At 32.0% G+C, this 120,705-nt stretch overlaps 6 protein-coding genes across 7 annotated transcripts; 5 read left to right on the top strand and 1 right to left on the bottom strand.

The window, feature by feature from the left end:
- Positions 1 to 7,539: 7,539 nt before the first annotated feature.
- On the top strand, positions 7,540 to 31,851 carry LOC139512940 (ubiquitin-associated domain-containing protein 1-like). 2 transcript variants are annotated; one of them, XM_071300926.1, is made up of 9 exons: positions 7,540 to 7,869; positions 23,287 to 23,348; positions 23,830 to 23,934; positions 24,340 to 24,442; positions 25,085 to 25,190; positions 26,516 to 26,594; positions 29,888 to 30,088; positions 31,003 to 31,144; positions 31,609 to 31,851. In XM_071300926.1, exons 1-9 carry the CDS (start codon positions 7,614 to 7,616, stop codon positions 31,752 to 31,754), a joined length of 1,200 nt encoding a protein of 399 aa, XP_071157027.1. In that variant the 5' UTR covers positions 7,540 to 7,613; the 3' UTR covers positions 31,755 to 31,851. The 2 variants fall into 2 exon arrangements, with proteins under 2 accessions (XP_071157027.1, XP_071157026.1); XM_071300925.1 differs by having other exon boundaries at positions 23,287 to 23,354.
- LOC139510377 (uncharacterized) lies at positions 14,754 to 16,081 on the bottom strand. The gene is made up of 2 exons (XM_071296958.1): positions 15,543 to 16,081; positions 14,754 to 15,223 (listed from the first exon to the last, which is right to left on the bottom strand). Exons 1-2 carry the CDS (start codon positions 15,799 to 15,801, stop codon positions 14,754 to 14,756), a joined length of 729 nt encoding a protein of 242 aa, XP_071153059.1. The 5' UTR covers positions 15,802 to 16,081.
- Positions 31,852 to 37,073: 5,222 nt separating the features above from the next.
- LOC139512939 (3-oxoacyl-[acyl-carrier-protein] reductase FabG-like) lies at positions 37,074 to 48,414 on the top strand. The gene is made up of 9 exons (XM_071300924.1): positions 37,074 to 37,208; positions 38,710 to 38,849; positions 41,582 to 41,674; positions 42,028 to 42,166; positions 42,475 to 42,515; positions 42,885 to 42,954; positions 43,423 to 43,459; positions 47,376 to 47,439; positions 48,058 to 48,414. The coding sequence occupies exons 1-9, from the start codon at positions 37,172 to 37,174 to the stop codon at positions 48,214 to 48,216; spliced, it is 780 nt and encodes a 259-aa protein (XP_071157025.1). The 5' UTR covers positions 37,074 to 37,171; the 3' UTR covers positions 48,217 to 48,414.
- Positions 48,415 to 52,948: 4,534 nt separating this feature from the next.
- Positions 52,949 to 70,013, top strand: LOC139512938 (polypeptide N-acetylgalactosaminyltransferase 5-like). Its single transcript, XM_071300922.1, has 12 exons — positions 52,949 to 53,024; positions 54,024 to 55,004; positions 55,750 to 55,903; positions 56,732 to 56,898; positions 58,837 to 59,001; positions 65,246 to 65,462; positions 65,714 to 65,831; positions 67,135 to 67,326; positions 67,627 to 67,755; positions 68,065 to 68,172; positions 68,611 to 68,739; positions 69,855 to 70,013. The coding sequence occupies exons 2-12, from the start codon at positions 54,497 to 54,499 to the stop codon at positions 69,981 to 69,983; spliced, it is 2,016 nt and encodes a 671-aa protein (XP_071157023.1). The 5' UTR covers positions 52,949 to 53,024; positions 54,024 to 54,496; the 3' UTR covers positions 69,984 to 70,013.
- Positions 70,014 to 74,052: 4,039 nt separating this feature from the next.
- Positions 74,053 to 93,621, top strand: LOC139511021 (uncharacterized). The gene is made up of 5 exons (XM_071297587.1): positions 74,053 to 74,683; positions 86,088 to 86,168; positions 87,914 to 88,545; positions 89,600 to 90,686; positions 92,765 to 93,621. The coding sequence occupies exons 1-5, from the start codon at positions 74,053 to 74,055 to the stop codon at positions 93,493 to 93,495; spliced, it is 3,162 nt and encodes a 1,053-aa protein (XP_071153688.1). The 3' UTR covers positions 93,496 to 93,621.
- Positions 93,622 to 104,250: 10,629 nt separating this feature from the next.
- On the top strand, positions 104,251 to 119,690 carry LOC139512983 (TBC1 domain family member 13-like). Its single transcript, XM_071301020.1, has 15 exons — positions 104,251 to 104,359; positions 104,486 to 104,559; positions 105,254 to 105,294; positions 106,744 to 106,805; positions 107,819 to 107,900; positions 108,531 to 108,613; positions 109,470 to 109,629; positions 110,166 to 110,297; positions 112,248 to 112,314; positions 113,136 to 113,237; positions 114,198 to 114,341; positions 115,011 to 115,092; positions 116,574 to 116,631; positions 117,205 to 117,311; positions 119,501 to 119,690. The coding sequence occupies exons 1-14, from the start codon at positions 104,340 to 104,342 to the stop codon at positions 117,262 to 117,264; spliced, it is 1,167 nt and encodes a 388-aa protein (XP_071157121.1). The 5' UTR covers positions 104,251 to 104,339; the 3' UTR covers positions 117,265 to 117,311; positions 119,501 to 119,690.
- The last annotated feature ends 1,015 nt before the right edge of the window (positions 119,691 to 120,705 follow it).

Genomic DNA, 120,705 nt, shown 5'->3' with positions numbered 1-120,705 from the left:
ATAGAATAATTCAAAAGATGTAAACTTTTAAGTTACATAGTTATCCTCCCATTCCTGATTACATAGGTTTAATTGTATTAATTTTCAAGTTTACCAAATGATTTATTCATAAACAACTATTTGTATCTTGCTTTTTCAGAGTTTACTGGGGAAAATTACCTTAAAATTTGCATATGATATTGTTACATGCATGTTGCCAAGAAACAGTTGTTAACTAACTTACATGTAGAAATAGGCCTTTTGACGTTTTGTAACACTTTGCATGGACCAAATAAAGGTTGAACGTCTTTTTCATTTCCATATTTACAAACTGTTAGTTTCGACAATAGCTGGAGGTTTTATATAATTGTAACATGGACACCGAATAAGTGTGATAAAATAAAGGTCAAAAGTGCTAGGCTCAACAATTACTGAATTACCGTATAAAAATGCGAAAAAAGTCAAATGTTATTTTAAAAATAAAGTTCTAGACGTTTTTGATGCTAACAAAAATTGTCTGAATGCATTCAATATTTGTTTTCTCTTTTTCATTTAGGTAATGTTTTGAACAAGTAAAATTATCTTGCAAGCAACCTTTTCGTGAAATGTTGACGAAATAAAAAATGTGTGATTTGATATATATTTTCAAGAGAATTTTCAAGAGTCCAGAATATCATTGTATTATAGAAATATATTGAAATACCAGTAGTTAACTATTTTATTCCGATATGTTGAGACCAGCCGAGTATTTCCCTTAATTCGAAGGGAAATCCATATATTATTTTTCAGTGTAATGTAAGCTATCGTTTATACTAGGGACGCGGCATTTAATAGTAGACTGGAAGTTTTATATTGTCGATTTTAACCAGGAACGGAATAAAATTAACATATTCATATACCTCAAACAATGTTTTCTCTCAAATGTTGGTCATACCCTTTAATGAAATTTCCAAGACACCACGAGAGGGATTAAATTATTATATTGAATGGAAATGTGTCAGTCAAAGTTATAAAATTTGAAAAATCGTCAATTTCAAAGTGATGAATGTGTACGGAACATATAAACGAGATTAATTAGATAACAGAATTCTGATACCGACATGTTCAATATTGCTGCAGATGCGCACCTACTTTTTAGTTTTCGTATAGACTATTTAGAATTTAGGTATAGTTAGTTTGGATAAATATACATGTTTAGTATTGAGTGGTTAACCACAATTGTAAAGCCAAAAAGGTTATGACAAGTTCATTTAAACGAATAAACCGTCGTTATGTTTTGGAAGTATTGTGTTTAGATTTGAAATGCTGATCATATAAAGTAGATGTTGACGAGGTAATGCCATTAAAGCATTGAAACTAAAGGAAAGAGTTTTAAAAATTCCGACGAAACTGCAACGGTATGAAAAGAACTATAGGAAAATACAAACTTGAAACAGACAAAAATATCAAAATCATAGAATGATCAGTGATAAGATATATTATACTAATGCATAGTACACAAATCATCCTATCATTATTTCTTAAAACTCAATCATTTCGACCTATTATAAAGAAGGTAGATAGATACATACATCACAGTTTATATAATTCATTTTGGTGACATTTGAATTCATGGTTTCGTTTTGTGTAGTGTTTTATGGAAGAAGGTTAAGGTGCTAAATCGCATTTAATCGAAATTCGATCGGGTAAACAAATCAACAATTCATATTATAGTTTATTATAGAGGTTGCGTAAACAAGTGAGAGGTTTAGCTAGTTTTCTATATAAGAAAATGCCTGTACCAATTCAGGAGTATCACAGTTTTTATCCATATTTGTTTGATGTATTTGAGCTTTTGATTTCGCAATTTAATTAGGTACTTTCCGTTTTGAATTTTCCTTGGAGTTCGGTATTTGTGTTATTTTACTTTTTACAATTCATAAAACCTATAATAAGTCTCAGTCATCATACAAATGTATTAAAGCATTTGACGTTTCTACATTTTACGCAAGTAGTCATCATTATTTCATCAAAAGGAATGGCCAACGTACGGGGATACAAGTATCTTATCTTAGGGAGGGGAAATTCCTACAATTACAAAAAATCACTCTGATATTTGACACTAATATTATGAAGATGCGTGATTTTTTTTATTGACAACATATTTGTTACTTTTGGAGGACGTGTTTATCAACAAAAAGAATCGCAAATTCATGGGAACAAACTGTGCTCTTCTTCTTGCCGACTAGGTCCTTTATTTTTATGAATTAAGATAGAAAACGAATCTATACCACCACAAACACAGTTAAGTCTGCCTCATGGCTTGACTTGCATCTAAAAATTGATATGGAGGATCAGTTGGAAAAACAAAAAAGATGATGTCAGCTTCCCAATTGTGAATTTTTCATTTCTAAATAGCAACATGCCAGCAGCGCTTGCATTCGGATTATATATATCCCAGCTGGTACGGTATTCCAGGGCTTGTATTTACTATGATCATGATTTCCGAAATAAAGGGTTGCTGCTCACACGGAACCTTTAAAAGAAAAGTTCCAAGTGGTGAGTCATCCCCTCGTAAATTTTACGGACACCATCACGAGTTGGTTTACCGTTATGGAATATCTGTTTCAAATATGATAACGGATATGTTCCTAATGTCGTAACTACAATCCCGTCCCTTTTTCTTGGATGTGACCTACCGATTAAGACTTATTACAAGGTTTTTAATAACATGAGCAACACGACGGGTGCCGTATGTAAAGCAGGCTCTGCGTGTCCTTTAAGGAGCACCTGAGAATACAGCCGCTTTTTTGTGGGGTTCATTTTTCTCAGTTTTCTATGTTGTGTTTGTGTTCTGTTGTTTATTTGTTTGTCTGTTTGTCTGTTTCGTTTTTAGCCATGGCGTTGTTTCATGAGGGTATGAAAGTAAAAAATAAGATAGATGCCAACCATTAGAAAATAACCTTGAATACAGAAGGCATAGAAATGTTGATAAAAACCTTAACCCAAACTGATCCCGTAGACTCGATGCAATGTCACCACGAATATTCAACTTGACAGTGAGACAGCAACGCTTTTATTTTTACTGTTTACGAAATCCTTAAAAAACTGTTCCAAACGACGATCCTCTTGGAAATGTATCTCAAAAAGGACCAAAGTATACTGCAGCAAAGTATCATGAAAGGCAGATCCTGTGAAACTCAACTCATGAAATATATTGATCTAGTAAAAATCATGAACGTGGAACAAAGAGCTAATATACTGTTAATGAATTTTATCAAGGCCTTTGATGAGAAAAACCTCAGCTTTCTTGTAAACAAATTTCAATCACATAGAATTAGAGGAAACTTGTGGATAAATGGAATAACACACACTGTTCTAAAGTTCCCTTGTACTCAATCTACCTCTATAACATAACTAAGTTGATTTGCAGGGATATTTAAATGCTACAGTTCGCCTGTTTGCAGACAAAAATATTTCCGCATTAAAAATATAATAAGAAGACTAAAATAAATCAGCAAGATGGGAACAATTATGGTCCATCAAATTTAAAAAAACAGCATATAATCTCCATGGCCGCACTTTAGGAGAAGAACAGGCGTCCAAATATTTAGGTCTAACCTTTGAAAATAACCTCAAATTGGATAACGTACACATAGATAAAACAGTGCAAGAAAGGTAAAGAGCTACAGCTAGAAATAAGCCTCAAATGTTTGGGACCCAGATTCCCTACAATGAATTAATTACTATTACAAAGAAAAAGGAAGCCAGAATAGTTATTTTTTTTACAAAATCGAGAATTCGTGCATATTATATCAATAGCCAGAAGAGCGACACACACCACCAGTGTGTCAAGTAAGAATTATATATAACTAGAGGCTCTTAAGAGCCTGTGTCGCTCACTTTGGTCTATGTGCATATTAAACAAAGGACATAGATGGATTCATGACAACATTTGTGTTTTGGTGATGGTGATGTGTTTGTAGATCTTACTTTACTGAACATTCTTGCTACTTACAATTTTCTCTATCCATAATAAACTTGGCTCTTTAGTTACAGAGGAAAACATATTGTAAAAATTTACAAAATTTACCAAATTAATGAAAATTGTTTAAAAATGACTGTAAAGGGCAATAACTCCTTAAGGAGTCGACTGACCATTTTGGTCATGTTGACATATTAGTAGATCTTACTTTGATGAACATTATTGCTGTTCACACTATATCTCTATCTATAATAGTATCCAAGATAATAACCCAAAAGGGCAATTTTTTTTTAAAAATTACCAATTCAGGGGTAGCAACCTAACAACCAGTTGTCCAATTCATCTGAAAATTTCACAGCAGATATATATTGATTGATAAACAATTTAACACATGAGAGACTTGTTCTGTCTAAATGCTTTTTGAGTTATAAGCCAAAATCTACGTTTAACCCCTATGTTTTATTTTTAGCCATGGCGGCCATCTTGGTTGGTTGGCTGGGTCACCGGACATATTTTAAAAACTAGATACCCTTATAATGATTGTGACTAATTTTGGTTAAATTTGACCCAGTAGTTTCAGAGGAGATGATTTTTGTAAAAGATTACAAAAATTAACGAAAAATTGGTAAAAATGACTATATAGGGTAATAACTCCTTAAGGGGTCAACTGACCATTTTGGTCATTTTGACATATTTGTAGATCTTACTTTGCTGAACAGTATTGTTGTTTACAGTTTATCTTTATCTATAAAGATATTCAAAATAATAACCAAAAACGACAAAATTTCCTTAAAATTACCAAGTCAGGGGCAGCTACCCAACAACCAGTTGTCCGATTCATCTGAAAATTTCAGGGCAGATAGATCTTGACTCAATAAACAATTTTACCTCGTCAAATTTGCTCTTAATGCTTTGGTTTTAGAGTTATAAGCCAAAATCTACATTTTACCCCTATGTTCTATTTTTAGCCATGGCGGCCGTGCAGGATCAGCTCCTGGTTATCCGTTAGCTTTCCCATGTTACGCTGATGAGATGGTTCAACGACAAATTAGTGTTTGAGGCTCCCGTACAGTAAACCCGCGTCGGCGATACTCTGACGACGGACGACAGACGACGGACGACGGACGCCAAGTGATGAGAAAAGCTCACTTGGCCCTTCTGGCCAGGTGAGCTAAAAAAACCATACCAAGTACCACAGTCACAAATGATGCACATAAGATGTCATACTTCCATAGATTATAATGTCTTAAATAATTTAATTTCACTTGACGTATACAGTTGTTTCTTTTGATAGCAGCACACATGTTTCACGTGATGCCTTCTCCTGCAAACGTGTTAGAAATCAACTCTAATAGCAGAATCTTCAACTTATTGAAGGAGGTTATCATCCGACAGAAACATAAATTTACTAAACGATATACCCATTATTTAACATCCATCAAAAATGTTGGTTAAATAGAAAAATCTTAAATACTTCTAAATTTATATCAGATTTACCCAATATTATCTGTTTACAAATTTCTTGATTGTGTTTTGTTTATATTGGTTTTGGCTTTATTTGACGATAAAATATTGTATACTTTTTGTATTTGTTGTCCGGTACATTGAGGACATGTCTGTCATTTCACACCATTCGACAGGTATAAGTAACTTTCCAAAAACCACTTACAACATTTAGATTATTTTAATTTGTCCATTTGATTTCTACTCTTCAAATTTAAAAACGAAATTGTGTAATTTAACCAACCCTAAATTGTTTTCTGATGTATTAGTAAATAACCAGTATTGATTCGCAAAATATCATAATCTAGCTATCATCATCAATAAGAGGATAATTTTAACGATAATTTTATCACTTAATCAAACATGATTCATTATGGTATTTTCTAATTAGATAAGAATATAAAAACAAAATAGGAACGGTAATTGATGAAGAGCTATATGTCATTGTCAATTTTCTTGGAACTGGATTATGTTATGAAGTAGTGATATGACAAATGACTGTGATGTGACTTGGTACAGGTAAATACAGACATATGGTGCAGTTAACTCACATTCATGCAGAGGATTAAGTCATTTCCAAAACAGAAAAAATAAGAAAAAAAATGAATAGAGACCCATTAATCTAAACTAAAAATATAAAATTAATTTATGACAAGATCCTTTAGGAATGACAGCTGGTGCAACATATTCCAGTATGATAAAAGTCATATAAGAATATGCCTTACTGAGAAATTTAAGATAGTTCATGTTGTGCACACAGGGATGCGGTTAGCGAATATAAATCTTTTATAATCATAGTAATTTGTTTGTTATTCGTATTTCCTGTCTATTTGTATTAAATCATTAACGTTTGCACCAAGATTTGTGTGAAGTTTACTGGCACTGCGCAGAATACTGTACATTTTACTGAAATATTGTATTAAAAACCATTTAAAGAGAATAAGAACGCATATATGGGGCGATAATAACGGTGTTCTGGAGCCTTAGTTTTGTTTTTGACGGAAGATATACATTTTCAACTTCAAGACTTTTTTTGCGCGATCTCACTTTTCTGCACATTTACAGTCTGAATTTTGTTAAAAACGTTAATTATCGTTATTTTTTTTAGCTATAGGTTAGATATGAGGGTCTGGATGGGGGCGGGGTCTGTTATTCTGTAAACAATTAATTTTCACCCCTTTTTTCGCTAATCTTTAAAAAATTAACCCCTTTTTTCTCTAATCTTCAAAAAATTAACCCCTTTTTTTCTCTAATCTTCATTTTTTTGGCCCATTAGTCTCTAATCTTCATTTTTTAAGGGCATTATTCTTTAATCATTTAACCCCATCCAAACCCTCAGTTATTTCTATTCGTACCAGGTCAGAATATTCAGTCAATTTGAAGACCCCCCCCTGGCACCGCTGGCTCCGATAATCAAATGGTCATACCCTAATAGCAAATAAAATGATGACGCAATACTGAGAAGCAACAAAGATACTCAGTCATTTTCTCGATCTATACTGACTGAATGTTGGATATGAATTGATTTGTGCAGTCACTAGTGTCATAAATCTAAAAAAATATCATAAACTAGTCAACAAATATCAATAAAATCTCCAATACCTAATGGCATGCTGCATTTCGTATTCGATTCAGTTGATATTTGGATTCGGTTTTATTACAGCAAAAAGTGAACGAAATATCTATATCTTTTAAACACAAAAAAAAAATGACTTTTAGTGAATCAGACCCTCATTAGTAGAACTGTATAATGCTCATCATATATGTAGGTATTACATGCATCTATGGGCCTCGTGATGTCGTTGTATTTTTTTTGGTTTTTTTTTGGGGGGGGGGGGGGTATAGCTATGTCTTAAAGGATTTTTCACCTTTCTATGCGGGTTGCAGAAAAAAATATCAAATTTCAAATATCGATGTATTTTATTGATCCAAAGACGTTAATTTTAATCAAAACAAACACACACACAATATAACTACTAGCACTGCCATCATGGCACTCATCCTTTTTCACAACTGTCTTTCTTAAAAACTGAAGTCTGATTCAGAGAAAACGCGGATGAGAAACAGTTCTTATCCAGCATTGATTTCTAACTTCTTTCGTTGAGCTATTTCCGCTATAAACAAAAATCAAGATACGTCTTATTTCATTCATGATACTTTAATTATCATGTATGTCTCAGATTCTAATATCTTCCCTTCAAAGGGGATGAGAATAAGGATTTGCCATATGGATGGACGTAACTATGTGATCGACCTGAACTCAAATATAAAGATTGACGAACTAAAAATAATGTCTTTAAGTCACTTTAATGACCCAGCAGAAAGCATTAAAACTTCGTTGTACCACAAGGTTTTACTCGCAAGAACTGGTCAGGTGTTATCTGAAGAGAAAACGATATCAGAAGAAGGAGTAAAAGAAAATGGTAATGTGTGATAAGAATAAATCACCTCTATTAAATGCAAACGGCAAAAATATTCGAATTTCAAAACATTTTTAAGTCGTGTACCTCTTACTACATGTACATGGTCAACTTTTGTTGTCTCATCCTATGTCATATTGTGGTAATTTCTGTTTGATTCAAATTTAGTCATTAAGAATTTCATAAATACTAAGTACATTTAGGTATCAGGTTCGTTCGCGCCCAATACACTTTCGCACCCAATACACTTTCGCACCCTACACGTTCGCGCCCAATTTTAATTTAAATTCCAGTTGAATAATTGGAAAATCGTGATTGTTGTTATAAAATTATAAAATTGCTTTGGTGTAAGTAAAACATTCAAGATTTTAAATGAACAAAAGATAATTGTTTTTAACAGCTTGGTCCCTTTGATCTGAAACAATAAAATATAGCAATACACTATTATAACCAAAACATGATAAAAATTTATTAACACAAAAAAATAAAACGTTGACAGAATCCCACTTTATTTAGAAAGATTTATTTTTTTAACAATACCTGTGACATTTATAATACATATAATAATTGTATTATATGTCTCTGACAATACACTTATATCCAAAACATGATTAAAATGTATTCAACACAAAATTTTGAGACAATGACAACAAATATAAGAATACACTTGCCAAAACTTGATTACAAAGCTATAGTTATTAAACACAAAACCAATACACCTATCCATTCTCCTGCCAATCATCAGTTAATTGACCAATCACATGTGGTCAATTTGCCACATGTGTAAACATTTGATAGCAGCATGTGTTGTCGGACATAACCTCGGTCAAGCTTTCTTATCTGAACAGTTGATTTGATAGAATTTTTTTGATTTTTTTGCAATTAAACCATTAATTATATTGTTTTAGGGAAAGTTATCAAAGTAAGAGGGTAGAGGAAGGTGAAGTTGTCAATTTCCAACAAAAAAAAGGTTATTTCAATGAGTGAAACTAATTAATAAATCAATTAAAAAGGAATAGGATGGCAGTGCTTATTGATTTTAAAATATTGTTTACATGCTTATAGTATTTAAAACAAAAAATGATAAAAAAAATATATATTTTAAAACACAAGATTTCGATTGGTTTACAAATTGAATTTAAGAATTCAAATTGATATTTTTTTTCTCATTCATTTGAGAATTTATTATACTATAAAACATCCAAGTTAGAATGTGTTATTTCTTGAAAATCAAGGCCGTAACTACCCTTGAGGCAAGTGAGGCAATTGCCTCACTAAAATTTCGACACTGATTATTTTTTTTTATACATATATACAAATAAAATAGTCTTTTGTTGTTCTGTCTCAACCTTAATTTCTATAACTTGTCATCATTCCTTTAAACTATTCTTCCTGGATATAACTCAGCATCTCAACGGGTGATGTTTCTCAATTACATTAACCTAGTAACGATAATCATCATGGATCTCTGGTTAAAAACAGGCTCTTGCAGAAAAAGGAAAAGCGACACTGAAGGTAAAGAAGGAATAATTCTAGTAAACTAATTTGTTTGTGAACGTAGTCTGCGTATTGCATATAACTTCATTAGCACAATCCAAAAACGATAAGTAGACTGACAAATCAAGTAGTGGGCATCGCAAGGGGGCAGTCCTGTCTGTGTATTCATTTCTCCGTTTCTTCAACTTTAATCTTTCTCTTTACAGATAAATAAAATATAAATAATATGAAACATGCATGGATTAGTTTTTCATGATCCATGTTTCTCTAACCTTAAAAATTGAAAGAACATCCCATATTCCAATTTGACATTATTGAGGAATGGTATAGAACCTTTATCACAGGATTTTGTCTTTACTTATTCGGGACTACGGAATTTCATTTCTTTATATTCGGGGTTTCGGAATCAGACACCCCCAACCCCTAACCCCTAAATTTATAGATTCTGGAACTAAAATACCACCGACTATTTCCAGAAATAATTTGAAATTACGGACCTACATGTAAACGTCAAAACTCCATTTTAATTCCCCTGTACCCATATCATATATACTTACTCTATAGATAGATCATATACATGTATCTTATCTCATTCTATCCCTAGTTTGTTTACTCTTTGTCAGCATACAAGCGAGTTTAATATTTTGTAACTGAGACTGTATGATGATGCTAGCCTTTATAGGAAAGCTTAATTCCCTTTTGCAAACAAAACTGTTACTACCGATGCTGCTACCGAATTGCTGATGGAGAAGGAATTGGAAGAAGACATTGATCATTGTGTTGATGATAATGTGCTACCTTGAGAAACACAGACTGCCCTGAAACGACTGAAATCTAGGAAAAGAGCATACATGAGTGGCGAGAGGTTGTGCGGACTTGCCATGCTCCATGTTCATCGCGATAAGGATATCAGCAGACCAAAGTTATGATTCTAAAACAATTTGACTGAACCCACCATAGAAATAATTGGCAAACTCTACTGAATCGATGTTTGTTCTATGTTCTGGCGGCAGATTTAAATTGATATTTGGATGATTATCTTACATACAAATTCAAATAAAGTTGTTAAAAATTTGGTATTAGTAAAAGTCTTTAAATATGAACAATTTATATAAAAACTGTCCAAATTCAAAACATTATCAAACTCTCTAAAAATGCCTAGAACGCAGGATTTTGCACCATTCATTTCATACCCTCCAAAAAAATTTAACGCCTCGCTTCGCTCGGCTCAATTATTTTGCCTCACTAAAATAAGATGCCTAGTTACGGCCTTGAAAATACATTATATATACATGTATCATAATGAAAAGATGGTTTAAATTCCCCAATAATTCTAAACTTGAATAATAACAATAAAAAGATATATTTCAATAGATGCTTCATAAGTAAAATAAAGTGTACGACTTGGTCTTCTGTGGGAATATTTACTGATTAAACGGTATTATTATATATTTTATAAAAAGAAAAACAAAGTAGTAAGAAGTTTTGGATATATTTTTATTTTCTTAATTTGAAATTAAAAAGGTTCAATGTGCAAATATTTCTATCTTAAAAGGATAAGAGTCTATATGAATTTGAAGCCAAGACGAACTTCAATGACTAAATATATATCATTTGTACATGTACATTTGTAAGCAAAAAATAAATTAAATTTCTTTTGTTTTTACTTTTTACTTAGAATTTTAATTATCAGTATAAGTTATCTATCATCAGATAAAAGAAGAAAATTGGTTAAATATTATTCAATATACAAATAATAGGTACTGGAGCAATGATGCTTGTTTTACAAGTTGACCCACTGCTGTGTTTATCTACACAATAAACATACTTATTAACCGATCATTAGCCATGCTTAATTAAATTTGTAATTTATCATCATAATTTATCTTATCAATCATATCATATTCTATATCTTGTTGTGAAAACTACATTTTTGTGAATGAAAGTAATCTAGTATAGCTTCAAATTTCAATATTCTATTTGTTTCTTTTAAGTTAGTTTTAATGGTCAGAATTTCTTAAATCTATCTCTGACAACTCTTGAGAAGTAAATATTTTATCATATTTTAACACAAAAACATATATTTATATAATTATATATCTCTTCTTTATATTTTTAATAACATTTTCTTTACTTTGTTGTTATCCAATGTTCATAATAACCGCCATTTTGTTGATTAGCTTGACCCAAGATGCTGGGTTGCCATGTGTTGCTAAGGGGGGCGGGCTTATCAGAAGATAGTGGATAGGTGTATTAAAATTGGGCACGAAACATGTAGGGTGCGAACAGACTTTGGGTGCGAACATGTAGGATGCGAAAGTGAAAGGGGGCGAACATGAGTGGGTGCGATTGTGAATTGGCGCGAACGGACCTGGATTCGTACATTTACATGTATTTCTTTCAAATATATGAGTACATCCTGTCTTGTACTGTTCAATGTACATGTACATGTGTCTTTGAATAGCTGTATCAATAAAAATAAAGACTATGCAAAGCATTGGCATAGCAAGTACTTCAGCTTGCAGGTATGAATGGGTACAGATAATTGTAGAACTGGGCATGCCCAAAAAGACAAAGATCAGAATAATCGGGCATGCACAATTCAGCAAGTTTTATAAGTTCCTAGCACTATTAGAAAAATGCTGCATGCATAGTATTACAAGATTTATTTTAGCAAACACGGCAAAATTATTGAAAGTCAAGTGCACAGTTTTACAACTTCTTGCATGATTATGCATGGCTTTATTTCAAGTGCACAGTTTTACAACTTCTTGCATGATTATGCATGGCTTTAATTCAAGTGCACAGTTTTACAACTGCTTGCATAATTATTCAAGGTTTAAATTCAAGTGCACAGTTTTACAACTTCTTGCATGATTATGCATGGCTTTAATTCAAGTGCACAGTTTTACAACTTCTTGCATGATTACTCATGGCCTAAATTCTAGTGCATAGTTTTACAACTTCTTGCATGATTATGCATTGTTTTAATTTAAGTGAATAGTTTTACAACTTCTTGCATGATTATTCATGGTCACGATTATTCAAGGCTAAATTCAAGTGCACAGTTTTACAACTTCTTGCATGATTATGCATGGCTTTAATTCAAGTGCACAGTTTTACAACTTCTTGCATGATTATTCATGGTCACGATTATTCAAGGCTTAAATTCAAGTGCACAGTTTTACAACTTCTTGCATGATTATTCATGGTCACGATTATTCAAGGCTAAATTCAAGTGCACAGTTTTACAACTTCTTGCATGATTATGCATGGCTTTAATTCAAGTGCACAGTTTTACAACTTCTTGCATGATTATTCATGGTCACGATTATTCAAGGCTTAAATTCAAGTGCACAGTTTTACAACTTCTTGCATGATTATTCATGGTCACGATTATTCAAGGCTAAATTCAAGTGCACAGTTTTACAACTTCTTGCATGATTATGCATGGCTTTAATTCAAGTGCACAGTTTTACAACTTCTTGCATGATTATTCATGGTCACGATTATTCAAGGCTTAAATTCAAGTGCACAGTTTTACAACTTCTTGCATGATTATTCAAGGCTAAATTCAAGTGCACAGTTTTACAACTTCTTGCATGATTATGCATGGCTTTAATTCAAGTGCACAGTTTTACAACTTCTTGCATGATTATTCATGGTCACGATTATTCAAGGCTTAAATTCAAGTGCACAGTTTTACAACTTCTTGCATGATTATTCATGGTCACGATTATTCAAGGCTAAATTCAAGTGCACAGTTTTACAACTTCTTGCATGATTATGTTTGGCTTTAATTCAAGTGCACAGTTTTACAACTTCTTGCATGATTATGCATGGCTTTAATTCAAGTGCACATTTTTACAACTTCTTGCATGATTATGCATGGCTTTAATTTAAGTGCATAGATTTACAACTGTTTTTTTTTTTACTTTTTTTGTTTCGTTTTGTTACACCAATATCCATACTAGACAATTTTTTTTAAAACACAAATATCTAACACCACTTCTGAAGAGCTTTCTTCATATGTGTTACTGTCACATGTCTGCTATTACGTGATTGTAGATGTGACTGTCTGCCATATATAGTATGTTATTGTTCATTGCTGTAGTATGTATCTCTTTTTGTATTGCTTAACATGGTGTCAATCGGGGCATATATAGAAAAATGAAAAATAAAACTTAATCATGTTAATAGGCTTGTGGTGTCTGAAGCGATTTTCTGTATTTACGTTCACGAGGAACGTACCTAAACATTTGTTGGCCTAGTAATTCTAAGTATATATACATGAACATATCTTTTTATATGTTAATTGTAGTCTTTGTCCATTGTTGTGTTTGTTTGTTTTCTTGTATGTTGCATGTATAATAAAATTTGAAGTGAGTAGTCAATAAAATTGAGAATTGAAATTGGGAATATGTCAACGAGACAACAACCCAACCATAGAGCTTACAACAGCCGAAGGCCACCAATGGGTCTTCAATGCAGTGAGAAACTCCCGCACCCCGTGGAATCCATCAGCTGGCCCCCAAACAAATAAGTACACGGGTTAAGTGACAATGGACGTCATACCAACATCCGCATTATACACAAGAAACTAAAATTAAAAATCATGCAAGACTAACAAAGGCCAGAGGCTCCTGGCTTGGGACAGGCGCAAAAATGTGACTGGGTTAAACATGTTTATTTTAGATCTGAGCCCTCCCCATACCTCTAGCCAAAGCAGAAAAAGCATACACACAACAATACGCACAGTAAAACTCAGTTTAAGAGAAGGTCGAGTCTGATGTCAGAAACGGTAACATAAGAAACTAAACCAAATGACAATAATACATAAATTAAGAAAGGACTACTAGCAGTTAACTGACATGCCAGCTCCAGACATATAGAAAAGAAGATGTGACATGATTGCCAATTATACAACTCTACACAAGAGACCAAATGACACAGAAATTAACAACTACAAGTCACCTCACGACCTTCATCAATAAGAAATGCCCATACCGCATAATCAGCTATAAAAGGCCCGGTAATAACAAATATGAAACAATTCGAACGAGAAAAATAACGGCCTAATTAACGTACAAAAAGATGAGTGAAAATCAAATATGTAACACATCAACAAACTAACAAACAGATGTTTGACTTTTATATACATGTATATTTCTAGAAAAACAACTATTAGAAGGCAAAAGAATCTTTATTTGTCAGTTATATCTTTTCCTAATTTAATGAAAGTTTTTACCATATGTTAATGAATCCTGAACGAAGATAAACATGAACAACGAAAAAATAAAGTGATATGTGCATGTATTATGAATATTGCTCTTATAGAAAAAAAATCTTGCATTTAAGGAATGATTATATAACTTTCAGTCAACTTTTAGTCATTTATTTGGAGTAAAAGGTATTTTTCTCCTTTTCAACCTTTTTCCTCTTCCAACGGGGGTGTGGGCTACTCTTTTCCGCAACAATAATGAAGGTGAAGGGGATTCAGGCGAAATTAAACTGGTTTCCTTTGAGCTTGACGAGTCTGTTGTGGAACTGTCCTCCTTGTGGTTTGGTGAGCCTGGTATGTTGATCTCTGGGGAGGACGAAAAGATTGGTGAACCCAGTGATAATTCGGAATTATTTTCCTTTGCTTTAAAATCTGAAGATGAATCTGATTCCTTAAACGAACTTGATTTGTTCAAACTACATTCCGGAGAGGTTTGAATGGATGTTGATTCACTGGATGCACTTTCACTCAATCTTCTTGTGGGGATGAACGGAGCACCAATATAATGTGTCTCTGGTGTAAACCCATGATGAGACAGACAACTTGAGATTACAAGTCTTAATGCGTTCATCCAGTTTCCTGCAGAAAAAAAAAAAAATGAAACTTGCATTTATGCATAAAAGCGTATTTATATAATATTGTCTTGGTATATAACTTAATTACATCTGTGCGTGAGTCACTGTTTATTTTTGTTATTAATATGATTGCACTATTTTATATGGTAAACGTTTAGGCTCAACTAGAATGTTAATAAATTTGGCTGTAGGAAATATAAATGGTGGTCGATTTCTATACTCAACAAATATGTTAAACACAAACAAAACAAATAGGAAAGCTTGAAAGGCAAAACCGTGCCTCAAAAGCCTTTGAACATGAAGAAAAATGATCAGTCTTGTACCTTCAAAGTCTTGTGGCTTCTGATTTACATTCTTGAAAGGTAATGCATCCAACGGCCACCATACTGGAATACAATTGTTTTTTGCCCATCCGACTTGTTTCCTGCCTCTTTCCGCTCTTAACAGTTGAGGAATAGTTGTCCTTAGGTCTATAAGACTCATCTTCTCAATGGGCTTTTCTAACAGTGGCAAACATACTTTGGTATTTGTTGACCACTTCTCCATGTCATCCGCTGACTGTATCCATCTTGGATCACCCATAATATTTTGGCTGAGGCTTTTAATATTATCTGTTATTACCTAAAATGATATTCACAGATAAACCTTTATAAGTACACTACTCCATAAATGGATAGCTATACATTCCGTCTATTTTTTCGTGTTTTCTATGAATGTCTACTAGTTATAGGTTCCAGCTAGGGCCCGTATGCTTACAAATCTTAACTATAGTAGTTTTATGAATATACGGACACAGAGCGCTAGAATTAGCAATGTATTTTTCATATTTGTTACCAGTTCTGTTACACGAACTTAGGCCTAGAACAAAAAAAAAGTTATATGGCCATGCAGCAGTTAAAAATGTTAATTCAATGATTGTTATATAGTCTTACTATACAAATCGAAAACGCCACCAACATTCAAAAATATATTAAGATTGGCCGTCTATTTTTTGCAGTTAACAGGAAAGGCAATATTTTAATGTCTTTCGTTAAAATAAACCCTGTATTTTCAAAAATTTGTCAAGCAACAAGCAACCTCATTCCGTATAATTATATTTCCACTTAAATAAATAAAGAGATTATCGAAGTACTATTATTATTATTTCCTTATTGTCGACGCTTCTGCTATAATCGTTGCCAAAACTTTCCCTTTTATTTCAATTCGGTAGCCAAAAACCTTTGCTATTTTACGGCGATTGACTAAATGTAATATTAACTTTAAAGATCACAACCAGTAATATATTTAATCATTTTTGAAATCTATTAAACCTCAATATTATTAGTACTTGGAAAAGGGCGGTCTCGTTAGATAATTTGATTTGATATACATCAACCATGCCGCAGTCAATGCCGACCCTATACGTATAATCAATTCATTAATTTATAGAATAAACTGTAAATATATTTATCTGAACATAAATCATCCTTAATAGCTAACAAGAAAATCACAAAATCAGACTTTCTAAAACAGTTTAACAATGTTTATTTTCTTCTCTCCGAAAAAAAAAATTCAGAAAATTCGCGTAAATTTATTTAGAAACAAAACCACGTCCACTACATGTTTCTAAACTTCTTCTTCTTCAGGAAGTCCACCCTATCTGCAGGGTCACCGCATTTAAATTTTTTGTCTATTTTTAAAATTGCGTTATTTGAAATTTTATGTACTAGTTAAACTTTAAAAATATTAGTAACAGAGTTAGGGTAGCCTGGAAACCTGGCCCAATCATACTGCGTCGCATGTAGCGGAGCTAATCAGTAGCCAGGACCCCAGGCTAAGGATAGAGTAAAACTAAAAATTAGTTAAAAACAGGATCTTGTATTTACACTAAACATTAATCTATTTCAAATGATCATTATACATATTTGTAGCTTTATAAAAAAATAAAGAATTCATATTCGTGGTGACTTAGTTTTGATGGCAATATATATATAGGAATTTGACAAATAAACTTGGTTTATAAACCATACAATGTGTTTATTTATTCTTACCGGTGTTCCTGTTGTCAGAAGAATTCCATTGGGTGTTGAGTAAACAACAGCACAGTGATAACCTCCATCAATCAATTTGTCACAGTTTTTTACTAACTGGTCCACAGTTGCTGAATGTTGACGTGCGTCCATTATACGAAACTTTCAAATATTTGAAGTCGTTATTAAAGTTCTTTTGTTTTATATGTTTTAGAGGCTGGCCAAATAAACGTTCGTAAATAATCAAATATTATTAGACGGGTATAATGGAACAATAATGATTATTGTCATCATCCTTTTCCGGTGACATCTTCTAATTTATTACGGCTGATGATGTTGTTTATTGTCACCTGTCACAGTCAACAAGTAAATTTAATAACAAGAAGTTAGTTACGGCTGTCGACCATTTGGTAATTAAAGATTGGATAATGATGTTTTTTTTTAATTTATTGACAATATCTGCAAAATATTTGCAATCTTTTACATTTTTAAAACTCGAAATGACATTTGCGCTTTAAACGTTTGATACACTTAAACTTCGTTGGCTATCATTTACGCTTTTTACATAAGATAGTTTGGTATATTTTGACCGGTCGATCTGTAATCATAACTAAATAACCGGCAAAAATCACGGAAAATGTTTATTTATTATTTGAAAGTCCCCCCCGTACAAAAACAAAATGAAAAAAGTAGTCTGATAAACGATATGCCTATAGAAAATAGTTAGTTTATCTAAGCTGTTTCTAATTTGTAAAGACAGAAATCTGATATTTTAATCACTTGCTGTGTATACTCCTTTGAATTGAGATTGCATATTGGGAAATAGAAGACAAATCGGCATATTGAGAAATAGAAGACGAACTTAATTTCACTATCAAATGTACACAACTAAATACAATTAAAGACGAATTGTTTCTAAATTCGTGAAATGTCCCCTCTTTTTTTTACAATGTATCTCTCATAACCACTGCGGACACATAGGTTCAGTCAGAGAGGGTTTTTGGTGGTGAGAATAAAAAGGAATTATTGTAACATTCATAATTTAGTAACATTTACAAGTAATATTTCGTTTATGCATGTGGTTTATTTGATAAATCTTCTACATGTCCACAATGAAAATGGTAACGAACAATTTAATTTAATAAATATAAAAATTCAATAATATTCAATACATTAAAATGTAATATTTCATAAACTGCATACTTTCAATTCTGATATCGATAATAGGTTTGTCGCGTCGGCCTCCAACTGACTTTTCGTTGCAATTTGACTGTTGATTATTCTAAAGTGTTTGTGGTTGGTCATATTATTGCTATTAATTGCATGTAACGCCACCATTTTGACTAAATTCACGTAAACATAAATTGTATTTTCATGCTGTGATGTACTGCGGGAGGTACATACCACGGTCATCCTAAAATGCTATAAACAATAGGAGGCATAAGCCTGCTATTGAGGTTTTTGTTCAGCGATTGGATGAGATAAATAAGTTGCCCAACGGAAATAAAACGAAATATAATATTCCAATGGCTGTCATTTTTCAAGAACTCTTATATAATGAAGTATTAGTTTTAATATTTGTTGTTAGACTGACGAATCTGAAAGCTTTAAAAAGAAGCAAATACATGTATGACAATTACACATGGCGTTTTTTTTCATGAAGAAAATGAGTGTAGAACTTTTCTAGTTTCATCATGAAGCCATTTAAGTCAACAGCGTCCAGAACTTCTAGACAAGGATTTAATGTATCGCACCAACGATTATCAACGTCTATTTCTGTATTTTTATTTTGTAAACTTTTACGGTTTTTGCATATGATATAAAATTGCTAAAGTGACATACAGGTCCAATGGGCCGGGTGTAAATAATATCAAATTGCCATGTATATAATTGTATAAATGTATGTTATGATACACATCATATGTCAAGGACATGTTTCTGTATAATAAACAATTACTTGTACTGACTTACTCACTATTGATATCTGTAAAGAAACACTTCCCAATCAATGAGTTTTTTACATTTTCGCATATTTAAAAATTTACAGTTTCACTTTTCCGCAATAAGTTTTACTACGGTATCTGCAAAAAAGATCTTTTAAATTATATAAACATATAATGATATAAGCATGTATATGTATTCATAGAATCGAGAATGTTTTAATGGAAATGTGTCAAAGAGAAAACAGCTAAGGAGCAGAAAAACAGTCAAAGGCCAACAATGGGTCTTCAATTTAACACACCGAATAAATTAAGCACATGGAGGAGGGCTTCAGTTATATATTATATATTGTACACTGACCGCTACGAAATATCACGTCCCGTGTTAAAAGTTGCTTTCAAATACAGACCAATTAATCAACCGTTAAAGAAAGATACACATTCATGTACGTATATAAAAAAGAACAAAATATTTGTGTATTTTTTTATTTTTACAATAGCAGACTGACTGCGAGATAAACAAAATTACACATTTAAAAAAACTCGTTTTTTGATACTTAGAAAAATTAATATCCTATAAAAGTATTAAAGGAATTGTGGTATGATTGCCAATTGAGACAACTGCCAAATATTTTATAGTCCCTAGTGTAAACAGTGTATAACTTGCATGTTTTATTTGATACACTTTCCCAATTTATTTCTTGATATTAAATGCATGAAATATTAAGTAGGGGGATGTAATTACATGTAAAAAAATTGGGTGCTGAAGTCAAATTTTATCACGTCTGAAGCTGTCAAACTGAATTTTACACCCCCTTAACACAGATTTGTCAATATTTTGAGTTAGAGCTGGTAGAAGTTTCTATAATTTTGATATCAATTGTCTCACTGGTAGTATACTACACTGTAGAATTCTTTTTGAGAAAGAGCAGGTTCGATTTTTTTAATTTGAATTTATTGTCTAAATGAAATGCACTACTAAATAACTGTGTTCTCGGGCCATATTACTAACATTTGCCTGGCTTTAAGAGGGCAAAACAAATATATATACAGTAACGCACGGCAAGGATAAATTTTGTATAATAAAAATCTTTGCGTACAGCAATTGTTAAGTTTCTGTGCTATATTGGTCAATAAACATAAAGAAAGCAAAAATGTTTAGATTTTTAGGTGAGGTTTTAGAATTTGTGTAAGATATTCGGACTTCTTGGTGTTTTCCCCTGCAATACAATGTAAAATTATTTTGACACATACCACCCATTATTTTTTTTTCTTAGAAGACATGATAGTTCATAAAAGGTCATTTACCAAATTAAGGCAGATTCTTGATGTTCTTTTTTGTATTGATATCCAAATATAACCATTGCAAATATAAGGTAAAAATCCGAGTCAGTCATTTCCCGCCATATGTTGAAAATCCAATATCTCGAAAAAGAGCTATCAATATTTGTTTTGCTTATATTGATACTATTTATTGCTCTTCCAGATTATACTTATCAATTTTAAATTCCACCTAAGTACACCCTAAAGTTAACTAAATAAAAACTTTGTTGTTCCCACACCAGATTATAAAGTTATTAAATTAGTGATTAGTCCTTTTCAAAATCCCTTTTAATCTACATAGTTTGCACTTTATAATTAGCTTCAGAATTTGCGGGTTGCAATTCTGACACTGCATGGAATCACATGATCAAATGATAAGTGTTTGACACTTATGAATGTAGTTAAATGCAATTATTACTGTATGTGTTAATTTTAATCAGGTGTCAATTAATCGTAATTTTTTCCAGACATGGGATCAATCGAATTTGTGATAACCACCGAAACTCTTCCAGGGGGTAACCGAATAACTAACAAATTACGCAAAATGCGCGAAAGAAAATAGTTCTCGAAAGTTTACTTATTAGTTTTTTATTCATGTATATACAAATGATATTATTTTAAAGGACAATTCATTTAAACATGATTCGTTTTATATATGGTAATTGAAATTGTGGTACATTTTCACCATATTTACTAAAAACGTCTTCACCGCTCACGAAAGAAACAACATCATATCCATACACGTTTCAAAATTTGTTCAACCGAGTAAGACAGTTGGAAGATTAGATTCGGAATCGACGCGTGTGAAATATTAGTCCGGAAAACAAGGTTTGGTTTTTCGTCTTATTCATTTTCATTTAGTATACATTCTCTTTTTAATGATGAAAATGATTATTGAAACTTTAAACAAACGAAGGCGCTATACGCATTGCCGATTAAGTATATTTAAACATATACTCGGAAAAGATGCCGCACGTGAATGATTTCAGCAACGCAAGTCGGCTTCATGTAACTGTCCAAACAAATGACGAAGGAAATAATAAAATTACCTGTTTCGATTTTGAGTCGGGATTCTAACCCTTGTTGGGAAGTATGCGGTGCAGATTTCCAGATGGATGGCATGCCAAGTTCAACAAATTTTGGTAAAACTGCGCATTCCATAATAATAAACGAACGCATAGTTTAACAATTGTTTGATGATCTAGGCTTCATTGTTTTATATGCATGTATGACCTGCTCACTTGTACAATTTCCTGGGGAATCGTGCATGATGTACAGATCGTATGAAAATTGTAAAACAATGCACGCCCATTTCAACAAACTAAGGTAAAACTGCGCATACCATAATAATAAACGAATGCGCAGTTTAACAATTATTTGATGATCTAGGCTTCATTGTTTTATATGCATGTATGAACTGCTCACTTGTACAATTTCCTGGGGAATTGTGCATGATGTACAGATCGTATGAAAATTGTAAAACAATGCACGCCCATTTCAACAAACTTAGGTAAAACTGGGCATTCCATAATAATAAACGAATGTACAGTTTAACAATTGTTTGAAGATCTAGGCTTCATTGTTTTATATGCATGTATGACCTGCTCACTTGTACAATTTCCTGGGGAATTGTGCATGATGTACAGATCGTATGAAAATTGTAAAACAATGCACGCCCATTTCAACAAACTTAGGTAAAACTGTGCATACCATAATAATAAACGAATGCACAGTTTAACAATTATTTGATGATCTAGACTTCATTGTTTTATATGCATGTATGAACTGCTCACTTGTACAATTTCCTGGGGAATTGTGCATGATGTACAGATCATATGAAAATTGTTAAAAAATGCATGCCCAGTTCAACATACTTTGGTAAAACTGCGCATTCCATAATAATAAACGAACGCATAGTTTAACAATTGTTTGAAGATCTAGGAGTCATTGTTTTATATGCATGTATGAACTGCTCACTTGTACAATTTCCTGGGGAATTGTGCATAATGTATAGATCATATGAAAATTGTAAAACAATGCATGCCCAGTTCAACAAACTTTGGTAAAATCGTGCATTCCATAATAATAAACGCACGCATAGTTTAACAATTGTTTGAAGATCTAGGAGTCATTGTTTTATATGCATGTATGAACTGCTCACTTGTACAATTTTCTGGGGAATCGTGCATGATGTACAGATCGTATGAAAATTGTTAAACAATGCACGCCCATTTCAACAAACTTAGGTAAAACTGTGCATTCCATATTATAAACGAATGCACAGTTTTACAATTGTATGATGGACCTGGTTGCATGCCTTAACGTGCATCAGCATGCACAGTTTTACAATTGTTTGATGATCTAGGCTTCATTGTTTTACATGCATATGTATGAACTGCTCGTTTGTACAATTTCCTGGAGAATTGTGCATAACGTACAGATCATATGAAAATTGTAAATCAATGCATGCCCAGTTCAACAGACAATTGTAAAACTGGGCATGCCCAGTTCTACAAAATCATGTGACAAAACATACCTCCAGCTTGATTTCAATAACTTAGAACACTTTGCTGTTTCCTTATTGTCAAAAATAATATTTTACCATTTTAGCCTATACTGGCTCCCTATACCATGTACATGTAAAATGTATACTGAACAAAAAGTTTACAATGTATATAAAAAAATTCCATTGCTACTGCAATGGAGAAAAAAATGCAGATTTTTAAAATGATTTGAATGTGATTTTTATTTTCAGTAAAGTATGGATTAGACAATAAATATTTTATACTTTTTAGATGAACTGTTGTTGCTGAAGAAAAGATTGACACCCTCACCTTTAGAGAGTAAAGATGGCCTGGCAAATGTAAGATTGGATGAGATAATTATCCTATGAATACACTTACTATAATTATATACTGTATTATATATATTAATCAATAGACTGAAATTCAGTTTTGATTTTCGCTTTTTTAAAACAGAATTGTCAACAGACTGAATAATGTACTGTCCTCATCTCCCTAAACATCTTCTGTTTCCTAAAAAATAACCCTTCATAAAACAGAAACTGCTACAAAGAAACTGATTCTTTTAGACACTTAGTACTACATGTAATAGAATAACATTAGTGACTGGAAATTTGCAAATGCACCTACAAATGTAAATATGGTATTTCTTTAATTTCTTACTTGCACAAATAAATATTTAGTTTTTCATTCAAATTGTCTTTGTTGAATGTACATGCATATCAGTAAAATTTATAACTTGAATAATTTATAATTAGACAATATTAAACTTTTAAAGACTGTAAACTGATGTGTTTATATTATTTATCTGAAAAGAAAGACGAGAGCAGGAAAGGACCAACAGCTGAAGAAATTAAAGAAATAACAGGAGAACTGTCAGCTACTAAAAGAGGACCTCAGCCTGAAGTCTCAAATGATGATGTATGTTTGTCACTTAGTTAAATATGCTCTTCATGTAGGGTGCTAAATTTTCAAATGATCATTTTCAATATGCTAAATAATTCTTTATTTTATATGTTTTCTTAAAATATAAGAAACACAAAATTCTCTTTCTATATATTGGAATACATCAATCTTTGTACATGAACATAGAAAGACTGCAAGTCTGTCTAAAAAAAATCAAACAAAATCAGATTTTCACCTCATGAATTAGGCCTACATAAGACATGCAATCTCAAAAGTGAATGATAAAGACTTCTTTGCTTCAGGTCAGTTCAGAGATAAGCTAAATATCCTGAATTATTTCTAACAGTTCTCGAAAAAGGAACTTGTTTATGGGGGGAACATTTTTAGACTAACTTCCAGTTAATTTGTATTTTTATTTAGTTTCATTCAGAGTTGCAAAAGATTTTGGTAGCTTTGGTGGAGTTATCACAGAAATTGCTATGTATGAATCCAGATGTATCTAAATTATTCAAAGGGGCTGAAGGTAAGTCTTTTGTGAGGCCTTTTTTTATACATACATATACACAAGCATCTTTTATTTTTCAAACTACAAGACAAGTCAGCCACAACAGTTCTCTAGTTGCAGTTTTAATTCTTTTTCAGATGAATCAACTTGTGGAAATTTCCACCAAATGCATGTCAAAGTTTGATGTTATATTAAAAGCATGTACAGTGTAATGCTGCCAATGCAAATAGTATTACCATCTGATTCCAATATGTTATTAGAAACACTAGTACAAGAACATGTATTAAAAATATCTTTGATATGTACACGTTTTTCATTATAAAATTTAATGACTAATTTGTTAATAGTAAATTGTCAGTTCAGGATGTCACACATACTTCGATTACTATGGAATATTTGAAGAAAAAATGAATTTGCAATTGGTAAGCCAATAGTTAAAGCATAGTTATAAACCCAAAACATTGTTAAAAGGTTCATATAAAGGTCTTTCATCTCAATTAGACAATAGAGAATGCTAGGTATTTCAAAACATTGAAAAATAATGGTGTAGTTCATTTTGTATTTTATAAATCTTTTGCTTACTAGTTTGTTTCAATGTAAGTTATAGGGTATTTTTGTAGGATATATTTATTGTTTGATTGATTTTGATTTAATTTGCAGGTTTATCAAATGAGACAGAAGTAATGGCTGATAAAGATTTAGTAAAACAACTAACAGACATGGGTTTCTCTGAGTCCAAAGTAACCAAAGCTTTAGAACAAACAAAGTAAGGAACAACCTAGTGAACCTACAGAAGGGTTAACCATGACCTTTACCTTAAACTAACGTCTGTCCCGCTTCAGGTTAAAGTTTTTGGTCAAGGTAGTTCTTGGTTAAGTTGAAGTCCAATCGACTTCAAACTTAGTACACATGTTCCCTATGATATGATCTTTCTAATTTTAATGCCAAATTATAGTTTTTACCCCAATTTCACGGTCCACTGAACATAGAAAATGATAGTGCGAGTGGGGCATCCGTGTACTGGGGACACATTCTTGTTTTCAATATCAGTTAAGATTTTCTTCTCTTTATGAGTGATGTGACATCTAAGTCAAGTTGTTTTCCAATATGTTGTTCTCAACTCAGTATCCTAAAACCACATTGATGTGTAAATTGCAGTCGGTTTTGTAAACATGTAAAATTCACCATTTTCTACATCAGAAAATGTCTGTACCAAGTCAGGAACATTACAGTTGTAATCCATTTGTTTGATGTGTTAACATTTGAGCTTTTAAATTTGGCATTTGATTAGGGACTTCTCTTTTTTAATTTTCCTCAGTGTTCAGTATTTTTGTGATTTTTCTTTGTACATAATGCCATTGAAATCAAAAGGAATCTTGTCTCTTTGTATGTGACCATATATCAAATTAAGGTTGCAATCCCATACAATATATGTAATACAGTAGAAACATTAATTTTCATGGGGATTTAATTTCGTGGTTTCCTTAAATGGAAGTGGTATTATATGGAGGTTAAATTTTCGTGGGGGTTTTAATTTCGTGGATATATTCTTTCCACGAAATAAACGAAATAAAATACTCCACAAGTATTTGATTTTGGGATCAATAAAAATCATCTAGTCTTATTATATGTTACGCTGCTATATTCTTTATACAGTTGAAATATATTTCTCTCAAAGAAAAAAAATAGAAATCACTTTATATTGAGATTTTAAAAGGAATAAAAGGAAATATGAAGATACACCAATATGATAGCAACTAAATGTAAGAAAATGAAGTCTTCAACAATAAACAGGTGCCTTTATAGAACTTTGTTGAGCTCTAAATCAGCCAGATTCTATTAAAGTTCAGAATAAATTTATAATCAGCTATCAACAATTAGAAATCAATACAGAGTTCTTCAAATGACAAAAAGTATAGAAGTGTTTATTTAGATGATGTTTTGTTTAATATTTTCAATTAGTGATTAGAACTTTATAAAAAAATATATATAACTGCAATTCTTTATGTGGTTTTAGCAAAAATCTAGCATTATTATAATGGAATAATTTTTTATTTATATTTTTGGTTAAAAGTATTGTCTCTGTTGTAGAAACTCTTTTAATTCAGCAATGGAATGGCTATTACAACATGCATTAGACCCTGAACCAGAAAATACACAGGAGGATCAGGTAGAATATCATCACAATATCTGTCATACAATCAAACCCTCATTGTCTCAAACTCGGTTGACTAGAAATTTCTATTGAGTCAAAGTTTTCCCATGGTCCCTAGCTTTGTCCCATATAAATATATGTATTTCAACTCCTAATGAGTCAAATAGGATGAGTTGAAATTTCAGTTTACTCAAACCATATTTTCGATCTCAAGGTTAACATAAACATTCAGACTGCATTATTTGTCTCTAAATATAAAGACACATATGTCAAAACATTACCTATGGTATTTAAATGGTTTAAAGGTTCTTCATTTAATCAAATTTCTGGTCACTGACCACAGGATTGATTTATGATATCTTTTTTATCGAGTGTTCACCTATGATTATTTTTGATCACAACAATAGATATTTAGTGAGACATTTTATGAAAAATAATTTAAAAACTATGCCAAATTGGAGTGTTTATCCCAATTTCAAGGTCAAATGACAGGGTTGGCAAAGTATTACCCGCCCGGGAAAACCCAGGTGGGAATTCCCGGGTTTTCCCGGGCTGGGCAATACTCCCAGAAATGGGTAATACTGGGTAATACTGGGCAATAAGACTTTTTAAACTTATTTTAACACAAAATAGTAAAGTCTTGTTGTAGTTTCATAGTATTATAGCTAAAAATATACATTTTATACAGATAACCATTGAGAGTCATGTTTCTAGAAGATTGAAAATTCAATTTCATTCTTTTCTTCACTACTTCTATGTAGGCAGAATACAAAATTTGAATATTTTCGAATTATTAATACCTTGTTAATTTTCATGTATTGTTTCAACTATCCAAACTTTAAAAAAAAATGCATTTTATAGCAGTGTTTATGTGAATTGTAAATTTAAATGTCTATGCAATCATATTGCTAAATAAACACCCTACAGGGTCAAGTCATTAACCCTTATAGAAATGAAAAGGCTGAATATTGTTATATAAACATATCAATGTCCTAATCTGAATAATTACTTATTAATTAGTGATGTACATATAAATTATGCAAAAGTAATTTTTCTTACATTTTCTTGTTAATTCTTAATGTAAGATAAATACATTTGAAAAATGAATTCTTTGAATTTATGTTAACAGTTTGACCAATCTAGACGAAAGGGTGATTTAATAGACTTTCAGAAGAAAATTATTGATAAAGGCCTTTTCCATTAATATTTGTGTAATGTGTGACTACATGTTTACTTGTTAAATAGTTGCAAGAATAGTACTTTTTTCAAATGTATATACACTTGTATCATCACTCTCAAACAAGAAAACTAATTTATAAATCAAAATATGTTTATAGATATCTTAAATGTATTGCAACTGAGTTTGATCACTGAATCCTCTTTAAAATTCAAGCCAGTATTTTATATTACCCAGTATTGCCCAGTATTACCCATTAAAACCCAGTAAAACCCGGGTTTTCCCAGTATTTCCCACTGGGCTGGGCAATACTCATAAAACCCGGGTTTTTGCCAACCCTGTCAAATGAACATAGAAAATGTACTTTGGACACATTCTTGTTATCTTCATGTATTTTCTCTTGCAGAAAAAGTTTGAAATAAAAGAAAGTGCAAAGAAATCAAAATTTTCTAAACTTTCTTGTATATGAGAATGAACTTTAAAAACAAATACTTTTATCTCAGACCAGAATATAGATTCCCTAACCATATTCTTCTGAATTTAGCTTTACTAAGATAAGCAAGAGTAATGTCCCTTGGTCTGTCAACCTTCTGGTATTTGTTTGAGTCGATCTACAGGTATCTGGAAATATTTCTCCGGTCTGGCTGACTTCAAGAGTTGACTACAGCTATTTCCTGTTAAAAACTATTGTATAAAAGGTTTAATCCATGTTAACCCAATCCCATGCGCACCAACTCTTGAGGGGACCTGTCATTGTTCACATCTTTGTTTAATGGTCTTTAGATGGTTGTCTCATTTGCAATCATATGACATTTCCTTATATTAAGGTGGTAGACCTTGGTTCAGGGAGATAACTCTTTAAATCAGTTATGTGTTTTTTAAAGTCAAGTTTCATCAATGTTTTTCAAGCATTTAACTGAAACAGATTGGAAATAATCTATGTAACCTAGAAGCTAAGAATATATTTATGAAAACGGTTGACACAAATGTACTGACGATTTTAAGAGTTATTTCCCTTAACCTAGGTCTACCTCCTTAATATAGGTGGCCCCAAGAAAAACTAACACATTGACCTGCACTTATCAATTCATCTTTCTGTTTGCTGGTGAAATAAAGAAAACACTTAAGTACAATCACAAAATTCATCATATTGATATTGTAAAATATCAGCTGCTTGACACAATATGAAGCCTTAAGTTGAAATAAGAACTCTATAGAACAGATTGAAATCCATCTTTTATTTTGTATTTAATGATGCAAAATCAATCAAAGTGCTATACATGCATATGTATAATATGTTCACTTGCATAAGGTCTATTTCTTTCTGTTACAACTCATATATTACTGCTGTTAATATGATTAAAAATATGTCATGCAAGATTTTCTCCAATTCGGCACTGGGAGGTGGTCCTCATCTTGCCCCTAAATAAAGTGTGTACCAGTTCAGTGAAAATGAACATCATCCTAAGCTCCAAAAACACATTTCTCATAAATAACATGGACCAAAAGGGTTAGAATTTTGTTTTTGAGTTAGGAAAAAGGCATTTATACAATATAATGATAGCAAGGGAAAAGTCATTCATACAATCTTATTATAGAAAAAAAAGGCATTCATACTATCTAATTATAGCAAGGTAAAGTCATTCATATTATCTAATTATAGCAAGAGAAAAAGGCATTCATACTTTCTAATTATAGCAAGGGAAAAAGACATTCATACAATCTTATTATAGAAAAAAGGAAGGCATTCATACAATCTAATTATAGCAAGAGAAAAAGTCATTCATACTATCTAATTATAGCAAGACAAAAAGGCATTCATACTTTCTAATTATAGCAAGGGAAAAAGACATTCATACAATCTTATTATAGAAAAAAGGAAGGCATTCATACAATCTAATTATAGCAAGGTAAAGTCATTCATACTATCTTATTATAGAAAAAAGGAAGGCATTCATACAATCTAATTATAGCAAGGGAAAAAGACATTCATACAATCTTATTATAGAAAAAAGGAAGGCATTCATACAATCTAATTATAGCAAGGTAAAGTCATTCATACTATCTTATTATACAAGTAAAAAGGCATTGATACAAACTAATTATAGCAGCTCTTTGTGTTTCTTTACAGGTAGAAGGCGCCACGGGAATAACTTTACCAGAAACCATAAAGGAAGATACACATCAAAGTAATCTTCAGTCTCTAAGAGCTCTGGGGAAGAAAGAATTCAAACCTAATCCACAGGCCTTGTTAAATCTTGTAGAGATGGGATTTGATGAGGCAGAAGTTATTGAAGCTTTAAAGGTTTCCAGAAATGAACAGAATGGTGCTGTAAGTTATGGATGTGTCTGAATATGAATATGACATAGGCAACCCTTAAGTTGTGATGTTATTGTACCACATATAACAGTAATTCATATCGTCAAAGGCCTCATCAAATTAATTTGTAGTCCTTCAAACTTCTACTGACAATGATGAAAAAGGGAGAAAGCAAGTGAAGAATTTATTTGAGTTTTTTTCTCAAATTAGATTTGAGATATTTCTGAGCCAACAGAACTCTCTTTCAGTATGCCATTTTTGTGTGTGCCAGTACAACAATTGTAATAGATCTTGCTATTATACATTTGTATGTACAACTTTTAATCATATTACACTTCTGATATATTAATAGGATGAAAAACTTGTGAACAGTGGACCATCCTTCAAAATGAAGTATTTCATGTTATTGTAAACATGGTAAAGAACATGTCTGCGTCAAGCTCATTTGACTTGTTTTGCAGTAGAATGTAGGCATAAAAAATAGATATTCAACCTGTAAGCACATGTTTTTTAAGTAATAAAAAATCTAGATCTATTTTGTGTTGAAAAGGAAATGCAGGATTAAATAAAATGAACTGTCAACTGACTTAAAAGTTGTGTCACTTTGGACCCTGAACAGGGCTTTTTCTTATCAACCTTTTTTCAGGTATTGATTTGGTGTGGCGTAATGTTATTTCTCACTAAATAACTACAATTTACTTCTTCAGATTAATCTACAGCTGGTTACACATTTTAACAAACTATTCTAGGACAGTCAAGTCATGAATGTTAGTAGTGCAAGTGCAAAATTGAAAGCATAGTAAGATTATAATTCAACTTCATCTGTGATGGAGTATAGGCTTCAGGAAAACTCTAATTGAACAAGAATTGTAATCTATTCAACAAGAATTGACTATAAGGACAGATTTTTGTTTGAATATTTTCAGTGTGAGTGGTTGCTAGGAGACAGAAAAACAAGAATTGAGGAAAGTGAACCAGAAGGTTTGGATTCATCTAGTCAAATGTACAAAGCTTTAGTGTCAAATCCAAATGTACAGCTTGGTTTGAATAACCCAAGATGTTTGTTAGGTAAGATGCCAAGAACAGTAAATATAATCTTTAAAATAAAATACATAAAATTTAGTGTACAATTTTTCTTCAGTAACTAATAACTAGGATATGTACCTTTTAATTGTTTGAAGTTGTTTATATTAATACAAATACATAGCAATGAAAACTTTCTGAATTTACATTAACATATTATGAAACATATCAAATCAGAAAACCACAGTTTTAAGAAAATAAAAGCAATAAATGCATCATCTATTATAGTGTTTGTTCTTAATCAAAATGAAAAAAGTTGCATACAGGACTTGGGATATCATCAATTTACTTAAGTTGACCTCAAGAAAAAACCTGCAAAATATTGTTTGAATCTTAATATTTTCATACTGATGAATAGTATCTGACATTCCAGTCAATTGAGTCACATATTTTTTATTTGCTTGTCATATACAGATTACACAATTACTAAATAAATATTTATATTTCAGCTATGATACAACTTTTAGAAAGCCCCTTGACCTTACACCAGTGGCTGAGTGACCCAGAAACTGGACCTTTTATTGTTCATATTACAAGGATATACCATTCTTGGAAATATTCCAGTGAAACTGACAACGATGGACAAATCAAATAATTTATTGTTTATTTTTGTGATATTCATTTGTGATACCTGTTATTTAAAGTGCCTTAATTATTTATTGATAATAAAAAAAAACATATTTACTAATTTACTGTATTGTATTACTGGTAAGGTCACCTCAATCATAGAAAAGGCTGGTTTGAAGAGGAATTTTGGAAGAAATTTGACTAAAAGAATTATTTGATAGTGTGTTAAATAATGATTATCTTAGTTACCTTTTTTTTTAACAAACTTTTAATAGATTTAATTAATGCGATTTAACTTGACCTCATCAAAATTATTCACAACAGGTACTGGTAGAAATAAAATCAGCTGAACACAATGAGCACAGACTTTTTTCAGATATTAAAATAAGAGAGATGTGGTGTGATTACTAATGAGACAACTATCTGACTACAATGAACTCAAACTTTTTTTCAGATATAAGAATAAAGAGATGTGTATGATTGCTGATTAGATGTATAAATGTGATTATATTATAAAATTAAGAATTCTCAGGGTGCTGTTTATCACATTTTTGAAAGCTAGACACATGAAAATGTAGCATAACTAATCTAATCTGTTCAACATGAGGGAATAACAAGCTTGAAAACCAAGTTTAATTGGGTTTTTGTGACCATGAGTTTTAAGTAAAATTGAAATTAGTATCCTAAGTGTAAGTAAGTTTCATATACAACACTATGAAATCAACTCATTTAGACTTATTTCACTGTTTGAAAGAAAGATATCATGTACCCATATGTAGCAATTCAAAACAAGTTTTGGATGTTTGTGTTTGACGAAACAAATGAAAACAACATGTTTAAATTTCATGCATTTGAAGCGCTTTTCTGGATAACTCTTCATCAGGAACGCTCTAAGCAGAATATTTGAAAGCCAAGGATGCATAGACAGAAAATGTTGAAGAGATATAAACCAAAAGAGGACCCAAAAAAATAGCCAAATCCATCTAAAGGCAACTTTGCCTGAGGGAGTTGAAACCTAATTTTCTGCATAATTTCAAAATTTATAAACATGCAATTTTAGATAGTTTATTATAAATTAGGTAAGTTTCGAAGACATGACTACTGAGCTGTTGATACCATTGGGAACTAATAGTCTATCAGCAGAGGTATCATCTCGGTGCTATACAAACTGAAAACAAAACGTTATGAATTTCGGGCATATGAAGCGCTTTTCTAGATTTACCTCTATCTTGTAACCTCAATGCCGAATAGTGGCAATCCAAGGATTTATAAGGACAGACAACGTTAAAGAATATATAAATCTTAAAATGAAAATAAAAAGTTACAAATCCAAATTTCCCTGAGGGAGTTGAAACCTAAGGTTTCTTTTAATTTCCAAAGTTTATTAACGGCAATTTTCGAAAGGTTGTTATTAATCATGTCAGTGCCAACGTACTGACTACTGAGCTGATGACACCAGCGACTGGTAGTCCACCAGCAGAGGTATCGACTCAGTGCTATAACAAATTAAACAACACATTATAAATTTTATGCTTATGAAGCGCTTTTCTGGATTACCTCCATCATGAATGCTTAAAGCCGCATTTGGAAGCCAAGGATTTTTATAAGGACAAAGAACTCTGAAGAGCTATAATCAAAAAGACATAAAAAAGTTGCAAAATCCATCTTAGGCTAACTTTGCCCGAGGGAGTTGAAACTTAAGTTTTTGTTTAATTTACAAAATTATAAACGGCAATTTAAGAAAGTTTTTTTTATAAATCATGTCAGTATCAAAGAACTGACGACTGAGATGGTGATACCGTTAAGGACTGGTAGTTCACTAGCAGAGATATCGATCATAAACGCCCCAAACCGTATCCTCGAAAGCCAATGATTTATAAGGAAGAGCTATAAACTAAAAAGGACCTAAAAATAGAAAAATATTTTTAAAGTCAAGTTTGGCTGAGGGAGATGAAACCTTAGTTTTTGTATATAATTTCAAAATTTATAAACGGCAATTTTAGATAGTTTGTTTTAAATCATGTCAGTATCCCAAAACTGACTACAGAGTGGACTATACCATCGGAGACTGATAGTCCACCAGCAGAGGTATCGGATCAGTGCTGTAAAAATGTAAACAACACCATATAAATTTCATACGTTCGAAGATCTTTTAAGGAATAACAGTACTGTAGTTGAAGAGTTGCCACCGTCAATTGTAGATTTGACGGTCGCAAATGCAGTTTTACTGGCGACGCGTAGTGGAGACAATAAAACGGAGATTTGCGACTGTCAAATTAAAATTGACGGTAGCAACTCTTCAACTACAGTACTGTTATTCCGATTCTAATGCATTAGAAAAAGACAAAAAACGATAAAACTTGAAAAAATGTCTAAATTTGACAAATAGAAAAAAATCCGCGAAACTTCATGAATGATTTTGGCACAAAGATGTCATGATTAAACGTGACGTCATACAAATGAAAACTTACAAACTGGAGGTTATTACGTTACCTGCACGCTTCAAATTCGAATGAAATAACATTAAAACAGCAAATTTGAGGTAGGTGTTGTTTTATTTTCGATTATATAGTAGTAATCGAACATTTGTTGATTCAATCAATTCAAAATGGCGGGTCTTCCTTAGTTACGCCTGGTCATCTGTGGATTTGACGGCAACTTTTAGCCAATGAAAACATATTTTAGATTCGAATTGCATTAGAATCCTGGATTTACCTTCATCAGGATCATCATATGCCGAATATTTGAAAGCCAATGATGTATAATGACAAAAATGTTGAAGAGTTATAAACCAAAATGGACCTTAAAAAAGCCAAATCCATCTAGGGCCTACTTTGGCTGATGTAGATGAAACCTTATTTTCTAGACGTTACAGTAACTGGTCTGCCATAAGATACTTTTGACAGATTTTGAATTGGTAAATTTATTAAACTTTCAGAAACATTCTCCATGAAGTCTTTTCACTTATTTGCGGTTACCCCTTGTTATATTTTTCAATCAAAAACCTTTAAGGTTTTTCAAATGTTCATAAAGAAATTTTCAAAATTTATCTTTCGGAAATTCTCAATTGATAAATCAAGATAGAGTTACAAAGTTTCCAATTTCCTCAGACAAAATTGACCTTAGATTGGTTTTATCAATCGTTTTGTGTACCTTTGGTTTTATGCAATTTTAGCTCTTCACATATTCAAGTAATTAAACATTCTTGACCTTTTGGTTTAAGTGAATGTAAATCCAGAACAGCGCTATAGATGCATAAAATTTATGAAGCATTATTTTGGGTAAAGATTCCATTGCATGAAATGAAATCCTGACTTGATATCTAAATCTTCCAAGGTTGATTACTACCTTTGAGATACACAACATAATAATTTATGGTGCATTGATACATAAGATCCATGAACATTTATAGAAATTTGTATATGAAATAAATGCTCAGATATTCAAGTAAAAATCTATGTTATACTTGTCAAGAAAATTACATAATTTATGCAAGATGCTGGAATCTAATATCTGTTTCTAAAAGTATGTTTAAGTCATCTTTAATTGTTGAAATTATCTTCCTTTGTACGGAATAGTTGATTAAAAAATAAATGCTTTATACAATGCAATATTTAGTTTGACTTCCGATTGATATTTACACAGCGGTTCTTACGAGTACTTTGATTATTTTCAAAGACTAGGACGATACCACTGCTGACAAACAACTTGTAGTCCCTATGGGTATCACCAACTTAGTTGTCATAGCTTATTTACTTACATTAACTATATTCTACTTTTTTTTAATTTTCTGTTGATTAATTTAGAAATAAATAAAAAACTAATGTTACAAATCCTTTCGACAATTTTTTTTCAGATTAATTTTGCTAGTATGGTCGTGTCCTTTTTGTGCCATATAGCTTCTTACAGTTTGAAATACTTTTATCAAATTTTCATACTTGATCTTTCCTACATATGGTATATGTTACTAATAATAAAAGGGATGATTACAATTGGAAAGTAAATATCATCATATTTGTCGTAGATTCTAGTTTGAGGTTTGTGTTTATTCCTGATTTTGACATTTTTGTGTGTATATTTGATCCTTTAGTTTACTTTAATTTGTATGTTCTTCTGTGAACATCGATAACTACTGTTCCTTTAAACTGAAGTCATCCAGTTGTATCAATATCGAATAAAAGATCAAGACATATGCAACAGGCATAGTTTAGGGTTGTATCCTTAATATAAAGTTCACAGAGGTATGATAGATGTATGCCCAAACTAACAAATTGGAAAAATAACGTAAATTGGAGAAGCTGCGATTCTATAGTTTGATTCTATTTCATATTTTTCATGAACCTTTTGAAAAATTTGAATCATCTTCTCTTATTAACGATCTTTTTCCAATTTGTTTGGGCATGCATCTTTAATATATCCCAGTGAACTTGATATTAAAGATACAAATAAGCCTTATTAAATAGTCGATGAGAAATGTTGTATGATAGATTATTTTAAGACGACGTTTTGGCAAATGTTATGCGACTGTCGTACACATAAAAGGTTTAGATAGGTATGAAACCAGATTAAATTGCGCATTCTTCACATAAGGCAATGTCTTTACAATATAAAAATATAACAGTTGTTTCGCATTCTTTGGATGTGTTTTAGCTTTTGATTTTGCCTTTTTAAAATTCATTAATTGTTAAAGGGACTTTCCGTTTGGAAATTTCCTCTAAAGTTTGGTATTTTTGCTATCTTACTTTTTAGGTACATTACTGGTTACAAGTATTCAATATTGAGTCCTTGTCACAAATAATTTATATTTTATGTGAAAATTGCCAAAATACTACAGTACAGCGTCGTTACTCCGACTCTCTCTGTAGGGTTCATAAACCAAGATAGTGATGAGTTTTATTTTTTCGAAAACAAATTCACGACACAAAATGTTAACCATTGTATATGAATAATAGTAAACAGATGTTCTAAATGTCTCAGTTTGTATTATTATATAGATATACAATTCAGCCTATGCCTAATAAAGGCAACAGTAGTATACCGCTGTTCAAAATTCATAAATCGATAGATAAAAAACAAATCCGGGTTACAAACTAAAACTGAGGGAAACGTATCAAATATAAGAGAACTACGACACAACAGAAACACAACACCGAAATGTAACACACACAGAAACGAACTATAATGTAATAATGGCCATTTTCCTGACTTGGTACAGGGCATTTTATGAAAAAATGGTGGGTTGAAGCTGGTTTTGTGGCATGCCAAACCTCCCGCTTTAATGGCAGTGTTAATTATAACATTAAAATGACAACATTACACGACAGGGTTACAATACACAAACAGATAAACAGATAACATAAACAGATAATATATCCCAAGTGGGTTTAAACGAAGCGAGATCTCGATTGACATGTTCAATACAGTGTTTGTTTATGTCGAGACACAATGACTTCATTGAAGGATAAAGTTGTAATTATTACAGGTAAGACATCATGTATTGCATATAAAAACTGCTGTGTTGACAATCACTCTTATGTCATAGATAAGACAGATACCTCGATAAATTATAAGTATCATAGCTCTCTAAATTAATTATACTGTAAAGGTGAGCTGTGATAATAATAAAGTGTGTATTTCCGGTTAAAACGATATGAATCGCAAACTTATTCGTTGTCATAAACTTTTTAAAAGATCTTCTCATCTGATACGTAAGAACTAATTTTAAACATATTTGTGGCGAATGATCTTTATGCTATCATGTATGAAGTTTCGCTTTGTAATTTATCAAGATTTCCGCAAAGCTAAATATAGAAAAAAAAGGGTAACATCCAGTTTTTTTTACTTATATCTCCAAATTGATCCCTTATTAGAGCTATTGCCTTTGACAGACTATTTTCTATCATTTTTTCTCTTTCATGCAGGAGCCTGTTATTCAGTGTTTTTCATTTGTTGCTTTCACATGTGGAGCAGGATCTGCTAACCCTTCCGGAGCACATAAGATAACCCCTAGTTTTTAGTGGATTCGTGTTACTTATTCTTAAGTTTTTTTTTATGTTGTATCATGTGTACTATTGTTTGTCTGTTTGTCTTTTTCATTTTAGCCATGGCTTTGTCAGTTTATTTTCGATTTATGAGTTTGACTGTCCCTCTGACATCTTTCGTCCCTCTTTTACATAATATTTTTTTCCGTTCATTTTTTACATAAATTAAGCCGTAAGTTTTCTCATTTGCATTTGTTATTCGGGGCCTTTTATAGCTAGCTATGCGATAAGGACTTTGCTAATCGGTGACCCGTAGTTGTTAATTTCTGTGTCATTTGGTCTCTTGTGAAGAGTTGTCACATTGACAATCACACCATATCTTCAATTTATATGATAGATAGACAGTAACTTTGAATGGCAATACTGCTTACCCAATTAAGACCTACAAATAATTCAATATAACCGAAATTAAACCATTATAATAGTTGTTACCTTCGTCTTGTTTGACAAAAATGCTCATCAAGGGAAGCCCTACAAATAATTGAATTGACAGAATGTATCTAGTGATCCTTCATAGGAGTTATTGCTTTTGAAAGATGACTTTTGATCGACTATATATTTGTTGTGTTTAGGTGATTGATGTTCCAACTAGCAGCCGTCATTCCAATGGGTACTGTTATACGACATTATTTCATATTCATACAGAAAAAAAATCATACATAACCGTTTTGAAACATAAAATAATCATCTTATATACCAGTGATATTGTTATTATTCTCCGTCCTAGCAGTATTGTCTATGTCTGATGACGGGTGACGTATAGTATACATAGCAAGATAAGGCTGTCGTTGGAGTTCTCTTTGTTTATATATATTCAAAACAGATCAAAGTTTTGAAAATCATTTGATTACATTGGCCTTTTTTTTTAGATTACATTGGTCGTTTTTTTACTTTCTTTTCATTTTGAACATTAATAACTATTTAAATCTAATTCGTATTCAGGGGCTAGTTCTGGAATTGGTGAGGCAACAGCATTATTGTTGGCAATACTCGATGTAAAATTAGTTTTAGCGGCAAGAAATGAGGAAAGGTTGAATGCTGTTTCAAAGGAATGTCAGACCAAAGGATTATCTGCTGAAAAGGTATTGTCACACCCTCTATTGTGAATAGTAAGTAAACGAATTACTACAATGACAAGATAGTTACCAGGATTATAATTTAGTACGCCAGACGCCACATTACACTCTTTGAAGGGAAAGGAATGTTTAATGCTTTAAAAAGGTTATACCTGTTATATGACATTGAATCATTCGTGTAATGCACAGTTTATTTTCGTTTGTGGTGTCCTCGTTTGCTGTTGTAAATTCAGGGGAGGTGTCCGTATTCTGGGATTTACATGTTGTATTGTACAATTATATTATTTATTCTTGTATTTCTCTGTGCTGAGTGTTCTTGTGTTGTTTATACTGTTATCCTGTCAAGTATAGTTGTCCGTAATTCTAGCGATATTTTTAGTATTGCCATATAATCCTCATGAATAAAATCAACAGTAGAATTTCGCTGTTCAATAATCAAAAATTTATTTACGATTAAAAATCCGTAACAACAGAAACACTGAACTGCCACTAAAACAAACGCCAACATGCATAGAAACGGACTATTTGATAACAAATGCCATATTCCTGACTTGGTACAGGACCTTTTAAGACAAAATGGTGCGTTGAACCTGGTTTTATGGCTAGCTGAACCTTCTGCTTATATAACAATGTTAAAAAATACCGCTCAAAGGACCACATCAAGTGAATGGAATATAATACAAATACACACAAGAACACACAGGACAGAGATATGTTAAACATGCTTTTTCTTTTATAGATATAAGATAGTAATCACCTTGATTATACCCGTCTTATTTTTTCATCCGGTATAAATTACATGCATACTAAGGAAAAGTTAATTATTAAGCTGATCATCTTCCTTTATCGTGTGTTTCTTCAATAACACAACATTATCATGTAAGGGTAAAACAGGACATGCTGGATAGATTTACAAAGTTTAAAACAACCATAGCCAAGGGGAAACAATTCCAATACAAAATACAACAACTATACACATATGTATAAAACACTATCAATGTAAATCATCGACAGTTATGTAATGATGCACACTCACTATTGTCCAATATTCATCAATATTTTATCAATTGTACATAGATCATAATAATGTCTACGAGATTACAAAGGGGGAGATATCCGTTCATATATCAACTATGTTTTAAACACTTTCCATTTACTTTTTTCTTGATTTTGGTGATCTGTTTAAAAAGGCAACCCTCTTTCTGGTTGGTTGGTATATATTTAAGTATTTCAATCGCACCAATAAGAGCGGACAATGAACGACATGTATAAATGCGATACTTAACTAGAAAAAGTAAAATAACAAAAACTACCAAAATCCAAGGAAAATATCAAATTCAAAAATCAAAACCTCCAACACATAAATCGAATGGAAAACATACTGTCATATTCCTGACTCGGTACGGGCATTTCCTTATGTACAAAATGGCGACTTAAAGCTGTTTAGCTAAACCTTTCAATTGTATGACAGTCGCACAGAACTCCATTACATTGACGATTATATGTGAACAAAATAGATAATAGAACAGTGAATGAATGTAAGGATAAACTCATCAAAGATACTAGGATTGCAATTTTGTATTAGCGCCAGACGCACGTTTCGTCTACAAAAGACCCATCAGTGACGCTCGAATCAACTAAATTTCAAAGGGAACATCCCATGACTTTGACCAAAGAATGATAGTTATGTTATTGCATTCTATATTATATTAAGATCACCGTTCGGCAGAGAAAATTTCAGGGACTGAATTTTCGTCTCTCCCTTGACACTATTTGCGAGTATGGTCTCGAGAAACGATGATAGCTCGTCGACTGGGGACGATCAATGTCTGACCCATGTTAAGAGAGAGAAAATTTCTTGCACGTAAAAGACACCCTTGTAGATTTTGAAAAAAAACAGACTAATGCCGCTACATCGGGGCACTCGCATCTGCAAAGTAGAAAGGGATTTATAGAAGTTGTAATATCTTGTTTCCCAATCCCAAATAAATATGTTCAAACTAAATTACATTTATGTTGAATAAATATTAGTATCTTTCCATAAATAAGATTACATTCCCAGAAAAAGATGAATAGCATTTTTTTTAGTTTCCTTACATAAACTACATAAATTGGCTTCTTTTAAACCACATGTATGCAATAGAGCATTTATAGCAAGAATACTATGTGTTTTTTACCCTGAAACACATTACATTTGTTGTTTAAATACAACAAAATGGCAAAAATTTAAATGAGCAAGATTTTTAAATTTGACATTTAATGCAAACAACCCTTTATTTATTTCGTGTGTTCGACGTTATCTGGATTTTTCCTCCATCAGGAACGTACAAACCGACGCATTTAAATGCCAAAGTTGAATAGGACCAAAGCATGAGAATTTAAGATATAGTCAAATTCATCTTTTGTCAACTTTTTCTGAGGGGAGTTGAAACTTTTTTTTAATACTTTCTTAAATCATCAACGAATAGTGTGATTGAAAATGTATGTCACTATTGAAGCACTGACTACTGATTTACTGATAATCTCGGGGATTAAAAGTCTCCAAGCAATGGTATCGACCAAGTGGTAGTAAATGAAAATAACACTTTGTCAATTTCGAGCATTAGAAGACCTTTTATGGGTTTACCTTCATCAGGAAGTTTCAAAACCCACACATAATAAAGTATTAGACTCAAACATATCGAGATCATACATGCACATATCTAACTAACACTTTTCTTTCTTTGTATCATTTTTAGGTTCTAGTTGTAAAATGTGATGTCGTTAAGCCAGACGATTTAGATAAGCTGATACAATTAACCCTATCTACTTTTGGACAGATTGATGCGTTGGTACGAATTATGTGGATATTTGACATATCTGAGCTGTTGATTTAATTTATTTGTATAATTGTTAGAACGCATTTAATGACAAACTCAAATTCAAAGTGATGAGTTCAATTTCATAATAGCTCTTAACTATATAAATAAAGGAAATGTGGTATGATTGACAATAATACACTTATCAAACAGGGTGCAAAAAAAGTTAATTCAACCAGTTATAGGTCACCGTACGTCTTACAACAATTTTTCAATTTAAGTTATCATTACCCTAGTGAAATATGCGTTGATATCACATTAAGTCACAAAAGTGGTAACGAATCTTTTTAGATCGTCATAAAGGTATCTTCATTTTTGGTATGTAGGTGAACAATGCTGGTAGTGGAAATTATAAAAATATGATGGAAACAACGCCAGAAATATTAGAAAGTATTCTAGATATAAATGTTAAAGCACCATTTAACCTGTCACAAAAATGTGCACCTCATCTTATTAAGACACAAGGTAAGATTATTTTACCTAATCAATACGGTTGGTTCAAAATGCATGTTTTGTCGAAATAAACGAATGAATGAGACGTGTTAACTCTTTTTCCTAAAATATGCTTTGAAGGAGAGAGATGATTAATTGTCGAATTTTGTAACGAAATAACGGTTGAAATAATAATAACACTTTATAAATTTGGTCTGGCCAAAGCGAAAATTATAATTCCATTTAAAACATTCATTTTGAAAAAGTACGCAGATACGAAAGAGGCATTATTATCTTACTTATTCAAATGTTATTTCAGTTTTGACTTTCTCATTTAACAGGTAGTATAGTTAATGTGTCTAGCATATCTGGACAAAGACCGGTGAGTTTGAGAGCTTAATATATAATGCATACTTTAAAAATGAGTTACACACTTCGCAAAACGGGAACTACAAAGTTAAATACTTATGGTATTTTTTAGAATAACAATTACTATTTACAAATTGTAAGCTTTCTTTTTATGTTTTACAATTGTGTTTATTTGTCTTTGCCTCAGTATTACTTTGATATCTTTATAAAGTTATCTTCTATCGGTTTGCTAGTTGTATGATTTTGCCTTCTTCTTGTCTCACTTTATGATTAATAAGAAAAGCATACATATATCAATCCACATCTTATTATGTAATAAGGAATTAAAAGCAAGGATTATGATTTAGCGCTACCTGCAATCATTTTGTTTTACTTATTGTAGATTGGTGTTTGTCCAGCTTACTGTATGTCCAAAGCAGCGCTTGACATGTTTACCAAGTGTCTAGCATTAGGTTTGTAGTAACTGATATTATTACATTGGGTGCAATGAATTACATAGATTTCCCAGTGAAATAAAAAACGATAATTATACATGTGAAATAGACACGGTTGTTTATTTCCTCTGAAATTTCCTTAAGGTGTTGTCAAGACGTTGATATCGTCGGATCAAAACAAATGGTGAATGCGTAGAAAAAGACATAGTTCCTTACATTTCCGACTTTAATTTCATAAAAAGCCTTTATGTTTATTAGAAAACACATTTCGTGAGGATAAATTGAATATCATATGTTGGTTTTGGTTCATTCTGTAATATTTTCCTACACAATCGTTCTATCTTAGCAAGTATAAAACTTCTATCCACTGAATGCACGTTACGGTTGGATTATAATCTTTTAATATTTCTGTAAATAGCTATGATCCTTATTGTAAATCAAACATCTTAATATCGAAAAATTGATATATTTTTTTTTTTTTTTTAGATCTTGCACCTCACAAAGTTAGAGTTAATTCAGTAAAGTAAGTACATCAACTTATACCATATGTAAAATAATGTGTTCTCATTTAAGGGACATCCGATCTTCACATTTCATTCCGTTATGTTTAAAGTATATATACTTACGGAGAGTTGAATCTAACTTACCCTAAAAAAATCTAAAATGGACACTATCAAAACGCTTGATTTCTTGATTAACATATGTGTTACGTTGGTTGGGAACGTGTTTTTCTATAAACTATAGGCATTTCCATGGGAACCTGTGGTACAGGTTTTGTTTCCTTGTTCATATAAGGCTGACTTCATACAGGAGCATCTGAAGAATAATGAAAAGAAGCTAGCCATTATCCTTTAACTTCAACTATATAGATCACATCTCCTCACTAAATAATTCAAAGTTTGTGACTGTTTGGAACACATCTATCCAATTGAACTTAAAACAAAGTATACAACAGACACAGAAAGTTAAGTATTCCTCATAACTTAACTTATATCTAGAAATTGACAACGAAGGCCATAACGAGTTGGTTGGTCGTTATTGATAACCCGTTTTACAAATGACGACGAATAGGTTCCAATTGTTGTAATCACAATCCTATCTTTATTTTTTGTCGAATGTAACTTACCGAATTCGACTTATCATCGCATTTTTTCTTACATGGGCAACACGACAGGTACCACATGTTGAGCAGGATCTTCTTACTCTTCAGAAGCCACTGAGCTCGACTCCAGGTTTTGGCTGGGGTTCATGTTGCTAAGTGTTTCGTTTACTATGGTGTTTACTGCGTACTGTTGTTTGTATTTTCTTTGTGTTTCGTTCTATGCCATAGTATTGTCAGTTTATTTTCGACATATAAGTTTGAATGTCCCTTTGGTATCTTTCGCCTCTCATTCGCATGTTTTAACTTATTTCAAGAAAACTTGTGACTATAAATGGAATTAATTTCGAATTTTGATACTCCCTGTTTTACCAATCCAAAAAGGAATGTGTACTGATTGCGTTAAGTTCACTGAACTCATGCACAATTTCGAATTAAAAATGAATCTACTAATCGGTATATGGGAATTTTGATAATGACAAAATTAATTTATATGCATTATATTTCGCATCAATGTTTTTATGCATGAATTAATGTGGCAATTATCTTTGTTGAGTCGATGGATGATTTCATTAAGATTGTGCAAACCAAAAACATATTTTGTATTTACTTAAGTATTACTCCATTGAAAATGAAATAATGTCTTGAATGAGAAGATACCAATTGGACAATCATAAATCAAAAGTTCAACAAGACAAAGAGAACATTTTAGTCAACTGAAAACGAAGAAAAGTCAAATAGCATTCCACAAAACCCTAAACTAGAAAAAAAACACTTTTAGAAGTATTTAGAAACACGCACCTAAAAAATGGAATTGAAGTGCTGTAGAATAGTAAGAAGTTCATGTTCCATCAGTGGCAACCGCCGTGTTATTCATTACAACTAAACATTCCGTGATGTTGTAATCGATCGATATGTGTGTTACCAGAGAAAATAGTTTACTATTTTATTTATTATGTCTGTTTTGTTCACGCATCGTTGTAAATATAACGGAATTTGATGAAACTGTCGTAAACGTGAGAGGTTTAGCGCTATAAAACCAGGTTCAATCCACCATATTCAATTTTTGAAAATGCTTGTACCAAGGCAGGAATATGATAGTTGTTGTCCATTCGTTTGATGTGTTTTGTCATTTGATTTTGCCATGTGATTATGGACTTCCCGATTGAATTTTCATCGGAGTGCAGTATTTTTGTGATTTTACTTTTTACGATGTTTTGATTTTATATATATATCAGTAAAATAGTACTTAGTTAAAAAGTGGTTTAAAAATTAACTTAATGTAAAGATAAGAAGATTTGGCATGATTGCCAATGAGACAACTTACCACAAGAGACCTAATGACACAGACATTAACAACTACAAGTCATCGTACGGACTTTAACAATGAGCAAAGGTCATGCCTCATGGGCAGCTATGAAAGGCCCCGAAATGACAAATGTAAAACATTTCAAACGAGAAAACTAACGGCCTAATTGTGTACAGAATAATGAACGAAAAACAAATCTGAAACACCAGCCCAGGTGTAAGGACTTCGGTGTCGATATGAACATTAATTACGCGTGTCTGGCGCAAATACTTAACTTGAATCCTGGTATCTGTTAAGTTTATTGGCATGGTCATTTTTATAAATTAACGGGTTTTCTTTAGAATTGTCTTATCTCAGGTCTAGTTTACCTTCGCCGTATTTAAATCAACTTTTGATTTGGAATTTTTGGTCCGCAATGCTTTTCAATTTTATACTTGTTTGGTTTTCTAACTTTTTAAGTCTGAACGTCACTGGTGAGTCTTATGTAGACGAAACGGGCGTCTGGCGTATCAAACTATAAGCCTGGTACCTTTAATAATTAATTAAAAAAAACAAATGATAATCACTGAACAACAGGCTCCTGGTCCGGGGAAGGCACACAATAATAGTGTCTGTGGTTGTAGTTTCCATTCGTATTACCTTAACTGTAGATAAAGAATTTGAGAAGAAAAAAAGTATGTTTTTTATGTACATGAAACATCATTCTCAAGTGAAATACTAGGAATAAAAGTCGACGGACTATCAGTTTACAACTATTCTTCGTCGAACCACAAATAAATTCGACGAGCTAAAAAACGTACTCTACAATAAAGATCATGAGAACCTTGAAAAAACACGTATTTGTTCCTTGATTTGATACAGTAAAATCCCTATATACTTATTAGTACGTTTATGGTCAGTTTCATGCAGACCAATATTTAGTTACACATGGATTACATGGTTACTATGATGAAACTTTTTTTTTATTTTGAGATTTTTTCAATATGCATTTTTAGTGTTGTGATAAACGACTTAAACATAAAAAAATATTTTTAAAATAACACTATCCTATCACTTTAGCTCACATTCCAAAAGGGCTTATTAGTATGTGATATTATTTTTTATATCATCAACTGGCGCCTGTTGTCTGTCTATTATAAACCTTTTCGTTAAATCTGACACTACTTAATTAAAGAACACTAATTATCTTACTTTAGATATATTATTTATAGTTAAGAATATCACTGTGTCAATTCAATATGGTTATCGTCGATGTAAGTAATACATGGATAACACAGTCAAATATGAAATAATATAAATGTTAAGATAATTTGATTAAAGTGTGATATTTTCTAATATGAAGTTATAAATTATTAATTAGTTTTATTCCAGATTACCCACATAATTGATTACAGCCATTGAACTGTTAAAGTAAAATATAACTTATCTGTTCCATTGGCTTTCTCCCTTCCAGATATTAGTCGACGATATGTTTTAAAACAATGTGAATATGTATTATAGATCATGCAGTATTTTTGTATTTATTGAACCAATTTCAGCAAATTATGGTCTCTTTACTAATGGATAATATCATTATATGAACCTCCCTTTTCTTAATAGCAACATAACAATTTACTTTCATATGATGTATAATAACCTACATCACAAAACTTTAGTAAATGAATGTATTGTGCTTACTTATGGTGAGTTAATGTTTATACAATGAGTTGAATGAACATAATCACTGTCATACAGAAGGGCATATATTTAGCCTGAGAAGGTCTCATTTCTTCGAAAAGACTTAACACTTTTCATATGTAAAATTGTCGCCTATATGTTTTGTTTTTATCTTTTCAGTATTTATTTTATGGCCTTGCTGTTTGTTTCCTTTCGACTTTGGGTTTGATTGTCCGTTGATATATTACATTTTTCCTACATCTATTTGGATTTTTTCCATTCAATGAATGCCTTAATATAAATCCATGTCAGTCAACTGTATGTGTATTCTAACTGTAAAACTTATTGAATACATTCCTTTATTTGTTTTTGCAGTCCAGGTGTTATAATTACGGATTTTCAGAGGCGTGCTGGTATGTCAGAGGAAAATTATGCAAAAGTAAGTTGTATTAATATCACCTCATGCAGATGTCTAAAGATATTAATTGTATGTATCTCTGGTCATAATTATTAAAGTTTGTTAACGGTTGAAAATTTTATTTGTCGATTGACGAAATTTGCTATCCTAACATGCTTTATCAAATTGGTTTTTATAAGGATTCCTTGTAGATAAATAAAGTTTTAAGAAACTAAGGTTCCAACTCTCTAATTAAGCCTAAGCTGATCTCATATGAATTTGACTATAAAACTACGTTTCTGTTTGAGTCCTTTTGGAAGCGTCTCTGTGATGGGGAAGTATGCATATACGTTTCGGCAAACAATATTTATCTTTAAAAAAGTACCCGAAATATTCTCTGGCTATCAATCAATCAAAATGGAGGATATTTATATAAGGTGTTATGACGAATAAAAAGACTTTCGATGCATATACTTTCTTTTTTTTCGTAAAAAAACCAAACTAAAGTTGTTTGTTATAGAAACAGTGCGCGTGACATGCAATTCTATTATACTTTTATCTAGTATGCTTTTAACTTAGCAGAATGATTGGAGGCAAAATCAAGTGGAAGCTAAATCAAACCGCAGAATTTTTCAAATGATTTTGTTTTATTTTTTGCAGTATTTAGAGAGGCAAACGGAACTTCAACCACTTGGAGGTGCAGCTAAGCCAATAGAAGTTGCTAAAACTATTAAATTTTTATTGAGTGATGACTCCTCATTTGTTACTGGACAACTTTTGTTTGTGGATGGAGGACGACATTGCTTGTCTCCAGTATAAAGACACTGAATGTATTATCAGAATCTTTCAGATAAATCACAAATATAACTTAAATTATTGATATTTTATTTTCTATTGCTATTTCTTACCCAGATGTTTTCTAATAGTAGAAATTTTATGATATGGTTTTAACAGGATAGTATTAATTTATACATTATATATCCATTCGATATTATTTAAATAAAAGGGTACACACAACATTGCTTGTAACTTATCTAATGAGTCAACACTAAAAAAAATACTATTCATTTGAAATTAAAGGGGCACTAGCTACGAGATATATACAAAATCTGCACTAGTATGAATTTTCTTTTGCTCAACAATTTATGAAATAGATATAGTGAAATACTGATTCACTTTTAGCAGCCGGTAGAGTTCAATTTTGTCAAATTAAGCTAAAAATCTTGATGATGAATTATTCACTTGCAAGTGAATAATTCGACCTCTTTGAATTCGTATTCATGTGAACTTCAATTTAACCCCTATGCTAGAGATGTATACCGCATGCATTGTGCTTATTCAATTATTTAGATGAAAAGAATACCAAAATTGAAAGTATAGCCAGGGTAAATTGTTTGATTGACTGATTCGATCCACAAAAAAATCATTCCTTTAAAGGTCACAACAAGGATTAACATATATTGTTCTTCTATGATATGAAATTAAACAGACCTAGAAAAATCCAAATACACCAGTGTGATATGTATGTATATCTATGTTTTTGTTTATATCGCTTATATTGCTATCCGAGGTGTTTCGGGTGTCAACTCGACAGTTAATTATATTGCGTCTAGACTAAGATACACACACCAAACGAAGCTACATATTATCCAGCCTATGCCCGGTATATTATATATTTTTATCGGTGAACATGAATTTGACAGATAGTGCCTCTATTAGAAACACCATTGACCCATTTGACGATTTGTATTGTGTGATGAGGTTTTATTTGTTGTCTTTTACATTGTATAGCTAAAATTAGTGTATAATTGTGTAAACTATACTCAACGTTAATAGATCAGTTTTTATCTCAGATCAATATTATGCTGTTTTTGACACATGGAAGTTTTTTTTAAAAGTTAAATAGTTACCAATCGATGCGAAGAGTAGGCAATACAAACATACTCAACTTCAAAAAAAAGTATCAAATTCCATATGTACTCACTTAAAAGAAAACTCAGCTGATCTGATCTCACTCCCGGTTTTTAGTGGAGTTCGTGTTGTTTCTTATTTATTATTATTATAACTTTTGATGTAAATGTCACTTGTTTTTGTGAGTCTTTGTTTACTCCTTGGTTTTGATTGTTATTGTCTTCATTGAAAAAGTTTGCTATGACTTTCAAAGACTTGATTTGGTACAGTTTCATATTTTGTCGTGTCGGGGTCTTTTATATCAACATAGTGTATGGGTTTGTTTATTGTATATTTTTGAGTCAATTACAAACCATAAGACTATCGACTTTTTATTGAATGTTTACACAATCTGATTGTGAAACAATTTGCTCCAAGTTTAGCTTATATCGCAGTCAGGTGGATTCTGATAATGTTTCCTGAAGTCACCGTCATCAATAAACTTAGATCTAATATTGGCAACGATTAACGGACATGTATGTCCATTGACACCAGAAAACAGGTGTAGCTGTGTATTTATTTGTTATACATAGATCAGTGGATCCACCACGTAAATAGTAGCTACACGCTGTAGTGTCTGAGCAGAAAGTTGACGAACCAGGGTTATGTCAATAACGTGTCTTCCTTTTTCTGAAAAAAAAGGTCCATCGAAAGATTGCAAGACCTTGTGGGTTAAAATTCCGTTTCAACTTCACAACGAATATGTGATGGTTTCAAGGTGTAGATTCTAGGTATTGATGTTGTTTGTCATCTAAAGTACGTGCTATAGTGTTCTTTTTTTTGTCTTTGTATATTTTTTACCTTTACTGTTTAGTCCATTTTAAACAGATGTATCATATTAAGGAGGGGTATTTGCGAAAAATACCAGTCGAGAGAATGTTAAACTTCGCGAGCCGTAAGGCGAGGGGAATAAATTCTAAAGACTGGTATTTTTTCGCAAATACCCCTCAAGAACATGCTATATATGTTTAATTACACCGAATGTTAACGTTCAAAAATGCATTGATGATCGTGAATTTTCAAGCGTTCAGTCGAATTTTTGGCAAATACAACGGCAGAGAGGGTAAAAAGGCATATCCTTTTTGCATATACCCCGACGGCGTTAAAAAATGAACGATATTCATTTGATAACAGTAAATTGGTGAAAAATACACTAGCTATCAACCAATCAAAATCCAGGATTCTTACAAAAGGTGTAATTATATGGAATATCCTTTTGGCGTAGATCGGTATTTATATACCACTCCTTTGCACTAATGTTCTATGGTCATTTTTTGTATTCTTGTCTTTCATTTTTGCTTATGTGCTTTGTCTCTAACGTGTCTATATGTCATTTGGTTTTCTTTGTTGGTACAGTTTTTTTTTATAGTGATTAATATTATAATACATGTTTACTGCTGTACCCCCAAGTTTTACATATTTCTCATATACGTCTCTTTGTTAAGCTCACAAATTGTTTTCAATACAAAGGAATTGTATTTGACGGCCATTTTAAGGCAAAGGTTCAGCAAGGAAGACACCAGGTTTAATCCACCATTTTCTACATGCGGAAATGGCTTTACCTAATCAGGAAAGTGACAGATGTTTTCAATTCGTTTGATGTGTTTTAGCTTTTGTTTATGCAAGTTGATAAAGGAAATTCCGTTTTGAAATTTCCGTGGAGTTCGATATTTTGGTTCTTTTACTTTTAATGTGTACCTACAAAGAGTTTGGTACCCATATGTATTCAATATAATATCCATTTGAGGTTGCTAAGTATGTATCCAGCCTAAACAGGCAAACGGGTCTCTTATTTTAAAGTATGTGTCATTTGACTACACCAATAACTCACGTAATCCTACATATAAAAACTATCATTTGACAAGGATGAGATTTTGACGCATCATAAGTCCTGAATGGCTCCAGTGAACATTACATACAACAACAAATCGCACGACTTATCTTGTTTGTATTAGATACCTAACCTTCCTGAAATTCTGTACCAACAACGGTAAATTGTCGGTTCATCTGCATGTTCGACTAAAAGAATTTTCCATTAGATTGAAAAATGATTCTGTCTGCAGTTAAAGAGGGTCTTCAGAAATACTGTGAAACTGTTTACTCGCGTAGTTTTATAAACCATATGTGGATTCTTAAAAACTCTAAAGAACTTCTGGATAATTGTAAATGTTGTTTTCTGAAATCAGTTCTATCAAAACTTTTAATTTTTTTAATACCACCATTCCCAACGCGAAATGAGCAAAATAGCCTGAAGGAGTTATCCACAATGCTTTTCAGCATAAAAGTGGTAGTATACGCTATGAATGTGTTACTTATTTGTGAACAAAAAGGTAAAAAATGATACACAGAGAATCAAGTGATCAGCACGTTGGATTTTCTTATTGACAACATATATGTTGAATTTGGAGGTAGACGTTTCAACAAACTGTCGACATTCCTATTGAAACGAACTGTGTGTATCTCCTTGTCGATCTCGTCTTATTTTCATAGGAGTCGGAGTTTCTTCAGACACTTGTAAAAAACTAGAAGATCACAGAAGCTAGGTAATTTAATTTCACATTTAGATAGTGGTATATTAATGATGTTCTTGCTATAATTTCAAAGTTTTCTGATTGGGTTCCATTAATATATCCTCCAGAACCCAGAACTAGAAATTCAAGAAACAACAGACAGGGCTTCTTGCACTTCATTTTAGACTTATAACTCGAATTTGACATACACGGTCATCTCAGTACCAGAGTCTATGACAAACGAGACAATTTTAATTTTAAAATAATCCATTCCCCAACCTTAGAAGCAATATATCAGCTTTGCCTGCATATAGGATATACATTTCCCAACTTATTCTGTATTCAAGAACTTGCAGCTTTTTCTCAGATTTTGTAGATCAACACCAGTGTATGAGCAGAAATTTAATGAACCAGGGGTATGTTTTGTCCTTTTTCTAAAAATAATTCATGGGAACGTACAAAGGCCTTGTTGATAAATATTCCTTGAAGTATAGTTTCTGGGTACATGTTTATCATCTTGATAAGTTGTTATAGTATTTATTTGTCTTTCTTAATATTACATTTGTTGTCTTGTCTTTTTTGTTGATATCCATTTGACGTCAATCAGTACGTATACATCCCGTCATTGTGTTATGGATTTAATTGTCTTTCATTCTCGCTTATGTGCTTTGTCCATATGCCTTTTTTGCTTCTTTGTTACATTTTTTTTTATTTCTGTTTTTTCACACACCGTTGTCAATATGATAAAATTGTATGCGACTGTCATACAAGTAAGAGGTCTAATTGTGCATCTGTATTTGACAAAAAATCTACAAATTAACTAATACATTTTTCGTTTTACCTACTTTTGAAAATAAAAAAAATACTTGTGCACTTGCATGTCAAATGTGATTATCCTGACAACTATCTATTTCATTATTTCTACCTTTAATGTTTCGTCGTTACTTAAACATAAAACTAAACGTATTTTCAACGTTGTGTTACTCATAAATATTAGATACACTGAAAATGAAAAAAGGAAATGATATTACCGAATATTGAAGTTAAAAGGAAATCAATGAACAAAATAAATGAATAAACATGACTCCGGCATGCAACATCTTGATGTAATCAATAAGCTAAACACGTGTCATCTATAAACTAAGGATATATCTAAAACTTGATAAGGTATGTGGATCATAGAACGCTATTAATATCTAACAACTATTTTTTACAGAAAACCTAGTGCATGACTTTTTGCATTTATTTTCTGTGGAGCGTTAAATTTCTAAGTTTTCCATTTATTAATATGCAAATTTAGTCCTCGTGAATACTGCACGCCCATGAGTTTCATAATTTGAGTCAGTATATGGATCACATATGTGTACTAAAACTTAAGTTGTAATTCCCTCAAGCAACGATTGTCTTAAAAGATTTCGGCTTATGATTCTGTAAATGGTTTTTGTTTTATCAAACGAAAGTATTCTACGAATAGCGAACTTAATGAAAAGTGTTCATTAAGTCGTTATATACTGTTGTTATTACTGCTGGGTCTGCAATGTTTAAGGTGGACTGTCAGTTATCGAGGTTAGCCCGCCCAGGAGCCAACTAAGGGTACAATTATGATTACAAGTGACAATTTTTATGGGTGATTGTACTGAAACGTTTTGTAATAAGGTTATTCCGGAAACAAGTATTCATTGCGCACGTTTAAACATTTAGTAGAATTACACTGGATATCTGAGTACCAATGAATTTAATTCTGGGAGAAATTAAAACAATTTAGGTACACATTTATATGTGATTTCAATCTGACATAAATTCAACTGGAAAAGGAACATATTCATTGGTAACTTCGAAATCATTTTAAAATAATATAAAGGGACAGACATTATCAGAAATATTATTAGATAATTAGCTTGTATACTATTTTATTCCGTTTCAGCAATTTTTGAACGTTAAGAATTCTAATCTCTTAACATTTATATCGTCTAGATTTGTATATGTGATAGCTTTTTTAAACAATGGATCTCTCGATAGTGCTTGTCTATTTTGTAAACTTTTATAATATGTTTAATTCGATGATTGATATACGTCGTAACGTGCGGATTAAAGAGAGTTTAAGCTATTATCAATATTATTTTGTCCTAGTGGTCTAAATAGTTATCAGTTTACTTCTTTTTTCAGAATATATATACATGTCTCAGCCTAGACGGCCTTGACTGAGTAAAAGAGAAAAGAAAAATAGGTCTGATTCGGACAAGGACAGTCTTTTCTTACATCTGAAATTTTCATCTAGTGCTAGTGTCAGTAAAAAAAATTGCACTGCAAACTATAAAATAATTTCAATTTAAACATAAAATCCAAAAAAAGTTTCTTGATATTTGAATGTGTATTTGCATTTATGAAAGAGAGATTAATGTTTACGTCCATATAAACTTATACGTTAAAGCATATCTCACATCTTCAATTGTCTTGATTAATTTTTGAAATACTTACATTTCTTCGATATTTTTTAGCCAAAATGCTAGTAATAATGACCAGATTTTAAACCTACGGAATTGTACTTAATCTTCATAACTAAGCAAGCGATTACATTAACATTAAAGTAGTCACCACCGATAAAATATAATACCAAAGATAACATATTTTTATACACAATGACTAGGATCACCAAATCATCTTTTTTTCTTACCATTTTTGTTGTCTCATTGATATGGTTTTCAATCACCTTAATGATACTAATGTTTCACGAAGATCATATTCACAGACAATATTTAAGAGATAATTTAAAAATTCAAGAAGCACTAGAATCAAGAGACCATTTCAAACTTGTACACAACAAACAGCCTCTACAAGCTGATGTATTTGTAAGTCCTAAAGTAAGGAGACCGTTGTTGAAAACACCCAAAATAATGTCAGGACAAAAGAATAAAGTTCCTTCTAGATTTCTACATCAACAACTTCAACCCCCAAAACAAAAATTTGAAAGCCGCCGATTAAGCAATAAATCTTCAGAAAAGGAGCATGTGGATGCCGGCTTGAAATTTACAGAGACAAAATTAAAGAAAAACAATGTTAATGAGAACCCAAATGTGTATGTTATCCCAGATAGTGAATGGAAAAGATTACAACATTTAGACGTCATTGCTTTGATGGATGCACCAGGTAAGTTAGATAAAGGAAACCGTAGTTTACCGCTGCTCAAAGGTCATAAATCCATTCAGAGAAAACAAATTCAGGTTACAAACTAAAACCGAGGGAAACACATCAACTATAAGATGTAAAAAAACAACGGAACAACAGATACACTAAAACGCAACAAAAACAAAAGCCAATTCAACATACATAGAAACGAACTGTTTGATAACAACTGCATCATTCCCAACTTGATACAGGACATTTTAAGAAAAAATGGTGTGTAGAATCTGGTTTAATGGCTAGCATTCTGTAATCGAAATATTATTAAGGTATAGTATCGTACTTGTAACATTTAGTATAAAAAAGGAGATGTGGTATGATTGCCAATGAGATAGCTCTCCATAAGAGATCAAAATGACACAGAAATTAACAACTAAAGGTCACCGTACGGTATTCAATAATGAAAAAAGCCCATACCGCATAGTCCGCTATAAAAGGCCCCGAAATGACAAATGTAAATAATTCAAACGAAAAAACTAACGGTTTTTGCTTACTTTTGGTTTGTTAATTAAACGCATACTTATGTGTAAAAATTAACTAATTAAAAAAAACCAAAAAAAAAAACACCGATCTTTACAGCACCTCCAAATTTTAGTATTCAAGGTGAAAGTCAAAATGTTTCAAAAATTCAAATTCAAACTTCAATTAATTTTCTTATAATCTTTGTTTCTTTTTGACATTATTATTTCTTATTTATTTGTAATCCTATAAGGTGAGATGGGTAGTGCTGTAAGAGTTAACGTCACTAAACTAGCCCCAGATGAGAGGTCACAGTATGATAGATTGTACAAACTAAATGGATTTAATCAGTATGTAAGTGATATGATATCGTATCACAGAAGACTGGCAGATATTAGAAATCCACAGTAAGTTTTAAATCAATATCAAGATGTTTTGAAAAAAAGCATGGTTTAAAGTTTAAAAAAAAGCAATTCCGTCTACGGCAGGAAGGATTGTTGGACACCTTGCTGCGTCTACATCTAAAAAGATTCGAAAATATCTTTATAACAGAAAGGACTTCGAAAAGAAACAGGTAACAGGAAATTTAATATTTTAGGCAATGCTGTTTTAAGATATTCACGATAAATCCATTACCACAATGACAATGCAAACAACTTAAGATTGACTAAATGTAGATGTTGCAAAATGATTATGCAGAAACTTATACAGTTAACTTTCAATTCTTAAATGTACAAACTTAAAGCAATTACAATATTACACTTATAGCTATGAAAATACAGAATGGACATTGAAAACGTATGATAATTTGATGATAATGTAGACACTACCGTCAACAATTGTGTAGAAACTTTCAATTTCATAATTACACTGTAAATTACCAAAATCAGTAACATCAATGATAGTGTAGATAGTTGCACAAATGACAATTTCATTTCAGACGCTTGCAATAATGTAATCGTAAGCATACAGATCAAAACTTGAAGAATTTCAATTACACTCTATAATTTTACAATCAAACACTTATAGCAATGACAATTTTGGCACTAATAACAATGACAAGATAGTAACTTACAGTAATGACAATGGAGATACTTAATTACAGCGATTATAATGTTAATAATGACAATTACAATTTAGACACTTGCAATGATTGGTAGATATATGCGTATACATTAACAGCAATGAAGGTGTAGAAATTTGAAATACTTTTGATCTAAAGTAATCCATTTCAGATGTAAAGCAAAAATTTATCCAAAAGATCTTCCTAATACAAGTGTAATAATTTGTCTCCATAATGAGGCTTGGTCAGTTTTACTGCGTACTGTCCACAGTATTTTGGACCGGTCGCCACCAAATTTGATACACGAAATAATTCTGGTAGACGACTTTTCAGATTTAGGTAGGTACTTAGTAACCGCAGTATTTACATTCATTTCATCATAAGAATGAGCATTAAACGTTCTAAAAACATAAAAACATTTCTGTCTCGACACATTGACATGCATATTAAGTCATATTGACAATGATTACACATACATGCAAAAGCACTCCAGGCTAAATGAATGTATTACTGCTCTTTGTGTGAAATACTACAAGATGTCCTTCTTTTATGGACACTATTGCTGTTAAACTAACAAAATACTACATAAAATGACTAAAAACATCAGGTACTTGTTATTGAATCATTCGTGTACTACAATGACAATTGAACTATGATGAAAACTTACTGAAATAAAAAAAATGTCGACATACATTTTCCGCTATAATTTTTCAATAAGAGAACACAGGTTGCATTTACATTAGATATATTTTATCGACAGAAATTCATTTTTTTCGGTGTCAATAAAGTTTTAGTTTAGCAACGCCTAGAACTGAACACAAAATTTTGCACTGTTTTTAGACGGAAAGGCAATTAAGGGGAAAAACAAACATTCAGAGAACATTTTTGTTACCGCTTGTTTAATACCTATAAAAGAATCATGGCGATTTCCTATTTGATTTAACGCACAAAACTTAGTCAAAGGTAATTAAAAAAAGATATTTTACCAATTCAAAATAATGTTTGAAATAACAAAATTGAGAATGGAAACGGGGAATGTGTCTAAGAGGCAGCAATTGATTCACCTACTTTAAGATAAACATTACTTGAAATGGATCTGGATATTTCTTAATGAATCTGTAAAAAAAAAGCATGTTTTCAAAAACTGTCTTCAACATCAGCGTATTTCAAAAAGTATATTAAAAAGCATACTGTAACATTCAAATTCGAAAATGTTCGTTGACTGTTGAATTCTGACCCCGTTAATTACATATTCAATAGTGGTTTTATTGTTCGTTATATTTTTACAACCAAGAATACCATATTTTGTATTTTAATTAATCTTGAGTAATTTAAACAAATCTGGTGCAATAGTTTTGCGAATGGAAACGGCCAAATGGGGAACGTGTCAAAGAGACAAAAACTTACCAAGAAGGGGCGTATGACATTTTCGCCGATTTTTAAATTGTTCATTCTTTCATTTGCGCATATTTCATTTTTTCATTTGTGGCGATTTTATATTTGTTCCTATAATTTAATTTACTGTTCAACATATGTGAGTGAATACTGGCCTCGGATGGTCAGTGCAAGTGATCGCAAGAAAGGTAAATTTATTTTTTCTACACACCTCAATCTTGAACATGTTGAATGTTTTTGCATTGATATATATCTGCAATATTCATAAATGGAACTTTTAAGTGCTGTCCGAAATACTTTTATCAGTTATATACTTTACACGGATGTAAATACGTAAACTACGTACCTCTAAGTTACGCCCACTTACCAGCGAAAGATGAACAGTGCTATGAAGTGATGAGGAAAATAATTTGCGATATCTGCAATCAAAACCAACTTTTCTTTGGGTCGAGGTTATGCTTACTGGCTTTGAACAAGTAATGCATAACGTAATTTTGGATGCTTATCCACAATGTAGAATTGATTGGTGTCGTTTTCATCTGGCTTAGAACTGGTGGAGGAAAAAATAAATCTGTTGGGCTGAGCACAGAGTATATAGACAAATTAAGTGACATTGGTAAATGGCTATCCCAATATTAATTGATCGACAATTCATAACATTTGTACAACTGGCTAACTGAAGAGGTCTATGATGATAAGTGGAAAATAACATTCACCTGTAGTTTACCTGTAAAAAAATCGGCGCAATTGAAAGAAAAATCGGCGCCAATGAAAAAAAATTCGGCGCAAATGAAATGCAGATCGGCGCAAATGCAAAATACCGCCAAGAAGGGAACAAAACATAAAAGATACACCCGTTAATCGATATTTTTTTTATTGTAGCACATTTGAAGAAACCATTAGACGATTATATGGCAACACTGAAAAAAGTAAAAGTATTACACACGAAAAAACGAGAAGGATTGGTGCGAGCCAGACTACTAGGGTATTCTATTACTACAGGAGATACTCTCACATTTCTTGATTCTCATGTTGAATGCTTTCCAGGTAAGCTTCCAATGTTTCAAAATTCAAACAAGTATATAAGTTTAACTTTAATGAAATCTATAAGCTTTCCCTAAAAATATAAATCGACCAAGGAAATGTATCTCTTACATTCTCCGTCTAGAAATTGCAACATGTTTATTGCGTATATTTCCAGATTAATCTGTTATTTCAGTTAAACGATCAAACATCAGAATGTGTTATTCGAGAGATTGATTTAATTGAACCGGACCTTATTTACATTTCTTTCACGGATTTGGCTATATTTTTTGGACCTTTTGGATTATAGCTCTTCATCTTTTATATAAGCTTTGTATTTCAAATATTTTGGCCACGAGCATCACTGAAGAGACATATATTGTCGAAATGCGCATCTGGTGCAAGGAAATTAGTACCGTTAATTTTATTTACTACCACTGGGTCGATGCCTCTGCTGGTGGACTATTAGTCCCCGAGGGTATCACCAGCCCAGTAGCCAGTACTTCGGTACTGGCATGAAAATACGGATTTTTTGTTATTAAAATTTGCTGTTACAAAATGATAGAAATTATTATAAATTAAGGAATGGATCTCCCTCGTGCAAAGCTCTGATTTCTTTCACGGATTTGGCTATATTTTTTGGACCTTTTGGATTATAGCTCTTCATCTTTTATATAAGCTTTGTATTTCAAATATTTTGGCCACGAGCATCACTGAAGAGACATATATTGTCGAAATGCGCATCTGGTGCAAGGAAATTAGTACCGTTAATTTTATTTACTACCACTGGGTCGATGCCTCTGCTGGTGGACTATTAGTCCCCGAGGGTATCACCAGCCCAGTAGCCAGTACTTCGGTACTGGCATGAAAATACGGATTTTTTGTTATTAAAATTTGCTGTTACAAAATGATAGAAATTATTATAAATTAAGGAATGGATCTCCCTCGTGCAAAGCTCTGATTTCTTTCACGGATTTGGCTATATTTTTTGGACCTTTTGGATTATAGCTCTTCATCTTTTATATAAGCTTTGTATTTCAAATATTTTGGCCACGAGCATCACTGAAGAGACATATATTGTCGAAATGCGCATCTGGTGCAAGGAAATTAGTACCGTTAATTTTATTTACTACCACTGGGTCGATGCCTCTGCTGGTGGACTATTAGTCCCCGAGGGTATCACCAGCCCAGTAGCCAGTACTTCGGTACTGGCATGAAAATACGGATTTTTTGTTATTAAAATTTGCTGTTACAAAATGATAGAAATTATTATAAATTAAGGAATGGATCTCCCTCGTGCAAAGCTCTGATTTCTTTCACGGATTTGGCTATATTTTTTGGACCTTTTGGATTATAGCTCTTCATCTTTTATATAAGCTTTGTATTTCAAATATTTTGGCCACGAGCATCACTGAAGAGACATATATTGTCGAAATGCGCATCTGGTGCAAGGAAATTAGTACCGTTAATTTTATTTACTACCACTGGGTCGATGCCTCTGCTGGTGGACTATTAGTCCCCGAGGGTATCACCAGCCCAGTAGCCAGTACTTCGGTACTGGCATGAAAATACGGATTTTTTGTTATTAAAATTTGCTGTTACAAAATGATAGAAATTATTATAAATTAAGGAATGGATCTCCCTCGTGCAAAGCTCTGATTTCTTTCACGGATTTGGCTATATTTTTTGGACCTTTTGGATTATAGCTCTTCATCTTTTATATAAGCTTTGTATTTCAAATATTTTGGCCACGAGCATCACTGAAGAGACATATATTGTCGAAATGCGCATCTGGTGCAAGGAAATTAGTACCGTTAATTTTATTTACTACCACTGGGTCGATGCCTCTGCTGGTGGACTATTAGTCCCCGAGGGTATCACCAGCCCAGTAGCCAGTACTTCGGTACTGGCATGAAAATACGGATTTTTTGTTATTAAAATTTGCTGTTACAAAATGATAGAAATTATTATAAATTAAGGAATGGATCTCCCTCGTGCAAAGCTCTGATTTCTTTCACGGATTTGGCTATATTTTTTGGACCTTTTGGATTATAGCTCTTCATCTTTTATATAAGCTTTGTATTTCAAATATTTTGGCCACGAGCATCACTGAAGAGACATATATTGTCGAAATGCGCATCTGGTGCAAGGAAATTAGTACCGTTAATTTTATTTACTACCACTGGGTCGATGCCTCTGCTGGTGGACTATTAGTCCCCGAGGGTATCACCAGCCCAGTAGCCAGTACTTCGGTACTGGCATGAAAATACGGATTTTTTGTTATTAAAATTTGCTGTTACAAAATGATAGAAATTATTATAAATTAAGGAATGGATCTCCCTCGTGCAAAGCTCTGATTTCTTTCACGGATTTGGCTATATTTTTTGGACCTTTTGGATTATAGCTCTTCATCTTTTATATAAGCTTTGTATTTCAAATATTTTGGCCACGAGCATCACTGAAGAGACATATATTGTCGAAATGCGCATCTGGTGCAAGGAAATTAGTACCGTTAATTTTATTTACTACCACTGGGTCGATGCCTCTGCTGGTGGACTATTAGTCCCCGAGGGTATCACCAGCCCAGTAGCCAGTACTTCGGTACTGGCATGAAAATACGGATTTTTTGTTATTAAAATTTGCTGTTACAAAATGATAGAAATTATTATAAATTAAGGAATGGATCTCCCTCGTGCAAAGCTCTGATTTCTTTCACGGATTTGGCTATATTTTTTGGACCTTTTGGATTATAGCTCTTCATCTTTTATATAAGCTTTGTATTTCAAATATTTTGGCCACGAGCATCACTGAAGAGACATATATTGTCGAAATGCGCATCTGGTGCAAGGAAATTAGTACCGTTAATTTTATTTACTACCACTGGGTCGATGCCTCTGCTGGTGGACTATTAGTCCCCGAGGGTATCACCAGCCCAGTAGCCAGTACTTCGGTACTGGCATGAAAATACGGATTTTTTGTTATTAAAATTTGCTGTTACAAAATGATAGAAATTATTATAAATTAAGGAATGGATCTCCCTCGTGCAAAGCTCTGATTTCTTTCACGGATTTGGCTATATTTTTTGGACCTTTTGGATTATAGCTCTTCATCTTTTATATAAGCTTTGTATTTCAAATATTTTGGCCACGAGCATCACTGAAGAGACATATATTGTCGAAATGCGCATCTGGTGCAAGGAAATTAGTACCGTTAATTTTATTTACTACCACTGGGTCGATGCCTCTGCTGGTGGACTATTAGTCCCCGAGGGTATCACCAGCCCAGTAGCCAGTACTTCGGTACTGGCATGAAAATACGGATTTTTTGTTATTAAAATTTGCTGTTACAAAATGATAGAAATTATTATAAATTAAGGAATGGATCTCCCTCGTGCAAAGCTCTGATTTCTTTCACGGATTTGGCTATATTTTTTGGACCTTTTGGATTATAGCTCTTCATCTTTTATATAAGCTTTGTATTTCAAATATTTTGGCCACGAGCATCACTGAAGAGACATATATTGTCGAAATGCGCATCTGGTGCAAGGAAATTAGTACCGTTAATTTTATTTACTACCACTGGGTCGATGCCTCTGCTGGTGGACTATTAGTCCCCGAGGGTATCACCAGCCCAGTAGCCAGTACTTCGGTACTGGCATGAAAATACGGATTTTTTGTTATTAAAATTTGCTGTTACAAAATGATAGAAATTATTATAAATTAAGGAATGGATCTCCCTCGTGCAAAGCTCTGATTTCTTTCACGGATTTGGCTATATTTTTTGGACCTTTTGGATTATAGCTCTTCATCTTTTATATAAGCTTTGTATTTCAAATATTTTGGCCACGAGCATCACTGAAGAGACATATATTGTCGAAATGCGCATCTGGTGCAAGGAAATTAGTACCGTTAATTTTATTTACTACCACTGGGTCGATGCCTCTGCTGGTGGACTATTAGTCCCCGAGGGTATCACCAGCCCAGTAGCCAGTACTTCGGTACTGGCATGAAAATACGGATTTTTTGTTATTAAAATTTGCTGTTACAAAATGATATAAATTATTATAAATTAAGGAATGGATCTCCCTCGTGCAAAGCTCTGATTTCTTTCACGGATTTGGCTATATTTTTTGGACCTTTTGGATTATAGCTCTTCATCTTTTATATAAGCTTTGTATTTCAAATATTTTGGCCACGAGCATCACTGAAGAGACATATATTGTCGAAATGCGCATCTGGTGCAAGGAAATTAGTACCGTTAATTTTATTTACACCCATTACTAACAAAATGTGTAAATACTGAAATTGTGAACATTTCTGTGTTACTTTTTCAATCTGCTTTATGAATGTCACTGTTTAAAAATATTTGTTTTCGATAACAAAAGGTACATAAGAGATTCAGCACTTGAATATACTAGTACCTATATATGACAGTCGATACTCGCGGACGAGGACGGTGTATATTATTAATAGCTTTTAAAAGAAGTCTCCAAAATATATATTTTTATATCATTTAATATTTTTACATTAAAACCAATGTAAAAGGTTATCACTTATACCACCAATTTAGTACACAAGCTGTGTTAACATAACAGAAATGTTAATTCGTATACATTAAGCCACCTTAATAAGTGGCAATACCCAACAGTGTGCCCCTACATTCTAGCTTGAAAATGGGAATAAAAATCATGCACATATAAATCAGTAAAAAAATAAGTTTCTAATATATAAAAAAAAAAAGCAACAGTAGTATACCGCTTTTCAAAACTCATAAATCGATAGAAAAAAACAAATCCGGGTTACAAACTAAAACTGAGGGAAATGCATTAAATATAAGAGGAGAACAACGACACAACATAAAAATGTAACACACTCAGAAACGAACTAAACATTAGACAAAATCCGATGAGAATATTAAACAAATATAACATCAAAACTAAATATGGGATTTGTGATAGAACAGTACCGTGACACGGCTAATGTTAATGTGAATTCACACTCAAATATAAGAGGAAAACAAACGACACAAAAGAAACACAACGTTAAAATGTAACACACACAGAAACGAACTATAATACAACAATAGTCATATTCCTGACTTGGTACAGGACATTTTTTAAAGAAAAAAATGGTGGATTGAACCTGGATTTGTGGCATGCCAAACCTCCCGCTTTAATGGCAAGGTTAAATATAACATATATAACATTAAAATGACAACACAACATTACAGGACTACAATACAAATAAATAGGAGCACATATTGGACAAAGAAACACAAGAATAATAGCTAACAAAAAGGCACCAGCTTTAAAATTTAATACGCCAGAATTGCGTTTCGTCCACACAAGACTTACTAGTGACGCCCAGATACAAAAGTTCGAAAGCCAAAACAAGTACAAAGTTGAACAGGACTGAGGACCAAAAGTTGAAAAAATTTGTGCCAAATACGGCTAGGGTTTTCTGCTTGGGATAAGAACATCCTTATTATTTAGAATCATTTATACTTTTGCAAACAGTAAATTTTATAAAATGACTAGATCTATATAAAAGATATACATGATAAAACTGAAGTATTTTACTAATTACAGAAAAACAAACCGGATACAATACATAAACCAATATAATCCAACTAAAAATAGACACACCCGAGTAAGTAAAGGCCTCAAAGCAAAAAATGACGTCACATTTGAATTTTTAAAACAGCACACAAAAAATGACGTCACATTTGAATGACTAAACTTATTTGTCAAAAATAAGATAGAATTAGGATTGTTTGTACTAAAAACTGATATTACATTTAATAACAATGAAAATTGCAATACTTATTAATATCAAACTGAGGTAGCAATTAGACAATTAACTATATTCTATGTCTGGTTTATTCTGAATCAAACTGCAAACGTACTACATCGTATAAATTACGTTGACCCAAATCAAAACTTATAAATGAAGGCGGTGATTAATTTTCTTTATCATAACACATGAATATAACAGAAAAGACATCAAGACATTTGACAAAATCTGATGAGAATTACACATATACCATCAAAACTAAAAACATGAATTTGGAATAGAAAAGTACCGTAACACGTCTTATAGCAATGCGAATTCACACTCAGTAAAACAGTCACAATCGGGAATAAGTCACGTTCGGTAATATGAGACGACGTAATGACAAACCACAATCTTACATGTGGTAAAAACTGTCCTTAGCTAGTTTGGACAAAGACACATCGTATAACTTTACTAAATTATGTGGCATTTTACAGGTTGGTTAGAACCATTATTAGACAGAGTACATACCGATCCTACTATTGCAGTAGCTCCTCTTATTCCTATCATTAGCAGTGATAGCTTCAGCAGTCAAAAATCGGTGGCTTCTCTCGTTGCAGTAGGGGGGTTTGATATTGAAAAAATGTCATTTAATTGGCATAATATACCCCGAACACAAAGGCAACAGCGACAAGACGCGGCTGATCCACAGAAGTGAGTATTTGGTCAGTGGTTAATATTTTTTCTAAGTGAATGCTCACTTTTCTAACATCTATTGCCAACTGCTCATATTTTAACAATGAGTTTAATGTATGCAAATTATGTAAAAAAGATGTTTCTACTTTTTCTGTTGATATCATTTGCTCAAGATGTTTGTCGTGGACTATCTCGAATGCATCTATCCCATTGAACTCAAAATAATCGATGTTCGGTATTGTTGTTATTTTACTTTTTGTTAATTTCAGATCACCAACAATAGCAGGCGGTTTATTTACTATCTCCAGAGATTTCTTTACAAAAATAGGAACATACGATGAAGGCATGAATATTTGGGGAGGAGAAAATTTAGAAATATCATTCCGGGTATGTAAAACTTACTTCATCTATGGTCATTCATACCTGAAAAGGTAACAGAAATCAAACCAAAAATACTGGATCACAGATCACATGAACGACCAATATTGAACTTCTTCGAGAGAAAAAAACCAGACAGATAAACAAACCCGAACAAAACATGATCCGTATAGCCTACCTTGGAACAGGCACAACATGGTGGAGTTAAAACAGTTTACATACACACAACCCTCGTCTTTTTGGATGCCTTTGTTCAGCTCAAAGTATAATGTAAGATAAAAATAAGAAAAAAATGAATTAAGATTTTTAGACGGCTATTTTCCCATGTTCATAAACTGTAAAACTTTCGTTAAGGTTTGTAGTTGTATTTTTGCAATTGTATGTTTTCAACTTTTCCTGAAAACTGTTTAAGCCTATGAAGTGCTAAGATTGCACTTTGGTTAATTTTCTTGATTGCCAATTATGTAAATCATCAAGATGATTGCCATTCAAATGAATATCTAGTAAAAAGAAATCCATTTTCATAATTTAAAGCATTTACTGTTTGTGCAAATCGATGCATATTTTCACTTATAAAGTATTGCACACATTTTACGTATTAACTCCACATAACTTTGTAATGAGATATTAATGAATGAATGATTCCTCAATTATATTGTAGGATTTTTCCAAGCTTTCATTTTTTGTAACCGGAAGATATATTTACGTAGAAAAAGTAGGACATTGGAAATCGAATGTATTTCGTGTAGTGCAAAAGCTGTCAACAACTTGCTTATTTAACATGTTTTTTTTTAATCACACGAAGTCTTTTACTTATATGAATTGATTGTTTATGAAAAAAACAATACCCTAGGTTTGCTTGAAAAATACTTTGTACTTTGGGTTTTGATTAAAAATAGTATTCTTTAAATGTAAGATCGAATAAGTCTTTAAAGTTTGAGGTTATGTTGTCATTAATACACCAAGTTTTTGAAACCGATACTTTTTCACACCATCAGACCACATTTTCCAGATAAGGTATATCCGCATGTACATACCACGATCAACACATTAATGTTTAAGAAACAAATAATTAAAAATCCTACAAAACGTGCGCAATTGTTTGTATTTATAACTGCTCAAATAATTTGCCATATTAACAAACTACAATGTTAATCAGAAAAACAATCTGGCCTCTGGCCTTTGCTTATCTTGTTGTTTAAATTTAAGTTAGTTTCTTTATATTTTTCAGAGTTTAATGTGATGTCAATTTACATTCAACTAGTACACATTAAATGAGAATAATCATACAAAAATAAATTTTGCTTTAAAGGTTTGGATGTGTGGTGGTAGCCTAGAAATCCATCCTTGTTCGGCTGTAGCTCATATATTTAGAGCAGTTAGTCCTTACAAATGGGGTTCGACGCCAATTTTCGAGACGTTACGTCATAATTCTGTTCGTGTTGCGGAGGTGTGGATGGATGATTATAAAGACTATTACTATGGAACTCTCAACTTCAATTTGGTGAGCTAATTATAACAGATAATCAAAATAAAATAAAATATTCAAGATAAACTCTTGAATTTCACATTTTAAAACAATTTTAAGTAAAGAGGATTTTCTAGATTTCATTTGATGCTGTGTCATTTACATACACTATTTCACCATGACGTAAGACAGAGCAGCAAAGGCACATGCAAACCAATATGACAAAATATTTTTAGATCTTTTTAACAACATATCATATTAATTTCGTTTCAAATTTATCTGTTTGTGCTTTTAATAATAAAATTTGAATTTAAAATAGTTTGCTTTTCCATACAGGGTAACTACGGTGACATATCCTCAAGAAAAGAATTAAGAAAGAAATTGAACTGTCACAGTTTTGACTGGTATGTGAAGAATGTTTATCCTACAATAAAACTGCCAAAGAGAGCTCTTTTTGTTGGGGAGGTAATATCTAAAATTCAGTAGAAAGACCGTGGTTCATAATTGCATTAATAAAAGATTTTTTACTGACATCTTACAGAACAGGAATAAATATAGATGTAGCAGATACTACAAACAACAATCGTAAAGAACTAATAATTTATAATCCCCGAGCATTCTGACTATACCATTAGCAGTAACGATTAAAAGAGTAAAAGTATTACAAGTTTTTTATGTTGAAAATACTCGTTAAGATTACAAAGAGAAATTCAATAAAATTCAGATGTCAATCTTCCTTCAAAATTCAATAATAACGTACATTTAAATTTACAGCTGAAGAGTTTTCTAGCACCTTCTGTTTGTATGGATTCCATGAGTGGTGGACACAGTGCGACAATAGAAGTCCAAGGACAACCTTGTCATGGAGGAGGCGGAAATCAGGTAAATCATGGTAATCAGAAAAAAATATTGTGATTATCAGTTTGGTCCATCTCTAAATGCTATTTTTGTGAACCTTTTTAACATCTGTGTGGAAGATTGGATACTAGTTTCGAGTTTTGCACATAATTATTCTAGGCTCTAAGCCTATTTTAAATGCAATCACTTCGACATCATTTTCAGAATTATACAGAGTGAAATTGGCGAATGTACTCCTATATGTCATTGGAATTGATCATTATGTATTATCCCGCTAGTTAAGCTTATGCACGTATCCAATTTGTCAAATGCTTTGGTAAAGTTCAAAACATTGCATGGTTGTTTTATTCGTTTAGCTAAAGTGTTTTGTTCATCTTCTATTCTGGTTTTTTTTAATCATTCGGAAACATAATGATTGGTAGAAGTTAATCAATGCATGTTTAATTACATTTTTGTTTGTAGTTCTTCAGATTAACAGCTGATGGCAGAATAGAAAGAAATAGTGCGTGTCTTGATTTTAATTCCAAAGATAAAACGCTTCATTTCATTCGTTGTGATGGAGGATCAACTCAAACTTGGCAATTTACAAAGGTAAACACATGTTCAAATGCTTTAAATGTGTAAATCTTTTAATTTTGTCATTGTTTGATGGCAACATAACGTTCATTGATATGAAAAGATGTGGTAGGAGAGCCAATGAGACAACTCTTTCATCCAAGTCACAATTTATAAAGGTAAACCATTTTAAAATTCAAAGTATGGTCTTCAACACAGAGCCTTGGCTCACACCGAACAGCAAGCCAATACAAGGTTAAAACCCTTGATGAAAGCTATTTTCAAAAGTTATCAACAATCGAGCGGTTAATGATTCAGTTTTCAGTAAAATTTTAAATGTTAATTTTGAGAAATTCGGATTAATTGGTTGTTTACAACTAAAACTGAAGCTCGATAATAAGAGCCAAAGAGCTTAATGACTTGTCGGAGATAAACTTAGAAAGTTTTATCTATAAGAAAAAAGAAGGAATAAGATACTATAAATATGGCAATCAATTACCATCAGTCGAAGAACTTTAAACCATAATACGAGCAAAAGAAAAACAAATAAAATACGTATAGAAGTCAACAAAACATCAACAGAAAAATAAAAATTGAGCAGAACAAACCTTGCAGGAAAAACCAGGGCACTCAGTTATGTTTTATCATTTGATTTTGCCATTTGAGTGGGGACTATCCGTTATGAATTTTCCTCGGATTTCAGTACTTTTTTTGTGATTTTTACTTTTTACCCCATAGCTTCACGTATGACAATAGTTGTAATTCTCTTTTAAAAATATAGATTGATGAATTACATCTATTGATAAAGTCTTATACGTTTCATTTTGTCAGGTTTTATGAATTTCCCTTCTGAATTTTCCTTGGAGCTCCGTATTTTTGTTAATACTTTTTGACTAAGTAAAATACAAAGCGGATTTGTAAATGTATTTTGTCTAATCCGAAAGACAACACCAAAAGCATCAAACATAAAATCGTCAGACAGTAAAACATACTAGAATGTGAGCATTTAAGATATGGATTTTTCAATATTCAAAAATATAATACATAAAATGTTGATCAAATTAAAGCAGAAAGAGAATACTTAGTTATAATTCAAATTTTCAGGCTAATACTATAATAACTAACTTAAAGATTAATTGTACATCTTTCAGGATCAACAAATTAAACTGCAGTTATGGGATATCTGTCTGGAACTTACATCAAACAGACGTACACTTGCAATGAACAATTGTGAAGCGATTCCAAAGCAACAATGGGCGTGGACCAAGAAATATATATAATGAAATAATAATAAAAAAAAAACAATACCATAGATTATACAAAGGCCAAACAATTACTTAATATAGCAAAATGCATTGATTGTGTAGATAAAGGTAATAGCTTTGGTCAGCTTGCTTGCTTGCAAGCTGAACCGTAAAATCATAATTAGGTTAGTTATACTACCCTCCTTTCGGAGTAGTTCTTGCCAACAGACAATATGTTAGTTATATGTCGGTTTAGTCTACTCTTATAAAAGGGAGTATTATACATTACTTAACGATGACTTCACGGTTCAGCTAGCAAGCAAGCGAACTAAACATATTATTTTTACCTACACACTCTAGGCACTGTCATGTCTGTTGGACTTCACAAAGCGCAAATCATTTTAATTGTAAAAGTGGGTATCCGTCAACGTAGTCCGAAACTGTTATGACATCTGAAAGCCTTTAAGCATTTGTTTGGGTTCCCACGGCACTACACAAGTCATAAAAAAGGACCGTTAGACGTCACAGCAATCTTGCAATCACAGACCTAAACAATTCACAAATTGTACCGTCATATGTCGATCACAGCAATCTCAGACTGCCATTAATAAGGCAGCAATAAAAAAAAAAGCAAAAACAACCATTAGGAATAACAAAATACAACAGCTGACAACATACCTGACTTTATACAGATACATAAATAAAGGCAACAGTAGTTTACCACTTCGAAATTCATAAATCGATTGAGGAAAAAACAAATCCGGGTTACAAACTAAAACTGAGGGAAACTCATCAAATATTAGAGGAGAACTAACGTAACGCCACAACAGAAACACAACATTAAAATGTAACACAAACAGAAACGAACTATAATATAACAATGGCCATTTTCCTGACTTGGTACAAGACAGGTTACAAACTAAAACTTAGGGAAACTCATCAAATATAAGAGGAGAACTGCGACACAACAGAAAAACAACATTAAAATGTAACACAAACAGAAACGAACTATAATATAACAATGGCCATTTTCCTGACTTGGTACAGGACATTTCAAGAAAAAAATGGTGGGTTGAACCTGGTTTTGTGGCATGCCAAACTCCCGCTTTTATGGCAATGTTAAATATAACATTACAATGACAACATTACATGACAGGACTACAATACAAATAAATGGAAGAACATATAGGACAGAGAAAACACGAATAGTATAATCATAAACATGAGAAGGAGTTAAAGAAGTTAATAAGATTTGTCTTTCCCCTTTTAATCAATGAAATAACAAAAGACAATCACGGACAAGGTACTTGACTTTAGACAGGCACTTAAACATGTGGAGGAGTTAAAGTAGTTTATTATATTAGATTAGTCCTCCCCCTTTTAATCAGTGGAATAGCAAAAAGATAACCACGGACAAGGTACCTGACATGTAAGCACATAGACACTTTGAGGAGCTAAAAGTAGTATATTTATAGATTATATGAGCACTCTTTCAATCAATAGAACTACAAAAGGTAATAAAAGAACGTGCCATAATATATAACAAGCAGTATAGGAAATTCCCTTGATTTTTAGAAAAAAAAGTAAAATCACAAAAATATTGAACTCCGAGGAAAATTTAAAACGGAAAGTCCCTAATCAAAGGCAAAATCAAATGATAAAACACATCAAACGAATGGACAACTACTGTCATATTCCTGACTTTGTACAGACATTTTCATGTGTAAAAAAAGGTAGATTGAATCTGGTTTTATAGCGTTAAACCTCTCACTTATATGACAGTCGCTTCGAATTCCATTATATTTACAACGATGCGTGAACAAAACAGACATAATAGGTAAAATCTGGGGTACAGCAGTCATCAATGTGTCACAATATCAATTAGAACAAAAAGCAAACAAATATTTAAAAAAGAAGCACAAAAAGCATCTATCAAATTTACCAACCACATTTATTGCTTACTTATATATGATATACACAACCTATCTTGAAATACTAGTTTTGAGTGTCGAAAACTACAAATTAAAGGTTAATCCCTCGACAATAACACATCTTTCAATAATTTAACTATTAATTAAATATCAAGGAAGCATCGAAAAGTCAACGTTTAATTCTGGTTTCAAACAGTAGGAAAAGGACACAAAAAAGGAGAAAGAAAAATAAGAAGTCAAAGACAGACAGACAATATCATGAATATCATGGACGAAAGATGAAATAAAATAGAAAAATAAACAACAGTCAAAAATATAACCAAAGATTGAACAACACGAACTTATGATGAGTACGCAGTTTCTGTTCCATTATTTGCACCGCCGTGTTGCTTTTGTAACGTAAAATCTAGTCATAATTTTCATTCGGTAATAGACACAATCCCGGGAAAAATCCAAGATTATAATATACTTTTACATGGAGCATATCCGTGGTTATCTGCAATACAGATAGTATGGTTATTGTTTTCTGATTATTCGGTTGTTGGTGGATGGTGTTGTCTAATGTACTGTCCAGTATTTTTGATGATTCCTGTGATTATTTGTGTGTATTGGTCGAACAAATCATGATGGCTTTCATCAATATTTAATAGAAATCGTTGCACTTTACTACTTAGACCTTTAATTACATATTGCTAGAAGCAAGTATCAATTATGAAATACGGGCACGAGGGAACGTTGTTGCATAAAAATCCGTTCGAAATGAGAACAAGGAATCATTTCCTGCATGGTAAGAAACTTTTCTGAAAATTAAATTTACTAGGGTATTGATCTGAAATGTTGTTGCATAAAAATACGTTCGAAGAATTAAGAACACCTTTTTGTGAAATTGATAGAGAAGCTAAACTATTGTCTTTGTCGTAAAATTTAGTTCTCAACTGGCTCTCACTGTCAATTTCTGGGTTTAAATCAAGACATGGAGCAGCCTTTACAATAAATTATATACTTATGATATATTGCTTTAGCCAATATAAACATAAATTGAAAAGGTAGCTTGACTCATCTGGTGAAATAAGATAGATGAAAGAACAGAAGCTAATCTTCAAGATCAAGAAAAGGCATGTAAAGAAAAGGTTTTCTTTTGAAATGTACATCGAGGATTAAAATCTCGGTATAAAAGAGGGACGAAAGATACCAAAAGGGAAAGTCAAACTCATAAATCGGAAATAAACTAACAACACCATGGCTAAAACTTAAAAAGATAAACAGACAAACAATAGTACACATGACACAACATAGAAAACTTTAGAATAAGCAACACGAACCCCACCAACAACTAGGGGTGATCTCAGGTGCTCTGGAAGGGTAAGCAGATCCTGCTCCACGTGTGGCACCTGTATAAGCTGTTGTCACGTCAATATATACGTTTGAGAGCGTTGCATACATATAAAAGACCATACAATGAAACCAATACAGTAAAAACACTCAACTCTAAAATCAAAGGTATAATGAACAACAAATTAATTAGCATTCTATATATACTACTCTGTCTAAGAATACTCGCAGTTACAGAAAGCAAGCTTGAAGTACTGAATTTAACTGCTTATGAAAACACGAAAAAACATGTCATTCAACGTATCCTTGTATCTATATGATCATCTATAATAATTTGATTCACAGAAAGAGTCAAGCAGAAACGTCGTAAACAATACACGAAGAAATGTGCAATGACCAAAGCCATCTATTCAACAAATGAAAAGATGCATGAAAAGAAATAGTTTAGTATTGGTGTAAAATTAATGTTAGAGAATTAATTTTTGTCTGCAAAAAATGTGAAAATCAGGTACTACAGCGATTGGCAAAGACCGTCAAATTATAACATTTTATAAATAAGTCTAAAAAGCCGAACAAAAACAAGACATTAGAATAATGAAAAATCCTGAATTTCAGTGAAAGGCTATTTTCTATTGAATTCCTTCATGTATCATGGAATCGTAATTTCACTATAAATCTCTAAATTGGGATAATTTAGTCAAAGTTTTTGATCAATTCATTACATATATATATATAAAACCGTTTTAAACTCCATTTTTTATAAACAATTAACCACAGATCTAACGCTTAATACTATTTGAAGGATCAACACCATCCTTCAAGAGATGTTCGACAATAAGCATATGGACAATGACACCTTTGATTATCTCCGACCTCTTGAGAACGAATCAAAGGCCGGACGATTCTATATGTTGCCTAAAATACATAAAACGGGCAATCCATGTCGACCAATTGTGTCGGCGAATAGTCATCCAACTGAAAAGATATCAGAATTTGTAGACCATCATCTAAGACCTCATGTGAAAGAACTACCCTCATTCATTCAAGATACAACTGATTATCTGAAGAAAATGGAAAGCCTCAATCCTTTACCTAGCAATACTATACTTGCATCCATGGACGTGTCTTCTTTATATACCAACATTCCACAAGACGAAGGAATAGCAGCGTGTGAAGAGGCATGGAACACTCGTAGTGAAAAAAATCTTCCTACTGAGTGCCTTGTTATACTTCTTAAACTAGTACTGGAGAATAACAACTTCTCTTTCAATGAAAAAAACTATCTCCAGATAGACGGTACTAGTATGGGCACAAAAATGGCCCCGTCATATGCCAACATATTTATGGGCAAACTTGAAAAACGCCTCTTGGCTAGTGCTCCATATCAGCCCTTATCATGGTTCCGATTCATTGACGATATTGATTTCAAATGGACAGATTCACAAGAACATCTTAATGAATTTCTAGAACACTGTAACTCTTTCCACCATTCAATAAAATTTACATATGAATCATCTATGGAGAAAATAAACTTCCTCGATACTACGAGTTACATCAACAACGGAACCATTATAACGGACCTTCATACCAAACAAACGGACAAACATCAATTCCTTTCTCCTACAAGTTGCCATTCTATACACTGCTCCCGTGGTATCCCATTCAGCCAGGCATTGCGAATCAAGAGAATATGCTCTTCTGAAAATACGAAAAATGCTAGACTTGGATCACTTCGTAAACATCTAGTTGTTCGAGGATACAATAACAACATCATTGATAGCGCTTTCGAAAGAGCAAACAAAACTAGTCGCCAAGAACTTCTTGAGTACAAAGATAAGAATAAAGCAGCCAACAGAACATCTCTTGTACTCACTTAAAATCCTGATTTTAAAAATGTGTCATCCATTGTTCAGAAGCATTGGAAAATTATAGAAAATGATTTAAATCTAAAAAAAAGTATTTTCATCACCATCAGTCATGGCCTTCAGAAGACCTAAAAACATCCGTGACAAATTAGTGACATCTGTATTAGCAAAGCAGCCTATTCGATCGCCCGGTTGCTACAAACAATGTGGTCGAAGGAATTGTTTGTGTTGTAAAGCTGCCAATACAAGCAGTTCTTTCATCAGCTCCGTTACTAAACAAAATTATACCATCTACTGTAATTCTAACTGTAAAACGGAGAACTCAATCTATATATTAACATGTGACACTTGTGGCATTCAGTATGTGGGAGAAACAATGGACAAATTTAATATTCGGCTCAACAACCATCGTTCATCGTACAAAACCAACAAAAATTGTCCTCTCACAAGACATCTTTGTTCAACGAAACATCCTTTTGAGAATGTTACTTTCCAAATTATAGAAGTCAACACCGAGTGGGACACCACGGCGAGAAGGAGAAGAGAAAACTTTTGGATCTACCAACTCCACACTTTAGAACCTGATGGTCTTAACGAAAAAGACGAGAAAAGATACAGGAAGGATAAAGAATAATTTAAAACAAAAATCGTCCTTTTTATCCCGTAATATTGGTCAATGGACGTTGCTACCAATTTTGTATTTTAAAGGCAGCTAAATCCAAGTGCAACATAGACATTGAGCTGCAAAATTTTATTATTTTCAAGGCACCTAAGTACAACATAGACGTTGAGCAGCAAAAGTTTCTTATCATCTACATCCGATTTCACCTGGATAGATGCACGCTTGATAAAGCTAGTTGGTCTAGCAAAATATTGCGTTTATTTTCATCATTTTGTAAATATTTTAAATATTCTTATATTTACATACCAAATAGTGTGTTAAAATTACATTGTTAGGCAATCTATAATTTTATTTGTGTAATTGAATTAATCTCTGTACTGATGAATCCACACTCCCATAGATTTGTATGTCATGTGCTGCTATTTATAGGCACTTATATATATATATTAATTTGTAGGATCCTTTACTATAGATAATTTAGCTGATCTGTAACAATAACATCTTCATGCCTTATATATCATGTACTGTAGTACGCCGCTAGATTAAAACTGACGAGGAAAGGTAACACACGGCCAGCGAAAGCTCTTATTTTTGAGAGCCAGGTGGTCGTGTGGTCTAGCGGGACGGCTGCAGTGCAGGTGATTTGGTGTCACAGTAGCATGGGTTCGAATCCCGGCGAAGGAAGAACCAAAATTTGCGAAAGCAAATTTTACAGATCTAACATTGTTGGGTTGATGTTTAGACGAGTTGTATATACATTATGTACACAGCCATGTATCACCATCATTGATGGCGATCCGATAGATACATCTGTTGTAGAGTTATCACTGACTCAGACGTACTTATAAATATAATTATTTTCTGTGACTGTATATTACATTAATTTGTAGGATCCTTTACTATAGATAATTTAGCTGATCTGTAACATCTTCATGCCTTATATATCATGTACTGTAGTCCTTTACTATAGATAATTTAGCTGATATATAACAATAACATCTTCATGCCTTATATATCATGTACTGCAGTACGCCGCTAGATTAAAACTGACGAGGAAAGGTAACACACGGCCAGCGAAAGCTCAGTCTCATTTTTGAGAGCCCAGGTGGTCGTGTGGTCTAGCGGGACGATTGCAGTGCAGGCGATTTGGTGTCACGATATCACAGTAGCATGGGTTCGAATCCCGGCGAGGGAAGAACCAAAAATTTGCGAAAGCAAATTTACAGATCTAACATTGTTGGGTTGATGTTTAGACGAGTTGTATATACATTATGTACACAGCCATGTATCACCATCATTGATGGCGATCCGATGGATACATCTGTTGTAGAGTTGTCACTGACTCAGACGTACTTATACTGTTGTCATGTCATTAAAGATTGCATATTTTGGCGTTAATATTGATACACTTATAGGGTCTTTGCGTCGGAACTAAACACATTTATTCAAAAACCAGTTGTTGGCATGACACGGGTTATGATCTTTTCATATATGTTATGATGGTATGATACTAAACCCCTAACGGGAAGGATTGTGCCTGATGTTCATATGATGAAATTATAATCTTTCAGTCAGTTTAATTGAAGTCTGGAGCTGGCATGTCAGTTAACTGCTAGTAGTCTGTTGTTATTTATGTATTATTGTCATTTTGTTTATTTTCTTTGGTTACATCTTCTGACATCAGACTCGGACTTCTCTTGAACTGAATTTTAATGTGCGTATTGTTATGCGTTTACTTTTCTACATTGGCTAGAGGTATAGGGGGAGGGTTGAGATCTCACAAACATGTTTAACCCCGCCGCATTTTTGCGCCTGTCCCAAGTCAGGAGCCTCTGGCCTTTGTTAGTCTTGTATTACTTTTAATTTTAGTTTCTTGTGTACAATTTACAAATTAGTATGGCGTTCATTATCACTGAACTAGCATATGTTTGTTTGGGGGCCAGCTTGGGGACGCCTCCGGGTGCGGGAATTTCTCGCTACATTGAAGATCTTATGGTGACCTTCTGCTGTTGTTTTTTCTATGGTCGGGTTTTTGTTTCTTTGGCATATTCCCCATTTCCATTCTCAATTTTATGATGTCTGTCTGGTTTAACCAGTAAGTTAAATGTCTCGAGATCTAGTTTAACCGAAAACTTAATTGTGGATTTGAAATAACTTTTAATCAGTAAACAAGTATAACAAAAATACCGTGAACTGCAAGCTGTTTTCAAATAAAGAGAGGCCATAAAAACTGACAAATCAAATCGTTATCAACCATCTGAACGATTGATTAATAACTGCTATATTCCCGACTTGGAACAGGTGTCTGTGAAGAAAATGGTATGTTAAACTTGGTTTTATAGCTAGCTAAACCTTTCACTTGTATGACAGTTGTAAATAGTTCCGTTATATTGAAATAATTGAAGTAAACAGACATAATAGGTTATTGTGACAACAATTGGGATCCAGTAGCCAAAACTGTACAAACAAACATCATAATTGACGTAACTTGACAAACAAGTTTTAGTGGTTCAAGCCACGGTAGTAAATAGACAAAGACGCCAATAAAAATGTTTATTACATAATTGATAATAAATGTAATAATAAAACTACTGTAAAATTCATACCTGCCAACCTCTGAAACCTTCAAAGATGGAGATCTCCCCCTCAGCTATGACAGCTGAGTGGGAGATTTTGCGGGAACGACATTTTCAAGTGAATTATATGACCTGTTTATTTATTCATCTACAAAACATATAAGAGTTAATAGATATACTTTATATACTATAAATAAAATGGAAACCGCTGTACCAAAATTATAATTAAATATTTGACATCACTGAGATCACTATAACACATTTTATATAATTGTCTCAGCTTGAGCTTGATAGGATAATTATAGATTATCGTTGATCATCTCAACGAGAAAAGCAATCGAGTTGAGATGACCAATGATAACCTGTTTATCGCTATTTTACCTATGACGACGTTGTCAATTTTCGATGCTGTCAATTTCATTAGCAATGCCACGTGCCCCCTTAGTCTCAGGTTTCTAGCGATAATTTCCCATCTCAAGCGAGTAGCATGATATGAAATATTATCACAAAAAAAGAAAAAAGGAAAAATGCACAATATAGCGATAATTTTAAAGTAAATTTTATTTCATTCAAAATACCTTGACTACGAGAATATTGTGTAGACAAGAATATAAAATGTATTTAGTGCAGAGGATATGAAAGTTAAATAATCTTGACCAGCTAACCATCTGTGTTCATTTGATAACATCAGTGGACACCAACTGTGAATGAAGCACTTAACCTAATCATTTAATTGCTTGTATAAACAATCAGTTACATGGTTTCAATGTTGATTATCAGGGAAAATCCGGGCTGTTCTCTAAAGTAATAACAACAAACAAGTTGCTTTCTTTAAAAAAAGAAATGCAATCGTAAACCCAAATGCTTGTTTGGCATTATATATATTAGATAATTGTTTAATAAAGATGTATTGTCTTTATATATTACTTTTGTTGTGCATAAGAATTAGAAACTGACATTGCCTGTTTAGTGGTTTAAATAATGTAATACCGGCTTCACACATCAACGTATAGATCCGACGTACGTCGGCCGAGGTAAAAAAATCATGCACGCTACCAAAACGCTAGTAATTTTGATGCATTCAACCTGTCAATCATATCTGTATCGTGTGCACAACGAGCTTAAAGCGTGTATTGGGTGTGCGTAAAGCGTACCTTAGCGTTTCTCCTGGTCTTCCTACATTCCCAACTGCAGGTATGTCTATATGTGAATGTTTGTCAATAAGTCTGTCACATTCGCCCGTTTGTTTACATGTTTACCAGTCCGTCTATGTCCACTGGTTCGTCTACATGTTCACTAGCTTTGAAATAGCTTTCGGTAAGTGCGATTATTTCAGTGATTTGTGTCTATTATTTTTATGTAAGTGATTATTGTGCACCGTACCCATAATTTTAGGGACGCGAATTGCAACTGATATTTTACAGTTTTTTCTTGCGATGTGTTGTCCTTAAGGTTTGGTTCATTTGGGAGGGTTGGGTTTATGGCCACCAGATTGTTTATGTGCCAATGTCCATTCTAAAGCCAGAAACATGTAGTACAGTGGTTGTTGTTCATAATTCATGTCGGTCAAGTTGTTTTCGTAAATTATTTTGTTATCAATAAGGCTGTTTAGTTTTGTTTGATATTTGTATTTAAATCTTAATGGTCGGGGCATTTTTAAATAGCCGACTAAATAGTAGTTTTTTTTTCATTTTTTGGAGGCCACTCGGTGGCCTTTAAAGACTTACTACCACGTCATTGTAACTCTGGTTGGTATTTGTATCATTAGTGCTGGACCATGGTCGATCCTATATGCACCTTTGAGGCAGGCGGGATATTTTTGTAGATCTTGTACAGCTCAAACTAATGTGAGTAGTTCCTGTACTTCTATGTCTAGTCCCATGTTGCATGGTTAGAGAGGGTGTAATATCTTCTGTAGGTTTGATGAAGTTTCACCCGTATCGGACTTCTTTTCCTAAATGAAAGCTTTAAGGCGACGAGTATTTTTGTATGCAATGTGCCCTTAACGTGTCTAAAACTTATCTGTAGCGTTTTCAACGCTCGTGTAACGTGTATATTATGTGCGTGCAGTTTACAGGTACATGTATATACGTTTGACAAACGCTTGAGCTGATTGATTTTTTTATGTTCCATTAAAATTTTCCTGAAGTAAAAGCGTTCACCAAGCGTATACCTTTGCATTTCGACGTACTTCAAACTTATGGAACGCGTGTTTAAACGCTTGCGTAAAGTTCCTCTGGTGAGCAACTAAGTTACGCATACGATGATACGGACTTTGTTAATTTTCTTTTTTGACTGATTGTTTTACAGTGTCATTTCGGGGCCTTTTATAGCCGACTATGCGGTACGTGCTTTGCCTGTTGTTGAAGGCCGTACGGTGACCCATAGTTTGTATTTCTGTGTTATTTTGGTTTCTTGCAGATAGTTGTCTTATTGACACCAAACCCGATATCTTTTTTTTTTATATTCGATATCTTATCGCCGACCTGGTTAAGTCTGCTAAAAATGCATGCATGATTCATTTTTAGGTTATCAGTCGTAATTAAAGTGGCACATTTAATTCGTTGTTTCATTGCTTGAAGTATCATTTCTTACATCTGCATGGTCAAATGTGTATTTTTTTAAAATAAATTTTAGATTTAGATTTCAGTCACGATTATTTTTTCCCCCTTCATATTGAATATATTTACTTATCAGTCGCATTTTAATGACGAAAAGGATTCAGAGGTTATTAAAAAAAGTAAATAATGTTGCAATATTTAAACAAAGAAAATAACTTTAAATTTGCAATATTAATGAAAATAAATACGGACATAACTTTCATAATTAATTTTAACGTTATTTTCAATAAACGATTTTTTTTTTAAATCCTCGTTTTACACCTATTTGAGGCACGTATTTATGATTATATTTCCATGTCCTTGGTCTATCCTAGACGTAAAATTTCAAAAAGTGCTAAATACTTTTTTTAAAGATATTATTTTTAATTGTTCTCGTTCAAAATATTTTATTTTTTCATATTCAATATCTATTTAATTTTATTTTTAATAACCATTTTTTTTTTTTATTAAAGTTGCAATATTTAACCAAAAAAAATAACTGTAATTTAATCATATGCAAGAAAGACTTCCCTTTAATTTCAGTATAAAAAAATAAATAGCTTGCTTTTTACAACATGTACATCTTCACTAAACGTAAAATCTAAAATAAAATGCTACTAAAACTCTTTCTAAAGATTTTATTTTTTAATTATTCTCGTTCAGAATATAAAGCGCATTGTTTACATGAAATCTTATCTCATATCTAAACACAGCTGGTTACATCGTTTGACTAATTAAAATACTACGCATGTAGGTTAATATTAGCAGCTTGTAATCGTGTGCAAGAAAATATTATATCATAATAAATTTCAGATCATACGTAAAATATGTCTATAGCAACTTAAGATGCTAATGCATATTCAACAAATTTTTAAGCTATTGCTTATGCATTTGAAAGGTGGTCATAGCTATTGCGCATGTATTTGAAAGGTGGTCATAGAAAGACCAGAAGTGTTCCGACTAACATCCGGTGTTCCGAAAGACTACATCACTCGTCTAGGCTGGTCCTCTCCCTTGCAACATACGGGTATCACAGATACCTTTGTTGTCAAGGGCCGATAACTAGTAACCATTTTCTGTGTCGGAATTCCGACACAAAAATATGCACATCCAAACTGGCGCATTTATACGGAAACGGATGTTAAGAACGTAAATACGCCTGCTGGAAGGACAAGAATGAGATGACTATTTATAGGAGAATTTTTATATATATCTTTACCGTTTTATATTTATATATATATTTTTTAACTTGATAAAATTTTTATATACATGTCTGAATCTGGTCAAAATGTTAAGAAAAAGAACACAGATGAATGTCTGGTATGTTCAAAGCCACCGTATCAATCGAAGAAAATATCTTCCAAATTATTAGATTTTTCGATAAGGGATTTGTTGTTAAAATATGGAGGGATTTCAAAGGATAAAGGGGTGATTTGTCGGAATTGCGAACGCAGATTAGAGACACTTCACAAGAAAACAGTAGAGTTTTATGACGAGTGTCAATCGGCCGCCAGAAAAGATGAATTTATAACACCAGTAGTCTGTAACAAGAGGTTACCAACTTCACCCCTTGTTGGGTTTCACCCTAAAAGAGCTTCTCTTGAAATTAATGAGGGTAGGTAACAAGCGAATTTCATCCCAATGCAACCAGTTATTATGTAATACAGTCATACAGTGTTAATCTGAAAACAGAAATCATTTTGAACAAAGTTATAAAGGCACACTACTTATGAGTGGAAAAATACCCTACATAGATACATGTATATATAGGAAGATGTGGTGCGAGTGCCAATGAGACAACTCTCCATACAAATAGCAATTTATAAAAGTAAACAATTAAAGGTCAATTTACGGCCGTCAACACAGAGCCTTGGCTCACACTGAACAAATTTACAAAATTTCCCCAAAATTACTAGCGTAAAACCATTCAAACAGGCTAGGAAAGCCAACGACCTAATACAGATAATTTTTATCTGAAGTAAAGATTCTGTTCAGTTTTATTTTCCTATAATGACACAATCCAAATGCTTCAACAACTAAAAAAATTTCCAGTTCTAACACATGTCTAAATTGAATTATTTTATAACAATGTATATATTTAAGAAATAATTCATGGAAGCCATAGATTTGTTGGAAATTTACACATGGCCTGGGCCGTGATATTCGAATTTTATCCTGAGCGTTAGCGAGGGATAAAATTAACGAATATCACGGCCCAGGCCATGTGTAAATTTACAACAAATCTATGGCTTCCATGAATTATTTCGATTCTAATAGGACAAATACGATCATTAAAAAACTGAAGCGATGATGCGTATACCGTGTGTATGGCTGTTCTATTTTATATACCCACTGTTCGATAAATGTAAAACAAATCTAATAAACCTGCATGAATTACACATGCATTCTTAACTAACCGCTAAAAAAATGTGATTACTTTTTTTACTTCTCAGTAAACCCAACCTTTGCAATTTAAAATTTACATTTTTTATCGTAAGCTACCGTAAAATTCACTGTTGAAATGTTGTAACCAAGGAGCCGCCATGTTGACTTGCTGAAATTAGTAAATGTGCGAATAATGCAATAGAACAAAAAACAAGCAACACCTACCTCAATACTTTATTTTAATGCAATTGTATCCAAGTTTAGAAGGTAAACGCAATAGAAAAACCTTCAGCTTTGACGTTTTCATTCGTATGACGTCATGTTTTGAAATGACGTTAATGCGCCAAAATCATTACTGGAATTTCGCGGAATTTTAATTTATTTTGTTTTTATCCATTTTTCCGTTCTCTAATGTGTAAATTCTTTTTGTTATGCGTCAGAATCAGAATAAATGTTCTGTAGGGTTTTATTCAATTGTAATTGTTGACACAGCGAAAATCCACAACCGTTTACACATAGGTTACGATACATGTGGATTTACGTGGGAGGCATATTTAAACAGCCATTTGTGTACATCTTGGAGTCTGCGCTAAGTATAGATATATCGAGAATTTTATCACGGTGTTGTTTACAAAGCGAAAGAAGCACGTCATATTAGAATTGGCTGTAAAATTCTGTCCACTTACATACATGTATACATAGGGATCAATATTTCATGGAAATCCAAATGGATATTATTTGACACCAAAATTATATATTTTCTTTTGCTTTCTTTTCATTATAAATGCATGAAATGAAGTAAAGTTCTTCAAATTAGATTTCCTTTCTTCTTATTGTGCTTCTGCTATTGCAATTAGCATTACATGTTCATTTAGCTGGGTACTTTTAGAACTTTAATGTCCATATTCACTTCCATTAATTAATAATTCTTCAGTAATAAATTCCACCAGTCTTTGTTTGTTTGATTGTTGATTTGTTTGCCATATATATGTAACACTCAGAAACGTGTCCTTCCCCCCAAACGTGTCCGATTCCCCCAAACGTGTCCACATCGACGTCACTGAACTGCAAAAACATGTCTAGTTGTCAAAGGGCGCCAAAGCGTGTCATTTGTATAAACGCTCAAACGTGTACATTTTTTAATAAACCTCCAATCGTGTCCAATCCCCCAAACGTGTCCATACCAAGCTTTTTATTTTACTGGAATTATCATTCGTGTTCATATTATAAAACGTAGGTTATTTGTGTGTTGTTTTTTTTTATTATTATTATTATCATTGTATACTCATTTTACGATCTTTTACTATTTCATTAAAAGATAAAAAAAAAAAAAAAACTTAAATTCTTTTTCTATGCGCATTAAAATGTTTGCATCATTTCACTATATATAATGTGCCATACGTTGTATTTTGGAAGGCATCATTTTTTTTAATTTGTGCAACTTTTATTTGAAACGGCCTCTATATAACATAACAGACATTGAAGTAGTTTCTTACTGAAGTCATAAACAAATCGGTCTTTACTCGCATATATTTTTCTTTAGATTAGTGGTCATCCCAAATAACCGTAAAAATTAATGCCCAATAATAAATTCCCGGTTTGATAATATAACCTATCTACACTATATATCGTTAATATGATATCGTTCAAATAACGAATGAAATATTTGGCACTGGACGTTAATTCTCTTGTTCGTGTGTCTTTAGTGACGCTCGTATCCTAAAATTTATTAAAAATTAGAACTGTTAAAAAAAGATGGAAGGTCAATTCGACTGAAAGCCCACCATGCGATATTCTGATTAATATAAAAGGCATCTTCGGAGTTTATTAGTATAAAATAATTTACATAGTAAACGATTAATTGAACTGTACCAGAATTATTTGTATGTTCGCTTTAAATGAGCATGAAATACTTGCAACTGGACAATAAGCAAAATAAGTCAAAAGTTAATGCATATGTTACATATTCAATTTTCAGTAATGATAATCATTAACAACCGGCATTGAACAAGTTAATGCTAATAAATTACCACTTCATCAACTATGTCCCCCATCATAGAACTGCCGTGAACGTTATTGATGTCGCGTTTAGGACATGTATTAGCGCTAAAAGACGCCAGACGTTCGGGCGTTTAAAAGTGGACACGTTTGGGCGAATAACAATAGTATCGGGCACGTTTGGGGGTTCTAAAATCGGACACGTTTGGGGAATATTGAATATTATGGACACGTTTGGGGAGAATAGACACCTTTGGGGAAATCGGACACATTTGGGGGGAATGACACGTTTGGGAGTGTTACATATATTTTTGTAAATCATAGATACATTTATATATATCTAAAATTAAGAATGGAAATGGGGAATGTGTCAAGGAGACAACAACCCGACCACAGAACAGACAACAGCAGAATGTCTTCAGTGCAAGGAGAGATTTAAGCACCCGGAGGCATCCTTCTGCTGGCCCCCAAACAAATATATATATACTAGTTCATTGATTATAAATGTCATACCAAACTCCAATTTATACAATTTATACACAAGAAACTGAAATTAAAAATAATACAAGACTAGCACAGGCTTTAATAATTGGACACATATTGTCAAAGTCTTAAATTTAGCAGAACCTTGATATGATCAGGATGCAAGGAACAAACATATAACAACTTAATTCTGTGAATAGATATAGACAGATGTGGTGTGAGTGCCAATGAGACAACTCTCCATCCAAATATCAATTCATAAAAAAAAAACATATTCTTGTTTGTACAAATGCTTTACTTTTATTCAATTAAGTTACATTTGTAATGAGACACATATATATTTTACAGATTTTCAACAACCAAGTCAACATGCAAGTTCTGAGAATATGTTTGTTGATTTATCTTCCAATGCAGAGCCTAGCAATAAAGGTGTGTATCTAACATGTCTAAACATGACAATTTCTTCAATTTGTTCTTTTAATTTGTTTAAATTTATGTGATTTGACCAGTGCATGTACATGTATGATTTTATGGTTTTTTTTTCAAGTGGACAGACATGCTAAGCACCACTAATCTTTGGTAAATTTATAAGGCTCCATACACCATAGATCTTTGGTACATTTACATTTGTATGGAACATATAAACCATATATTTAGTGTAAATTTATATTGCAACATACACACTAAATACATGTTCAATATATCTATGGTACATTTAATTTGTACTTCACCATTCACCATAAATCTTTGGTATATTATGTGTCACCATTTGATATATCTTATATCTATGGTGGTACATTTATATCTAAATCATAATTATTTTGTTTCATTCTATATATCTATGGTAACCTCTTACAAAAATAACTCTTCCTTGCAAGCAAAAAAAGGGTTGTCCTCATTAAAAACAACATACATGTAAAAACTACAGTAAAGCAAAAATACTTTTATACTGTCATATTATGCTAACTTCTACAAGTTAAGAGAAACTCAGACCCATGTTTGAAACCATATGTTTTTTTTATTAGGGAAGATAAAAATAATCTAACTTGTTACTGTACCTTAATGAGGAATTGGAAAAACTATCAACAATGAAAAAAATCTTTGTTTTAATGAAAACGCTACTAGTATGTCAATAAGCTATTTATTTAAAAAGCCCTTATTTTACGGCCAGTTAGTAAATGAACTATGTTACTTTTACACACAAACTTCAATAACATTTATTCAATATACATACATGTACTACAAGAAAGTGTTCATGAGTTTTTACTGCTTGTTGTTCATTGATGGCCTGCTTGTAACAATAATCCAACAGGTCTCTCTGAATACTATTATGTAGTATTGATTCAAATCAGCAAAATTTCTTGACAATAATGGAAATGTATATTAATTGTTATTATAATTTTTTGTTCAGTTTTATGTTACAGTTATACAGTTATTTTATGTTATGGTATCCAATCAACTGAAGACAGAAAAGATACAGTGCAGCATACATGTACAGAATGCAATTCATCTGAAACTTACAGGAAAAGAACATTGAACATATAATTTATTGTACATTTGGCAATTAAAGTTATTTGATATACATGATTGGGGACTGGGTTTAAGTAAGAGGTATACACTTACCAATTACACCCAGATAAATGTCCTGATACTCTTGGCATTGAAAGTAACTTTTATTGCATATATGTGCATTAAGTTAACTTATTAATAGATCTAGTTTTGGAATAAAGTGTATGACATGTTAATAGTATGTGCAAAGATAAATTTTATCCTTTTAGATTATACATGTTATATATGCAAAGAAATTTTTAGTTGAGAACATATTTGTATGTATCCAGGCAATAAATGTAAATTTAAATCAAACCAAGCAAAACAAGAAAGAGAATATGAAACATAACAGAAAGGAAAATAAGTAACATAAACTTGAATTGAACACTTACATGGGAGATAATCCTGATTTATACATTTTGATGTTACACATGCTACATGTATTTCGGCTTCTTTTTTTTAATATCTTTTTATTATAAAATAATGAAATTTGTAAGTTATACATTTTGTACATTGCATACTTTTTCAAACAATATTATTTTGTGGTCAAAAGGTTCTGTTCTCAGTCGTTTTTTTTCCACAGTATTAATTAAAATGTTAAATATAAGCATTTATATTCATTTTAGGAATTCCTGACCATAGTTATGCTGGTGAAACCATTACACCAATTTTGACACAACGGGAAAATAATGTAGGGACATGTATTGGTTCTGACCATGATTATGTATTCAGGAATAGAAATACACTTTACAATCCGGTTCTACCAGATGTTACAACATTTTTAAAGACCACTACACCAAGCAGAAGTAACAACCATTTAAACCAGGAAGAGAAATCCATCTTAATCAATGTGATTCAAAATGACAATAATATATATGGTGCACTTATGAAGATGGATAACTTTAGAAATGGAGTTATTTCTGAACTATGTTCAGAAATAGACTCATCAATTTCTACAATGGGAAACAGGAAATTGCTGTTTGTCAGTGAACTAATGAAAAAAGATGTTAGTAGCTTGAAATCTCTTGAATGGTCTAAAATAATCAAAGAAATGATGGAAAAATTACCAGTACTTTGCACATTGCTCTTTTCAACCATGCTTCCACCTCAACAACGATCCTGTTACACCAAAATTGAAAAAGTTATACCAAAAGCTGCATTTGTTTATGCCATTTTAATGCAATCCAGAAACATAGAGTTGAGCCGTGTACAGAGAATGGTGTCAATGTTATTGATGGATAACATTTGTGATCAGAAGGTATAAAAAAGTATAATATAGACTTCCACTGTTCTTTTTGCACAAAAACTAATACATAAAAAGTTGTTTTTAAGCATATTAATAGAAATTGTCCTTTTTTTAACAAGGGCTATTCCAGAAAAAAAATGTAGGGGGGTGGAAGGCACATTGTATTAATAATACATGGGTGATGGGTATCACAGCAACTTTTCACACTATAATGCACTATAATTCTCAATTACAATTGTATGGGTGGCGGATGCTGACAAAAACTGCCTTCCAACTCCACATACATTTTTTTGTGGAATAGCCCCAATAAAAATATATACAATATATAAGCTCCAAGTATTTGGACTGAAACTTGTAGTTGCATAGTCAAAATGAATTGAAAAAAGATGGCTTTCTATAGCCTTTATAGCACTAAGATATGAATATATTTGCATTATATTTAATAGAGAATGGAGATGGGGGAATGAATCAAAGAGATAATTATAGATTATCGTTGATTATCTCAACGAGATTGATTTTCTCCCTTGAGCTTTTACAGTGAAAGTGAGAAAAGCAATCGAGTTGAGATGACCAATGATAATCTGTTTATCGCTATTTTACCTATGACGATATTGTCAATTTCAATGTCAATTTCGTTAGCAACGCCACATGGACTCCTTAGTTTCTAGCGATAATTTTTCCATCTCAAGCGAGAAGTATGATATGAAAATTATCACAAAAAAAGATCAAAGGAAAAATGCACAAAATAGCGATAACAACCCTAATCAAAGTAAACGCAATAAATACACATAGATCTGTCATTTAAATAAACTGTTATCTGATTGTAGATGTTACATGTATACAAATGCTTTAATATCTATGCTTCTGTGTTGATTGTTTACTACAAGATGACAATCTGTATATATGGCTTCAAATTCAAAACACTACAATGTGAGAATGTTAATCTTTAGATTGTTTTTCAAATTCATTGTTCATCATCTTGATGATTTCCAAATATTTATAGTGTGGGTATATTGTGTATATAGCATTAAATTGTAACCCACAGTTCAACTATGTTTATTTTCAGGTTTATGATCGATTGCAGCCTTTAGGAGCATGTTTATGCTATGGCAGAACATTGACAGTTGTAGATCTAATTGGAGGTAGCTTCAACCACCACCTCATAGACAATCTTAAATTAAAAAGATTCAGAATAATTGGGGACAATGTGAATTGGAAAACATCTGTACATGACGAAAGAATTGATAATAAGTCACATATGGAACATGCTTTTGCATCTGCAGTAATTGTACAGAATACTGATTTTTCTTATTTACATATGCCGTCACCATTTCATTGTACTATGCAGGTTAATGAATTTAGGGATTATATACCTAATCCCAATGATATTCAGAATATCAAGTACGACTACACCATATTGATTGCTCGCGTGCTTCAAAATCACATCCCTTTCTTCAGACAATTTAAAGATGTTATTCCGAATGAAATTAGTTCTCCAATATCAGATAAGTTAAAACAAAAATCCAGAGTTATCCCGCTTGCTGTATTGTACAAAAATGAACAGCGCTATCAAGATGTAGTTGGAATACTTGATTACTACGAAAAGGTTGTCGAAGATGTATTTTCAAGTGTTGGAAAAAATATGGATGATGTTAAGATTCACATTGGGGGGGATTTACTGACCAGAGAACGTTTTTCTGGGGCAAAGAATTTGAGAGCCCACCATGTAGATCCAAAAGAGAAATTCAGTCATCTTTCCCCAATAACTTTTGAATTATTTCACCTACTAATGAACTTTTTAACCATGACATTTAAGATGCTATATTCAAAGGAAAGTGGAGCAGAATTGGGAACATTGAAGTCTTTTCAAGATAGAATTTCAAGATCCAATGTGGGAGAAGATGTTAAAAACAAGTACGATGCAGATAAAGACTTTTTTATTTCTGTTGTGGACATGCATATTGTAGAATGCATACTGCATTATTTTGGAATGGAATCGGTTTCATCTGTGCCTACTGTACATGTTCCACCTTCATTTAATAACTTAGAAGAAAAGCGACAATGGTTGTTTGAGACAATTGGTGATGTAATTTCCAAATATGTTTTATCTGACAGCAATACAAATGAGTGCTGGACAGAAGAGGCAATAAAAGGTATTTTTTTAAATGAAGTATTGATTTACATACAATAATATCATATAAAAAAAAGATATGGTATGATTTCCAATGAAACAACTCTCCACAAGAGACCAAAATTACAAAAAAATAAACTTATATAGGTAACTGTACAACCTTCAACAATGAGCAAAGCCCATACCACATAGTCAGCTTTAAAATGCCACGAAATGAAGATGTAAAACAATTGATAATCAAAAAAAATATGTAACACATAAACAATCACTATAAAATAGGCTCCTGACTTTGGACAGGCACATACATACATACATAATGTTGGGGGTTAAACATGTCAGTGGGACCCCAACCATATTTCTAACCTGGGACAGTGGTATGACAGAAAATTCTCAGACCAATAAGGCATTTGTTTAACTAGTAACTGGTATTTTTGGCAAACATCCTTTGTTTGCATGATGTAATTGTTTATAGTCATCGAAAGTTTTTTGTATCTTTTTTTACCTCAGCAGTTATCAGGTACCATATAGAGTATTGACTGTTTAATTTTTTATATGTATACTGCAGCTGTGCTATTTGCACAGTCAAATTGCTTAGGCTGAATAATCATATCTGATGCAAATGCACTGACCCTATCTGTATTTGATTATGACGTTGATAATATGTTTCCATTGAGTTCGCCATTTGCTCCCAATAATTAGGAGATAACTGTATTGTATTTTAAGCTCCGACGGCATCAATTGGGGATTTGATGGTCGCAAATTAAGTTTACTGGCGACACGTTAGCGGAGACAGTAAACGGGTATTTGCGACCATCAAATCCCAAATTGATGCCGTCGGAGCTTAAAATACAATATTGTTATCTCCATTCTAATGAAACTGACAGAAAACAACGTTAAAACATGTATTTAAAATCTTCCATATGCCGTCTGCGCTTGCGCGTACGTCCCATAGCATCAATTGTCAATTGATGCCATGTAAGAAAGTGACGTTATCCAATCAAAATGAACGTTACAAACGTTGTTGCATTAGAATTATGGTTTTTATACTAATGTGAATATTTCAACAGTTGTAGGGATGACAGTATATTTATATAAATAATAACAATACATTTGTCTTATAATAATAGAAATGATTTATTGGGTTATGCAATATAGTATTCCACATCTGCCATGGACTTTGGTATTGGCTAGAAATATCCTAGCACAGGAAAATCACTAATGACAAATGCACTAGCAGAGAAATAATTGTCAGTACATAGAAATAGCATTTTACCTTTCAGTCAATCAAAAAACAGCATTATATATAAGTTGGAATTGATAAGAAAAATGCATTAATGATGAATTATCTGGATTTTAAAATTTAAACTAGAATCTGCTTAAATTTTGGTAACTGCACTTTTGTTACCTATTGCATTGTTACTAAATGTATATAAAAAGGAAAATGTTTGTAACAAGGCAAAATATTTTACACTGAATTGTAGAAAAAAAGAAGGATTTTGAACATCTGACTAAATTTCATCATTTTACCCTTATTAGAATATCTTCACAATATAAACTAGAGAAAATTATTCTTCAGATTTAGAAGCTACAAAAATATACAAATACTTATGAAATACAATTATATTGAATAAGACATCAAATCATTTTCCATTCATCTAAATAATGTACAATTAGAATTTTTAATATATTATGCAGCATCATACGACTGCGGAGGTAGTAACCTGAACAGTTGTGGCAAATTTGGACACAATATTTAAACTTGATACTGCCTAAATTTGGATTGTGATCAAATCTTTGACATCACATTTAGGTTTGAGACACAAAATAAATGTGGTCAAAGATATTTACTGTTTCAATAAAAAAAAGTATGGAAAAAGATATGAACCCCTTAAATTCATTCACTTAAAACTAAAAATATTATAACCGGAAACCCAATGTGTCTTTGCAAGACGACATCATAGCTTTATGTAAAACCCCCCAAAATGTGTCCGGTCTTATAATAAAAATCAATCCCAACATTTGTTTTGTGATCTATACATTGTGTTGAATTATTAATTTTTCTATTGAACTGGTAACCCACAATTGCAAATTATTTTTCAGTTAATGGACAGCCAGTTGTTGTACAACTAACTGATGGAAGAAAAGTAACATTAATGAAAAAGTCAAAAGCACCAAAATATGACTATGTAAAAAATTATGCACAGATGATGCTAGAGCTTGGTCTGCTTTTCAAAGATCTTATGGATATGATAAAATTGCCAGAGCGAACCCGAGGCATTAGGCTTTTGAAAGTAGCTATGCTTTATTTCAAAAGTCATAAAAATTTGTCAAAGTATGCTTTTGACATACTACGCTTTCTGGTTCATCAACTCATACTTCTGTCTGAGAAGGAAGCAAATGAAGAATTTTATGGGCTTTTTGTCAACACAAATGGTCACTTTAATGGCCACATCCCTGCAGACTTAGCTATGGAACATCTAGTAAAGAAAGTCAAAGATCACTTAAAACATATGTTTTCAAATAAAACAGAAAGCAACATCATGAATAGAACAAAAGCTCTGGGTGCCATTCGAGACATTGCGGAAAATTTTGAAAAACAAACAAAGGTTATTGTTAGAGCCAAAAAACATTCTGACAAATCTGCTGCAGATGATGAAAAGATCATTTTAAAAGACCTCAGGAAATTGAAACCATTTAAATTTGAGGCTGGCAGAGCACATGAACATTTCTCAAAGATTCCTAGTACTATAGTGAATCAGCTTAATACTAGCCATTACTTTGAATGGATTGAACCAAGGATACAGATGTTTGCAACAGAAATTGGAAACTGAAGATTTTTAAAGTCACATACTAATTAATTGGTTTGCTTTAATGTGGTACCTAACACTACAGGGAGATAACTCTGTAAAATCAGCTAAATGTTTTAATTACGTTTTGTTGTTAAGGTCAAATAAAGCTTTTCAAAGATCAAAAAGGTTTTTGTCAAACTGCTATATAACCAGTGTAATTTTTTTGATAAAACAGTTGGGTTGGTTCAAATTTTTTGAAATTTTTATTTTTTTGTCAAAGGGTCAAAGTAAATACTTTGTCAAAATTTAAAGAAAATTAAAAGAGCCAAATTAATGTTAGTGAAAGTGTTGGGTACCACCTTAAGGTAGTATGTGGAATTGAGAAGTAAATGACAAATTTTCTTAATATTTTGAAAACAATGATATAAAATTGTGTAACTCCATATACATGTACTAGGTTTTACTGATTATACATGATCAAAACAAGAGAACTGAATAAGTAAATTTCCAGTTTAAATTGCCAGAAGCCCTCACTTATAAAAGCTTATGAACAAGTTTAACAAATATTATAAAAAAATTTAAAGACTTATTTATTAAATGGTAAACTTTTAAGATATTTTTTAATGATAAACTATATTAATGGTAGTTAATAAGTTTCAGTTTTAAAGTAAATGTAAAGAAGAAAATCCTTGTGGTTTTATTTCCACCAATTTTTTAATTGGGGAATTGGCCTAAAAAAAATTAAGTGAGTTCTTGTTTTTTCTTAATTCTCATTTCAAAGTATTGAAAATTATTTGATTTGGTCATACATAATCAATTTACAACATGTTATTATTGTTAAAAAAACACAATTAAATGTCAAAATCTAAAGCATTTGTAGAATTTTTTTTAACAGAATCAGAATCAGAATCAGAATAATTTATTATAGTGTCACATACCAATATAAAACACAATGAATACATATAATAACATAATATGCAATTAAAAATTATTAAATATTACAATTAAAATATTGGTACCCAGCCAAATTACTGACTTATGAGACACTTTAAAAATATCACACATATTATAAAACAATTAAAACTAATGTACTAAAATATTACTATACACAATACCTTCTTCGATAAAACATTTGATATAAAGTTTTAGCTAAAAATGGTTGAATAGCATCATTTGACATTAAAAAAATAAATTTTTCCTGTAAATCAAGATCATTAAAAGAATCACAAATATCACCAGATTTTTTCATTAAATCATATCTTAAATCTGCATAAAAATCGCACCCTAATAAAAAATGTTTTTCATCTTCTACACAATTATCTGTACAATATATACAAGTGCGCTCATTTAAAGGAATTTTTGGCTTGGTGTATCTACCCGTTTCAACTGCCAGTGGTAAACAGCCACTTCTAAAATTTGACAAAACACGTCTATGCTGCCTGTTACGAACTAATTTTACATAAGAACTAAATTCTAAAACATGTTTATACTCTCTATAAATACGTAATTTATTACCATTACATTGATTTCTGTCATTAAACAATTTTTCAACCCACTCATTTTTATCTTTTTCACATAGTTTAGATTTGATATCTTGCAGTTTATGTTTAATGGAAAAAGTATCATTAATAACATTTTCAATACCTAAAATTTGTGCTTTCTTTATACAATTTTTATCCCATGACCTAGAACAATCCTTACTCCACATATGAACCTTATACGTAAGTCTTGTATCATAAGCTTTGCTCACTCTAAGAAATAAACGAAAAGTTTCCAAAATTTCTGCTGATTTCGTACTTGTAAGTCCCATATCACCTTGAATGGCTATATTTGACGCATTTGAAGCACTTCCTAAGAATAACCGACATGCTTTGTTCTGTATAACTTGTACCTCTCTCCAATTTGTATGTCCCCATATTCCAGAACCATAGTATAGAACAGGCTCAACTACCGACCTATATAGTTTCGTAAACACATCACAAGTCATTCCACCACACGAAATAAATTTAGCATATAAGGCTGAAAGTGCTCTGCTTGCTGATTTAGTAATTTCTCGTACTGTATGTTTATAATCCAAAAATTCATTCAAATGTAGTCCCAAATATCTGTAGGATGAAATATAATTAACTGAAATATCTCCGCATTTAAATTCAACGGCAGATCTAGCAATGTTTTTATTACGGTAATGAATAACTTTCGTTTTTTCTGTATTTAGAGTCATTCTCCATTTCCTACACCAGGTGTTTAAACAGTCCAACATCTTTTGTAAATTCTGCTCATTTGGAGCTATCAACGCAACATCGTCAGCGTAAAGAAGAATAGATACATTTAAGTCACCAATATCTACACCAGCATTAAGCGAGCGAATATCCTCCGCAAGATCGTTAACATATATAGAATACAAAGTAGGAGACATTTTACAGCCTTGTTTCACACCGTATTGAACCGGGAAAATATCTGTCAAGTTGTTTCCTAATTTTACAGCACTTAGTGTCGCATCGTAAAGAGACTGAATTGCTTTTAGAAACGTTCCGTTAATACCCATTTTCATCAGCTTATACCACAACATGTCCCGATTTACATTATCAAAAGCCTTCTTCGCATCCACAAAGCACACGAAAGAATCTTTCCTTTGTAACTTTCTATTTTTAATAATTGTTGTAAGTATATATAAATGATCCAAACAGCTTCGGTTACGTCTAAATCCATTTTGCTCTTCTGCTAACATGTCATTTTGTTCTAACCAATTTGTCAATCTTTTATTCAAAATATCCGCATATATTTTGCACGGCACTGATATTAATGAAATTGGACGATATTCAAGTGGATTAAGGGGGTCCATTTTCGGTTTCGGAATCGGAGAGATCATACTCGTTAACCATTCACTAGGAACGTGCCCTTCTATGAAACAAAACTGAATAATTTTATATAGCAAGTCTATACACGTGTCATTTCGTAAAATCTCACCCGGTATCTCATCAATTCCCGCGGATTTACCTTGCTTAGCTCGAAAAACGGCCTCGCGTACCTCATCCCTTTCTATAGCTCTATTTAGTTCAGTTGTATCAATATTATTGTCATTGACTAAATTATTCCTATTTTGAAGTTTATTTTTAATGTCCTTAAGAAATTCATCATCATACGAACCATTTATATCAGCACTGTTGTACAGCTTTTCGTAGTCTATTTTCCATTTTTCTAATACAGAGTCAATGTCACTTGTAATTTCTCCTGTTTCTGATCGAATTTGAAAAGTTTGTCTCGATTTGCGATCATTGGCAAGTCCTAATTTGCCTATAGACTTCCAAAATTCAGAAGAATTTTGTTCACCAAGTTTTTGAAGTTTATTTTGTTGTTCTAGCTGATAATTCCGCTTCGCTTTACGATTTAATTTGTCGAAATCTTTTCGTGATTGCATAAATCGAGTACGGAGTTTAGATTTTCCAATTGATTTACATCGCTTCCATTGCCTCTCAGCATCACACGTTTTGTTCCACGAGTCCTGTAATTCATCAGACCAATACGGTTTCCGCTTACACTTATTCGTGCGCATATTAGAAACGGGCGGTTTCAATTCTTTACATGTTAGCTCCAATTCTTTAATAAGTAAATGTTTCAGTTCGACAAAAGCCTTATTAACGTCTTTACTGCGGTTTAAAGCAACTTCGATTCGACATATAGTATCTCGTAATACATTTTGCATATTTTCACTAGAAAAAGGTTCGTTATTCAATCCATCTAGCTTGAACTTTCTTGGACCTTTAACCCGATTTGCTCCTATACCGCTCTTGTTTTGTTCTACTTCCGACATATCGGTTCTAACTCGTATGCCCCATTCTAACAGTGAATGGTCCGGAATCGATTCGTATCCGACAAGAGATAACTCAGTCACCAAGTCTGACATTGTATTCACTTTAAAGTTAATTACCTCATTTAACTGTTCATGTGGAGTAAGGACATAGTCTACAACAGATTTCCCTGTACCTTTAATATGAGTAAAATCTTGCGAGCCAATTCGCCCATTTACCATACACATGTTACAATCTACTAAAAACTCAATGAGTAAATCACCATTTCTATTTGACACACTATCAACAATTTTTTAACAGATGTATATTAAGTACTGTAAATTCACAAGTTTAGTATGAATTAAACTATAAATGAAATATGGCTAATTCTAAAGAATTATCTAATGAAAAAAGCATATGAAATTGTTTGACAAAATGTATGCAAATTAAGGTGCTTTTCGTATGAATTTTAACAAATTTTATCATTAAGCACAATGTAGAATGAAGTTAAACCTCAGGACATTCAGATTTGACATTCAATATAATTTTGAATATATTACAAGCATATTCAAATTTCAAGAAAGGAAATTTTCTACATATCTCCTCAGCAGATTTATAAGATAAACAATTTTTAACTATCTCGTGAACAAGCTCAGAAGACAGACCTGTAAAAATTTCTGATTTTGGCATGTCAACTAAATCATTTTCCAGTTGAAAATATGATGCTAATAGAGTTTGAAGCTGTGACGGAGTACCTTCTTTGTCATCTTCAGCAACATCAAGGTCATCAAATGCTGAATTTGATAAGCACTCAATACAATTACAGTCCACCTTACAAATGTCACAACAGTTGTGTTTTATCAACAAAGCCACACATTCCCAGTCAAAATGTTTACAGAGAAATTGCCTTCTGCATGATTTAAGTCTACAAAATTGTTTGACTTCATCTCTAACTGGGGTGTTACCACCTAGGTCATTGTTGTTAAAAGTACAATACAGCTTCACTTTGAAGACCATCTCTGCCAGCACGGCCAATCTCTTGCATATAAGCTAGAAAAAATGCATTTCATTAAAGCAAAAATCTAATACTGTTTATGTAGATAGCATTCTTCTTGATATGCAGATACTATGTCAACTGCTAAAATATAGTAAATAGGTTTTTAAACATTTACTATGTAATTGCTTTCCTTTTGTCCAGCTTTATAGATTAGAAATAAGAATAAGGAGATGTGGTGTGATGTCCATGAGACGAGTATCCTCCATAGACCAAAGGACATAAATGTAAACTTTTTCAAGTCCCAATATGATATTTAACTAATACTATGAGCTAATTCCACAGGGTAATGTAATATATAAAAGGTTCTGGCATGCCAAATTTGGCTAATACAAACTGTGTGATAATTTTGGCTTTTGTAATGCTGATAATATCTTCTCTTAACCAATTTGTTATTTGAATCATGTTGGATGGGCCACAATAGGTAAAGCCAGCCCAAGATATTTTGTAATCAATTTGTATAGATAATTTAAATTGTTTGTTTAACTTAGGGAAGACAATCAATAATAATGCAAGAATTATCTCCCTTTGTACAATATCAATAATCTTTAAAGAATTAGAAAAAGACAAGCCCTAACTGATTAAAAATGAGGGTAGTTTGTCCTATTAATTAAACTTAGGTTGGGATCCTGCTAACATGTTTAACCCCGCCACATTATTTATGTATGTGCCTGTCTCAAGTCTGGAGCCTGTAATTCAGTGGTTGTCGTTTGTTTTTCGTTCATTTTTTACATAAATGAGGTCGTTAGATTTCTCGTTTGAATTGTTTTACATTTTCTTATCGGGGCCTTTTATAGCTGACTATGCGGTATGGGCTTTGCTCATTGTTGAAGGCCGTACAGTGACCTATAGTTGTTTGTGTCATTTTGGTCTTTTGTGGATAGTTGTCTCATTGGCAATCATACCACATCTTCTTTTTTATATTAGTAATCAACTACTAGTATGCAATATTTATGTATGTGATATTTAAATTGCAAGAACTTCATTAGCACCTTTACAAATTTGACAGTGAGTGCAGTCTAACACTTCAACATATACAATGTTATTAGCATTAGCTTATTTACATGAAAAATGCATACACATAGACATAATTATGTGTAATTTTTTTAAATCTAATATATTAAGATAAATTGAAAGAGATTAAAGTCATGTCCACAAGATTTGTTATCCCATACATGTATGTGTTACAATCATTTTAACCATCTGCTATATTACCCTCTAAGCTTTGTGTTATAATATTGTTAAGCATTAAGAGTGCTATTGACACAATTATATAGGCTGATATGATTATCAATTCATACAAAACATAGAAATGTATGATAATGCACCTTTTAAATAATTGTAGTTGAATGATATGTGTAATATTTATTAGCTTGTAAGTTATCAATCTTACTTTCTACAGAAGTAGGTGGTCCATAATGTATGATTCTTCTTATATTTGGCGCATCTGCACCCATCCCATATGCTTCAGTTGCAAACAGTAGTGATATATTCCCATTCACATCAGCCATATCATCAACAATTATCTTTTTCATCTAAAAGAAAATATTTTCTTAAAGCTTGACATAACCAAGTTCGTCTTATGATTGATATTACAAACTAGTCCGTGTATATAATCTTATCAAGATGTTTTCTGTCAAATAAAGAATTGTATGATTAAGATGCATTTTGAAAACAAGTTTACTTTATGTCTGTATATATATATTATGTTGTGTTATCTACTGAATTTTTGTATGAATTATCAATATTGCTGTACATAAATATTTTACCCGATATAAATTAAATAATATTGTTATTTATAAACTTCTCTGAAAGCTTGAAAAAAATATTGTTTGAACAAGCAATCTACGAATAAAATCTTACTGAATGTGATGAGTTTCAAATTGATGTAAATTTAAAAGCATATTGTACAATAACTGATTTAAAAAGCTCGTATATACATGACATATTATGTATGTACAAATACTATTTTTATCTATATGAAAAATATAAATAATTGTTAAACTGTTCAACTTTTAGAATTTCAATTGACCTGCATATTTATATTTAGAATTAAATTGTGGCTATTTTACATTTTGTGTTAAAAAAAAACCAAGATTATTGATTTGGTCCTTTGAATAGGTATTTAAACCAAAAAATGTGAGAAACATGAACTTTCTCTTTTGTTTGACAATTAATTGCTAGTATACATTGTACCTACACTTTTAGAACTTAAAGATAACACCAACTATTCAAGTTAAATAAAGCATTTAGTATGTTTATTTTTAAGATATGCAGGAGAATAAAAAAAAAAAATTTTGATGGCAATGCATATATCATGTATATGCAATTATAAATATATATCAATTAATTGTACATTAAATGTTTTTATCTATTTGGAAATATTGTAATAAATGTTTATTGAAGTTTATTGATGTGTAATATTTGTTCAGTCATTCCAAAAATTAAAAGGAGCCAGCCTATAGCAAATACCGGTATATGTTATACAAACCTGATCTGTACATGCTGAATGATACTGTGAAACTCTCTGAATCACAGCATTTGGGTCACTTTCTTTTGCTGCTTCTTGGCATACCATGTTGTACCCATTTCCACACCACTTTAGTTTGCTGTATACTATAGTTTTTGGAAAATTATCTGCAGCATCACACAAGCTTCTCAACAAAGGTTCCATTACCTGTTTAAATGATTCTTCTGCTGTATTTTTTCCTCCAGCTGATGGTAATCTCTTTATTATTGTAATTTTCACATTAGGCCGATCAACACAGGCGGATATGGTTGTAAAGCTTTTCATTAGAAGTATGTCAGTTATTTCTCTTATCATAAGCTTTGTTGCTGTAGCTGTTAAGGCCACAAATTTTGACTCTGGAAAAACTGACCTTAGTTTACTAATTTTCATATAGTCCGGTCTAAATTCGTGCCCCCACTGTACTACACAATGTGCCTCATCTATAAATATGTGAGTTATCTCTTTTTGCCAAGAGTCTGTACATAGGATATCACATACTTCCTTCTTCAAAATATCTTCTGGGTGGCAAAGTAAGTAGGTATAACTACTTTTTAAGATATCACTAGAACCTGGAATAAAACATTTTGATATTTTTTCTCGTGTGTATAAGATGATATCTATTTTTTATAGAACTTAGAAGATAAAGTTCTGAAACTACAATATGGTGCTTAAAATTTGTTTACATCAAGATTTTTAATTGAGATTAAACAATAAAAACTAATCTGGCAAATCGTGGTAAAGATATAGGACAATATTATATGTGGTATAGCATTCAACTGTTTTCATTGGATATGACGATCATGTGTTTCATAAGTTATTTTTATAAAAGTATCTGTTGTCTGCTCTATGGTCTGGTAGTTGTCTCCTTGTCACATTCCCCATTACCATTCTTAATTTTGTTATATCTATTGTTTCATATATTCATTGTTGACGCTATGTTTCTATTTATATGTTTATTGGTGGTCAATATAAGAAATCTGTTACTAAAAGTAGAATCATGATGTCACACATAACAACCATTGAAGAACCACCACAGCAGTCATAAAGAAACTTTTCAAATTTTAAAAGATCTCTTCAAAGAATGTCAAAAAAGTGGAAATCTGATTATTTATTTAAAATTTCCAAGTCAAAGGACCATAACTCCACACAAAATCATCAGAAAAGGACAAATTTTGATCCTGATCTGTAACTGGTCATGATAAAATAATATACCAAATTTTAAATCACTATCTTCAAACATGAAGAAAAAAGTGAGGAAAACCAATTTGCCAACCTGAAAGATGGATGGATACACAGACAGACACCATTGACTTCATGGGTAGAGCTAATTTGACAAGACCATGCATTTTTTTTTTACAGTGAAGATAAAAATATATGGTGGCATACAGGAATTTATTTATATCAATGATGTGCATGTTCATGTATTTAGTTTAAAGTTACAAAAGATAGAGAAATTTTCAATTTTAATGCATATTCTTTCAATTTAATTTTATTCAAGGAATGGTGAATGATTTTTTGTACATTTTCTAAACATGTCATAAATAATTTGAAACCTATGGAAAGATATTATGAGTGCTTTCAAAAGATTATGTACTTTTTTTAATTCAATTAAAGAATTTGCATATCCCTGTAAAAAGTCATAGACAACAGAAGATTAAAAAAAAAATACACCTCCTAAAAATAATGTTTTGAGAAAAGGGACTAAAAATTCACAGGACTACATTGTTGTACATTTTTTTGTCTACAGTTGGATTCGAACCAACATACACAAAAGTGTATTCTCCAAAGATATAGACTTGATTTAAATGTACTTTGATTTGCATTCAGATATAATCCCAGATCAAATTTATTTGCTCATAGTGTATTAATTTACGTTTTTTGATTGAGTTAAGCCTGTCAATTGATATTTTATCGTGTGTTTTTCCAAGTTGTGATGTTATTATTGTTTCAGAAAAAGGGAGAAGGTTTGGTACTATTAAAACATTTAATACCGCTACAAATGTTTGCACCTGTTATTAGTCAGGAATCTAATGTACAGTAGTTGGCGTTTGTTTATGTAATTTATACATGTTTCTCGTTTCTGTTTTTTATACATGTGTATATACAGATTAGACTGTTGGTTTTTCCGTTTGAATGGTTTACACTAGTAATTTTGGGCCCTTTATAGCTTGTTGTTTGGTGTGAGACAAGGCTCCGTGTTGGATGCCATACATTGACCTATAATGGTTTACTTTTTTATATTGTTATTTGGATGGAGAGTTGTCTCATTTCTCGAGGTCTCATTGGCACTCACACCACATCTTCCTTTATCTATCTCACATAAACACTAATCACTATTAATAAAATCAGACAAACAAAATTATGGAGGAGGTGAAAAATTGTTATTGGGATATATTAGTTTGTTTAGGGGATACTATAAAGGTTCTTGTATTTAGTAGGAAATCGTGGTACCGGCGTTTTATTTGTTTGTTTATATGGTTTGATAAATATTTATTTCATATCATATGTATCAATTTTTATTTTATATGAAACAATGTTGATAATAACATACCCTTCTTTATCTCCGATATCAATGACGTGTCTACAATAACTGCTTCACTACCAAGCCGTTTACTCTGTTCAAGAATGATGGCATTCAATGGGCTGATGATGATGCACTTTTTTTTTGTCATGTTCATGATCACTTCAAAAATTAGAGATTTGCCATAGCCAGTTGGCAATACAATCATTGCGTCATTATGGTATGCAGCAGAGACGGATTTAAATTGTAACGGTTTTAAAAATGAAAATTCAGTCTTCCTTTTTTTGTTAATTGCGGCCAATGCGATTTTTGTCTGTAGAGACAGCGTCATCGCTGCCATCGCCATTTTGTCTCAATATGGGATATCCCATTCTAAATATAGATATATTAGGTCTGGTTCCCTGTATATTTTATGTGAATTAGGAAACCGGTAAAAAAAGATGGTTGGTCATTACCTGATCCTTATATCTGTCAAAGCCAAACAGATAAAGGACAGAGAACCAGTCTAATCACTCGTCCAATATATACTGCGTAAACAAATAAGTCATATAAAGGGAGACAACTAAGAAACTCTGATTTTATAAAGACAAGCACCTTTATGTTGATCTGTAGCAAAATGTTTTATTGCGTAAAACCCTCATGACTTATTTGTGAAAAAAAAACCCTAATGAAGCTATATATACTGTGTGTGTGTAAAATAGTAATAATAATAAGATAAAACATAAAACTTTCTATTTTTAAATGAAGTTTTAAAAAATGAATGTTGATTTTATCTCTTAAAGTTTGCATATTTCATCAATGATCAAGGCAAATAAATTTCTCCTAATTTACATTCTAAGATGGCAACAAAAAAACCCACAGACCTCTTGAAGAGTAAGTTTCTGTTTTTATTTCTCGGTCACAAGTTTTTGTACTGACCCCAACTGCAAGAGGTTTTGTGTTTATGTTCGATAAAAATAGAAAAGCACGTGCAGGAAGTCGTTCACTGCGCTTGTGTACAGATAGTAAACAAAGATGGCAGCTTACCAAGCAAGGTATGACGCCCACAATATAGCAAGTTTATTTACAGTTTAAATGTGTTTGTCATGACATGTGTTCATTGTAAAGACCTATCTTTATGTTCTACAAATAAAAAAATCTATCAAATTTAAATATTTCAGGTTGAAGCAATTTGAAGATGTCCTGAAAGAAGAGGTGATTGACATAAAGAGTTTACGGAAGTTATGTTTCAATGGTAAAACTTTATTTATTTATAAATGAGAGGAGATAAATCATTTTTAAGTCGTATTTCGACTTGACAATTCTTTTGTTTACTTAACAATGTAGCAGTTTTGGCATACGATACTAATGGAATTTTTGTTCATAACATATCCGAACTTTTTATGAAAGTTGAAACAGTTTTGGGACCCATGGCCATATATTTAGATCAAAGATAAATAATTTATACAGTGCCGATTTGTCTGGGTGCCGATTTGTCTTTCACGGTGCCGATTTGTCTATGATAGGTGCCGATTTCTCCAGTTACCGATTTGTCTGGGTGCCGAACTGTCTAGAATTCCAAAGGTACATCAGGTCTTATCCATATCAATAGTGAATGTTTGCCCCTCCAAAATGGATGTGCTGCTAAGTTGCTTTTTGGAAACGACTCACAGCATTGATTCCATGTAAATTAGGCCTCAATTTGTTCATTTTACATTTATCTCTTCATTCATGTATGTTTCCTCTACCTACCATGCACTCTTTATTTTCTCATATTTGGACAGTTTTCACAGTGACCCATCGTTTCTGTGGCACGTATTTGTGTATTAGACTAAGAGTGTATTAATACAAATCTACAGAAATAAATGATTTTTTTTTTATTTGATCTCAGAAAAAAACAAATAATGACCTTTGGTAACCATGGTAACCATGACAATATAATTTTGCAGGTTGTCCTTTTGAATGTGGTTACAGATCTGTATGCTGGAAGGTTAGTAACAATAAGTTTATTCAATTTCAATTTTGACAGATCAGTTGTCAATTATTTGATGCTTCTCTGTAGTTTGTATTAATTTATAAATCAACTGATTAGAAATGTTCAGATTCATGAAATTAAGAATTGAGGTATGATTGCTAATGAGACAAATATATGAGACCACATGGTGTAGATTTAAGCAACTCTATAGGAAAGCATACAGCATTCAACAATGAGCAAAACACGTACCATATAGTCAGCTATAAAAGGCCATGACATGAAATATTGTAAAAACATTCAAATGCCAAAATACAAAAGCCTAATGTATGTACAAATAGATAAACCAAAAACAAACATGATAGACAGTAACCAACAAAACCACTGATTTCAATTTTCTGACTTTGGACATGCACACACAGAATATTTGGGAGAGGTAATCCTGTTTGTAAGAGGTCAACCCTCCCTTATCCTGGAACACCGGTATAACCCCACAACATAATGACAAAGTTTAAAAATAAGTTGAAGAAGGATGGACTCATCAGTTGGACATGAAAAGCAACTAACAAAAAGACTAAAGACACAAAATACAGACCTAGGAGTACTGGCAGTTACTAAATACTAGTTCAAAACCAATTACAATTATTAAGTTAATCATGTTTCTGTGACCAAAAAATCGATCAGTAGTGGACACATCCAATAAATATACATGTAGTGTAAAGACACCATCTATAGTCAGAGAAAAACATGGCCTTGTGCCATGGCAATATATAAGTAACTGTATCAACAGGATTTATGACCCAGGGTATTGATAACTGTATAAGAATACATATCAAGTTATGTTTTAATTTATTTATATATACTGGTATATTTGTAATTGTATATGAAATGTATTTTAGTGCATCAATCTTCTTATATAGTACAAAGCAATTCAAAAGCAACTTTGGCAGAAAATATTCTGCTTGTTGAATGTTTTTATAGATAAATACTTTAGAACTGAATGCACTCTGTTTCATCAATGTAATATCTGATACTTTTGAACTACATTGTACATGTAGTTTATCTTTGAATAAAAATATTTACAATAAGCAACAGTTTTATGCATTTTTCCCTGACATGCTTATCCTCTTTGTTGTTTATACTTATTTGAGACATTCTGAGTGTATAAAGTTTTCCTACCAAAGGTTGGTGGTTTTCTCTCTAAGAGTAAGGCTTCCTCTGCCAATAAAGACTGGCCACAATGAAATAGCCTACAGTGCTGAGAGTAGCACTAAACACCAATGGATCAGTCAGTACATGTTACCATAGATACATATGTCAAAATATTATGAAAACACATAACTGATAAAGATACTAAACAATCTAGCACACAATGGGTTTATAATTGGTTTTAAATGACAGTGTTGTCAATTATTATGTTTGATACCATATTATTATGTTTGATACCATATTATTATATGTTTATAGCTGCTGCTGAATTATCTTCCTTGTAAAAGCTGTGAATGGGGTGATTTTTTGAGCAAGCAGAGGTTAGTATTAAAATATACAGAAAAAATAGCATTGATAAAATCCTGCTTTTTTCTCACCTGCAATGACATATTTGGCATAGGGATGCACATCTGGTGGCGGTATAGGTGACCTTGACACCATTTTCATGGTTAATGGGTCATTGTAAAACTTTTGTCTTTTTCTAGTTAAGTCTGTTTCTCAGATACTATAAGTAATATATCAACTACATTTGGTTTACTGGGATGATTGTAAGGTGTACATGTAAGACTGGTAAAGTTCAATGACCTTGAACCAATTAGTGGATCATTGATTATGTTAGGTCTAAGTAGTAAATCCTTTATTTGTTATACTTTCAACATAAAATCACTCATGATCAGTAAAGTAGGGTAAACACTTTCTGATTTAGTTGAGGAGATATATCTTAACTGTTCTAAGAATGCATCAGGGATTATTGACCTACATTTGACATGTTATATACTAAGACCAACTTTTACAGTAACTGTAGTTACTTTTCAGCCCAAGGAGGAACTTAATATCCTTACACTTTGTCTTAAAGAATATTATGCCTTAATTTCTGAAGACTTTTCTGATCCTTTTTTTTAACCAGCAATCAAGAAGTATAATGCCTTCAAAATTTATCCCAGCTTGAAATTCGTTAGTTTCTGATAACCACCATCTGGTTTTTAGTACAGTTAACTTATAAAATTGTTTAAATAGCTATAGTCAGGTACTGGGATTATAGTAAACATTTTTATATTAAAATCAACAAGCATGTATATCTGCTGAGTTAAAGTTTACATACTAAAGTTTACATACTAAAGTCTACATGCTAAAGTTTACATACTAAAGTCTACATGCAGGATTTTCTCGCTGTTTTAAAGATCCATTGGTGGCTTTCTGCTGTTTTCTGCTCTTTGGTTGGGTTGTTATCTCTTTTACACATTGCCCATTTTCATTCTCAATTTATACCAATTATTTTGTGTCTTTTCATATTTTGTTTATCCTTTTGAAAATAGAATTTTATCTATTTTAGAAAGCTATATACACATTTTATAGATGAGATGATAGTAAAACCTGGACTGGATGCTTCAACTGGAACCCATCAAGATGACCATGTTAGTATGCACGTATAATGTATTGTCTTAATTATTGTAATCATGTCATGCAGTTATTGTCACCACATGTTTTATTATTCAATCTGTTACAAGAACAGAAAGTTACAATCAAAATTACATTACAGTGTTTGCTAACATTTATAAACGCATTCAAATACAGTCATATTTTTCTATGTCAATCTTATAATATCTGAATGTGCCGTTTTCGTATTACTACATACCTTCAATAAAAAACTGCTGAACCAACATCTCTTACATTTCGTATTGGTAGAAATCCCTTGTCTGCAGGGTTGTCAAATAAAAAAAACAAATTAAATAAGCAACAACTCATGATAGGATGTGATATAATAGAACAAAAATAAGAATAACCAATGCTGGAGTATTGTTTGTCCTGTTTATATGAGTAAGAACAATAAGAAAAAATAACAAACAAACAATTGCAAGAGTCTGTCAGACTACCACAGATACCATTTTTTGTCGTACTATTAACTTTAAAAAAAAAAAGAGCAAATAGGAGAGCTGTTTATATTAAACAGGTACAAATGTATTGCTCTTATTTTAAAAGTGCTATTTATTTGTCAGATTTCATTCATTATACATTGCATAATTTTTAAATATCAAATGTTGCAGCCCTTAAATCCGAATCCAAACAGTAACTGGGGAACATTCTTTAAAGACAATGAAATGTTATTACAGATTGACAAAGACTGCAGGTAACTAATGTACGGTAGTTTGTTATGTGTCTTTTACAGATTACCATGTGTGGTTAATCCTATATCTAACATGCTTTAAGCTATTTAGTGTTCACATTTAACGTTTTATAGTAGAAAATAAATGTTCTTGTACCTTGCAGTAATTAAAAGGGAAACACAGATATCCCTTTTTTTGGAGGATCAACACAATGTTTTTAAAAATATTTCCTTTATTTCAGGGAGCAATAAAAGGTTAAAAATCTTTTTTTATTGCTTTTCATTGCACAATTGTGTACATTACGGTAAATATAATCATGAGTTAATTAATAGAAAGACTGCCTTTATAGATTTGTAGGAGCTTGCTTTCCTCAATAATTTGAAGTTAATTAAGCCAGTTGTATTTAAAAAAAAAGATTCACAAAATTGGCATTTCCTGCTTCTCTGCTAAACATGTTGCATGTGTGACTAATAGCAAAATGTCTGGCCCAGAATTTACATATTGCCTAGCCATTATATGCCTATATTGTGTGACATGTCTTTGTTGCTAGAATAAACATTAATGAATAACCAAATTTTAAAATTCAGTGATTTTTTTAGACTAAATAAGGCCCTTATTGTATCCATCCTTTTATTTTTAGTTAAAATACCATTGTGTAATTTCACTAATAATACTATATCTTACTTTTAGTTAATTTACAAGGCAATGAAATAATAAAATGCATTACAAATGAAAGTCTCATCAGATTGTTATATTTTTATAGATTAAAAGTATAAGTCAAGGTATTTTAAGATAAAAAAAGGTGAATCAAGTGTATTGTATTGCTTCTAAGGACAACAAAATACAGATGCTAATAAATATTTAAATCTTATTTTGCAGACGGTTATGTCCAGATTTATTTTTCTTCCAAAAAGCCACAGATTATCCATGCAAAGATATAATACATGCTGATTCACGTGTGGAAACATTACGTAAACGTGTAGAACAATGTGTACTGCAATCAGAAACCATTAAAGTAGACAGGAAAGGCAATTATAATGTGAGCCTTAAAATCTACACCAGACTTGAATGAACTTTTCACAATCTTTTAAAGATATAATATGTTAAAATATAAAATGATACCTATAATCAGTTGGTTGTAATTTAAAAATTGAAGAAATTATTGTTTTGCTGTTGTGCTCGAGATAAACAAATTAAAAGTATTTTGTGTTAAGCAATTATCAACACTGGTCAAAGTCAACTTTGAAGTCAATAAACAGTGGTAAAGCCTATGACAGAATAAGAAAAATATTTAAAAACATTCATTGAAATGGAAATAAAACTTTCACCCAGAATGGGTTGGTTACCTAGCTGTTAAAGTTTTGCAAAGTGAACTGTCCTATTTAGTAAATTCAATAGACATAGTTCTCTGGTGATATATATTCAAAAGGAACTTTAAATTTCTTCTTGAAAAAAAAATCACTCATTGATTAGTTTGCCTGTATCTTTGTGATACATTTGATAGAAGTGTGAAACAATTAAGGAAACAGCCAAGCTAAAAATTCTATGTAAATCAATGTTGTTTTTCTTTTGTAGAAAGTTTTTAGTAGAAAAAGAGTGAGTGAAGAATACATGGTATTGCCTGATGGTCATGAAGCTCACTGGGAAGTTGTTGAAAGAATATTGTTTATTTATTCCAAATTAAATCCTGGTCAAGGATATGTTCAGGTCAGTACCTAAGTAGAAATGTAACCAGAAACATTACAATACAGTAATCAAGAGATATGTGTACACTATATAAGTTTTCTATTAAAAAAACTTTTGTAATATTTTACATTAATTTTTTTTATACCCCTGCTTTGAATTATACCCCGCTTTGAAAAAGTGGTGGGTTATACTGTTTTACCTCTGTCAGTCCGTCCATCCGTCAGTCCCATGAACAGTTTTCGTCACACTTTTCTCAGGAACTACAATACAAGGATTTCTGAAATTTGGGTTCAGGGTATATATAAGTCTGCTATTCTGTGTGATGCTTTTCAGATTCATCACTCAACAACTTCCTGTTTACCGAACACTTGTATGATTTTACACATGATAGCGAAGTTGAAAATTTTTGTCACATTTTTCTCAGGAACTACAATACAAGGATTTCTGAAATTTGGGTTCAGGGTTTATATAAGTCTGCTATACTGTGTGATGCGTTTTCAGATTCATCACTCAACAACTTCCTGTTTACTGAACACTTGTATGATTTTACACATGATAACCAAGTTGAAAATTTTCGTCACATTTTTCTCAGGAACTACAATACAAGGATTTCTGAAATTTGGTTTCATGATTTATATAAGTCTGCTTTACTGTGTGATGCGTTTTCAGATTCATCATTCGACAACTTCCTGTTTACCCAACACTTGTATGATTTTACACATGATAGCTAAGTTGAAAATTTTTGTCACATTTTTCTCAGAACTACGATACAAAAATTTCTGAAATTTGGTTTCAGGGTATATATAAGTCTGCTATACTGTGTGATGCATTTTCAGATTCATCACTCGACAACTTCCTGTTTACCGAACACTTGTATGATTTTACACATGATAACCAAGTTGAAAATTTTTGTCACATTTTTCTCAGGAAATGAAATACAAGGATATCTGAAATTTGGTTTCAGGGTATATATAAGTCTGCTTTACCGTGTGATGCGTTTTCAGATTCATCATTTGACAATGTATGATTTTACACATGATAGCCAATTTGAAAATTTTCATCACATTTTTCTCAGGAACTACAATACAAGGATTTCTGAAATTTGGTTTCAGGGTTTAAATAAGTCTGCTTTACCGTGTGATGCGTTTTCAGATTCATCACTCAACAACTTCCTGTTTACTGAACACTTGTATGATTTTACACATGATAACCAAGTTGAAAATTTTCGTCACATTTTTCTCAGGAACTACAATACAAGGATTTCTGAAATTTGGTTTCAGGATTTATATAAGTCTGCTTTACTGTGTGATGCGTTTTCAGATTCATCATTCGACAACTTCCTGTTTACCCAACACTTGTATGATTTTACACATGATAGCTAAGTTGAAAATTTTTGTCACATTTTTCTCAGAACTACAATACAAAAATTTCTGAAATTTGGTTTCAGGGTATATATAAGTCTGCTATACTGTGTGATGCATTTTCAGATTCATCACTCGACAACTTCCTGTTTACCGAACACTTGTATGATTTTACACATGATAACCAAGTTGAAAATTTTTGTCACATTTTTCTCAGGAAATAAAATACAAGGATATCTGAAATTTGGTTTCAGGGTATATATAAGTCTGCTTTACCGTGTGATGCGTTTTCAGATTCATCATTTGACAATGTATGATTTTACACATGATAGCCAATTTGAAAATTTTCGTCACATTTTTCTCAGGAACTACAATATAAGGATTTCTGAAATTTGGTTTCAGGGTTTATATAAGTCTGCTTTACAGTGTGATGCGTTTTCAGATTCATCATCAACAACTTCCTGTTTACTGAACACTTTCATATTTTACCACTATTGAAATTATTCACTTGCGGCGAGGGTATCATTAGTGAGCAGTAGCTTGCAGTTTCACTTGTTTTATTTTCATTGCAATTCAAATCATAGACATTTTGTTCTTTTCTTTTGAACAGGGTATGAATGAGATTATAGGTCCAATATACTATTGCTTTGCTGCAGACCCTATAAAAGAATGCAGAGGTACAGTATTTTAATATCAAACCTCAAAGCATCTTTATAATTTGTTTTAAGTGGTTAGCGTAAGTTTTCCCATTTCCAAATATTAAGTAATGTTTATACAATATTTATTTGGAATATGCGGTATACAACAACTTGAAAAGCTATTTGATAAATTTTGCATTTTATCTTGATAGCATATATAGTTCATTGACTTCATAATTTGATACGAAAATTATATTAACCTAAGGGTTATGTTCTATAGACATTTAAATATTGAGAAAGTTGCATAATTAAATGTGGTTTTGCCGTTACAATTCTTGATAATTTCTCAGTGATGTATTTTCAATAGAGTTTTTCTTGTTTAGTTACAACACATGAAGTATGATGAAGGCCAGGAGTTGAGTTCACAAAATAACTTACAACTAAGATTGATCCTAAGTATACTGATATTTTCATGACTTGAGACCAATCTTAGTTGTAAGTTATTTTTGTGAAACTGACTCCTGATTACCTTGGAGAAACTAAAATAGATAAGCTTTGAGGGCCTTCCAATTCCAGACTGTTTTCTTAAATTGATGAAAACAGCTTACGTGACAACAAGAGTATTATTATTGAAAATATTTAGACATATGCTACTGTTTGATGATACAGTATATAATCTATTTCCATCTTAGCACTTACATATAATGTTTTAATCATCATATCTATAATTGTAGCACTTACATATAATGTTTTAATCATCATATCTATAATTGTAGTACTTACATATAATGTTTTAATCATCATATCTATAATTGTAGTACTTACATATAATGTTTTAATCAACATATCTATAATTTCAGAGAATGCTGAGGCAGATTCCTTCTTTTGTTTTATGAATTTAATGTCAGAAATTAGAGATTTATTTATAAAGACATTAGATGCAGATTCCCAATGTGGGATAGGTAAGAACTAAGCTGCAGATAAACATATGGAAGGAAACATCACATTATCTAACTACTGTAAATTCAGAAAGGAGTAGGTCCGGTAAGGACCGATTTTGGCCTCAAATTTCAGGTTCATCTTACGAAAGATTTTGACCACTTTTTAAACACTTAAGTGTCTATTTCATTTGAATCAATTAATTTATTTGAAAGATTTTAACTGATTTAGTCATTAAAAACAACCCGATTTAAGCTCAAATGTGAAAAATCTACCAAATATGCCGAAAAATGTCACTTTTCAGATGATTTTAGTCAAAAATGAAAGTGGCCGCATCCGTGTTCATCCTCAACCTTTATATATGTTATGTATTATCATAAAATACAACTTACATTTCAATATTAAGGATGAACACGAATGCGGCCACTTTCGTTTCACACGAAAACTGTCTAAAATTTAACTAAAATGCTAGAATTGTGAAGATTTCAGTAATTTAGCACGACTTAATGGTGCTAGTACCCGATATATGTGCATTGTATTGTCAAAAACAGCCCATATTTATGTAGCAGAAGCATTCTACTGTCCAATAAATAACTAAAAGTTTACATTTTAACAATTTTGTAAAACTGCTATATTTTGGGGCCAAAAAGGGGTCTTACTGGACCTACTCCTTTATATATACATTATTGCGATTGTTGAACAATGGCCACAAATGCCAGATTGATTTACATGTATTGTTATTTTAGAAAATGCTGTATACAAATTATATTAAAATTTGGATTCAGTTAAAACCAACTTTATTTTCAAAAGTAACAAAAGAAATTGCACACAAATTATTGCAAAACTACCGGTTTTTAAAACATGTTTATGGGATGTGTTGATAGATTGGTTATTTTGGGGGGTTTTAAAGGTCTGAACTTTGTAACAATACCATTTTTTCTTTTTTGGCATTTTCAAATGATATTATTATTGATATTTTTCAGGTTATATGATGCAAGATTTTTCTAACATGCTGCAAACTAGTGATCAAAGACTTCACCAAAGAATAGAGGAACTTAATATAAAACCACAATTTTATGCCTTTAGATGGTTAACATTACTCCTGTCACAAGAGTTTCCCCTCCCAGGTAAGTAAATACAAATTATAAATATAATTATGTTTCTGTGCCCTGTGGAATGAACTTTAATTAAACAACAATCTTCTGTTATACACTGACACTTGTTTCTATTAAAACCTTAAACTTATAAAAAAAAAGGTACTTAAGTTGACATTTTTCAAAATACATATGGCATACCAGGTTTTAGTAATTTAGACTCTTATAAGGCATAAGAATTAAGATGCACCTTGACCTTAATCTGCAATGATTAGAAGAATGTATAATATATGCCTACCATCTTTTCATCCCAACATTGTAACCAGCCTTTTTGAAAGGTCAGACCCGTTATGAAAACAATACTCATAACGGAATAATATTTCTGCAAGAACTACTGTACATTTCAGTAATAGTGAATCATTATACTTATTACACAATGTATCACAAATTGACTGTTATTGTTGTAGGTATTTCATTTTTTTGCAATTATTATGGTTTTGTTTTCAGTAGACATGAATCAAACAAATATACAGATTTGTACAGAGTCTTTCAGCAGTAATTATGAGTCCCTGTCCAACAATAATTGCATACACTCCCATTTGTATACTCTTTTCTTATTGAATATCGTTCAAATGTTATGTCTTAATTAAGAATTTATAGTAAACAGTATTTGTTTTCATTGAATATGTATTTTATTTACAGATGTAATGAGAATATGGGATTCACTGTTTGCAGATGACAGAAGGTTTCACTTTCTGAAATGTATATGTTGTGCAATGCTGATGTAAGTTTTTACAATTTAGATAAAATAACCCAAAAAAAACGTCTAAATGGTAGCACATAGTCTCCATCATATAAATGGTATCACATAGTCTCCATCGTATAAATGGTAGCACATAGTCTCCATCGTATAAATGGTAGCACATAGTCTCCATCGTGTAAATGGTAGCACATAGTCTCCATCGTATAAATGGTAGCACATAGTCTCCATCGTATAAATGGTAGCACATAGTCTCCATCGTATAAATGGTATCACATAGTCTCCATCGTATTAATGGTAGCACATAGTCTCCATCATATAAATGGTAGCACATAGTCTCCATCATAGATGGTGTCCATACAATATGTTAAGCTCTAAATTTTCCAAAGTGTGTCAGGCAACTGAATACAAAATATTTATGATTGACTGAAAGATACAATTACAGATTATTTTAAGAAAAACATTAGTCTCATTTAATAGTACTGTCACTTAGGCTAATGGGTGTCTTCTTACTATATATTCAAACATATTGAATTTTAGTTTTTGTCTAATCTAACATGGAAAGAGGTTCAGATAGTTTTATTGCCAGGTATGTTGTTTTAGTAATTATTGTCCAAAGAAAACATGTAAATTGCTAATGATGCATACATGTATAAAGATCTATGGACCTCTGTGGCCAAACGGTCTAAGTAGTTCTAACTATTGTATCACTAGCCTGTCAAAGATCTATGGACCTCTGTGGCCAAACGGTCTAAGTAGTTCTAACTATTGTATCACTAGCCTGTCAACACTGAGGTTGTGTGTTCGAATCCTGCAGGTGCTCTTGACTCCAATCTTAATCAAAAGAGATTGTCAGTTTTCCTATCGAAGGTCATGGTTCTCTCCTGGCACGACACGCTTCCTCCGACAATAAAAACTAACTGCAACAAAAATAGCCAATAGTTCTGAAACAGAGGTTAAACACCAGTTAATCAATCAGTATGTACATCTACCTAGGAAGATACTGATGGTTAACATCATTAACATCTACCTAGGAAGATACTGATGGTTAACATCATTAACATCTACCTAGGAAGATACTGATGGTTAACATCATTAACATCTACCTAGGAAGATACTGATGGTTAACATCATTAACATCTACCTAGGAAGATACTGATGGTTAACATCATTAACATCTACCTAGGAAGATACTGATGGTTAACATCATTAACATCTACCTAGGAAGATACTGATGGTTAATATCATTAACATCTACCTAGGAAGATACTGATGGTTAATATCATTAATGTTTTTGTCTAATTAGACTCCTTGGATTTTTGCTAGAGTTGGATTAAAAGTTGAACTTTATTAAAAAGCATTTAAAAATAGTACTTACAATTAAATGAATATAGAATTGGTTTTATCAATAAGTATTTAAAAGACTAAAGCAAGTCTGGTGTATTTAAAGTGATGTTATTTTATGTATAGAAACAAACAAAGTGACATGTGTTTTCTCCTTACAGAGAGGTACGGGATGAAATAATACAAGGAGATTTTCCTCATGTGATGAAATTAATACAGGTAAATAGATGCTAATGTAAATCTTGATCTAGATAAAATATGTTAATGAAGATTCAAAATATGACCTATGAAAAAGGGAAATATCTTTGGTAAACAAAAAATGTTAACTTGCAAATTCATTACATAAGAGTGGTAAAAGTATGTGATTTCATGATAGCCAACAACATGAGATGTTTATATACACACAACATTATAAAGCCAACAACATGAGATGTTTATACACACACAACATTATAAAGCCAACAACATGAGATGTTTATACACACACAACATTATAGAGCCAACAACATGAGATGTTTATACACACACAACATTATAAAGCCAACAACATGAGATGTTTATACACACACAACATTATAAAGCCAACAACATGAGATGTTTATACACACACAACATTATAAAGCCAACAACATGAGATGTTTATACACACACAACATTATAAAAGCTGGATAAGACAACATATAACTAAGTATCCTATAGTGTGTCAAGTATAACCTAAATAAGCTTTAATGCATATTTCTTAGCTTGAAAGCATGGTGTATTTCCTATTTCTTATTTCTTATTTCATTGTAGAATGTTCAAGATAAAGTAGACTTACAAAGAGTGATAGCTAAAGCCACAGAGATAAGATAGCATTAACCTATACTTTACCTATTTCATCATTTATCTGTGATATAATGGTATGAACATATTTATCAGTTTACAAATTACATTTAAGGAAGATATGTTATCAATACATCAAATGTCAATAGTTTTTCCATGATATGCAATAGTTTCTAGAATTTATGAGAGATGTTGGGTGAAGTCAGTATGTTAGAAAAGAAATGTGTATTAAAAGCAAATATGGACAAAGAATGTAACACTTATACTGGTATTTTTATACCCGTTCTACATCATATGCGAGGGAGTTGTATTCTAGTTAACCTCTCTCTGTCATTGTTTTTATTATTGCGAAAAATGCGACAGGGTTATAATCGCAATAGTTTAAACTTGCATTTTTAAGATTTTTATATGAATTAAACAGAATTTTTCTCAATATTGCAAAAATTTATATCGCACTTTAGTCTAAAAATGACAAAATAGCAATAATAAATGCATGCAATAATTTGTGAATTTACAGTACTATCTGGCAGCCTCTCTGTCATCTATTTTTAGAAAGCTTTATTTTTCAGTAGGTAGAAGACCTGGATGCTTCATATCTTGTGTTATGAAGCTTCCTTTTGTCATATGTCCATTGTCCTTGACCTGATTTTCATGGTTCAGCAAATGCTTAAAAACAATACAGTTTTTTTGTCATGTAAATTTATTGCTTATTATCAGTACATTTAGTAGGATAACTATATTTGGTATATGGGTCCCTTGCAATGCCTAAATTTCTGTCCGGCAGAGTTCCCCAGACCTCAACCTCATTTAATTGATCAGTGATCGAGGTTAAAGCTAGGGATTAGGTCAGTTTTTCAGAAACTATAAGCAGTAGGTCAACTATGTGTGGTGTATGGAATGATTGTAAGAGAAACATGTCGGTCTGGCAGGTTTCTTCTGACCTTGAGCTCATTTTCATGGTTCATTGGTCAATGTAAGATTTGTGTTTTGGTCTGTTTTTCAATTACTTAAAGCAATAGGTCATTATTGTTTGATTTATGAAACAATTGAAAGGTAAATATATTTGTCTGGCAGGTATTATTTTACCTTGACCTCATTTTCATGGTGCATTTGTCTATTATAAATCTTGTAATGTTGTCAGTTTATCAAATACTATAAGCAACAGGTCAACTTTATTTGGTGTCCAAATGATTGTAAGGGGTACATGTCTATCTTGCCTGGTTTATTTGACCATGATCTCATTATTATGATTGATAAGTAATTGATAATGTTAAGTTTATTTGATACTTGTAGTAAAACTTTCATGTAACATACTTTCAACATTAATTCATTGATGAGTAAATCAGGTGAGACATTTCAGCATGTGCACTCTTTGTTTTTTTCAGATAGCTTTATACATTATATGGATTCATATATAACTACAATAACATGCAATTAGTTGATATTTATACCCCCGCTTTAAAAAAAGGGGGTACACTGTTTTACCTCTGTCTGTCCATTCTTCCTTCCATCTGTCTGTCCAAAGAATATTTTTCGTCGCATTTTTCTCAGAATCTACAATACAAGGATTTCTGAAAGGGTTTATATAAGTCTGCTTTACCGTGTGATGTCTTTTCAGATTCATCACTCAACAACTTCCTGTTTATTGAACACGTGTATGATTTTACACATGATAGCCAAGTTGAAAATTTTCGTTACATTTTTTTCAGGAACTACAATACAAGGATTTCTGAAATTTGGTTTCAGGGTTTATATAAGTCAGCTATACTGTGTGGTGTGTTTTCAGATTCATCACTCAACAACTTCCTGTTTATTGAACACGTGTATGATTTTACACAAGATAGCCAAGTTGAAAATTTTCGTCACATTTTTCTCAGGAACTACAATACAAGGATTTCTGAAATTTGGTCTCAGGGTTTATATAAGTCAGCTATACCGTGTGATGCGTTTTCAGATTCATCACTTGACAACTTCCTGTTTACTGAACAATTGTATGATTTTACACATGATAAGCAAACTTTTAAGCTGAAAGTTTTTGTCACATTTTTCTCAGAAACTACAATACAATGATTTCTAAAATTTGGTTTCATGGTTTATACAAGTCAGCTATACCGTGTGATGCGTTTTTCAGATTTATCACTCAACAACTTCCTGTTTACCGAACACTTGCATATTTTTACACTATTAATATTATCCACTTGTGGCGGGGGTATCATCAGTGAGCAGTAGCTCGCAGTTTCACTTGTTACTTTTATTTATATTTTAGGAGGGCATTTGAATTGATTACAATAATAAATGGAGAAAGGAAATGACAAAACTATCAAGAACATCTCTTACCTTACATCTGACATGAACTGTGAAATAATCATACATTGGACAAAAACTGTGCTTCAGTCATCATCATTCTTATTTCATTTACAGCATTATTTTTACCAAATAAATTTTATTTCTTGAAATGTGATTTTTTATTTGGACAAGTTATATCATCTATAGCAGTAACACCAACATTTAATTTTAGATAATCTTGTTTTAATGAACCTTGAAGAGATCTTTCTGTTTTAAATTTGACATAATTTTAAATATGTGTGCAGTTTCACTGAAAAGGAAAAAGAGGGCAATCAAAACCACAAAAACACTGTACCAGAAACAAAAGACCAACAACTCCTAAAACTAGGGCTGAACTCTGGTGCTCTGAAAATGTTAGCTGTTTCTGACTCACTAGTGTCCCATGTAAAGCGGAATCCATCGCTAATTTTCTTTAGAAGTTCTGCATCATAAAAAGGACAGAAGAATAGTTGGTTCTCAGAGAAATTACTGTACCTCTGTTGAAAAACACATACATTTGTACTAGCAATCAAATAGTCAATTTAAAATTTCAAGCATCTTGATGATGTCAGTTTCAGAGAACTTTCTGTTGGAATCAGTGTTTTTTAACCGATGTTGATTTGTCCTTTCCTAAAACAAGATTTTTTTAATTTTTTTTTAATTAACAAATCAGTAACCATTGGCAGTCATGTTTTTTTTTTATCTGTTTGGAACTAAATAAGAAATTTTCATAGAACATCTCATTACACCTTTCCCTCCAAGCTTGATTAAATTTCCGTTAATTCAGAAATTATTGAAGGATTTTATTTTTGAAAATAATGTGAACAATAAGAAGTCATAATCTGATATCTGTATGTATGCAGCTTTTCCTAAAATTGCAATAACTAATCTTCCATTTTTGTCCAAACCTCAAAAACTAATAATATATAAATGCACACAACAATTTCTGAATATACAATAGTTGAATATATTCATTTAGATATATGTAGGAAAAGTGCCATTCTCTGCACCATAAAGAATCCTTGCAACAACAATTTAAGGGGTCTGTTTGTGGTCCACTTTGCAGAACTTATCAGTTTTATTGTTGTTCTCTACTGAATATGCATGACATGTTTCCCACTATATGTTTAAAGGCAAACAACCACC

The sequence above is a fragment of the Mytilus edulis genome, chromosome 2 (assembly GCF_963676685.1).
Source record: "Mytilus edulis chromosome 2, xbMytEdul2.2, whole genome shotgun sequence".
NCBI classification, from domain to species: Eukaryota; Metazoa; Mollusca; class Bivalvia; order Mytilida; family Mytilidae; genus Mytilus; species Mytilus edulis.
The sequence above is the reverse complement of the archived record's forward strand: the minus strand, read 5'-3'. Positions and strand labels throughout refer to the sequence as shown.

Bases quoted from the DNA above. Each gene is read 5' to 3' on its own strand.
- LOC139512940 (XM_071300925.1), top strand. From the start codon at position 7,614: ATGTATGTCTCAGATTCTAATATCTTCCCTTCAAAGGGGATGAGAATA. The intron at 26,595-29,887 runs GTAGAATATCAT...GTTTCTTTACAG, and splicing joins AAAATACACAGGAGGATCAG to GTAGAAGGCGCCACGGGAAT. The intron at 31,145-31,608 runs GTAAGATGCCAA...TTTATATTTCAG, and splicing joins TAACCCAAGATGTTTGTTAG to CTATGATACAACTTTTAGAA.
- LOC139510377 (XM_071296958.1), bottom strand. From the start codon at position 15,801: ATGGGTGATCCAAGATGGATACAGTCAGCGGATGACATGGAGAAGTGG. The intron at 15,224-15,542 runs GTACAAGACTGA...TTTTTTCTGCAG, and splicing joins GAAGCCACAAGACTTTGAAG to GAAACTGGATGAACGCATTA.
- LOC139512939 (XM_071300924.1), top strand. From the start codon at position 37,172: ATGACTTCATTGAAGGATAAAGTTGTAATTATTACAG. The intron at 42,516-42,884 runs GTGAGTTTGAGA...TACTTATTGTAG, and splicing joins GCATATCTGGACAAAGACCG to ATTGGTGTTTGTCCAGCTTA. The intron at 47,440-48,057 runs GTAAGTTGTATT...TATTTTTTGCAG, and splicing joins CAGAGGAAAATTATGCAAAA to TATTTAGAGAGGCAAACGGA.
- LOC139512938 (XM_071300922.1), top strand. From the start codon at position 54,497: ATGACTAGGATCACCAAATCATCTTTTTTTCTTACCATTTTTGTTGTC. The intron at 65,463-65,713 runs GTGAGTATTTGG...TGTTAATTTCAG, and splicing joins GACGCGGCTGATCCACAGAA to ATCACCAACAATAGCAGGCG. The intron at 65,832-67,134 runs GTATGTAAAACT...TTTGCTTTAAAG, and splicing joins ATTTAGAAATATCATTCCGG to GTTTGGATGTGTGGTGGTAG.
- LOC139511021 (XM_071297587.1), top strand. From the start codon at position 74,053: ATGGACAATGACACCTTTGATTATCTCCGACCTCTTGAGAACGAATCA. The intron at 74,684-86,087 runs GTAACTCTTTCC...TATATTTTACAG, and splicing joins TAATGAATTTCTAGAACACT to ATTTTCAACAACCAAGTCAA. The intron at 86,169-87,913 runs GTGTGTATCTAA...TATTCATTTTAG, and splicing joins TGCAGAGCCTAGCAATAAAG to GAATTCCTGACCATAGTTAT.
- LOC139512983 (XM_071301020.1), top strand. From the start codon at position 104,340: ATGGCAGCTTACCAAGCAAG. The intron at 105,295-106,743 runs GTTAGTAACAAT...ATATGTTTATAG, and splicing joins ACAGATCTGTATGCTGGAAG to CTGCTGCTGAATTATCTTCC. The intron at 114,342-115,010 runs GTAAGTAAATAC...TTTTATTTACAG, and splicing joins ACAAGAGTTTCCCCTCCCAG to ATGTAATGAGAATATGGGAT.